This window comes from Salmo salar, chromosome 18, assembly GCF_965601325.2.
Source record: "Salmo salar chromosome 18, fSalSal1, whole genome shotgun sequence".
Classification (NCBI taxonomy): domain Eukaryota; kingdom Metazoa; phylum Chordata; class Actinopteri; order Salmoniformes; family Salmonidae; genus Salmo; species Salmo salar.
In genome coordinates this window covers 32,482,297-32,613,981 of record NC_138308.1, presented here as the reverse complement: position 1 = coordinate 32,613,981, position 131,685 = coordinate 32,482,297, and the positions used below count along the sequence as shown (strand labels likewise).

General features: G+C 42.4%; 5 protein-coding genes across 12 annotated transcripts; all 5 read right to left on the bottom strand.

Moving 5' to 3' along the window:
- Nucleotides 1-14,024: 14,024 nt before the first annotated feature.
- On the bottom strand, nt 14,025-29,957 carry LOC106577239 (uncharacterized). 2 transcript variants are annotated; one of them, XM_014155163.3, is made up of 10 exons: nt 29,807-29,957; nt 29,429-29,536; nt 23,036-23,151; nt 22,696-22,816; nt 22,129-22,359; nt 21,311-21,881; nt 20,445-20,634; nt 19,589-19,662; nt 17,701-17,826; nt 14,025-17,569 (listed from the first exon to the last, which is right to left on the bottom strand). In XM_014155163.3, the coding sequence occupies exons 5-10, from the start codon at nt 22,336-22,338 to the stop codon at nt 17,451-17,453; spliced, it is 1,290 nt and encodes a 429-aa protein (XP_014010638.3). In that variant the 5' UTR covers nt 22,339-22,359; nt 22,696-22,816; nt 23,036-23,151; nt 29,429-29,536; nt 29,807-29,957; the 3' UTR covers nt 14,025-17,450. The 2 variants fall into 2 exon arrangements, with proteins under 2 accessions (XP_014010638.3, XP_014010632.3); XM_014155157.3 differs by having other exon boundaries at nt 22,700-22,816.
- A 6,081-nt stretch (nt 29,958-36,038) lies between these two features.
- On the bottom strand, nt 36,039-44,683 carry clm7 (CMRF35-like molecule 7). 4 transcript variants are annotated; one of them, XM_014155151.3, is made up of 9 exons: nt 44,503-44,683; nt 44,002-44,307; nt 43,380-43,715; nt 43,099-43,210; nt 41,080-41,174; nt 40,839-40,879; nt 40,650-40,733; nt 38,491-38,550; nt 36,039-36,230 (listed from the first exon to the last, which is right to left on the bottom strand). In XM_014155151.3, the coding sequence occupies exons 1-9, from the start codon at nt 44,561-44,563 to the stop codon at nt 36,171-36,173; spliced, it is 1,155 nt and encodes a 384-aa protein (XP_014010626.1). In that variant the 5' UTR covers nt 44,564-44,683; the 3' UTR covers nt 36,039-36,170.
- A 12,638-nt stretch (nt 44,684-57,321) lies between these two features.
- On the bottom strand, nt 57,322-65,051 carry LOC106577240 (CMRF35-like molecule 5). 4 transcript variants are annotated; one of them, XM_014155165.3, is made up of 10 exons: nt 64,907-65,051; nt 64,417-64,722; nt 63,393-63,504; nt 62,870-62,958; nt 62,635-62,675; nt 62,274-62,339; nt 58,542-58,616; nt 58,251-58,334; nt 57,932-57,993; nt 57,322-57,684 (listed from the first exon to the last, which is right to left on the bottom strand). In XM_014155165.3, exons 1-10 carry the CDS (start codon nt 64,962-64,964, stop codon nt 57,660-57,662), a joined length of 918 nt encoding a protein of 305 aa, XP_014010640.1. In that variant the 5' UTR covers nt 64,965-65,051; the 3' UTR covers nt 57,322-57,659. The 4 variants fall into 4 exon arrangements, with proteins under 4 accessions (XP_014010640.1, XP_014010639.1, XP_045556992.1 ...); XM_014155164.3 differs by having other exon boundaries at nt 57,324-57,687; XM_045701036.2 differs by lacking the exon at nt 58,542-58,616 and having other exon boundaries at nt 57,326-57,684.
- Nucleotides 65,052-89,052: 24,001 nt separating this feature from the next.
- Nucleotides 89,053-99,787, bottom strand: LOC106577259 (polymeric immunoglobulin receptor-like). The gene is made up of 9 exons (XM_082964498.1): nt 99,732-99,787; nt 99,246-99,547; nt 98,818-98,883; nt 98,486-98,758; nt 98,205-98,316; nt 97,688-97,782; nt 96,310-96,350; nt 92,902-92,985; nt 89,053-89,513 (listed from the first exon to the last, which is right to left on the bottom strand). Exons 1-9 carry the CDS (start codon nt 99,785-99,787, stop codon nt 89,415-89,417), a joined length of 1,128 nt encoding a protein of 375 aa, XP_082820624.1. The 3' UTR covers nt 89,053-89,414.
- Nucleotides 99,788-102,866: 3,079 nt separating this feature from the next.
- Nucleotides 102,867-110,494, bottom strand: LOC106577255 (polymeric immunoglobulin receptor). Its single transcript, XM_045701035.2, has 6 exons — nt 110,334-110,494; nt 109,943-110,020; nt 109,352-109,684; nt 104,956-105,384; nt 104,677-104,788; nt 102,867-104,573 (listed from the first exon to the last, which is right to left on the bottom strand). Exons 2-6 carry the CDS (start codon nt 109,989-109,991, stop codon nt 104,471-104,473), a joined length of 1,026 nt encoding a protein of 341 aa, XP_045556991.1. The 5' UTR covers nt 109,992-110,020; nt 110,334-110,494; the 3' UTR covers nt 102,867-104,470.
- Nucleotides 110,495-131,685: the final 21,191 nt, after the last annotated feature.

The following is a 131,685-nucleotide window of genomic DNA, read 5'->3' as shown; positions in this document are numbered from 1 at the left end:
TCTTACAATGTCCAAAGCTCCAAAAATGATATTACTGGACACGTCCAACAATATGGTGTCAAGTGTAGAACACACACACACACACACACACACACACACACACACACACACACACACACACACACACACACACACACACACACACACACACACACACACACACACACACACACACACACACACTAGGATGACTTGGAGCTGGCACCGAATAAAACGCCAATAAACCATTTATGACCAATCACAAACCTGGATGGCAGCCGCTGCCTCACAGCTAAAGTCCTTTGGTGGACGGTAGTCTGAAAGGGAGGGCAAAGGTCAAGCGAGGTAGAGCTGATCCAATGACATCACTCCGTGGAAGATATTCTGTAAAGGATAAAAGAACATACTACATAAACCCAAGTCCAATTTCACCCTTCTCCCTAAAGTGCCCTCTCGTTCAATCCCCCTCAATGATCAAAGCATTCGATTGGCGTGAGCAGGTGCTAGGGAGAGTTCCCACCATATTTCTTACACCACTCCATCCTTTTGAAACTTTTAGCCATGCAAGTAGAATAGGTAGTTTCTGTTTGTGTGGATAGGCTCTAGGCCTAGATACATGGTGAGTGTACGAGTGCACACTTCAGGGGGAAGGATAGACGATTGAAATTTAGGGAACGGAGGAAACAATAAGGGTTTAGAGCATAACTTTGCTGACGACACTTCTCATTTAGGCATGACTAAGAAGACAGGGGCTTTGTTTCACTCATCCTCATCTCTGAGGGATTCCCCTGATGGGGAACTGAGAGTGGAAAGAACAGAACTGAGTGAAAAATGCAGAAATGGAATTGAGCCTCTGAATGAGTATAGGAGATTGAAAAAGGGAACGTTAGTTCAGTTGATAAAATCTTGACAGTTAAGATAGTGATAGACTTGGACTTACTAACTGCAATAATCTAAGACTTAAGTCCTTAACTCTTAGCTCAGAAATCCCGTTAACGGGATCAAATTCGACAACATCCGGTGAAATCAGAGCACGCCAACTTCAAAATATAAAAATAGTAATATTAAACATTTATGAAAATACAAGTGTCATACATCATTTAAAAGCTTAACTTCTTGTTAATCCAGCCGCTTTGTCATATTTCAAAAAGGCTTTATGGCGAAAGCTTACCATGCAATTATCTGAGGACAGCGCCCCGCATACAAAAGCATTACAAACATTTTCCTAACAAGCAGAGGCGTCACGAAAGTCAGAAATAGCGATAAAATGAATCACTTACCTTTGAAGATCTTCCTCTGTTTGCAATCCCAAGGGTCCCAGCTACACATCAAATGGTTGTTTTGTTCGATAAAGTCCTTCTTTATATCCCAAAAAGTCAGTTTAGTTGGCGCGCTTGATTCAGTAATCTAAATGTTTCCCTCGTTCAAAATGCATACAAATGAATCCCAAAAGTTACCAATAAACTTCATCCAAACAAGTCAAACAACCTTTCTAATCAATCCTCAGGTACCCTAATATGTAAATAAATGATACAATTTAAGACGGAGAATAGTATGTTCATTACCGGAGATAAATAACGAAGTGCGCGCCCTCATCCATGCGCGCCACAATACTACAGTCAAAATGTTTCTAGCCACCTAGAAAAACAAAAAATTCTAGCTAATTAAAAAAAAACAAGCCTGAAATTCTTTATAAAGACTGTTGACATCTACTGAAAGCCCTAGGAACTGCAATCTGGGAGGTATTACTTTGATTTTCCCATAAACAAGGATTTGGATGGGCAGACACCTAAAAAAAAAAATCTGGATGGATTCTCCTCAGGGTTTTGCCTGCCATATCAGTTCTGTTATACTCACAGACATTATTTTAACAGTTTTAGAAACTTCAGAGTGTTTTTTATCAAATACGAATAATAATTATATGCACGTCCTAGCTTCTGGGCCTGAGTGACAGGCAGTTTACTTTGGGCACGTCAGTCTTCCGAAATACCGAATACTGCCACCGGCTCTCAAGAAGTTTTAATGAGTCCCTTCATCGGCTTTGTGAAAGCAGCACTGTAAACTCATCAGTAGTATAAGCATGCAAATACTGAAATACTGAAATACTACAATATCAACCTCCAACATATGATAAACGATTACACAAATACTGCAGACGCAAGTGCTTGAACTACTTTGAATATCAGATATGAACTTTGATTCTGAAGGACAGTATAATGGTAACTGTTGGCCTAAGCATTAACCGTTCAATGCAATTAGTTATATGCTTTGTTCTGTTCTCTCTCTCTCTCTCCCCTCTCTCTCTCTCTCTCTCTCTCTCTCTCTCTCCTCTCTCTCCCTTCTCTCTCCTCTCTCTCTCCTCTCTCTCTCCTCTCTCCTCTCTCTCTCCTCTCTCTCTCCTCTCTCCTCTCTCTCTGTCTCTTTCTCTCTAAAGGAAAGCAGAAGGAGGAAGAGAGCCGCTGCTATACAAATCACTTTCTGGTCCAGAGCCAGTGGTTTAGCTGAATGCAAATCAATCCCAGTGGAACACTATCTACTCTATATTTCTGTACACACAGAAATATTCACACACACACACACACCCCTCCAGTTAGGCCAGATATCCTCTCCAGGTCAGGAGGAGTCAGGATGTCTTGCCAACAATGGATGATTTGAACCCAGGGGTGTACTGCTCAATCCAACTAAATGCTACACAGATACACAGGCACCCACAGACATTTGGTCAATGTATGTGTTACTGTCTATTCACTAAAGTTATATAGCTTTAGTGACCACTGCTCTAAGAGTGTGTGTGAGTCAGTGTGCCTGCGTGTGTGCGTGTCCATGTGTGCATGTGTGTGTGTGTGTGTGTGTGTGTGTGTGTGTGTGTGTGTGTGTGTGTGTGTGTGTGTGTGTGTGTGTGTGTGTGTGTGTGTGTGTGTGTGTGTGTGTGTGTGTGTGTGTGTGTGTGTGTGCGTTGCAACCTGAATCTGCGAAGGCCTCTCTGTCCTGGTCTGTCCACGCTCTCCCTCCGTCCAAACAGTATGGAGTAAACTGGGTGAACAGTGACACTACGTGACAGCCAGGGGGAGCCAGAGTAGGGTCCAACACTGACGGAATGGTCATCTAACCTGGGTCTGTAGGGGAGAGAAGAGGAAGAACGTGTGTTTTTGTGTGTGTGTGTGTGTGTGTGTGTGTGTGTGTGTGTGTGTGTGTGTGTGTGTGTGTGTGTGTGTGTGTGTGTGTGTGTGTGTGTGTGTGTGTGTGTGTGTGTGTGTGTGTGTGTTGTGTGTGTTCCTTTGTGCAAAGGAAGGAAGCAAAGTCTCCTAATTCATAAACGGAAACTCTCGAGCAAACCCCTCCCTTCCGTAGATTTCACCCATGTTTATCATGGCCAAAAAGCACATTTTTGTTTCATTAATTTTGACAATACAGCCAATTTTGACATTGTGGCTATGGAATCTAGTGGAAACCATTTATCATCCGCTCACAGACTTGAAAATTACTGCATCAGTTTAAGCACCGCCTTCATCCAATCCTGATTCCTCTAAATAATCAATGACAAAAACCAAATACCAAACCAAGAGCTACTGGTTACATGAGCCTTTACAGATTCTGTCATCTGCCAGAGATATATATTATTATTAGATTAGGATTACGGTAAGAGGACACACACAGTACATTACACTTCTGAGCACAATACGTATATTATATAATATCATATTTTTAGCACTATCTTTGTCTTCCTGATTGTTATGTACACAGGCTATTGTGTTTTCTGAATCCTGAATTAAGACCCCCGAGTCGTGGCTGTGGCCTAGACCTGATGAGATTTATGTATTTGAGCTACGGAATTTTTTGCTTGTTCTCCAAGGTGATAGTCTCGCATTGCCAGACTCTGTAGTCTCACATTCACTGACTGGAGATCAAAGTTCCTTCACCTTCTTAAACAACCCCGGAGGCAAATAATCAAGTTGTTTTGTATTAAATGTAATGTCACCATTGATGAGGGGTGTTAAGGTATGTTACCTGTAAGATACTACATTACCTGAGGGTTTTAAAAGTGACGTAGGGGGTAGCGATGGACAGCAGCATTCTGCTGTGGATCACTGTGCCATCCTTCAGACATTACCGTCTTTTCGACAAGTAGTCTCACCAACAGCACAAAAGGGGAAGCTGGTTTGATGTTGATGAATACACCTGTGTGACAAATACACCAGATATTGTTGTTGTGGGGGGAGGCCAGGGGGAGGTGCTCATTTTGGAAGTGGGCTGCTCATTGGATGCCTACATGGAGCAGGCCTTTGCCGAGAAGCTGCTTAAATACCAGCCCCTAGTGGCACGCTGGGACAGCCTGGGGTGGAGGTGCAAGCTGGTGGTGCTGATATTTGGCAGTCTCAGCCACATACACAGGCTTGCAGTGTGTGGCCTCCAGATTGAGGGCCTGACAAAAACTAGTGCAAAGCAATTGGCTAGGTACTGCTCTGTTTCAGCTGTCATGGGCTGCCTAGCTGTTTGGAGAATGAGGTGCTTTCTGTACTCTTGAGTGCATTGCATACAGGGACCTTTGAAATGTTGGTGGATTCAAATAAAGTATTTAAAATGTGTGTGTGTGTCTCACCCACTGCCCGTGCTGTTGGTGCTGGTCATAGTTCATATCACAGTATCTGTAGGCAGTGTGGCTATAAGCGGCTCAGGGTCTGAGAGTTAGGAAGACATACATGTAGTATGTCAACATGGAGACAATTAGAATGACATAAGGAAGGGTTAGACAGCAACGTCAAAATTCTTATTCAATATTCTAACTATATAGCCAGCTCTGATTCAAACCATCGGATCAGGATCTGAGAAACATTGCTGCACACAGGGGTTTACACAGCAGAAATTCAGTCTGAATGGAGCCCAGATCTAACCTCATTGCCATTACCATAGATCTGAACAAGATTTCCATAGATCTGAACAAGATTACCATAGATCTGAACAAGATTACCATAGATCTGAACAAGATGACCATAGATCAGAATAAGATGACCATAGATCTGAACAAGATTACCATAGATCTGAACAAGATGACCATAGATCTGAACAAGATTACCATAGATCGAACCTCATCCCCATTACCATATATCTGAACAAGATTACCATAGATCTGAACAAGATTACCATAGATCTGAACAAGATTACCATAGATCTAACCACATCGAATCAAATCAAATCAAATTGTATTAGTCACATACACATGGTTAGCAGATGTTAATATGAATGTAGCGAAATGCTTGTGCTTCTTGTTCCAACAGTGCAGTAATATCTAACAAATAATCTGACAATTCCCAACAACTACCTTATACACACAAATCTAACAAGTAATATAACAATTCCCCAACAACTACCTAATACACACTAATCTAAAGGGGTGAATGGGAATATGTAAATATAAATATATGGATGAGCGATGGCCGAGCGGCATAGGCAAGGTGCAGCAGATAGTATAAAATACAGTATATACATGTGATATGAATAATGTAAGATATGTAGACATTATTAAAGAGGCGTTATTTAGTGGCATTGTTTAGTGACTAGTGATCCATTTATTAAAGTGTCCTGTGATTGGGTCTCCACGTAGGCAGCAGCCTCTCTGAGTTAGTGATGGCTGTTTAACAGTCTGATAGCCTTGAGATTGAAGCTGTTTCTCAATCTCTCGGTCCCAGCTTTGATGCACCTGTACTGACCTCACCTTCTGGATGATAGCGGTGTGAACAGGCAGTGGCTCGGGTGGTCGTAGTCCTTGATTATCTTTTTGGCCTTCCTGTGACATCGAGTGATGTAGGTGTCCTGGAGGGCAGGTAGTTTGCCCCCGGTGATGCATTGTGCAGACCTCACTACCCTCTGGAGAGCCTTGCGGTTGAGGGCGGTGCAGTTGTCGTACCAGGCTGTCATACAGCCCAACAGGATGCTCTTGATTGTGCATCTGTGAAAGTTTGTCAGGGTTTTGGGTGACAAGCCACATTTCTTCAGCCTCCTAAGGTTGAAGAGGCGCTGTTGCGGCTTCTTCACCACACTGTCTGTGTGGGTGGACCATTTCAGTTTGTCTGTGATGTGTACGCCCAGAAACTTAAAACTTTCCACCTTCTCCACTGCAGACACTTCAATGTGGATAGGGGGGTGGTCCCTCTGCTGTTTCCTGAAGTCCACGATCATCTCCTTTGTTTTGTTGACGTTGAGTGAGAGGTTGTTTTCCTGACACCACACTCCGAGTGCCCTCACCTCCTCCCTGTAGGCTGTCTTGTCGTTGCTGGTGATCAAGCCCAATACTGTTGTGTTGTCTGCAAACTTGATGATTGAGTTTGCAGTTACTATAGAACTGAACAAGATTACCATAGATCTAAACAAGATTACCATAGATCTGAACAAGATTACCATAGATCTGACCTCATCACCATTACCATAGATCTGAACAAGATTACCATAGATCTAACTTCATCCAGATTACCGTAGATCTGAACAAGAATACCATACAGCTGAACAAGATTATCATAGATCTAACCTCATATCCTTTACCATAGATCTGAACAAGATTACCATAGATCTAACTTCATCCAGATTACCGTAGATCTGAACAAGAATACCATACAGCTGAACAAGATTATCATAGATCTAACCTCATATCCTTTACCATAGATCTGAACAAGATTATCATAGATCTAACTTCATCCAGATTACCGTAGATCTGAACAAGAATACCATAGATCTGAACAAGATTATCATAGATCTAACCTCACCCCATTACCATAGATGTGACATGGAAGTTAACAGATATAGATGATGACTTGTCATTCACCTTGAGTTCCAGGTCTCTGTAGATGTGTGGTATGAGGAAGCTGAGGAGATAGGAACACCTGGAAAAGTGGAAACCTGCAGACAGACAGACAGACAGACAGACAGACAGACAGACAGACAGACAGACAGACAGACAGACAGACAGACAGACAGACAGACAGACAGACAGACAGACAGACAGACAGAGGGGGATACAGAAAGACAGACAGACAGACAGACAGACAGACAGACAGACAGACAGACAGACAGACAGACAGACAGACAGACAGACAGACAGACAGACAGACAGACAGACAGACAGACAGACAGACAGAGAGAGACAGACAGAGAGAGAGATACAGACAGACATTCAACAACAGACAGATAATCTACAAAATAATCTACAAAAATGCATTTTAATCTATTTGGCTTCTGTACATTGTTTCCCATGCACTAGGCCTATCTATCTTGAAAAAGGATTGTGCATTTTGCAAGATAGCAGCCTGTGCTAGCACTTCTTCAGACTTTTTAATAGAGGATAAGGCCAATGAGTCCAAATTATAGGGTGTCTTTGCGCGCCAGGGTAACACACCCCCCCCCTGTCTGTAATTCTCACATAAATCACTTTATGTCACAATTTTTTATCCAACCCTTTGTCCTGGCTGCCACTACTCTTGCTCAACTACACATTTAATCTGTCTCACCTCATCTTCAACTGCAACCATTCCTTTTGTAAACAGCCTATGTAGCATTGATATGAGTCATAAATATTTATTCTAGTGTCAAAATTTACTACAAAGTGTAAATAAAATAATTTTGCTTATAAAGGCAGTCTCATCAAAAACAGAGATTTGCAAGATAATTAGGGAAAAATGGTATGTCATGGAATGAAGGGTACCGAACAGTTTTCCATGGGATGAGTTTATTTCAAGCCTGCCCATATGCCCACAGCTGGCAGCACCCAAGTATTCATCAATTCGGAGCACAGCTGCACTCAACCAGATCCTAACGCCCATGGCCAACTTGGTTTAAAATGCAATATCCCTATGGGGCTAGTTAGGGACTGTCAGCTATTGACATATTGACATAGTTAAATGTTTTAAAATGTCAATAGCTCCAAATTGTAATGACTTAAAACCCTCTAGTCAACTATAAATTGTAGAAATTAATATTTAAATATCATTAAGTGAATGCACTTAATGAGACAACTAAAAGGTCTGAAAAAATGAAAATATTGTCCCATTTACGTTGTGTAATTTTTTGATGGTCCCTAATTAGCAGCACATAAAGGCTATCCAAAGTCAAACCAATTTCTCCACAGCTGGCTGAAGCTAATTGGCGAAATAAGTTGCCTAGCTTGCTAGCTAGGCTACTTCCAGACACAAGACCTGGCTAGACTGTTTCAAGTTATGTAGAAGGGTGATGACTGTAACTGTGTACTGTTTTGGCCAAGTGAAAGTTCAAACACTTCCCACGTTCGAACACACACACACACAAAACCCAAATCTCATTCTCAGTCATATTTCCTAATGAGGGGAATTGAAACTGAGGCTAACTCAGCAAACCCACCACCACCCTTTCTAAAGTTTCTGTTGTTATCAAATAATTAAAATAATAATAATTCCACTTATTTCCCTTCAAAATATGTTTGCCTTAGGATAGCCAGTATACTAAATCTTACCAAACATAATTTTTTGTTTCAGAAAATAGACATTTTCCATAAGGGGGGCATTATCCCCCAACATACCCTAACAGTTCTTGAACACTAGAGGGAGGTAAATTGTGCATGCCGCTTCGGGCCCCCCAGATTGGCTCTCTTGAGGGCGTGCTGGCAGCATATGGCAGCATATGCTGCCATATGTTCGGTTGTGCATCAAGAATTCAGCATAGCAAGTTTAGAGGTAGGGGAACAGGGGGGTACTGGCCAGAGCTGCACCAACCTGCACAGACACATGCCATTATTCTGTAGCTCCGAACTGAATTTGTACAAACTTCAACTACTGGAGCATAGGCACAGATATATATAATTCTATACAGAAGTGAACAAATCTAAAATCAAATCGACATATCTCCGCCATGCAGCCGGGTCAGAGAGACGGTCCACTCACCAACCAATAATTCCCAAAATGGGACAAACACCAAATTGGGACTCCGCATGCAGAATTCTGCAAATATATCCTCCGCGTACAACGTAAAACACCAAATAATGCATGCAGAGCAGAATTAGGCCAATATGCGCTAATTATCAAAATTCAGAAAAGAGACATTAAATTCTACAACCACCTAAAAGGAAGCGATTCCCAAACCTTCCATAACAAAGATTTCACCTACAAAGTGATGAACCTGGAGAAGAGTCCCCTAAGCAAGCTGGTCCTGGGGCTCTGTTCACAAACACAAACACACCCCACAGAGCCCCAGGACAGCAACACATTTAGACCCGACCAAGTCACGAGAAAACAAAAAGATAATTACTTAACACATTGGAAAGAAAAAACAAAAAAACTGAGCAAAATAGAATGCTATTTGGCCCTAAACAGAGAGTACACAGTGGCAGAATACCTGACCACTGTGACTGACACAAAATTAAGGAAGGCTTTGACTATGTACAGTCCGTCGTAGGCAGACCTGGCTCTCAAGAGAAGACAGGCTATGTGCACACTGCCCACAAAAGGAGGTGGAAACTGAGCTGCACTTCCTAACCTCCTGCCAAATGTATGACCATATTAGAGACGCATTTTTCCCTCAGACTACACAGACCCACAAAGAATTCGAAAACAAATCCAATTTTGAAAAACTCCCATATCAATTGGGTAAAAAAAACACAGTGTGCCATCCCAGCAGCAACATTTGTGACCTGTTGCCACAAGAAAAGGTCAACCAGTGAAGAACAAACACCATTGTAAATACAACCCATATTTATATTTATTTATTTTCCCTTTTGTACTTTAACTATTTGCACATCGTTACAACACTGTATATAGACATAATATGACATTTGAAATGTCTTTACACTTTTGGAACTTGTGTGAGTGTAATGTTTACTGTACATTTTTATTGTTTATTTCACTTTGTATAATATCTATTTCACTTGCTTTGGCAATGTTAACATATGTTTCTCATGCCAATAAAGACCATTAAATTGACATTTAATTTGAGAGAGAGAGAGAGAGAGAGAGAGAGAGAGAGAGAGAGAGAGAGAGAGAGAGAGAGAGAGAGAGAGCTCTTATTCGGCCCACATAGTCTTAGATTCATTTCATAGAGATGTTTTTAGTCACAAAAATATGTTTGTATTAAAAGCAAAACATGTTGTGTAAGCATTACATGTATGATATACCCTGGAAATATTGACTATTATAAACAGCTGATTCTTAAAAGCTATAGCTATACTGAATATTATAATAATTCACATTGTAGGAATGTTTCTATTCTATAGTTTCTATAAAGCACAGAAATTATTTTTAAATAATCAGAATTATTTCAAACAAACAAACACACTCTTCTCATTGAGATGACATCACTGTCAGAGACACCTCTGATTGGTAAACCTGTATTACAGGGTTGTTGGAATTACCAGGTGATCAAATAGAGACGTATGGGTGGAGCCTCTCTGTAAATGTGTCTTTAGGAGTGTAGATATGTGTCATATGTTTGGGGTTGTAGAAGGACACATTCCCACTGTCGTAGTCCAGCTGCACTCTGATCCTCTGGGGTTTCATCTTGTCGTCCTGTATACTTACCATTCTTCAGCGGTAGAATCCAGATTCCATACTTTGGTGATGCCTTCAGCTCCCCCTTCCTGTCAACAGACTCTTTAGCCATGCCCAGGTTCCGGTCAGGATGGTCCCCCACCTCCACCTCCCAGCTGTGCTTTCCTGAGCTGAACCCCTCAGAGCCCAGAATATTTGCATACTTCATGATTCTCTCTGAGTTGTCAGGGAGCTGCTGCCTTTTGCCTGAATGTCTCACACTGGTCAGATTTGCATGGGATTTGCATTGTTGGGGTCCAGAATCACAGGAGCTTCAAAACGAACACAGAGACATTGTAAACCCTGTAAACAATACTCTTTTATTAGACACGTATTAAACCATCTATTTTAAATTCAATTATATAATCTATTGTTATTCTCAACCACATCCTCTCTTGTCCAGTACTCGTTGTGTTTGACAATCCCCTGCATCTTTTCCCAGAGTCTGAACTGTAGGTTTCCCAGGTGATTGGCTTCGTCTATCAGCGCTCCTGAGACCAGCTGTGGATCTGGTAGTGTGTACTGGGCTCTGGAAGAACATTCAGGAGTCAGTGCTGCTGTGGGGTTGGGCTCAGAACAGAAAAGAGAAAGACAAAAGTCAGATATTTGACCTTTTCTTCATGGCCTTGAAGTTCTGAAAAGGAACAGAATAGTAGATTAGTCATAATACCATCAATTATATAATAGTCAGTATTTTAATGATTTTACAATCTACCTGTACATTGGAGAGAGAGTGAGAAGTTCTTACCTGGAGGAACAAGATGTCCTCTTCTATGGCTCTGATTGTGTCTGAAAGGGATGATATCTCTCTGCTCATCTCTCCATCATCAACTGACTCTTCTGCTCCTCTTCCTCCTTCAGTGGAGCTATCTTGGCCTCCACTTCCTCCTTCAGTGGAGCTATCTTGGCCTCCACTTCCTCCTTCAGTGCAGCTATCTTGGCCTCCACTTCCTCCTTCAGTGGAGCTATCTTGGCCTCCACTTCCTCCTTCAGTGCAGCTATCTTGGCCTCCTCTTCCTCTTTTAATGCAGCTATCTTGGTCTCCTCTTCCTCTCGTAGAAACTGGTGAAGCTTCTCAAACTCCTCGTTAATCTGCTTGTCTGTGTGCTGGGCTTGGCTCTGGAGGCACTGGGAGGAAGAGGTCTAAAATCTCATAGTGTTCATACAGGGTTGTTATTGTACCAGAAAACTGTTAGTGAATATGCATGCAGATCCTGACACGTGACACCACATCTTTCCTAAAGTAGCAGGATCTAATACTGAACAGAACAAGAACATATGTAATTGAACAATTAACCCTGATCAATATATGCAGTACTGATCTTAATGTGCTCTGCTGTTTTATCACAGGTAAACTTTATTAAAGACCTTCACCTTCTCCTGTAAGAGCTCCAAAGATCACTGGAGTTCCTCCTGGAATAAAACAGAACCTCATTGAAGACACCATATCTAGACTTGAGTGAACATCTGAACACCACAAGTCTATCACTGCAGCCTGATTTTCAATCAAAAAGTTCAAATCTCATTGTTTATACCATTGCTCTATCACAGATTTCCAAATGGTTGTCTTTTTCTTACCTTATGATCCTGTACAGCCTCATCTATGGGGACACACCAAGCAGACACCAAGCTGACAGGCTGTTTATCCTCCAGACAGAAGAGCTTGAGTTTCTCACAATGTACACTGCAGAGCACCTTAGACCCCGCTGAAGCTCTCTGACTCCTCTCCTGTATAATTATTTATATTTTGGGGGGAAATTTAACAAGTCAAGTCAGTTAAAAACAAATTCTTATTTACAATGACGGCCTACACCGGCCAAAACCGGACGACACTGGGCCAATTGTGCCCCACCCAAGGGACTCCCAAACACGGCCGGTTGTGATACAGCCTGGAATCAGTCTGTTGTGACGCCTCTAGCACTGAGATGCAGTGCCTTAGACCACTGCGCCTCTCAGGGGCCCCAAAAGGCCTCACACACAGGTTCATTAGAGCCAAGTTACATGGAGGTTCAGACATCGGACATCTCCTACAAACTGGACTTCCTGGGATACTTTCTCAGAACAGCATTCCTGTAGACAGGCCTTACTGAAGCTGTGGCTACACGACAGTAGGGCAGGATTCTTGAAGATGCCGCAGCATACAGGAAAGGAGTGGTCCTCCTCTGGTTAACACGATCTCGGATGGGGCCACAGTGTCTCCTGACCCCTCCTGTCTCAGCCTCCAGTATTTATTCTGCAGTAGTTTATGTGTCGGGGGGCTAGGGTCAGTCTGTCACATCTGGAGTATTCCTCTTGTCTTTTCCGGTGTCCCGTGTGAATTTAAATATGCTCTCTCTAATTCTCTCTTTCTCTCTTTCTTTCTTTCTTTCTTTCTTTCTCTCTCTCGGAGGACCTGAGCCCTAGGACCATGCCTCAGGACTACCTGGCTTGATGACTCCTTGCTGTCCCCAGTTCACCTGGCCGTGCTGCTGCTCCAGTTCCAACTGTTCTGCCTGCAGCTATGGAATCCTGACCTGTTCACCGGACGTGCTACCTGTCCCAGACCTGCTGTCCCAGACCTGCTGGAACCCTGACCTGTTCACCGGACATGCTACCTGGCCCAGACCTGCTGTTTTCAACTCTCTAGAGACAGCAGGAGCGGTAGAGATACTCTCAAAGATCGGCTATAAAAAAGCCAACTGACACTTACTCTTGTGTTACTGACCTGTTGCACCCTCGACAACTACTATGATTATTATTATTTGACCATGCTGGTCATTTATGAACATTTGAACATCTTGGCCATGTGCTGTTATAATCTCCACCCGGCACAGCCAGAAGAGGACTGGCCACCCCTCATAGCCTGGTTCCTCTCTAGGTTTCTTCCTAGGTTTGGCCTTTCTAGGGAGTTTTTCCTAGCCACCGTGCTTCTACACCTGCATTGCTTGCTGTTTGGGGTTTTAGGCTGGGTTTCTGTACAGCACTTTGAGATATCAGCTGATGTAAGAAGGGCTATATAAATACATTTGATTTGATTTGATCTCTAAGCCATTTTCACTCCCTATCCTGGAATAACTTCTGAAAGTTACTTTCACTTTTAACAACTTACTCTCTTAAATTGGCATTTCCCCCAAAAGTTAAGCCGCACTTGGAGAACCTTTTGTTTTTAATTTTTCATGGTATATCAATTTCTCTAACCAAAGATATCTCAAGATATTTCAATACCTCTAACCAAATCCCAGAGTTGTGTTGTGGATCCAACAGAGCTGAACTCTTGATAACTGAATGTTACAGCATTGAGCTACACTTTACCCTCAACAGGCGACTCAGAAGTGCAGGTTTACAGAAAACTAGGAGTCTGGTTAGACAGGTAAGTTGTGTGTCGGTCTGTATAGTTTTGCTGTGTGTGCAGACTAATAGCTCATTTACACAAAATTTTTATTTATGGACCCACCCATTGATTATTTCAATTAAGATGGAAGCACACATTGATCATAGAATCAATTCATCAATTCACACTTGGCATTTTAAGAATATAGATTTTTATTGACATAGCAGCAGCTTCAAGATAGTAAAATATACATTTAAACAGACTGAAAAGACTGAACGGACTGAACAGACGGAACAAAACAATATGTTTCTATTTGTATGACACTTTTTTTGTGTGTTTCTCTTTTTCATGCATAGTCCCAAAGCTAATAAATGTTTCATACATGTTTATAAAGGGTTAACACATTACAAATGGCTTATTACATGTTAACTACTGCAAGCTCAGATGAATAGGTTAAGGCTTAAGTAAGACTGGGAATAAGTATTTTAGCAGATAACTCGACAATACACAGCTTTCTGGAACAACTGCCTCTGGTCTGCTAAGGTCTATAACTGGTCTGCTGAGGCCTATAACTGGTCTGCTAAGGCCTATAACTGGTCTGCTAAGGCCTATAACTGGTCTGCTGAGGCCTATAACTGGTCTGCTGAGGCCTATAACTGGTCTGCTAAGGTCTATAACTGGTCTGCTAAGGTCTATAACTGGTCTGCTAAGGTCTATAACTGGTCTGCTAAGGTCTATAACTGGTCTGCTGAGGTCTATAACTGGCCTGCTGAGGCCTATAACTGGTCTGCTAAGGCATATAACTGGTCTGCTAAGGCCTATAACTGGTCTGCTAAGGCCTATAACTGGTCTGCTAAGGCCTATAACTGGTCTGCTGAGGCCTATAACTGGTCTGCTGAGGCCTATAACTGGTCTGCTAAGGTCTATAACTGGTCTGCTGAGGCCTATAACTGGTCTGCTAATGTCTATAACTGGTCTGCTGAGGCCAATAACTGGTCTGCTGAGGTCTATAACTGGTCTGCTGAGGCCTATAACTGGTCTGCTGAGGCCTATAACTGGTCTGCTGAGGCCTATAACTGGTCTGCTGAGGCCTATAACTGGTCTGCTGAGGCCTATAACTGGTCTGCTAAGGTCTATAACTGGTCTGCTAAGACCTATAACTGGTCTGCTAAGGCCTATAACTGGTCTGCTGAGGCCTATAACTGGTCTGCTGAGGCCTATAACTGGTCTGCTAAGGCCTATAACTGGTCTGCTGAGGTCTATAACTGGTCTGCTAAGGCCTATAACTGGTCTGCTAAGGCCTGGTCTGCTAAGGCCTATAACTGGTCTGTTAAGGCCTATAACTGGTCTGCTAAGGCCTATAACTGTTCTGTTAAGGCCTGGTCTGCTAAGGTCTATAACTGGTCTGCTAAGGTCTATAACTGGCCTGCTGAGGCCTATAACTGGTCTGCTAAGGCCTATAAATGGTCTGTTAAGGCCTATAACTCCTTACATGTTAATTTCCCAGACAAATCTGTTCCCTTGATCATGATATACAGTACTTCTTCAAAATCTATAAATTCAATAAATGTGCAAACTTCTCAATTCTTAGTTATGATCATCTATATGACATGTTATTTTTTTTGTATCACTTCTTTTCATGTGTGTGTTTGTGCACGCATGTTAAGACATAATACTTTTATGAGCAGTTCCATTATTGTTTGGGATTAATTGAAGATATGGTCACTCGTCCATGTTAAGACATAATACTTTTATGAGCAGTTCCATTATTGTTTGGGATTAATTGAAGATATGGTCACTCGTCCATGTTAAGACATAATACTTTTATGAGCAGTTCCATTATTGTTTGGGATTAATTGAAGATATGGTCACTCGTCCATCCAATTGAGGATTATTGCCAAGATCTGTGGCCGGGCAGTTCATGACCCCTGCAGTGTCAGTAATACAGTAACATACTGTAGCAGGACCTTGTATTTCTCAATGTGCTCCATCTTTCAAGTAAATAGACTACTGTGCTCCTACATTCAAGTATGTGAAGTGCAATGACAGGACTTGGAGTGAAGGAAAGCTCTGGGTCCATATCCCTAAAGAGTCCTATTGCAGGAGTGTCACAACTAGCTAGCTTGACTTAAATGTAAATAAAAGCTGATCTAGGATCAGGTCCTCCCTGTCCAAGTAATCTTATTCATCATGATCTAAAATGATCCTAGATCAGCATTTTAAAATGCTTTATGAATACAGGCCTGGGATTATAGGGACTATACTGACCGAATGGCCACACTACACCTTTCCTCTCAAAAATCACTCCATTTTGCAAATGAGAAAATAGTAAACGCTCAGGTTTGTATGGGAGGGTATTTGTTATCTCTGAATGAGTTGTGTTTTCTATATTCTCAGCAGCACAAAGAGAAGCAGAGAGAGATGTGGTGGTGTGCGTATTAATATATTGCTCTCTAAGAACATTCAAAGGCACAGGCTACAAAAAGCACAATGGACCTAAATAGATGAATCAGATGAAAAATCAGATAGATTCATCAGATATATGAAATGTATGAATCAGATTTGAAACCATTGATGTGGATCTCTCTAACAGTTACAGTACTGTGGGTTTAGGACATGGATGGACAACTATGGTACTCAGGGGTGCAGCAGTGTCCGCTGTTCTCTCTTCTCCCTGTGGGACTGTGGCACTCATTGACGAGAGAAGACACGCCTGGGCCCATGTTAAAAAAGTGTCTCAGGGAAGGAATGCTGATCTAGGATTAGGTCTCCCCCTGTCCATGTAATCCTATTAATTATGATCTACTGATCCTAGATCAGCACTCTGAGATTCTTTGTGAACATGGGTCCAGGTTTCCCAGGTAGCAGTTCAGTCACTGATTTGCAGGAAGAAAATAAAACCAGCAAACACAGGGCCCTCCTGAGGACGGGGGTTTCCCTGGTTGAAGTTTTTTTTAATCCTCTCTACACAGGTTCATCTGTAGAGAAGTACAGTACATTATGACATCAGTTTTAAAGAGGATCTGTAGAGGAACATCATTTACTTTGTAAGGAATGCAGAGACATATAAAACGACCATGCAAGCAGCATTCAGCATCTTTGAGAAGCACTGTGCAACATTCACGTGATGCCAAAGTCCTTCCCCCTGTCTGTCTGTTTATCTATGCACTTTTGGTTTACAGTACGATTCAAAATGGACGTCAAGATAAACAGCTTAGTCATCATGTCCACTGTTATAAGCACCATACTCACTGTCACTCCTCTCCCTGTTCTTCCATAATAGATAGTGTATAACTACGACTAGCTAGCAGCACACAGTGTCCTCCTTTAGGCACGATGGTATATACTATAGTACATAATGCAATAGATACACTGGAATTATGCACACTTCCTCCCTCACACGCACACAATCTTAAACAAGCATGCCACACGTTAATATTCTGAGACACTCATCAGCTATACTGTAACAGCTAGAGGCCAAGACACACCGTCTGTCTGTCTGTCTGTCTGTCTGTCTGTCTGTCTGTCTGTCTGCCCGCCCGCCCTACCTTCTCTCCATGTTAGAAAGTGCAAAGTGAAGCAAGAAGGGGCGAGATAGTGACTCTGGTGGGGAGAAGAGGTTAGTGGCTAGGGTCTGATGACCCCCCTTCTCCCTTAGCCTCTCTGGTGCTCTGTCCCCCGGCAGGGTTCTTCAAGATCCTCTCCACAAACGCTTTGCCTCGTCCTGCTACACGTGGCCCTGCACACACATGCACGCATGCGCAAATACCCACAAACACACATCCATACAATTAACATATTTACATTAAAATACAGTCACACTCACAGGGTCTCATGACAGTCCAAACAGACTACATACTCACTACTCACCAGCTGATTCCTTCAGAATGTGCTCCAGTCTCTCTCTCAGACATCCTCTCTCTGTGTCTTCCTCTCTGCTCTCCACTCTCTGGCGGATCAGCTCCTTTACCTGCAGCACTGCCCACAACAGGCCATCTGAAGGAATTACACCACCAGAGACACGAAGGATTGACTGAATGAGCTAAAATGGCTGCATACTGGCTAAATTCCCTTGGAAAGTCTCAGTATAAATTAAATCGTAAAAATGTATATTTAAAGCACATAGGCTATGTTAAGTGTGAAAAAGGATTGTATGAAACAGATCATTATCTACAACAGTGTGTTAGAGCCAGTGGCGGTTGGTGCCGTTTAAAATTAGAGAGGTGGATTTTTTTTTTATAATCAAGGTGACAGACAGTGACACATTCAGTATCGCCTTGCACACTCTTGCCTGCATCTAGCTGATCTGGGGTGGAATCATTAGTCCAAACAGAACGTTTTGCAACTAAAACAAGAGTTTGTATTGGACAAATTCAGGTAGGTCCTTCCCCGTTCCGTTTGCTTCTGTTTAAGACAGAATCGTCAGAATGAATACACCCCTGATCATCCGCACACACAGTTCACTTTCATAGCAGACAAATACGGAATCATTGCTAATCCTCGCTGTATAATCCCTTTTTCCATTTACGCGCTCTCCTCTCACATTTTTCCTTCGCTTGTGGACTTCAGTGCATAACACAACAGCTGTCTATGACCAAGTGCAAAAACCTCTCCAAGCTAAACCTTCATACCATAACGCTAACCGCTAAGCCTACATTGTTGTCACCATATTAATATTATAGTCAACAAACTAGAACTAACGTGTAAGTAAACCCACAATCCAATCCATGTGTACAATCACACAGTACAGTGTACAGCAAGCAGTTAAGCAGTTAAACCAGCGGGCCCCGGTGGCAATAAATTAATAAAACAGAAAGCTTAAGCTTGACTTGAAGAGTTGCAGCGTTGGATAGCCTTAGCCAGCTAGCTAACATAAATAGCATTCCTCTCTGTTTGAATCAGGATGTTGAGTAGGCTAAACTAGCTGCATTAGATAAGTGAAAAGTAAACTAAGAAGGAAAAAAGACAATGAAATATAGCTATCACTCTCTCTCTCTGCTGCTTCTACTTAATTTGTTCAAAACTGCTTAACTATTGTCTTTCACTCTCTTGGAGTGAACTACTCACCACTGCAGTGTTAGCTAGCTGTAGCTTATGCCTTCAGTACTAGATTCATTCTTTGTTCCTTTGATTGGATGGACAACATGTCAGTTCATACTGCAAGAGCACTGATAGGTTGGAGGACGTCCTCCGGAAGTCGTCATAGTTACTGTGTGAGTCTATGGAAGGAGCTGAGAACCATGAGCCTCCTAGGTTTTGTATTGAAGTCAATGTACCCAGAGGAGGATGGAAGATAGCTGTCCTCCAGCTACAGCATGGTGCTACCCTACAGAGTGCTGTTGAGGCTACTGTAGACTTTCATCGCAACACAGTGTGTTTTAATCAGTTATTTGGTGACGTGAATATATTTAGTATAGTTTTATCTAAAAAGGATAGCTTTTTTAATGTTGAACCATTTTATATTTTCAGAAATGTATTTAGTAGCATTGCCCTCCCCTTCCTACTCTGAGGAGCCTCCAGTGGTCAGGACCCTGTGGCTTCTGGTTGATTAGGTCATATCTTGAGAATAGCGTGGTCCCAAATCTGATTGCTCTGTATTACCAAGTCCTAAGACTGCACATACAGATCTGGGACCAGCTAGATTGAGACAGGGTCCTCGCTAGAAACACAATCTTTCTCTACTTGTTGGATCACCAACAGAACCCCTAACAGCAGTTTTAGGTGGGTCACTGATTATAAATCGGAAGAAATAACTCACCATACTCCTGGTTCAGACCCCACAGTTTGATTTTGTTGGCCTCGTGCTGGGCTTTCTTCTTCAGCCGACATGCTCTGTGGAGAGAGAGGGCGAGAGAGAGAGAGAGAGAGAGATGGGAGTGTTGATAAACTCTCATATCTATTGGGTGAAATACCACTGTGTGCAATCACAGCAGCAAGATTTGTGACCTGTTGCCACAAGAAAAGGGCAACCAGTAAAGAACAAACACCATTGTAAATACAACCTATTTATGTTTATTTATTTTCACTTTTGTACTTTAACAATTTATACATCATTACAACACTGTATATATACACATAATATGACATTTGAAATGTATTTATTATTTTGGAACTTTTGTAAGTGTAATGTTTACAGTCAATGTTTTATTATCTATTTCATTTGCTTTGGCAATGTAAATATGTTTCCCATGCCAATAAAGCCCTTAAATTGAAATTGAATTGAGAGACAGAGAGAAGAGAGTGTGAGCGAGAGAGAGACAGCGAGAGAGTGTGAGAGAGAGACAGACAGACAGAGTGAGAGAGATAGAGAGAGACAAGGAAATAGAGAGAGACAGGGAGAGAGACAGAGAGTGAGAGACAGAGAGAGACAGTTTACCAGCCTATAGCCAGAGCTTATGCTGCGCTACACTCGACCTCACTAGCACTTAGCTAGACGCAGGTTGAATTTAACACAGCACAGTTCTGTTGAGTGGTACTTCCATCTGGGACACCCTGCTGTACAAATCAAATGTACTTCTGAAAGTGCAGTGTGGAAAAGCCACTAGCGAATTATGCCTCTCTGGTTAGACAGGTAAGTCGTGTGTATGTGTCCGTGTCCTAGTGTGTACGTGTACCTGGAGGCCAGTTTGTTCCTCTCCTTTCGTGTTGGGGCCCTGGCAGTAACAGGCAGGTCACTGACAGGAGTCAGGCCCTCCAGAGCAGAGCTGAGTGTATGGAGCTGCTCTCCCAAGCTCTGTAGCTTCCCAGGGCTGGGGGTCAGGTCACTGGCATCTGTACGACGGGCCTTCCTCTGGCCTCGCTTACCTGGGGAACACACAGGAGTTTGTGGTTGGTTTTACATAAGTAAGTCTGTAAGTCGCTCTGGATAAGAACATCTGCTAAATGACTAAATGTAATTGTATGTTTCCAAGCATGCAAGCACTCGAGACGCAACTGACAGTGCAGCTAATGCAGCTATACTTTAGACTCCACTAACAAAGTATTTGTGTTTGGCAATAGAAATGAGAGATGGCGAGGTTGAAGCAGCAAATTTTACTTCTGAATTTTAACACCCATGGTGTTAAAGGGATACTTGGGGATTTTGGCAATGAGGCCTTTTATCTGCTTCCCCAGAGTCAGATGAAGTCGTGGATATCAGATTTATGCTAGTCGATACTCAGACTTCCAGTCAGTGCACTAATTCTAGTTAGCATTGGCTCGCGAAACTACCTCGAATTTCTTTCATATCGGACACAGAGACATAAAAATGGTATCATCTGTGTTCATCTGACTCTGGGGAAGTAGATAAAGGGCCTCATTGCCAAAATCTCGAAGTATCCCTTTAAAATTAACACTTTCCTAATATGTATGTGACCCACCGAATGAGTATTGATACATTTATAAAAATTAAGAACATATACAATGTAAAAATGTTTTACATCTTCCTTTCCTTATTCTATTGTACATTAGTGAGTCTTATGGCTTGGGGTTGAGGTCTCACCATTGGTGGAGGTCCCCTCTTTCAGGCACAAGGTGGTGGGTAGGGTGCTAGGGCCCCAGATTATATCCCCTTCATATTTATCTTCATCTCTTTCTTCATATCTCTCTTTGGCTCTCCCTCTATCTTTCTCTCCATCTCTCCCCAGGTCTGCCTCACTGAAGAGGCTACATTCCCAGTAATGCCGGCGTTTCTTTTGTCTCTTATGGGACTGAAGCTCCTCCTCTTCCTTCCCATTCTCTTCCTCCATGGCTTCTCTCCCCTTCTCCTCTTTCCCATCTTCCTCCTTCTCCTCCTCTTCCTCTCCAATATCGCTGTCTGTTCCTTGACTAGACTCAGTGTCTGGCTCACTCTGTAGAGAGTAGTTATGCACCATCTCTTCCTGCCCCACTTGCTGCAGCCCTTCCCTAGCTTCACTCTCCCGCCCTCCAGCCTCTTGGCTCCAGGACTCCGGATATCTACCAGCCAGGAGGAGGTGTCCAGCCCCCAACCCTACACAGGGTGTGAGGTCTGTGGGGTTCCTCAGCTGCCTGCCCCCTGGTCTCAGGGATAACCATGGTTCTTCTCTGCCTCCCTGTGGAGAGCAAAACAGAGTAGGTAGAAGTTTGCTCTAAACCATGGTCAGAGTTCCTAAGGACTGCCCATGGATCCACATCAGACTCAACTAATCAATAGTTTCCTCAGTTGTGTTAGTGCTTGGCTGGAACAAACAGCTGCACACCCTGTAGATCTCCAGAACCTGAAGTGACTTCCCGGGATCTAATGGTGAAGGTTAGTGAGGATGTTAATCTGGATAATCTGTGGTTAAGAGTAACTCATACCTCAGGTGAGACGGAGGAGCTCTCGCAGCTCGGTGGTGCCCCCTCTGGGCTGCCTTTGGCGTAGTGTGTGATGTCATCCAGGGCCGAGATGTCCCAGCGACGCTCGGAGGTGTGTGTGTCGTCAGTGATCACATCCTCCAAGAGATCACTGAGTAGCTCACATCCAGGCTGCTGGCCTCGACACAGGGACAGGGCTGGGGCCCCCAACATCACCACCACACCCTTAGGACACTACAACAGAGACCAAACACATAGTCTGTCTTACTTCTGTGGTATTCAATTCCAGATCCAGAGGTCAATAGCATTGATGGTTTTCATTCTTCCATCCCCTCTAATCAGGGACTGAGTCAGACCACAGGAGGTTGGTGTCACCTTAATTGGGGAGTTGGGGCTCGTGGTAATTGCTGGAGCGGAATGGTATCAAACACATCAAACCCATGGTTTCCATGTGTTTGATGCCATTCCATTTACTCCATTCCAGCCATTAATATGACCTGGCTTCCCTTCAGCAGCCTCCACTGATTCAGACATGGGACATACACAAGTGACAAATGTTTTCCACTGTACCTACGTTGTCTGACTCTGTACTGCCCCCTGTAGGAGAGATGGTGAATGGCTCTAAGGTCACAGATAACCCGTTGGTCCCATAGGCCTCACCAAAGACAGGCTCCATCCCACTGCTACCTGGCTAGAGAGAGAGAAGGGGAAGGGGTCAGAGTTGTATGGAGGAGATAGAAAGATAAAGGGGAGGAAGACAGAGAGAGAAAGCGAGAGAAAGGCAGATATGACTCGTCATATTGTACAATAGCCAGCATTAAGTTTGTAACCTAGCAACTCATCATGATAAAGTATCTATATTTTATGAAGTATAATGTAGAATTTATTGTAGTATAACAAGGCTGTGTACCTGAGGCATGGTGGTGCTTGGACCTGTTCAGAGGCAGAAGGATGGGTCAACAGTTTAGTACGGTTAGCTTCGTCATCATCAGTACACCAACCGCCAGAGATCAGAGTTCACATCATCTGATAACAGAGACAGACAGTTAGCCTTAACATTTTAAAATCGAGCAGCTGATTTAGTTCAGGTTGCAGAGATTAGTTACAGTGGCTTGCGAAAGTATTCACCCCCTTGGCATTTTTCCTATTTTGTTGCCTTACAACCTGTAATTAAAATTGATTTTTGGGGGGGGTTTGTATAATTTGATTTACACAAAATATCTACCACTTTGAAGATGCTAAATATTTTTTTTGTGAAACAAACAAATAATAAGACTAAAAAACTGACAACTTGAGCATGAATAACTATTCACTCCCCCCAAAGTACATAGTTTGTATAGCCACCTTTTGCAGCAATTACAGCTGCAAGTCTCATGGGGTATGTCTCTAAAAGCTTGACACATCTAGCCACTGGGATTTTTGCCCATTCTTCAAGGCAAAACTGCTACAGCTCCTTCAAGTTGGATGGGTTCCGCTGGTGTACCACAATCTTTAAGTCATACCACAGATTCTCAATTGAATTGAGGTTCGGGCTTTGACTAGGCCAATCCAAGACATTTAAATGTTTCCCCTTAAACCACTCGAGTGTTGCTTTAGCAGTATGCTCAGGGTCATTGTCCTGCTGGAAGGTGTCCCTCCGTCCCAGTCTGTCACGGCTGTCGAAATGATCGGACCAACGCGCAGCATGGTTGTGGTTCCACATACTTATATTTATTGTGAAACGTTGCAAAACACCAAATACTTGAAAATACAAAAACAACAAACCGTGACGCAGAGAGGAAAACACACTACTCAAAAGATAATCACCCACAAAAACAGGTGGGACAAACATCAACTTAAATATGACCTCCAATTAGAGACAACGACAACCGGCTGCCTCTAATTGGAGGTCATGCCAAACAAAAACCAACATAGAAATCCAAAACTGGAAACTGAACATAGAAATACAAAAACAGACAAACACCCCCTGTCACGCCCTGACCTACTCTACCATAGAAAGTGACTAATGTCAATGGCGGCGGCTCTGGTTCCGGGCGTAGTACCCCCACCGCCCGCGGATCCCCCTGTTTCTGTGTGTCCGGAGGAACCAGACCATGGATCATCACCGGAGGCTTCGGACCGTCAACCGCCGCTGAAGACTCTGGACTGCAGACCGCCACTGAAGACCCTGGGCTGCAGACCGCCGCTGGAGGCTCCGGACTGAGGAGCGTCGCTGGAGGCTCTGGACTGGGGAGCGTCGCTGGAGGCTCCGGACTGGGGAGCGTCGCTGGAGGCTCCGGACTGAGGAGCGTCGCTGGAGGCTCCGTACTGATGAGCGTCGCTGGAGGCTCTGGACTGAGGAGTTTCGCTGGAAGCCTGATGCGTGGGGCTGGCATAGGAGGCGCCAGACTAGTAACACGCAACTCAGGGCGAGTGCGGAGCAGGAACAGGACACCCAGGACTGGGCAGGCGCACTGGAGGCCTGATGCGTGGGGCTGGCATAGGAGGCGCCAGACTAGTAACACGCACCTCAGGGCGAGTGCGGGGAGCAGGCACAGGACGTACTGGGCTATGGAGGCGCACTGAAAGGAGAGTATGAGGAACAGGCACAGGGCGTACTGGGCTATGGAGGCGCACTGGAGGGAGAGTGCGAGGAGCAGGCACAGGACGTACTGGGCTATTGAGGCGCACTGGAGGGAGAGTGCGAGGAGCAGGCACAGGACGTACTGGGCTGTGGATGCGCACTGGAGGTCTGGAGCGTATGGCTTGCACAACCCGCCCTGGCTGGATGCTCAACTCAGCTCGACAACTGCAGGGTGCGGGCACAGATTGCACCGGCCTGTGAATGCGTCCTGACGACACAGTGCGCATCACCGCACAACGGTGCCCGCCCCGTCACTTGCTCCCCTAGTAAGCACGGGAAGTTGGCTCAGGACTCCACCCTGACTCTGCCAAATTCCCCGTGTGCCCCTCGCACTTGCCTCTTCGTTGGTATCGTGCCTCCTCTCGTCGCCGCTCTGCTCTCGCTGCCTCCACCTGTTCCCATGGAAGGCGATCCCATCCCACCTGGATCTTCCCTCCCATGTCCATTTTTCCTGCTGATCCATCCCACGCTGCTTGGTCCTTTGGTGGTGGGTGATTCTGTCACGGCTGTCGAAATGATCGGACCAATACGCAGCATGGTTGTGGTTCCACATACTTATATTTATTGTGAAATGTTGCAAAACACCAAATACTTGAAAATACAAAAACAACAAACCGTGACGCAGAGAGGAAAACGCACTACTCAAAAGATAATCACTCACAAAAACAGGTGGGACAAACATCAACTTAAATATGACCTCCAATTAGAGACAACGACAACCGGCTGCCTCTAATTGGAGGTCATGCCAAACAAAAACCAACATAGAAATACAAAACTAGAAACTGAACATAGAAATACAAAAACAGACAAACACCCCCTGTCACGCCCTGACCTACTCTACCATAGAAAATCACAACTTACTATGGTCAGGACGTGACACAGTCCCAAATCTCTGGAAGACTGAAACAGGTTTCCCTCAAGAATTTCCCTGTATTTAGCGCCATCTATCATTCCTTCAATTCTGACCAGTTTCCCAGTCCCTGCCAATGAAAAACATCCCCACAGCATGATGCTGGCACCACCATGCTTCACTGTGGATATAGGGTTGTCGGGGTGATGAGAGGTGTTGTGTTTGCACCAGACATAGAGTTTTCCTTGATGGCCAAAAAGCTCCATTTTAGTCTCATCTGACCAGAGTACCTTCCTCCATATGTTTGGGGAGTCTCCCACATGCCTTTTGGCGAACACCAAACGTGTTTGCTTATTTTTTTCGTTAAGCAATGGCTTTTTTCTGGCCACTCTTCCGTAAAGCCCAGCTCTGTGGAATGTACTGCTTAAAGTGGTCCTATGGACAGATACTCCAATCTCTGCTGTGGATGTCACGTTCTGACCAGTAAAGGGGTCATTTGTTATTGTAGTTTGGTCAGGACGTGGTCAGGACGTGGCAGGGGGTATTTGTTTTATGTGGTTCGGGGTGTGTGTTTATGTAGAGGGGTGTTTGGTTTGAGTATTCCGGGGGTTTTGGGTTATGTTCTATGTGTCGTATTCTAGGTTCTATCTATGTTGTGTATTTCTTTGTGTTGGCCTGGTATGGCTCTCAATCAGGAACAGCTGTACATCGTTGTTGCTGATTGAGAGTCATACTTAGGTAGCCTGTTTTCACCTGTCCCTTTGTGGGAAGTTGTATTCGTGCACTGCTATGTTTAGCCTGCAGAACTGTTAGCTGTCGTTCGTTTTTTCGTTTTGTTGTTTTCATGTGGTGTTCGTAATAAAATAAATATGAGCACTCAACCCGCTGCGCCTTGGTCCATTACGTACGACGACCGTTACAGTGGAGCTTTGCAGCTCCTTCGGGGTTATCTTTGGTCTCTTTGTTGCCTGTCTGATTAATGCCCTCCTTGCCTGATCCATGACTTTTGGTTGGTGGCCCTCTCTTGGCAGGTTTGTTGTGGTGCCATATTCTTTCCATTTTTTTATAATGGATTTAATGGTGCTCTGTGGGATGTTCAAAGTTTCTGATATTTTTTTATAACCCAACCCTGATCTGTACTTCTCCACAACTTTGTCCCTGACCTGTTTGAAGAGCTCCTTGGCCTTCCTGGTGTCGCTTACTTGGTGGTGCCCCTTGCTTAGTGGTGTTGCAGACTCTGGGGCCTTTCAGAACAGGTGTATATATTCTGAGATCATGTGACAGATCATGTGACACTTAGATTGCACACAGGTGGCTTTTATTTAACTAATTATGTGACTTTTGAAGGTAATTGGTTGCACCAGATCTCATTTAGGGGCTTCATAGCGAAGGGGGTGAATACATATGCACAAACCACTTTTCGTTTTTTATTTTTAGAAACAAGTTATTTTTTCATTTCACCTCACCAATTTGGACTATTTTGTGTATGTAAATCCAAATAAAAATCAATTTAAATTACAGGTTGTAATGCAACAAAATAGGAAAAACGCCAAGGGGGATGAATACTTTTGCAAGGCACTGTACAGTTCTCCCAGGACAGATCGAGTAGCTTGTCAGGCTTTTAAGACTTGGTTTTGGGCTGTGAGATTACTTAGTACTGATTCATCCAGGGCCATTTCTTGCCTGCCCTAGGCAAGACCCCCCCCCCCCCCCCCCCCCCCAAAAAAAAAAACTCCCAGTGAGCAAAATTACGTTGAAAAGGTTCAATTTAGGTTCTTAATTAAAGGTGAAAACATTTATTTTACGTATGTTTAAAATACACATTTTCCAGGACGTTGAAAAGGCGTCTTTTCCGGACATTGAAAAATTAATTTTTACTGGATGTTTAAATCAGGTTCATCATCAAATCTGAACCAATCATAGACGTCTATGATTTTGTTACGTTACAGCCTTATTCTAAAATTGATCAAATGTTTTTTTCTCCTCATCAATTTACACAATAACCGTAATGAAAACGCGAAAACAGTTTTTTTGACATTTTTGCAAATGTATTAAAAATAAATAACAGATACCTTAAGTATTCAGACCCTTTGCTATGAGACTTGAAATTGGGCTCAGGTGCATCCTGTTTGCATTGATAATCCTTGAGATGTTTCTACAACTTGATTGGAGTCCACCTGTGGTAAATTCAATTGATTGGACAGGAGTTGGAAAGGCACACACCTGTCTATATACGATCCAACAGTTGAAGGAATTGTCTGTAGAGCTCAGAGACAGGATTGTGTCGAGGCACAGATCTGGGGAAGGGTACCAACACATTTCTGCAGCACTGAAGGCCCCCAAGAACACAGTGGCCTCAAACATTCTTAAATGGAAGAAGTTTGGAGCCACCAAGATTCTTCCTAGAGCTGGCCTTCCGGACAAACTGAGCAATCTGGGGAGAAGGACCTTGTTAAGGGATGTGACCAAGAACCCGATGGTCACTATTCTAGGGGTCTGAATACTTTCTGAATGCACTGTATTTGGTTAGGTTATAGATCGGAGAATCCTGCATGATGTAAAAAGTGTCCGTCTCATTACATTGTTATACATTTTATCTCCAGCCTGCAGCCTACAGAAAAGGCCACATACTGTTTCTACGATATCCTATATCTACTACATCATTTATGTTTGATGATTGCTTTGACAGAACGTTGTTAGAGCGCTCCAGCAATGAGTCTCTCCAACTGCACCCTAAATATTTTGCGCCCCTGCCGTTGACAAAGTGTGCATTGTTTATCACAGGGCCGCATCAGCGCTCACCTAAAAAGCCCATAGGCCACTGGTTGAGAGAAATTGGCATTTTAGGGGGGCAGAATTATGTGAGGTTTTATGTGTTGTTGTTGGAGGTGTGTCTTGGTCAGTTTAGCTCAGAAAATGCCGCCCTCGTCTATCTGCCACCATAGGCAGCCGCCTAATCCTGCCTAATGGATTCATCACTGCAGTGACATCTAGGTTAATCTAGCAGCTCATCACATGAGCAATGTTAATATAGACCTCAACAAGACCATATAGCTTCTAGCTGGTATATACAAGGGGTAATCTGCTGCAGTTTAGGTTCGTTTGCCAGGTTATACTTTATTTGACAGACCACATTTATTTTTGCTCTTTGGGAGTCCTTCAATCAAGCACTACAATTTATGTTATGTATTTATGCTATCATTGTTCACAAGCTTTCTGAACAACTAACAGCACTGTAAAACAACTATCAGGACTGTAAAACAACTATCAGGACTGTAAAATTGGGTTGCTGTATTCCATCATATGAGCACAGAGAGACAGAAAGACAGAGGGGGGGAAAGAGATAGAGGAAGGACTAATATTCACAGCCAACATCCTGTGCCCCAGATCCCTAAAATAGTCCTAATCAGTCATTTCCCTGTGTCACACACACACACACACACACACACACACACACACACACACACACACACACACACACACACACACACACCATAACTCTACAGAGGGATAGTCTGAAGAAACAGCCTTTCTTCCACATGAGACAGAGAGAAGAGTGCCTACTTCTTTCCAAGAAATAAATGGAATAGCAAAGCTCTGTACCTGACAGCTGTGTGGTGAATTTATTTTCACTATAAACCGACTGTTATTCTCATTCAGTCTCATGCCATCATTGAGGACATTAAAGTTTTGTGAAACTGAGCATACATTTAGCTGAACGTCGTGTAAGCCTTTTAAAACAACATTTGGCAACAATATCACCCTGACACTGTCCCTGACACTCAAGTTACGAAAATACAGTATTTTGAACGAACAGCTAGCTGTCTTACCTCCTGCATGGACTGTGTGTCACATTTTCCGACGTTGAAGCGCGCCCCCGTTATCTGTCAACGCGCAGCCCCGCGGTTCTGACAGCGAGCGCTCTGGAAGCCAGCAGCCTAAAGTCCGATAGGAAATAGGCTAAACATTTGACCACTAAATAGTACTCGTTGCAATATCAGCAACGATAAGCCTATGCAGCATACAATATTATATTTGTATTAGGCCTACACAGCTATAACCTAGGAGGCCACTGTATATAATACAGGAAGAGCACATCAGCATTGACTGGCATCAGAGTCGCAACAAAATAACCAACCTAAAACAGTAGGCTACAGAGTTATTGCTCGATTCATGGCTACCTTGCTGTAGAAGGCTAGGCTACTTACCGTCCACTGTTCCAGCAGTTACAATCAGGGGAACAAAGTTACATCCACATAAACCAATGTTCTTCTCCGCAAGACCGCATAAATTACAAGAATTAAAGATATGTTGTGGTCCTCTAGTATATCGACGCAAAATGCATTTGGGCTAGTTCTGAACAGCTGGTTTTGGAATGGTCTAGACATGGCGAAACAAGGAAACATTTTTCTTTATTTCCCATTAATACACAAATTGGTTGTTATTATAAATGACATATATTACATTAATGTCATCAAATTAACATAGTCATCTTCAAGACTTCATTAAGTTAGGATATATTTCCACTAAATACAATAATGTGGAACTTGTTGATAAATAAATCCCCTCAGAACCCAAATGGTTCAGTCCGGGATCAGCTGTGAAAATGCATGATTTTTTCCTAAGGAACCATAGAGAAAGTAAGGAATGAAATTAAAGGAGAAAATCAGTCATGTAATTTGTGTAGGCAGATATGTCTGATTATGTTATAATTACTGAGAACTACATGCTACACACAGTGCATGGATTTTACTACACTTAAATCAGCTTTTCTTGTGGGGCCAGCCCCCCTTTGGAGGAACGAGAGGTCGACAGGATGGTGCCGAGAGGTAGCCTACGGTGAAACACGTTTTAGTGGCTAGAGACAATAATGCTCTATTTTAAATTGGTCGAATCACTGTGCGGTGCTGGTGACCTCATGATAATAATTAAGTCATCTTTAAATAATGTGCATGTTTTGGTAGGCAGAGACGGTATAGAAAGTATAGAATCCCTTAGCTCTGGTACTAGGTATCCTAGTAGCCTAAATAGCCTATTGACTTGGACTATCCTGCTTAAGGCAATACACATTTGATTATATGTTTAACACATTTGATTTCTTGAAAAGTGAGGTGAGCAAGCAAAGAAAAAAACGTTTGTTAAATTACAATTGCAAATGCAACCTTAGTTCAACACCTATAGTACTTAATCAATACATTTTAGCCTCTTGTAGACGTTACAAGTGGCATAGTTCAGCCATTATGCGAGAGGAAGTTGGTTTCCCTTTAATTCTATAATTTGCTATAATGATTTTAGAAAATATTCCCTGAAGGGAATGGAAACGTTTTACAAGTGCAAATAAAACAATCTATACAAACCCAAAATATATGACCCTTGTGTTTGTCATATACACGTTTCTACTTAAAAAAAACTAAAACTAAATGGGTGCCGCATTAAAATTGCCATGGTAACGAGATGCTAGCTGCAACATCATCTGCTGGATAGAACAACTTGGAATGTTGATTTAGGATGGATTTTACTGTGGGGAGTGACTGCTCTCTCCTTCAAATATTGAACAAAATGACCTTGTGTCACGACTACTGCCGAGAGTGGTTCCTCTTCCTGTTCGGGTGGCGCTCGGCGGTCGTCGTCACCGGCCTACTAGCTGCCATCGATCCCCTTTTCGTTTTTCTGTTAGTTATGTCTTGCACCTGTGTTCATTTAGGTAATTAGTGGTGTTATTTAAGCCCGCCTCTCCACCTGTTCTGTGTGCGGGCTTGTTACGTGTTTTCACTGTGTTTGTGTAGTGTATCGTGTTGTTGGACTTTGGGTTTTTGTTACGCCCTGTTGTGTTTGGGCATATTTCTCTTTTGTGGTTCTTATTAAATATATATTGTACCAAACATTTTTCTGCCTCCTGCGCCTGACTCCACACCCACGACGTCCAAGCGTTACAGAAGCCCGCACCCACGACATGGAGTCAGCAGAAGCAGCCACCACTCCTCTACTCCTCTCCACTACCATCGATGGAAGAACGGGTCCTCCATCACACCACCGTCCTCCATCGGATTGGGTCAGCCGTGGACCAGATGATGGAGAGGATGGATCGATGGGAGAGGAGTGGTCTCCTCCCTTCACCTCCTGCTCACCCGACGAGTCCACCTCCTCCATTCCCTTCCTCATCTGGATCTGGGGCACTGCGTCTTACGCCTCCGAGGGAGTACGATGGAGCAGCGGCAGGGTGCCAGGGATTTCTATTACAACTAGAGTTATACCTGGCGACCGTGAGGCCGACTCCCTCGAGGGAGGAGAGTGTGAGCCTCCTCATCTCCTCATCTCCTGCCTGACGGGTCGAGCATTGGAGTGGGCCAACGCTGTTTGGAATGGACCAGACTCATTGAGGAATAACTACCCTGAGTTCACCCACCGTTTCAGGGCCGTATTCGTTCACCCCCCAGAAGGACGAGCGGCGGGTGAATGACTGTTTCACCTCAGACAGGAGATGAGGAGCGCGCAAGACTGCACTAGAGTTCCGGACCTTTGCTGCTAGGGCTGGGTGGAACGACAGGGCCCTAATGGACCACTACAGGTGTAGCCTGCAGGAGGACGTCCGCAGGGAGCTAGCGTGTCGGGATACTACACTCTCCCTAGATGAACTCATCGACATGTCTATACGACTGGACAATCTGCTGACTGCCCACGGGTGTTCAGAAAGGGTCCTGTCAGTTCCATCTCCTAGCCTGCCTGCGCCCATTCCTATGGAGCTTGGGGGAACCGCGTTAAGGGGAACTGGAGGTTGGGCGCCTCTCCTGCACCAATTGTGGTCGACGAGGACACATGGCCGACCGGTGCTGGGAGGGTCCCTCTGGGAGTCGAAAAGGCAGGCAGAACACTCCTCGTTCATCCCAGGTGAGTCAGCACCACACTCACCCAGAATCCTCTGTTGGTCACATGTTTGTCTTAATTTTTTTTCTTCCTTTTGCTCCCTTTTCCCAGCATAAGGCGCTAGTCGATTCAGGCGCAGCTGGGAACTTTATGGATAGCGGACTCGCCCTTAAGTTGGGAAGTCCGCTGGTACCGTTAGATTCCCCTTTTTCCGTGCACTCCTTAGATAGCCGACCATTAGGGTCAGGGCTGGTCAGGGAGGCCACGGTGCCACTGGACATGGTAACGCAGGGGAATCATAAGGAACAAATTAGTTTCTTTCTTATCGATTCACCTGCGTTTCCAGTGGTGCTGGGGGTGCCCTGGCTAGCCAGTCACAATCCCAAGATTTTGTGGAAACGGGATTCTCCAGGGATGGTCAGAGGAGTGTTCAGGTAGGTGTCTGGGTGTTTCCATCGGTGCCACGTCGGTGGAGAGTCCAGACCAGGTTTCCACTGTGCGCATTCCCCCTGAGTATGCTGATTTGGCTCTCGCCTTCTGTAAGAAGAAGGCGACTAAATGACCACCTCATCGACAGGGGGATTGTGCGATAGACCTCCAGGGTAACGCTGTGCTTCCCAAGAGTCACGTGTACCCATTGTCCCAGGAGGAGACGTTGGCTATGGAGACATATGTCACGGAATCTCTGGGGCAGGGGTACATTCGGCCCTCCATTTCACCCGTCTCCTCAAGTTTCTTTTTCGTGAAGAAAAAGGGGGGAGGTTTGCATCTGTGCAATGATTATAGAGGTCTCAATTCCATTACAGTGGGGGTCAGTTACCCGCTACCTCTCATTGCTACGGCGGTGGAATCATTTCACGGAGCGCGTTTTTTCCCGAAACTGGATCTCAGGAGCGCGTATAATCTGGTGCGTATTCGGAAGGGAGACGAGTGGAAAACCGCATTTAGTACCACATCGGGCCACTATGAGTACCTCGTCATGCCGTATGGGTTGAAGAATGCTCCAGCCGTCTTTCAATCTTTTGTCGATGAGATTCTCAGGGACCTGCACAGGCAGGGAGTGATTGTGTATATCGACGATATCTTGATTTACTCCTCCACACGCGCTGAGCATGTCTCTAGTGCACAAGGTGCTTGGTAGACTGCTGGAGCATGATCTATACGTCAAGGCTGAGAAGTGTGAGTTCTTCAAAAGAGCCGTCTCCTTCCTGGGTTATCTCATTTCCACCTCAGGGATGGTGATGGAGTGTGACCGCATTAATGCCGTGCGTAATTGGCCGACTCCAACCACGGTGAAGGAAGTGCAGCGGTTTTTGGGTTTTGCCAATTACTACCGGAGGTTCATCCGGGGTTTTGGCCAGGTGGTGGCTCCCATTACCTCACTATTGAAGGGTGGACCGGTGCATTTACGGTGGTCAACAGAGGCGGACAGAGCCTTCAACCAGTTGAAGGTGCTGTTCACTGATGCGCCCGTGTTGGCGCACCCGGACCCCTCTTTGCCGTTCATAGTGGAGGTGGATGCATCCGAGGCTGGGGTGGGTGCCATTCTATCACAGCGCTCGGGTATGCCACCGAAACTCCGCCCCTGCGCTTTCTTCTCTAGGAAGCTCAGTCCGGCGGAGCGGAACTATGATGTGGGGGACCGTGAGTTGTTAGCTGTGGTCAAGGCTCTGACCGTGTGGAGACATTGGCTTGAGGGGCTAGACACCCTTTTCTCATCTGGACTGACCACCGGAACCTGGAGTATATCCGGGCAGCCCGGAGACTGAATCCGCGTCAGGCACGGTGGGCCATGTTTTTCACCCGATTTCAGTTCAGGATTTCATATAGACCAGGCTCCATGAACACCAGGCTGACGCGCTGTCCCGCCTCTATGACACTGACGATAGACCCATCGATCCTACTCCCATCCTTCCAGCTTCTAAGCTGGTAGCACCAGTGGTATGGGAGGTGGACGCGGACATTGAGCGGGCGTTACAGATGGAGCCTGCGCCTTCTAATTTTCCTACAGGTCGTAAGTACGTTCCGCTTGGTGTCCGTGATCAATTGATTCGATGGGCTCATACGCTACCCTCGTCTGGTCATCCTGGGGTGGCGAGGACAGTGCAAGGCCTTAGGGGGAGGTACTGGTGGGCCACCTTGGCTAAGGAAGTGAGGTTTTATGTCTCTTCCTGTTCGGTATGCGCCCAGAGCAAGGCTCCTAGGCACCTTCCTAGAGGGAAGTTACAACCCCTCCCCGTTCCACAAAGGCCGTGGTCTCACCTGTCGGTGGACTTTCTTACCGATCTTCCTCCGTCTCAGGGGAATACCACAGTTCTGGTAGTTGTGGATCGGTTTTCTAAATCCTGCCGTCTCCTCCCGTTGCCCGGTGTCCCTACGGCCCTACAGACTGCGGAGGCTCTATTCACCCATGTCTTCCGGCATTACAGTGTGCCGGAGGACATCGTCTCTGATCGGGGTCCCCAGTTCACATCCCGTGTATGGAGGGCGTTTATGGAGCGTCAGGGGGTCTCGGTCAGCTTGACCTCCGGTTATCACCCCGAGAGCAATGGGCAGGTGGAGAGTGAACCAGAAGGTGGGTAGGTTTCTGCGGTCGTACTGCCAGGACCGGCCAGGTGAGTAGTCGAGGTACTTACCATGGGCTGAGTTGGCGCAAAACTCACTCCGCCACTCATCCACTAACATATCGCCTTTCACTACAGGCAGTTCAGAGCCTCCGGCGATGATCCACGGTCTGTTCCTCCGGCGACACAGAAGCGGGGGGATCAGCAGGCGGAGTGGGGGCTACGCCCCGAACCAGAGCCGCCGCCAAGAATAGATGCCCACCCAGACCCTCCCCTATAGGTTCAGGTTTGCTGCCGGGAGTCCGCACCTTTGAGGGGGGGTACTGTCACGCCCTGACCTGAGAGAGACGGTTTATTTCTTTATTTTGTTAGGTCAGGTTGTGGGGTGGGCATTCTATGTTTTGTATTTCTTTGTTTTGGGCCGAGTATGGTTCCTAATCAGAGGCAAATGTCTATCGTTGTCTCTGATTAGGAATCATACTTAGGCAGCCTTTTCCCACCTGTGTTTGTGGGTAGTTGTTTTCTGTTTAGTTTTCTGTACCTGACAGAAGTGTGCGCTTTCGTTTTCCCTTTGTTATTTTTGTTCGAGTGTTTGTTTGATTCTAATAAAAGATCATGAACACCTGCCACGCTACATCTTGGTCCCCTCTCTACGACAGTCGTTACAATCAGTTTGGGCTTCTTATGGTCAATTTGCAGTCTACAAATTATTTGTTAATATGTTCCGACCCCCTGACCAGCCGCACAAGAAAAAATTGTCCCGTGCTGAATCAAGTTAATGATCACTGCCCTGTGAAAACAGAGTGATGAAGCATCGCATTATTTTGTTACACAGCTTGTACATTTAATTTACACACTTGATCATGATTAGTTACTGGCATTGGACATTTGACAATATACATGAGAGATATAAGATGAACATGTAAAAAACAAGAGACAAGGTGAAAAGGTGGATGGAACATATCTAATATAACAGATAGTGTATGTGGTGATAATGAAAACAAACACAGCATACGGTCTTCAGTGGTTTATTACACAACAGGATAGAGGGGTCTTTCTGGGGTGGGTTAAGAGGTATGACAGAAGCATATTGGAGGCAGATAGATGTTGTGACACAGGAGAGGAATTGTTCTGTCCTTCCAGGTTAAGGACTCGACCAAGGTCTTCTCTCAGTCAGTAACTGCTGTGCTGCTGCTGCCCTATGCTGGAGAGGAAGAGAAACATTCAGTCATAAGTTCCGTGGTGACGTTTCCCCTATGTACAGATCTAGGATCCGCTTCCCCTCCCCCAACGCATAACCTTAACCAATAGTAGGAAACATTATGAAACTGACCCGAGATCAGCGTCTAGCCTCTCTAGGGTAGGGGGCAGTATTTGCACGGCCGGATAAAAAACGTACCCGATTTAATCTGGTTATTATTACTGCCCAGAAATGAGAATATGCATATAATTATTGGCTTTGGATAGAAAACACCCTAAAGTTTCTAAAACTGTTTGAATGGTGTCTGTGAGTATAACAGAACTCATATGGCAGGCAAAAACCTGAGAAGATTCCTTACAGGAAGTGGCCTCTCTGACCATTTCTTGGGCTTCTACACTCTCTTTATTGAAAACTGAGGATCTCTGCTGTAACATGACACTTCTTATGGCTCCCATAGGCTCTCAGAAGGCGGCAAAACGCTGAATGATGTCTTTGCAGGCCCTGGCTGAAAACAGTAGCGCATTTGGATAGTGGTCGATCAGAGAACCATGAGACTGAGGCGCGTGCACGAGGCAACACCATGTTTTTATTTTTTCGTCTTTGAACTAAAACAGGGTTTCCCGGTCGGAATATTATCGCTTTTTTTACGAGAAAAATCGCATAAAAATGTATTTTAAACAGCGGTTAACATGCTTCAAAGTACGTTAATGGGATATTTCGATTTTTTTTTTGTCACGAAACGCGTCGGGCGCGTCACCCTTCGTCACCCTTCGGATAGTGTCTTGAACGCACGAACAAAACAGAGGATATTTGAACATAACTATGGATTATTTTGAACCAAACCAACATTTGTTATTGAAGTAGAAGTCCTGGGAGTGCATTCTAACGAAGAACAGCAAAGGTAATCACATTTTTCTAATAGTAAATCGGAGTTTGGTGAGGGCCAAACTTGGTGGGTGTCAAATTAGCTAGCCGTGATGGCTGGGCTATCTACTCAGAATATTGCAAAATGTGCTTTTGCCGAAAAGCTATTTTAAAATCGGACATAGCGATTGCATAAAGGAGTTCTGTATCTATAATTCTTAAAATAATTGTTATGTTTTTTGTGAACGTTTATCGTGAGTAATTTTGTAAATTCACCGGATGTTTGCGGTGGGTATGCTAGTTCTGAACGTCACATGCTAATGTAAAAAGCTGGTTTTTGATATAAATATGAACTTGATTGAACAAAACATGCATGTATTGTATAACATAATGTCCTAGGATTGTCATCTGATGAAGATCATCAAAGGTTAGTGCTGCATTTAGCTGTGGTTTGGGTTTATGTGACATTATATGCTAGCTTGAAAAATGGGTGTCTGATTATTTCTGGCTGGGTACTCTGCTGACATAATCTAATGTTTTGCTTTCGTTGTAAAGCCTTTTTGAAATCGGACAGTGTGGTTAGATTAACGAGAGTCTTGTCTTTAAAATTGTGTAAAATAGTCATATGTTTGAGAAATTGAAGTAATAGCATTTCTAAGGTATTTGAATAACGCGCCACGGGATTCCACTGGCTGTTGAGTAGGTGGGACGATTTCGTCCCACATACCCTAGAGAGGCTAGGGGCAACTTCATCCTAAACCCAGTCACACTCAATACTGTAATGTTATCGATACACTGATAACAATGAGGTTAGCTGGTCACAATGTGATGATAAAGTTTTACATGCAGCAAAGTAAAAAGACTAAAAAGTATTTGTGTGGTTAAAGGGCGACTTTGGGCACGAAAAACTGTCCATCTCCACCTCTTTTTGATTTGATTCGTTCTACATTTTCAAACAGAAATGGGCTGTGCCTTTGGTGGTTCATGTATGTGTCAATGCGCGCCTCGACCGACATAGCTAGTTCATTAGCTAAGCTAGGCAATTTAGCTACCCAGTAACTCTAACAGTATGTAAAAAATAAAATAAAATAAATCTTCCAGTATGTGTTGACGTCATTTCACAGGATTTGTTTTTGGACGGATGCTGTAGAGATCGGTGAGAAATTGCACTTCTGTAGCCAAATTCAACAATTATGTTTTGTTTTTAAGCATTAAATGACCTGGTATGATGGTGCATTGATCAGTTATACAGTTGAAATCCGGTATTTGTGCGTTTTTTGCCCAAAGTCGACCTTTAAAGAGTGATGTTTTGTCCACATAGTAATGTGGTGTTGTCTGTATCTTTGTTGAGAGATCAGCATCATCTGGTACAACAGACAGACGAGACACCAACACTGACCTGTGTGGTCACCTGTAGAGCTAGTGAGCTGTAGAACACATTATCATCTGGTTCTGCTGACTACAGAGGAGGAACAGGGAGAGAGGTGAACAGGGACAGTTCTGTCGTGATATAATGTACCAGGACATTGACATTTATAATGGTGATACTGAGAACATGTTTACTAAACAATCAACCAATCCATACTTTTATTAAAGTACCTCAATATGAAGCTGTGGCTAGAATACATTGAGATGAACAACAGCAGCCTTCCTGTGTGTGAGCTGTCTGAATAAGACAACCACGATGGGAATAATAATAATAATAGGAATAACCACAGTGGGAATAATAATATCGAATGATAACAATAATAATAATAATAACCACAGTGGGAATAATAATAATAATGATAACAATAATAACCACAATGGGAATAATAATAGCTGTGCTTTGGCAAGGTGGGTGGGGTTATATCCTGCCTGTTTGGCCCTGTCCGGGGGTTTCATCGGATGGGGCCACAGTGTCTCCTGACCCCTCCTGTCTCAGCCTCCAGTATTTATGCTGCAGTAGTTTATGTGTCGGGGGGCTAGGGTCAGTCTGTTACATCTGGAGTATTTCTCTTGTCTTATCCGGTGTCCTGTGTGAATTTAAATATGCTCTCTCTAATTCTCTCTTCCTTTCTTTCTTTCTCTCTCTCGGAGGACCTGAGCCCTAGGACCATGCCTCAGGACTACCTGGCAAGATGACTCCTTGCTGTCCCCAGTCCACCTGGCCGTGCTGCTGCTCCAGTTTCAACTGTTCTGCCTGCGGCTATGGAACCCTGACCTGTTCTCCGGATGTGCTACCTGTCCCAGATCTGCTGTCCCAGACCTGTTGGAACCCTGACCTGTTCACCGGACGTGCTACCTGTCCCAGACCTGCTGTCCCAGACCTGCTGGAACACTGACCTGTTCACCGGACGTGCTACCTGTCCCAGACCTGCTGTTTTCAACTCTCTTGAGACAGCAGGAGCAGTAGAGATACTCTCAAAGATCGGCTATGAAAAAGCCAACTGACACTTACTCTTGAGTTGCTGACTTGTTGCACCCTCGACAACTACTATGATTATTATTATTTGACCATGCTGGTCATTTATAAACATTTGAACATCTTGGCCATGTGCTGTTATAATCTCCCCCTGGCACAGCCAGAAGAGGACTGGCCACCCCTCATAGCCTGGTTCCTCTCTAGGTTTCTTCCTAGGTTTTGGCCTTTCTAGGGAGTTTTTCCTAGCCACCGTGCTTCTACACCTGCATTGCTTGCTATTTGGGGTTTTAGGCTGGGTTTCTGTACAGCACTTTGAGATATCAGCTGATGTAAGAAGGGCTATATAAATACATTTGATTTGATTTAGTAATAATAATACAAGTAATAATAGCAATAATAATACTAGTAATATTAGTATTAATAATAATAACAGTATGAATAGTGCTAGAAATAACAGTGATAATAATACTAGTAATAATAGCAATAACAATAATAGTGATAGTAATAATAGTAATAATAATACTAGTAATATTAGTATTGATAATACTTATAGCAGCAGTAATAATAATACTAGTAATAATTATAATAATTATAATAATAATAATAGTAGTAATAATACTAGTATATCAGTAATAATAACAAGAATAATAATTAACAGTAATAATAGTAAAATTGTTACTAGTAATAACAGTAATAGTAACAATAGTAATAATACTAGTAATAATAGTAATACTAATAACAGTAGTAATAATAATATTAGTAATAATAATACTAGTAATACCAGTAATAATACCACCAGTAATAACAGTACTAATAATAATAGCAATAATAATAATAGTAATATTAGTAATAATAATAAGTAATACTAGTAATAATTATAATAGTAATAATACTACTAGTAATATTAGTAATACTACTACTACTACTACCACTAATAACAATAGTAGTAATAATACTAGTAGTAATAATAATAATAATAATAGTAATAGTATTAAAGTAATAGTAATAATAATAATAATAATAATAATAACCACAGTGGGAATAAATCTGTAGACTATTATGTGTCAGATGTGTTTTGTCCTTTTCTCATCGATGAAACAATAAAAAAAAATGTATAAAAAAAAGTAAAATAAATTCTATTAGATCATTCTTACCTTGGTCTGTAACTTTTGCTGGGTCTTCCTCTTTAGAACGACAGTACTGTACGTTACATCATCGTTGTCAGGAAATCGGTCCTGCTGGTACAGAGACACACACCGACTCATACTGTATGGAAATGACTATATCAAGAATAGAAAGGCACATACATGTATGATTGAAAAGACAAGATGAGCGTAGTCTACCGCTGAGGTGATTATTGGCTGGTTCTCGGCTTTATTGTCTTCTGAAATAGAGAGGGAGATATTAATGTCCCCTGAGTTACAATGGACACAGTTACATTTCATGTCACATCAACACCACCTGTCTCCTCAGAGCTAAATGAAAGTGTACTGTACGTACATGCCATAATGTGTGCACAATTCATTCTATTGTATATTCCAACATGAATATATTGTCATATATAAAAATAAAAAATTAACGTACTGTGCTTTCTCCACATCTTCCATGCCACTAGGATACCAGCTGTCACCACCACCAACATGCCCAGAGAGATGAGTAGGACTTTCACATCTATGGGCCTGATGGATGGCATACTGTATAAGAACTTTAAAATAGATCATTATGAATTTATAATTTGTGAAAAAGTAATAATTAGTTGTTTGCAGCTATTCACGTGTGGATCTTCACCATGCAATTAAAGATATGATATTATTACTATTGAGATTATTACTATACAAATAAGGTTTATAAGGTTTCGACAGTGTGTGGGTCTCTATCTCTTCCAGTATTCTTATTCTGATTCCTACGCACCTGGAACAGACACTTTTCAGTAGTAAGGACCTTAGAGTGCAGACTGCCTCTGATCATATAAAAGTACAACTTAATAATGCAAATTAGAGACTGAGAATAACACCAACATTGCTGCTACTTCTCACAAGGAAACCACAGAGATGCTCTTCTACCCAAGAGGAAATGGTAAGCAATGTTGGTTAAATCAATGTTGTTTCAACGTAATTTCTCAACGTATTGTGGAGTGGAATCTATGTAGAAAATACATTGGGTTTGAAAAAAGTCATCAACCAGTACTGTTTTCAGCTCATTTCAACAAACGTTAAAAACATTGAAATTAGGGTCAAACGTGAATTTAAATACATTGACTTAACTTGACTAGCAGGTTGTTACATCAATCTATTTTCAACATAATCATCAGAACTATGTTTGTTGGAATTGCGTAGAAAATATTCGACTGGGGGGTTGAAATTATGTTGAATTGTAGATTTGATAAGACATATTTTATTTAACCTTGTTTCAATGTTGATAGTAAAATGGTATGTTCAATTATCATGGAGTAGAGTTCTTGGTCTAAACAAATTTGGAGTAGAGTTCTTGGTCTAAACAAATTGTTAAACTTTTTATTTATGCTATTAACCTAAATAAAGAGGTGGCGCAGCGGTCTAAGGCACTGCATCTCAGTGCTAGAGACATCACTACAGACCCTGGTTTGATCCCGGGCTGTATCACAAACGGCCGTGCTTGGGAGTCCCATAGGGCTGCGCACAATTGGCCCAGCGTCGTCCGGGTTAGGGGAGGGTTTGACTGGGGTAGGCCGTCATTATAAAATAAGAATTTGTTCTTAACTGACTTGCCTAGTTAATTAAATTACAATGTGAAGCCACAGTCAAACAATTCCTGCCTAAACAGTGACTCCTACTCCAACTAGCCTACCTTCCAGATGCTTTTCTCTTTGTACCCTGCTTAGCTTTGGAAACAAGCTGTGTTCAACTCAGCTAAACTGTCACGTCAACACATTGATCAGTTTCCACACTCATTTGCATAGACTACCAACATTTTATTTAACTATGCAAGTCAGTTATTAAGAACAAATTCTTATTTTCAATGAGCCTGCCTTGTTCAGGGGCAGAACGACAGATATGTACCTTGTCAGCTTGGGGATTTGAACTTGCAACGTTTCAGTTACTACCCCAACACTCTAACCACTAAGCTACCCTGCCGCCCCAGGTAACATGAAATAGTTGAAAGTAACTCCTCTAACTTTTCTTACACAAGCTGTATGTGAAGGTAAATTCAGAGTGAGGTTGGGTTTATGTAGGCTACATTGACATCTGATTAGCCCAACAACAAACACCATAATTTCAATGTGAAGCTAGGTATGCTATCCTTCGTCCATGGTTGATTGTATCTTTGGAAGTTTAGAAACTTGAAGAGATAATATGATTACTGTTGAAATGACGTTCATTTTATGAGTGGAACATGACCTTGCAAATGAGAGAGTGAAAATAACACCAACATTGCTGCTACTTCTCACAAGGCAACCACAGAGATGTTCTAACCAAGAGGACGTGATAACAGTCTCTATATGCATTTAGGGAGGGTGTTTGGTTAGCGTTAACTGTTGTAGTGTATGATGGAATTGTAATGTTTCTCTGTGTTCATAGTATCTAACAATATGTGGGATAATACAGCTGAATGAGTGATAATAACCTCTGGTGGACTTCCTCCATGTTCCCCTCAGCTCCTTGACTTGTGTTGTCATTCTGAACAGGCTCAGCAGTTGGAGAGGCAGAGGGTTGTTGAGTGGTTGGATCTTGGGTTGCTGTGAGGTAAAACAACAATATCATCAATGAAGTTAATGGTATACCACGTAGTCAGGTTGTATAGCAACATCACATTCATAGTTAATATTACAATTAGTTCCAGATGATACCAGTGGATAAAACAAAGTGAATCATATTGATCATAAAGTATGTGATTGATCTACTAACTTGAGGTCATCTTAGAGCTTCTCTGTGTTGCAGTTTGTTGACTGACAGTGATGTGAACAGGCATCTCTAGTTCTCCCACTCTACACCAATACCAGTCAGTGTTCTCCATCTTCAGTCCACTCATAGTCACTGTTAAGACTTTTCTGTTGTTGGCATCACTAGTCCGCATTAATCTCACTGATGTTCCATGAAAAGTCCCAGAATACCCCCTCACACAATCACCACCCATCCTGCACCACTTCATATCTCCAGAGGTACTATAGTAACAACGGACAGTGACACTCCCTCCTTCTACTCCAGTCACTTCCTGTTGGTCCACATAGAGTTCTGGAGTACCTGAACCCAGGTAAAAAACAAGAATTCAGAGAAGAAAAAAGTGCTTTTACAACAGGCTCCTTACAAATTCCTTAAAGCTACAGTCTGTGATTGGTACATCTATTTTTGGTATTTTAAATTCATAATAATTATATATAGCCATCGATTCTTGAAGAATGTAACTTGCATCACAAGCTTAGTTCTGTTACTCCATCATGACACAAAATATAATCTCGTTTTACCTACATGCTTTGTCTAGAAATTATTCATTCTACTTTGCTAGATGCAAGAAGTGAAGGGATCGTACCTGGAGTGACAGATAGGTAGAACCATTGTATCCTGATATCTGGTCCTCTATTGATCTCCACAACACACCTGTAATTCTCAGAATCCTCTGGCTCCAGGTCAGTCATGGTCACAGTGAAGATTCTCTTGTTGATGTCATCAGAGATTGAGTTTTTACCACTGCTCTTAGGATAGTCAGTGCGTACTACATAAGAACATACATCCCAACCTAATCCTTTACACCAGTATTTCACATGGTTGATGTGATTCAGATCATAGCTACATGGGAAGGTGATGGAGCCTCCTGTCTTCACAGACACATGCCTCCCTGTGGACATATCAACACAAAACACATTTAAATTAGAGTTAACATTTAATAGAATCTTTACAGAGGGAATATGTAAAAATCACATTGCTCCAACACTTTTAAACAGCTTGTTCATGATTGAGATTGATTATACAGTGTTTAAAGTGAATTGACTGAGGGGACTTCACCCTTAATTCATAGAAATGTTACCCTTACCTGCTGAGAGTCTGTAGAAGATGAGGAGGAGGAGGAGGAGGAGGGAGAGATGAAGAGCCATGAGAGTTACGTTAAATGCCTGTTACGTTAAATGGGCCTGAGCACAAATGTGTGTCAAGGACCAAGGTACCAGCGAGAACTACTACTTCCTAGTGTTCACAGAACTCTCTTCCTGCTTCTGTTTGTGTGTACATTCAACAATAACACTCTCTGTCTCTCTCCACCTGCTATACAGGAAATGTACAGCAAAAGTGTGAAAGTTACATTAGCTCAGAATGCTGCAAGTTTCAGTTACAATCTTTCCATGACGTCATGTTAAATACTGAGCTATACATTCTATTATTGGCTCCAATACTCCAAACTACTTCAGATACATCAGAATTTCTCACTCAAACTCACAGAGCACAGAGCTCACATCATGTTGTGACAAATGATCTTGAGAACAATAAAATGTCTTTCAAAACATTCATTACTTTTAATTATTTATGCTTTCATACTATTTTCACACATATGTGGTAATATTTCACAACTCTACTTCACAACTCAAAACAGATCATCAAGAAGGCTGTTGTTTCAAAACTTTAAGCACTTTTTCAATTGAGTACAACACAAAATCACACAGTAACTTTTTCACCAAACCTAATCAGTGTTTCGTCTAGAAATACCTTTCAAATAAAGTAATTGCCCTTCACAATGCAATTCTTTCAATACTTTTCATATGATTCTCTTCTCGCTTGTTTAAATACATTTGACCATCACATAATCCAACGGTGCTTAATGGTTAATCACTTAACTGTTTGGTAAACATATAGATTTTAATCTGGTTGGTCTACTATGTATGGATTTTGAGAATTACATAAATAAATGCGTGTTTGTATAATATAAACATCTAAATGATAAGAATAATACATCATAGCCATACATAATGACTATTCATTATTGCTCATTGATTTCACATAGTGGTAACCACAATTGGTCAACATATCGGCCAACAATCGGCCACCTTATGAAGAGGCACCAGGTATCTATGAAACACATTTACCTTGTGCTTTTTGAGAGAAAGAACTACGGGCCGAGTATGTTCAGGTACAGCGCTATATACTGTATTACTGTTTCTATGTGATGCACATGCTACTTCACAATATCATGAAGGAACTATACTGTAAAACTAACTAACCCAAATTTATTTTTAGAGCGTGATTGTCACACCCTGATCTGTTTCATCTATCTTTGTGATTGTCTCCACCCCCCTCCAGGTGTTGCCCATCTTCCCCATTATCCCTTGTGTATTTATACCTGTGTTCTCTGTTTGTCTGTTGCCAGTTCGTTCTGTTTCGTCAAGCCTACCAGCGGTTTCCCCTCTGCTCCTGTCTCTTGATTGTTCGTGTTTCCTAGTTTCCCCGGTGTTGACCATTCTGCCTGCCCTGACCCTGAAACTGCTTACTTGGACCTTACAACGCTGCACATGTCATTGTGTTTCTTAATGGAATTGAGCAGGCCTGTCAAGGTGAAAGGGTCACCTATGTCATTGTGAGGGACAATGTCAGGTTCCACCATACAGAGGTGGTTCAGGCATGGTTTCTGCCCATTCCCATATCGGGACCCTATACCTGCCCCCATATTCTCCTTTCCTCAGCCCTATTGAGGATGTATTTTCAGCATGGAGGTGGAAGATGTATGGTCACCATCCCCATGAGAGTGCCGCCCTCCTTCTGGCCATGGATGAGGCAGGCTACGACATCAATTCAGAACAGTGTCTTCATTGATCACACCTTTATTTACACATTGGATAGATATTATGGAAAGTTAAAGATTTTGTTGGGTAAAGTAATTTTATTGCCTAATGTGAAAAAAGTGCAATCTACTGTCATTTACAGTACTGTAGCAAACTACTTCCAGGACTTCTAAGGGCGACTTGAAACACGTATCTTGCATTGTTTGCTATCGGATTAACTGGTTGTTAAAATAACTAAATTCATTATGGTTTAATCACAAAAATTCAACAATGTTCTCAGTAAATTTCACAATAAATTTGTATTTTGAAATAATGGTTTTGTGGTGAGAGATGTTCACAATCCAAATGACGCACAATGACAGGTTATGAATGAAAGACTGACTGCATTACAAGGGTGACCAGTTTGGAGTTTTGTACTAAGAGTTGGGAAAATGTACCACATAATTTCGAAAATAGTTCCAAAGCAATAACAAAAACTTTAACAAAGCATTTATATATTCCATTAAAGCTGGAGAAGGTAAAAACAGACTAGTACTCCAAGGCTCTGATTCAACAAGGAGAGGATTTGTTACAGACAACCAGACAACCAAATATCAACTATGAAACAACCCAAAAACTCAGGATTAATAAATGAACCAAAAATATTTAAATGTAACCTTGTTTTTTTTTTGTGTGTGTGTGTGTGTGTGTGTGTGTGTGTGTGTGTGTGTGTGTGTGTGTGTGTGTGTGTGTGTGTGTGTGTGTGTGTGTCTACTCACACAAAACATGCCTACTGTATGAGACAGTATATCCACACACACACACACACACTACTTCATACAGTGTCATGAATTTAGGGTGGTGTTATGAATTGCATTGTGGCAACAAGGATAGTAGACAGGGAGGTGGGCGTAATAAGTCTGTAAAAATATGTAATTGCAATGAGGAAATGTGTTTTTGAAGGAAGGAAGGAAGGAAGGAAGGAAAGAAAGAAAGAAAGAAAGAAAGAAAGAAAGAAAGAAAGAAAGAAAGAAAGAAAGAAAGAAAGAAAGAGGGGAAGGAAAGAAAAATGGTTAGAAATGATAAAAGAAAGACAGAGAATGGCAGCACACCACCTGGCATAATGTTAAAGGCTGTGAGGCAGGTGAAGTTGCAGAACAAATCAATCAGGAGTACAGTGAAGGATTTTGACATACATTTCCGTGCTCTGACTCGGTATTGTCAAAAGGTTACCAGAGAAGAAGTTGAAAGTCAGTCAGCCATGCCAACAACAGTGGATGGCTATACAAAGCCACGGCAGGTTTTTTCACCTGATTTGGAAATGCAGCTTGTTCAGTATATTACTGGGTCAGCTGACATTTATTTTGGTCAGTCGCCAAGTGAGGTCAGAAGACTTGCCTACCAGTTTGCTGTGGCACACCAGCTGAAGTTCGCGCCAATGTGGGCAGAAAAAGAAAAGGCCAGCTCGGAGTGGTTTACTGGATTCTGTCGTGTCTTTGGCTATTCCGGATTAAGTGATATGACATGCTATTCTATAAAATCATTTCTCTGTAATTAATATTACCTGATTAAGCTAATCAGGTAGATAATTAACTAGAAAGTCGGGGCACCACAAAATAATGTTTATAGAGCTGTTATCTTCCGAATAAACTCTTAAAGACCTAGTAATCTTTTACATCAATAGCAGTCAATATTTAATCTTCACCTTGTTTAGTCTCATCTGAAAGTTGTAAATTCTTGGTTATCTTCACGAACCCTGGCTAACAAGTTGAATCAGCAATACAAACTTTGGTTTAATAATTTATTTACTAAATACCTAAATAATCACACAGAATTACATAAACACAGGGTGGACCATACATCGATTACTAATTATGTCCTACAAGAAAACGTCCCTCGGGGACGGAACCTGTATGACGGCTGGTCACACAAAGAGAGGGGGTTGGGCTTGAATGAAAGCGCGGGAGGACTGAACAACAAAGGGAGAAGCTATGCTGTCGTAAATACAGAATCTTATGCATTCTAAATAACCGCCCATTTGGAAAAGGAAAATGCAATAAATATTTACTCTGAGCTGCGTTTCAATAGGTTGGTTGTAGATGGAAGGTCGTGATGCCCAACAGAGATCTTCCTTGTCCTTTGAAGAGTGTCTCTGGTGGTAAACTGGATATGTTGTAGTATCGTCATTGTGTGGTAGATTTCGAAAGGTTATTATCTGAGCCCTTTCAACGTGGGGAATGTCGTCCTCTCGTCCTCGGAACACAAAGTTACATTTTCATCAAGGGCTTTATATAGGAGGGGAGAGAAGGGCATGTTTCATAGTTTATAACCAATGTCTGTTCACATGGGCAGGGCCACTGAGTTGAGCATAGTTCACGCATGAAAACCCAATTCTCTCATTTGGAAGCTAAAATTACATTTAATCTTTTCAAAAATAGTTTCATATTTAAACATTTAAATTGCACAACAAATCCATGTGAATCTGATAACTAGAATGTGTAGACTTTCCAAGATACAGTTTATGTCATCCTATCATTAGTAATAATGTCTCAGATGACAACTGATCTGTCATCATATTCTTTAAGTACTAACGCATATTTTCAGCTGGATGAATTACCGAAATGTGGTTCCTTTCCCCACCCTTTTGATGTTATAAGACTCTCTCTATGTTAACAAAGGACTTTCCAAGAGTCACTCTGTAGAGTAGGGAGAGAGAAAAGGGGAAAGGTGTTTATGGGGGTCATAAACCTCCCCCCATCAGTCCAACGTCATGACACTTCTTAAAGCGGCACCCAACGCTGTCGCTGAGAAAGCCAGAGGCAACTAGCCTTGCCAGGGCAAGTAGCTTCAAAAGAGAAAATGTTAACCTCTCTTGGGTAGGGGGCAGTATTTTCACGTCTGGATGAAAAGCATGCCCAAAGTAAACTGCCTGTTTCTCAGGCCCAGAAGCTAGGATATGCATATAATTGGTAGATTTGGATAGAAAACACTCTACAGTTTCTAAAACTGTTAAAATCATGCCTGTGAGTATAACAGAACTGATATGGCAGGCAAAACCCCGAGGACAAACCACTGTTTTCAATGGCTGTCACTTTTATTATAAGGCGAAATCCTCCCAGATTGGAGTTCCTAGGGCTTCCACTAGATGTCAACAGTCTTTAGAAAGAGTTTCATGCTGGTTTTTGGAAAAATGAGCACAAAATTGTAGTTTTTATAGGTGGCTCCCATTTTGGCTGTAGTGTTTCCAATCGTGCGGAAGAGAGCGTGTTCTTTGGTATTTTCTCCTTTAAAGACTTAATAATTCCCCGTCTTAAATTTTATCGTTTATTTACGTATTAGGGTACCTAAGATTTGGCCTGTGCTGTCTCAGCCACAGGGAATAGTATACCTCCATATTTTAAATGGGGTATACTTCCGCAACCATTTCCTGATCAACGGGCCACCTGGCAGAAAAGGAGAGGCAAATCCCTCTGGGTGGATGAAAGATGTGCACTTTGTTGACTTCCTGAAACATTTTGTTGAGCATACAAAGTGCTCAAAGGAGAATCCCTGTTTACTCCTTTTGGACAAAACAACGAGTCTCATCTGTCCATTGATGGACTCAATTATGCCAAAGAAAATTGCATAATTATGCTGTCATTCCCACCCCATTGCTCTCATCGGCTTCAACCCTTAGACAGGTCTGTCTACAGGCCGCTAAAGAGGCACATCAACACAGCGTGTGATGCCAGGATGAGGAACAATTCCAGGAGGACAATGTCAATTTATGACATTCCTGGGATTGTGGCAATCGCCTATCCTCTGGCTGCAACTCCCTTGAACATTCAGGCTGGCTTTAAGGTGGCTGGGGTACAACCTTACAATGGGTATGAATTGCTGGAAACCGAGTTTGCGCCATCCTATGTTTCAGATCGCCCCATTCAGAACCCAGCCCTGCCAGGCCCCAGCACCAACATTGCCCTGCCAGGCCCCAGCAACATTCCAGCCCTGCCAGGCCCCAGCACCAATCTGCCAGGCCCCAGCACTATTCCAGCCCTGCCAGGCTCCAGCACCAACTTGCCAGGCCCCAGCACCAACCTGCCTGTGCCCAGCACTATTCCAGCCCTGCCAGGCCCCAGCACCAACCTGCCAGGCCCCAGCACTATTCCAGCCCTGCCAGGCCCTAGCACTATTCCAGCCGTGCCAGGACCCATCACTATTCCAGCCCTGCCAGGCCCCAGCACTATTCCAGCCCTGCCAGGCTCCAGTACCAACTTGCCAGGCCCCAGCACCAACCTGCCTGTGCCCAGCACTATTCCAGCCCTGCCAGGTCCCCAGCACCAATCTGCCGGGCCCCAGCACTATTCCAGCTCTGCCAGGTTCCAGCACCAACTTGCCAGGCCCCAGCACCAATTCAGCCCTGCCAGTTCCTAGCACCATTCCAGCCATGCCTAGCACGAGCTCAGACACTGCCCAGTTCTTATGCTAGCATCAGCTCACCCTTGCCCAACAATGCCATTGCTGACAGTGGACTACCAACTCCAGAGGACATCCGGCCATATCCAAAAGCTGGCCCCCAAAAAAACAGCTTGCAAAGGAAGAAAACGGCGAAAAACAGCAATTCTAACTAACACACCAGTGAAGAAGGCATTAGAAATGGAAAAGAATAAGGCACAATCTAGCAAAAGGCTGTTTCTGAAGAAAGGGAAGCAGGGGGGAGTCAACATCTGGATCTGCAAAGAACAAGAAAGCAGCTAAAAAAAGAAAAATCGTAGAAGAGTCATCATCAGATGAAGAGGACTGCTTCTGCCTCGTCTGTGTGGAGCTAGTTTCAAACAGCCTTCCAAAGAAGACTTGGGTGAAGTGTGTGAGATGCAAAAAAATGGGCCCATGATGCTTGCACCTCAGGCCAGGCAATTAATGTGTGCCAGAACTGTGACTCTGAAGATGAGTCTGATTAGTCAGATATGGATGTACGTCGTATAGGCAGCTACAAAACTGTGCATTAGTGTGTTTAAACACCATGTCTCTTTTGTTAAGACTTTAAACATTTAAGCAAGTTTCCTGCAGTATTACATTCCATTCCGAATCCAACAATTACCGTGGATCTATGTGCACGCCAGAGAACGTTCGATTTAAGTAAAGTGGTCGTGCCACTTAATTAATGTGTGCTCTGCCAGCATCATTGTTTTGATTGAAAGGCATGATTTGACAGATTCTCTAGGCATGATTGTTTTTATTTTGAGTTCTTTGATGAAGTTGAATTTGGTTTTGAATTTGAAATTAAAATCAATATTCACAATTAATTAGTTGTGTTCTTATTTGTTGATAATCCAATGTGATAACTTACTGGACGTAGTGTGACAATTTACCAGCTAATGTGTCAAATTGTCACAAGTGCACACTCTCTATTTAACGGTCTACAACTCCGTACTGAAATAAGATATGAAGATGTAATGAATACAAAATATGTGCCCAAGACTTCTTCCTTTCATTTGGTATGACATTTATACCATTGTGATGTGTTGTGCCCAGTAAATGTTAGACAGCGTGAAAAGTGTGACAACATACCTATTTTTTGACTATCTGATTTGTCATTTATGAATATGTTATTCAATGTGTTTCTATTAGATAATAGCAGTAAGGCCAAATTCAATGTTTCATCAAATAATTTAGTTATACACTTATTTATGCTTACAAATTCTAAATCAAATAGCTAAATTATCCTTGGTATTATCCTATGATGATGTAACAATTCCATATGTTAGCTTAGTAGCTTAGTAGAAACCAAGACTCGGGACCTCCTGATTAAACTTTTGTAAACTACATAAGAACAACATTGTTTTGAGACTCTGCAAACTGCAATCAGATAGACATGTATGAAGGGTGATACAGAAATAGCAAGTGATTGTGGACAGTACAAATAATCAGTTGAGATACAAAATGAATTGCATTGCTTATTAAGTGCTAATCATCATTGTGTACACTTACCCCTGGGCTCCATGATGTGTTGTTGACTGGGGCCTGAGAGGTGGAAGAGGAGACAGCAGGATCTCCCATCCTAACAGCAGAGCTGTCTTGGATGGTTGGCATGGTCGTTGCTATTATGAAAACAATAGCAGATTATGTTTTTCACATACTAGCATCTTTGTGAGGAAGTAAAGCATGGAATAAATACATATTATGAGGCTGATACTAATGTAACACAATTACTGAATTTATATGTGCAGTAACTATGCATATTAAATAGTTTATCGGGACCCAACCAAACTTAACTTACTGATAAAGGGGTTCTCTGTGTTGCAGTTTGTTGACTGACAGTAATGTGAACAGGCATCTCTAGTTCTCCCACTCTACACCAATACCAGTCAGTGTTCTCCATCTTCAGTCCACTCATAGTCACTGTTAAAGGGGCAGTGCAGTCAAAAACGTGATAAACCAGGTTTTTTATGATAGTTGCACGCTATAAAGTTGGAATAACAATCTGAAATTGTGAAAATTATGATAAAATCTGGAATTTCAGCCTGTTCAGGTGGGATGGGTTTTTTGGCCCAAAGCCTGAACTCTGAACTGATTATTCTGACCAATGACCAGATGTATCCTCCTACTTTGAATGGGTAAGTGGGGAGTCTAATCGATCCCTTGTACCAATCAGGGCTGTGTATGTAAATAGATTACAATTTCTATCAACACACACACTTGATCAGACCGATGAGTTCAATAGCAAAAGGAGGCTCAGGGGAAAAAAAATATTAGAAGTTATTTTCATGAAATAAACAGTAATTTATTGTTAATATAGTCATGATTTAACATTTTTATTAAAAAGATTGCATAAGGACTTGTCTTTTGGCAGCATCAGTGGTCTTCTTAAAGTCACTGATCTTCCATCTAAAGTCCCAGAATTGCTCCTCACACATGAGCCACTACCACCCAGTCTGTACCACCTCATACTACCAGGTTATTGTAGTGAAAATGGACAGTGGTACTCCCTACTGGGCACAGACGTCAGTCCAACATCTAGTTTTGATTTACATTTGGTTGAGTAACAACTAACGTGAATTCAACATGAAATCCACAAAACATTTGAAAATATTAAAAACAATAACTCTACTTACTTTCTGACGTTAATAAACATTACTGTCATTAACTCTCTTCCTGATTTTGTTTGAATCTACATGCCCCACTCAGTGGTAGATAACATCTATGGTATTCTATGGTCTAGTTGTAACATAATACATATTAATTTCAATACAGTGGCTTGCGAAAGTATTCACCCTCTTGGCATTTTTCCTATTTTTCCTGGAATTAAAATGGATTTTTGGGGGGGTTGTATAATTTGATTTACCCAACATGCCTACAACTTTGAAGATGCAAAAATTGTTTTATTGTGAAACAAACAAGAAATAAGAAAAGAAAAAATGAAAACTTGAGCGTGCATTACTATTCACCCCCCAATGTCAATACTTTGTAGAGCCACCTTTTGCATCAATTACAGCTGTATGTATCTTGGGGTGTGTCTCTATAAGCTTGATACATCTATCCACTGGGATTTTTGCCCATTCTTCAAGGCAAAACTGCTCCAAATTGGATGGGTTCCACAGGTGTACAGCAATCTTTAAGTCATACCACAGATTCTCAATTGGATTGAGGTCTGGGCTTTGACTAGGCCATTCCAAGACACTTCAATGTTTCCCCTTAAACCACTCGAGTGTTGCTTAAGCAGTATGCTTATGGTCATTGTCCTGCTGGAAGGTGAACCTCCGTCCCAGTCACAAATCTATTGAAGACTGAAAGAGGTTTCCCTCAAGAATTTTCCTGTATTTAGCGCCATCCGTCATTCCTTCAATTCTGACCAGTTTCTCAGTCCCTGCCGATGGAAAAACATCCCCACAGCATGGTGGTACCAACATCATTGGTTTGCGCCAGACATAGAGTTTTCCTTGATGGCCAAAAAGCTCAATTTTAGTCTCCTACATGCCTTTTGGGCTTATTTTTTTCTTCAAGCAATGGCTTTTTTTCTGGACACTCTTCTGTAAAGTCTAGATCTGTGGAGTGTACGGCTTAAAGTGGTCCTTTGGACAGATACTCCAGTATCCACTGTGGAGCTTTGCTGCTCCTTCAGGGTTATCTTTGGTCTCTTTGTTGCCTCTCTGATTAATTCCCTCCTTGCCTGGTCCGTGAGTTTTGGTGGGCGGCCCTCTCTCTGCAGGTTTGTTGTGGTGCCATATTCTTTCCAATTTTTAATAATGGATGTAATGGTGCTCCGTGGGATGTTCAAAGTTTCTGATCTTTTTTTATAACCCAACCCTGATCTGTACTTCTCCACAACTTTGTCCCTGACCTGTTTGGAGAGCTCCATGGTCTTCATAGTGCCACTTGTATGGTTGTGTCGCTTGCTTAGTGGTGTTGCAGACTCTGGAGCCTTTCAGAACAGGTGTAGACAGTTGAAGTCAGAAGTTTACATACACTTAGGTTGGAGTAATTAAAACTCGTTTTTCAACCACTCCACAAATTTCTTGATAACAAACTATAGTTTTGGCAAGTCCGGTAGGACATCTACTTTGTGCATGACATAAGTAATTTTTCCAACAATTGTTTACAGACAGATTATTTCACTTATAATTCACTGTATCACAATTCCAGTGGGTCAGAAGTTTACATACCCTAAGTTGACTGTGCCTTTAAACAGCTTGGAAAATTCCAGAAAATAATTTAATGGCTTTAGAAGCTTCTGATGGGCTAATTGACATAATTTGAGTCAAATGGAGGTGTACCTGTGGATGTATTTCAAGGCGTACCTTCAAACTCAGTGCCTCTTTGCTTGACATCACGGGAAAATCAAATGATATCAGCCAAGACCTCAGAAAAAAATTGTACACCTCCACAAGTGTGGCTCATCCTTGGGAGCAATTTCCAAACGCCTGAAGGCACCACGTTCGTCTGTACAAACAATAGTACGCAAGTATAAACATCATGGAACCACGCAGCTGTCATGCCGCTCAGGAAGGAGACGCGTTCTGTCTCCTAGAGATGAACATACTTTGGTGCGAAAAGTGCAAATCAATCCCGAAACAATAGCAAAGGACCTTGTGAAGATGCTGGAGGAAACAGGTACAAAAGTATCTATATCCATAGTAAAACCAGTCCTATATCGGCATAACCTGAAAGGCCGCTCAGCAAGGAAGAAACCACTGCTCCAAAACAGCCATAAAAAAGCCAGACTACAGTTTGCAACTGCACATGGGGACAAAGATCGTACTTTTTGGAGAAATGTCCTCTGGTCTGATGAAACAAATATAGAACCGTTTGGCCATATTGACCATCGTTATGTTTAGAGGAAAAAGGGGGAGTCTTGCAAGCCGAAGAACACCATCCCAACCGTGAAGCACGATGGCTGCATCATGTTGTCGGGGTGGTTTGCTGCAGGAGGGACTGGTGCACTTCACAAAATAGATGGCATCACGAGGAATGAAAATTATGTGGATATATTGAAGCAACATCTCAAGACATCAGTCAGGAAGTTAAAGCTTGGTCGCAAATGGGTCTTCCAAAAGGACAATGACCCCAAACATACTTCCAAAGTTGTGGCAAAATGGCTTAAGGACAACAAAGTCAAGGTATTGGAATGGCCATCACAAACCCCTGACCTGAATCCTATAGAAAATGTGTTGGCAGAACTGAAAAGGCATGTAAAAGCAAGGAGGCCTACCAACCTGACTCAGTTACACCAGCTCTGTCAGGAGGAATGGGCCAACATTCACCAAACTTATTGTGGGAAGCTTGTGGAAGGCTACCCAAAACGTTTGACCCAAGTTAATCAATTTAAAGGCAATGTTACCAAATACTAATTGAGTGTATGTAAACTTCTGACCCACTGGGAATGTAATGAAAGAAATAAAAGCTGAAATGAATAATTCTCTACTATTATTCTGACATTTCACATTCTTAAAATAAAGTGGTGATCCTATCTGACCTAAGACAGGTAATTTTTACGAGGATTAAATATCAGGAATTGTGAAAAACTTAGTTTGAATGTATTTGGCTAAGGTGTATGTAAACTTCTGACTTCAACTCTATATACTGAGATATACTGAGATTATGTGACAGATCATGTGACATTTTGATTGCACATAGGTGGACTTAATTCAATTATGTGAATTCTGAAGGTAATTACCGTAATTTCCAGACTATAAGCCTCTACTTTTTTCCCAGGCTTTGAACCTCGCGGCTTAAACAATGGCGCGGCTAATATATGGATTTTTCCCGCTTTCAAATAAATAAAAAAATATAAAAATAAACACATTCTGTGACGTGCTCAGTTTTTTGGCGGCATGAAGCTTTCATTAGACCAATGAACTTTTTTGTTTACTGTTTAGATTAAATCGAGCGCGCTCAAACTTCCCATCATTCTGATTACAGTGGTCATTTTGTCACCCTCATCATGGCAAAGACACGGAGAAATGCATATGATGCAGCTTTCAAGTTGAAGGCGATTGATCTGGCTGTTGGAAAAGGAAATAGAGCTGCTGCACGGGAGCTTGGTCTGGAGCAATGACTTTCTTGGTAGGCTACTGTTTACTGCTAATTTTTTATTTTTTGTTACAAGCTGTGTTTCGTTAAAGCCTATTTATTTTTGTTACAAGCCGTGTTTCGTTAAAGCCTATTTATTTTTGTTACAAGCCGTGTTTCGTTAAAGCCTGTGTAAAGTTATTTTGTTTCAATGTACCGGTAGGCACCTGCGGCATATAGACATGTGCGGCTTATTTATGTTCAAAATAATATATATTTTTTAAATTCAGTGGGTGCGGCTTATATTCAGGTGCGCTCAATAGTCCGGAAATTACGGTAGTTGCACCAGATCTTATTTAGGGGCTTCATAGCAAAGGGGGTGAATAGGGGGTGAAAATGCACCACTTGCGTTTTTATGTTTTTGAAACAAGTCATTTTTTAAATTTCACTTCACCAATTTGGACTATTTTGTGTATGTCCATTACATTAAATCCAAATAAAATCCATTTAAATTACAGGTTGTAATGCCACAAAATAGGAAAAATGCCAAGGGGGGTGAATACTTTTGCAAGGCACTGTACATTTTGTATTCATCGTCATCATATTTATTTTGTTTCACAGCTTGTACATTTAATTTACACACTTGATCATGATTAGTTACTGGCGTTGGACATTGACAATATACATGAGAGATAAGATGAACATGTAAAAAACAAGAGACAAGGTGAAAAGGTGGATGGAACATATCTAATATAACAGATAGTGTATGTGGTGATAATGAAAACAAACACAGCATACGGTCTTCAGTGGTTTATTACACAACAGGATAGAGGGGTCTTTCTGGGGTGGGTTAAGAGGTATGACAGAAGCATATTGGAGGCAGATAGATGTTGTGACACAGGAGAGGAATTGTTCTGTCCTTCCAGGTTAAGGACTCAACCAGATTCACTGTCAGTCAGTCACTGCTGTGCTGCTGCCCTCTGCTGGAGAGGAAGTGAAACATTCAGTCACAATCAAACCACTGTAATCTTACAGACAATGGTAACGATAAGGTCCGCTTCTTAGAAAGTGGTGATACAGGTTTAAGTGCAGCAAACTAAAAAGACTAAGAAAGATTTGTGGTTAAAGAGTGATGTTTACTACCCATAGTAACGTGATGTTGTCTGTATCTTTGTTGAGAGATCAGCATCATCTGGTACAACAGACAGAGGAGACACCAACACTGACCTGTGTGTGGTCACCTGTAGAGCTAGTGAGCTGTAGACCACATTATCATCTGGTTCTGCTGACTACAGAGGAGGAACAGGGAGAGAGGTGAACAGGGACAGTTCTGTCATGATGGAGAGTACACTATAAAAACACAGTTCTCAGTGAAATTAGAAGTGTAGACAGTTATAATTGTGATATGTAACATAAAGGTGATATATTAGGCCTACAGCTATAATGGTGACATAACCATGACTATATTAACACTGAGGAAACAATCACCTACTGTTGTTTCTGATAACATAATACTAGCTGTGGATAATCAGTAGAAGATCTTTACCTTGGTCTGTCCTTTTAGTTGGGCCTTGTGCTGGAGGATGACAGTGCTGTATGTGACATCATCATCAGCTTCAGGAAATAGATCCTGTTGATAGAGAGAGACACAAATAACAAAAAGTGTTGATATACTGTTATAGTGTACATTTACCTATTGCTTGTTCCAAGACAGAAAGTGATACTGTAAATACAATTGTTTTCTAAAACAGATGCACATTTGCCAAGACTATGACGTTTTATTAGTAACAGTCATAATGTTGTGCAAGAGCCGAGATGCTTGTAGCCATATGCTGACCTTCTCTGCTGTCCTGAACTGATCAGGCATCACAGTGCTGTACATCACGTCATGGTGGCTCTCTGAGTTTAGGCTCTGAGAAATGGACAGCACTGAAGGTAAACACATGGAACAGGAACTACAGATACTCAGCTCACTCAGCTCACCCTAAAGGGGGAGATCAACAATTCCCACGCTCAGGGACATGTACTAGTCTGTGGCGACCTAAGTGCCAGAACTGGACAAGAACCTGACACCCTCAGCACACAGGGGGACAAACACCTACCTGGAGGTGACAGCATTCCCTCCCCCATCTGTCCCCCTAGACACAACTACGACAACATAACTGTACATAGTCAATGGTACGCTCGAGGGGACTCCTATGGTAGGTACACCTATAGCTCATCTCTTGGCAGTAGTGGTGAGACCCCTATCAGATCACAGCAAAATCACACTCTACTTGAACAGAGCCATGCTCAATCATGAGGCATCAAAGCCAAAGGACCTGAATAATATTAAGAAATGCTGTAGATGGAAGGAAAGTATTGTGGAAATCTACCAAAAAACAATTAGGCAAAACAAATTCAATCCCTTCTAGACCATTTCCTGGACAAATATACACTACAGAAAAAGAAGGAACAGCACATAGGAAATCAGCTCAATGTAATTGAATAATCCATAGAATCTAACCACTTGTGGGAAAATTGGAAAACTCTAAACAAACAGCAACACAAAGAGTTATCTATCCAAAATGGAGATGTTTGGATAAACCACTTCTCTAATCTTTGTGGCTCAATAACAAAGAACAAACAGCAGACACATATACATGATCAAATACAAATCTTAGAATCAACTATTAAATACTAGCAGAACCCACTTGATACTCCAATTACATTGAATGATCTACAGGACAAAATACAAATCCTCCAACCCAAAAAGGCCTGTGGTGTTGATGGTATCCTACATGAAATGATAAAATATACAGACCACAAATTCCAAATGGCTATACGTAAACTCTTTAACACAACCCTCAGCTCTGGCATATTCCCCAATATCTGGAACCAAGGACTCATCACCCCAAACCACAAAAGTGAAGACACATTTGACCCCAATAATTACCGTGGGAAATTTGTCAACAGCAACCCTGGGAAAATCCACTGCATTATCATTAACAGCAGACTCGTACATTTCCTCAGCGAAAACAATGTACTGAGCAAATGTCAAATTGGCTTTTTACCAAATTACCGTACGACAGACCATATATTTACCCTGCACACCCTAATCGACAAACAAACAAAACAAAACAAAGGCAAATTGTTCTTCAAAATCTTGTTGGTTTCAAAAAAGCTTTCGAATCAATTTGGCTGAGGGCCTGCTATACAAATTGATGGAAAGTGGTGTTGCGTGAAAAAAATACGACATTATAAAATCCATGTACAAAAAAAACACACATTTCTTTCCACAGGGCCGGGGGGTGAGACAGGGATGCAGCTTAAGCCCCACTGTCAGGGGCGTCGTAAAGGACAGACCAAGGCGCAGCTCGTAAAGTGCTCATCTTTTTATTACGAGTGAACTCTTAAACAAAATAAACCAACGCCAAACAGTTCCGTAAGGACACAAGGACTATATGAAAAACAACCACCCACAAAACCCAAAGGAAAACAGGCTGGCTTCCAATCAGAGACAACGAAAGACACCTGCCTCTGATTGGAAACCACACTCGGCCAAACCTCGAAAACGAAACACAGAAAATGAAAACTAGAACCAAAATCCCCTAGAACAAAAAACCCCAAAACACCCAAAACAAACACCCCCTGCCACGCCCTGACCATACTACAGTGACAAAAGACCCCTTTACTGGTCAGGACGTGACACCCACCCTCTTCAACATATATATCAACGAATTGGCGAGGGTACTAGAACAGTCTGCAGCACCCGGACTCACCCTACTTGAATCTGAAGTCAAATGTCCATTGTTTGCTGATGATCTGGTGCTTCTGTCCTCAACCATGGAGGGCCTACAGCAGCACCTAGATCTTCTGCACAGATTCTGCCAGACCTGGGCCCTGACAGTAAATCTCAGTAAGACGAAAAATAATGGTGTTCCAAAAAAAGTCCAGTTGCCAGGACAGCGAATACAAATTCCATCTTGACACCATTGCCCTAGAGCACACAAAAAAAGTATACATACCTCGGCCTAAACATCAGCACCACAGTAACTTCCACAAAGCTGTGAAAGTGAAGAAGGGCCTTCTATGCCATCAAAAGGAACATAAAATTAGACATACCAATTAGGATCTAGCTAAAAATATTGAATCAGTTACAGGACCCATTGCCATTCATGGTTGTAAATTCTGGGGTCCGCTCACCAACCAATAATTCACACAATGGGACAAACATCAAATTGAGACTGCATGCAGAATTCGGCAAAAATATCTTCTGTGTACAACGTAAAACACCAAATAATACATGCAGAGCAGAATTAGGCCAATGTCTGCTAATTATCAAAATCCAGAAAAGAGACTTTAAATTCTACAACTACCTAAACGGAAGCGATTCTCAAACCTTCCATAACAAAGCCAACACCAAAAAAAATCTTTGAGTATGAACAGACTCAGTGAGCAAAGCCTTGCTATTGAGAAAAGCCGCCAAAGGCAGACCTGGCTCTCAAGACAAGACAGGCTATGTGCATACTGCCCACAAAATAAGATGGAAACTGAGATACATTTCCTAACCTCCTGCCAAATGTATGACAATATTAGAGACACATATTTCCCTCAGGTTACACAGATCCACAAAGGATTTGTTTTGTTTGTTTTGTTTGATCAACTGCCATATCTACTGGGTGAAATACCACAGTGTGCCATCACAACAGCAACGTTTGTGATCTGTTGCCACAAGAAAAGGTCAACCTGTGAAGAACAAACACCATTGTAAATACAACCCATATTTATGTTGATTTATTTTCCCTTTTGTAACTATTTGCACATCGTTACAACACTGTATATAGCCACCATATGATATTTGAAATGTCTTTATTCTTTTGGAACTTCTGTTAATGTAATGTATACTGTTCATTTATATTGTTTATTTCACTTTTGTTTATTATCTACTTCACTTGCTTTGGCAATGCTAACATATGTTTCCCATGTCAATAAAGACCCTTGAATTGAATTGAGAGAAAGAGAGAGAGAACCCCAGCTCACACTTCAGAGATGGAGGAAAGAGAGGGAGAGAGAGAGAGAGAGAGAACCCCAGCTCACTGCAGAGATGGAGGAAAGAGAGAGAGAGAGAGAGGAAGAGATAGAGAGAGAGAACCCCAGCTCACTGCAGAGATGGAGGAAAGAGAGAGAGAGAGAGAGAACACCAGCTCACTGCTGAGATGGAGGAAAGAGAGAGAGAGAGAGAGAGAGAGAGAGAGAGAGAGAGAGAACACCAGCTCACTGCTGAGATGGAGGAAAGAGAGAGAGAGAGAGAGAGAGAGGGAGAGAACCCCAGCTCACTGCAGAGATGGAGGAAAGAGAGAGAGAAAGAGAGAGAGAGAACCCCAGCTCACTGCAGAGATGGAGGAAAGAGAGAGAGAGAGAGAGAGGGAGAGAGAGAGAGAGAGAGAGAGAGAGAGAGAGAGAGAGAGAGAGAGAGAGAGAGAGAGAGAGAGAGAGAGATAGAGAACCCCAGCTCACTGCAGAGATGGAGTGATTGGTTCTAGTCCAAGATCTCCACAGACCAAAACCAAGTTTATTCAGTTTGTACCTGCGATGCTGTTTCTCTGGTGTGGGTCACTGTGCTGTATGTAATGTCCTTCTCAGGATCAGCAGACTGCAAAGAAATAAATAGCAAAGAGAAACAGGACTTGTCTATTTACCACCTAAACCACAGTTTGTTTCCACTGATAGGATGCAGTCAGGTGTATATTTAGTGAACTGACAGTGTTAACAGCATTTTTCAACATCTTGAGTGCTATAAGAACTTAGGTTCAGTTAGAATATGGGACCTTTTATGTCAACTCATTGATAATCAACTAAAGAGGTAACGATGGAGTCAAATTGTAGATGATCCCAGATCAAGAACAGAAAAGCAGATGGTTGAAAATAATAAAATAAGTGTATCCTACCACTGAGTTGTTAGTTGTCTGGTCTTTGGCCTTATTGTCCTCTGGAATAAAGAGAGGGAGATGTCAATTACTTCTGAGTTTGTTATAGTAAAATAATACCTCTGAATGGATTTCTTTTTGACAATTCCTCCAAATATTTTCTGTCATTCAAGAAAAATCACAGTCACAATATCAATACATTTAGTATTTTGTAAACTATTCTCCTTTTTTATATTCACATAAAATGACTACTTACTATGCTTTCTCCACATCTTCCATGTTACTAGGATACCAGCTGTCACCACCACCAACATGCCCAGAGAGATGAGTAGGACTTTCACGGACCTGATGGATTACATATGAAACATTTCATTAATAATACAATGAAAGTAGATCATTATAAATTGATCATTTGTGAAAAGGTAATAACTTGATGTATGATAAGTGGAACAATTATTTATCTATTCATGTGTGGAAGTTGACCATGCAAATGAAGAGATGATATGATTATTATTGAGATTATTACTTCTAAAAATAACGTTTTTTTTTATGTGTGAAACTTGCCCTTGCAAATGAGTGAGAATAACACTATAATGCTGCTACTTCTCACAAGGCAACCACAGAGATGTTCTACCCAAGAGGAAGTGATAACAGTCTCATTTAGGGAGGGTGTTTGGTTAGCATTAACTGTTGTAGTGTATGATGGAATTGTAATGTTTCTCTGTGTTCATATTATCTAACAATATGTGGGATAATACAGCTGAATGAGTGATAATAACCTCTGGTGGACTTCCTCCATGTTCCCCTCAGCTCCTTGACTTGTGTTGTCATTCTGAACAGGCTCAGCAGTTGGAGAGGCAGAGGGTTGTTGAGTGGTTGGATCTTGGGTTGCTGTGAGGTAAAACAACAATATCATCAATGAAGTTAATGGTATACCACGTAGTCAGGTTGTATAGCAACATCACATTCATAGTTAATATTACAATTAGTTCCAGATGATACCAGTGGATAAAACAAAGTGAATCATATGATCATAAAGTATGTGATTGATCTACTAACTTGAGGTCATCTTAGAGCTTCTCTGTGTTGCAGTTTGTTGACTGACAGTAATGTGAACAGGCATCTCTAGTTCTCCCACTCTACACCAATACCAGTCAATGTTCTCCATCTTCAGTCCACTCATAGTCACTGTTAAGACTTTTCTGTTGTTGGCATCACAAGTCCGCTTTAATGTGACTGATGTTCCATTTAAAGTCCCAGAATACCCCCTCACACAATCACCACCCATCCTGCACCACTTCATATCTCCTGAGTTACTATGTAACAACGAACAGTGACACTCCCTCCTTCTACTCCAGTCACTTCCTGTTGGTCCACATAGAGTTCTGGAGTATCTGAACATAGAGGTACAGACACCATAGAAAGAACTCAGCAGCAGACCTTTATATCTAGCAGGTGTATGACCTTTATTCTCCAAGTACCTTTACACATAGTGTTACTTGGTGATATGGTGCTGCTTGTGGTAGACAACGTTGAAAAACACAAAGCAGACAGCGGACTTTAAACAAAGTTTACACCAACATCTACATATAGAAAACATAAAATATACGTATGCCTACATTCCTCAGGTCAACTTGAACAATAATGGTAATACCAGTTACCAAACAAGGAACTTGTTACAAGGAAATGAAACGAGAACACCAGTTATGTAGTTTGTGAAAGCTGGCATTTTCTGAGTGTCTCATCATTACTGAGAACTACCTATTCTACTTTACTGAATTGTAAGAGTTGCAGGGATCTTACCTGGAGTGACAGATAGGTAGAACAATTGTATCATGCTATCTGTTCCTCCATTGATCTCCACAACACACCTGTAGGTATTAGAGTCCTCTGGCTCCAGATCAGTCATGATCACAGTGAAGACTTTCTGGGCGATGTCATCAGAGATTGAGGCCCTATCAGTGCTCTTAGGATGGTCAGTGCGTACTACAGAGGAGCAAATAGTCCAACCATACCCTTTACACCAGTATTTCACATGGTTTATGTAATACTGATCATAGCTACATGGGATGGTGATGGAGCCTCCTGTCTGCACAGACACATGGCTGACTGTGGACAAATCAACACAAAACACATTTAGTTTTGAATTCAATAGAATCTGCACTGCAGAAAACAAAATCCCATTGCTTATAAACTATAAAACAGCTTGTTTATGATTGAGATTTATTATACAGTGTTTACATTGATTTGACCCACTGGACTTCAGACCTTCATAGAAACATGTTTCACATACCTGCTGAGACTCTGTAGAAGATGAGGAAGAGGAGGAGGAAGGAGAGATGGTTAGCCATGTGAGTGTTTCAGTCTGCCTGTAAATGGTACCTGAGCATAAATGTGTGTCAAGGACCAAGGCACCAGCCAGAATGACTCTACTTCCGAATGTTTATAGACTTCACTGTCTGTAACTCTCTTCCTGCTTCTGTTTGTGTATACATTCCCCCCTCAGTGGCAGACAGCAACTATTGCATAAAATGGACTAATATAACCACATAATCATAGTCACCAAAATATATTTCAGCTTTCTCTATGGGTTTTGGGACCAAGAGTCACTACTATCTTCTTACTTTCTACTGGAACATAGGTCACTAATGATTACAAATATTTGGTGCACTATTTTTCCATTGGCAAAATTCTATATTTCACTACATAAGAAACTACATGATAAATGTCCTGCATATGCTGAACATCGATAGATTTGAGGGGTCATGTGCTACAGAGATGTAGTGATGGGTACTAGACCAAGACCTCCACAGACTCTCACTTTAAACCAGGTTCAAGGTCAGTCTGATGTGATTTTTTGTTCAACAAGAACACTCTGTCTCTCTCCCCCTTCTATACAGGAAGTGAACCTTGGTCATGTACAGCTCATAACCACAGATGTGAAAGTGAAAGTGAAAGTGTTAAAGTTAGCTCAAGAAGCTGCATTAACTCTCAAACTCACAGAGCACAGAGCTCACAATAAATAGTCTTTAAAAATATATATTTTTTATTGCTTTCATGCTATTTTCACACATCTGTGTTAACATTTCATAACTTTTAGTACAAAACTTAAAACAGATCTTCAGAAATGCTGGTTTAACAAAACTTTAAGCACATTTTCTATTGACTAAATACAACACACAAAATCACTCAGTAACCTTTTCACCAAACCTAATCAGTTTAATCTAGAAATACCTTTCATGTAAAGTAATTGCCCTTCACAATGCAATGCTCACAATACTTTTCATATTTGTATCTTCTAATTTGTTTAAATACATTTGACCATCACTTAACCTTCCTGTTGTATTCGTTTCATGTTAATTAATTCTGTGTTCCCGGTCCAAAATGACCGCCCCATTATAGCTGATTATAAATCCATAATAATACATATATTATCACCTAATGTTGTGTTAGATCTTTTTATCAACTTAAGTTCTTGTGAACATTACAAGTTTTGAACTTATATTTGCTATTTATGGCTTGTTGGCCTCATTAACCTGAGCTCATACAACTCGTTTTTGAGTAAAAAAAGCATAATGTATGGATTATGTTGACTATAACAAATACTCAGATGAAACATATTGTGCTATTTATCACAGACCACTTTGTGTCAAAGTTAAACAAGGACTCTCTCCTCCTCAACAGTGTCACGATCAAAGATATGCTCAAGAGCCTCACATACAGTATATTGTTTGGTCATTGTGCTGCCACAGAATGAATTGTGAGCAAGGCCTCAAAAAAGCTTTATATACCAGAGCTGCAAGAAAAGTTCTATATATTATTGAAACAATGTTGCGATTGTTTGTGAGAATGCCATCAGGTAGGGTTCCCATGGGGGAAAGATTCTATTGGGGAAAGGTTCCCATGGGGGTTGCCATGGAAGCCAAGAAGGGGAGTGAGGTGTGTGTGTGGTGTGTGTGTGTGTGTGTGTGTGTGTGTGTGTGTGTGTGTGTGTGTGTGTGTGTGTGTGTGTGTGTGTGTGTGTGTGTGTGTGTGTGTGCTCAAACACACATGCATGTGGGGGTCTGGGAGAGGAAGTGTGTCCATCTGATGAATGGGCATGTGTCTTTTATACACTAATTGTAGTCTCACCTATTCATTTCTAATGACCAGTCATTTCTGACCGGGAACACCACAGGTGTACAAAAGTTAAATAAAACACCCAAAATGTAATGAAAATCATCCAAATGTATTTGTGTGTTCAGATGCCCTGTGTGGACAAAGCCATTGAACCTTATGACAATCAGATTAAATGAACTACATTTTTCAGAGAGAGAACTTTAGACCGGAGCACAGCAGGAGGGTTAATCCAACAGCGTTTAATGGTTAATCACTTAACTGTTTGGTAAACATATAGATTTTAAACTGGTTTGTCTACTATACAGTATATGGATTTTAAACATATAGATTTTAAACTGGTTTGTCTACTATACAGTATATGGATTTTAAACATATAGATTTTAAACTGGTTTGTCTACTATACAGTATATGGATTTTAAACATATAGATTTTAAACTGGTTTGTCTACTATACAGTATATGGATTTTAAACATATAGATTTTAAACTGGTTTGTCTACTATACAGTATATGGATTTTAAACATATAGATTTTAAACTGGTTTGTCTACTATACAGTATATGGATTTTAAACATATAGATTTTAAACTGGTTTGTCTACTATACAGTATATGGATTTTAAACATATAGATTTTAAACTGGTTTGTCTACTATACAGTATATGGATTTTAAACATATAGATTTTAAACTGGTTCGTCTACTATACAGTATATGGATTTTAAACATTTAGATTTTAAACTGATTTGTCTACTATACAGTATATGGATTTTGAGAACTACAGAAATAAAATGTCTGTTTGTACGGTATAAACATCTAAATGACATGTATAATACATGATAACCATACATAATGACCATTCATTTTTTCTAATTGATTTCACGTAGTGGTAACCACAATTGGTCAACATATAAAAGGTGTGTGTGTGAACACTTCCATTTTTCTCAACATGGAGCAGGATAGAAAGCAAGGGAGAGGAAGAAATCAAAGAGCTCGTGGACAAGGGGCCCGGCAGAGAGTTGGCATGGACCATTTCAAAGAGTTCAAAGAGGTGGGCAGGGACCTCATCAAAGAGGTCAAAGAGGTGGGCATGGGCCACATGAAAGAGGTCAAAGAGGTGGCATTGACCCTGTCAAAGAGGTGGACATCAGAGAGAGTGGTGGAAATGGTGAGGGCCAGGAATGACATACGGCTGTCCGAAAAGAAGCAGGCCATTGAGGAGAATGATGACACCTTTGTCAATGTGGTATCCATCAGCCTTCCAACAATCGGCCACCTTCTGAAGAGGCACCAGGTATCGATGAAACACATTTACCTGGTGCCTTTGGAGAGAAACAACGACCAGGTGAAACAACTGCGGGGCCGAGTGTGTTCAGGTACTACTCTATATACTGTATTACTGTTACTATTTGATGCACATGCTACTTCACAATATCATGAAGGAACTATACTGTAAAAATAAATAACCCAAATGTATTTTTAGAGGGTGATGCTGCTTGATGCTGTTGTTAACCACCACAAGTATATGTTTGTTGATGAAGCGGGCTTCAACCTGGCCAAAACTCGGCGCTGTGGGCAGACTCTCATCGGCCAAGGGGGCGACCGTCCAAGTGCCTGGACAATGTGGGGGAAACATCTCCACATGTGCAATTACCACTAAAGATGGTGTGGTAGGACGAAGGCCATTACTTGGATATTACAACGCTGCACACCTCATTGTGTTTCTTAAACTTCTTATGGATGGGTGGCAGTATTGAGTAGCTTGGATGAAGAAGGTGCCCAGAGTAAACTGCCTGCTACTCAGTCCCAGAAGCTAAGATATGCATATCAAATATTTGCATATTATTAGTAGATTTGGATAGAGAACACTCTGAAGTTTCTAAAACTGGTTGAATGATGTCTGTGAGTATAACAGAACTCATATGGCAGGCAAAAACCTGAGAAAAAATCCAACCAGGAAGTGTGGAAATCTGAGGTTGTAGTTTTTCAAGTGATTGCCTATCCAGTAAACAGTGTCTGTGGAGTCATTTTGCACTTCCTACGGCTTCCACTAGATGTCAACAGTCTTTAGAACGTTGTTTCATGCTTCTATTGTGAATGGGGAGAGAATAAGAGCCATTGGAATCAGATGACTGAGAAAATGACTTGAGCTTTGTGGCGCGCGCTCCCTTGAGAGTTAGCTGTGATCCTTTTCTTTTCTGAAGACAAAGGAATTGTCCGGTTGGAATATTATGGAAGAATTATGATAAAAACATCCTAAAGATTGATTCTATACATCGTTTGACATGTTTCTACGAACTGTAATATAACTTTTTTGACTATTCGTCTGAACTAACTGCGCGAGCACAGTGCATTTGGATTACTCGACGGAACGCGCAAACAAAAAGGAGGTATTTGGACATAAAGGATGGACTTTATCGCACAAAACAAACATTTATTGTGGAACTGGAATTCCTGGGAGTGCATTCTGATGAAGATCATCAAAGGTAAGTGAATATTTATAATGGTATTTGTGACTTCTGTTGACTCCAAAATGGCAGGTATCTGTATGGCTTGTTTTGATATCTGAGCGCTGTACTCAGATTATTGCAAAGTTTGCTTTCGCCGTAAAGCTCTTTTGAAATCTGACACATCAGTTGCATTCAGGAGAAGTGTATCTTTAATTCTTTGCATAACACTTGTATATTTTATCAAAGTTTATGATACGTATTTCTGTAAATTAATGTGGCTCTCTGCAAAGTCATCGGGGGTTTTGGAGGCAAAACATTACTGAACATAACGCGCCAATGTAAACTGAGATTTTTGGATATAAATATGAACTTTATCAAACAAAACATACATGTATTGTGTAACATGAAGTCCTATGAGTGCCATCTGATGAAGATCATCAAAGGTTAGTGATTAATTTTATCTCTATTTCTGCTTTTTGTGACTCTCTCTTTGGCTGGAAAATGGCTGTATGTTTTTAGGTGCTGACCTAACATAATCGTTTGGTGTGCTTTAGCTGTAAAGCCTTTAATCCATTAATCCACACTGTGGTTGGATTAATGAGAATCTTATCTTTAAAATGGTGTATAACACTTGTACGTTTGAGAAATTTTAATTATGAGATTTTTGTTGTTTTGAATTTGGCCCTCTGCACTTTCACTGGCTGTTGTCATATCAATCCCGTTAACGGGATTTCAGCCGTAAGAAATTGAGCTGGCCTGTCAAGGTGATGGGGTCACCTATGTCATTGTGTGGGACAATGTCAGGTTCCACCATACAGAGCTTGTTCAGGCATAGTTTCGGGCTCATCCGCTGTTCGTGACCCTATACCTGCTCTCCTGTCCTCAGCCCTATTGAGGCTGTATTTTCAGCATGGAGCAGGAAGGTGTATGAGAGTGCCACCCTCCTTCTGGCCATGGATGAGGCAGGCTACGACATCTATTCAGACCAATGTCTTCATTGGACGTCTTCATTGATCACACCTATAATTACACATTGGATAAATATTATGGAAAGTTAAAGATTTTCTGTCAATTTTGTTGGGTAATGTAAGTATATTTCCTAATGTGAAAACAGTATAATCTACTGTAATTTACAGTACTGTAGCATACTACTTTCAGCACTTCTAAGGGCGACGTGAAACACGTATCTTGCATTGTTTGTTATTGGATTAACTGTGTCGTGTCTTTGGGGTACCATTAAACTGAAGACATGTTTATCAATTAACTCCCTGTAATTATTATCACGCGATCAAACTGATTCATCGTTTAATTGTAATTTACTAGGAGATCGGGGCACCAAGGAAAATATTCAGATTACAAAGTTATAATTTTCCTAATATAACTTTCCTATATTATAACATTATATATTATATTCTATTATAGTATAGGCCGATTATCTTCTGGTTTAAATGGTGTATTTTACCTCGCGTCCAGTCTCATTCCAAACGTCGTAAATTGTTGTATCTGCACGAACCCAGTCTTTACTAAGAGTCATCCATACATCAATTGTCTTAAAATCATTTATTTACTAAACTAATTAATTCACAGAAAGTATACAAACAGTAATTATCATCACAAAGAATTGGTAGAGTAATGTGCCCTAGTGGGCTAAAACAGACATGGCTGGTGTCTTGTCGAATAATGGGTCATAAAGGGCAGCTGAGAAGACCCTACAGAGTTCATTAATATTAACAATTGATATGCTAATCCTTTGCACATGAACGCTCACTTATTCGAGAACAATTGCAATCAATATATATTTACGCTCAGTGTGTCGTCGGGATCCTTGTTGGAGCGTCGTTCGGTTGGAGAGTTCTCTCTCTCTCTCTCTCTCTCTCGGTTAGAATGGATCTTTCAAAGCGACATTCATTAATGTCGTCATAGAATGGATGTTTCGTTGGTCTTCGCGTTCAATGATATAATTTACTTAGCTGCAGACTAATAATTAATATCAAAGACTTGTTCTTATTCTGTCGGTATCAATAGTCTAAAAGTTAACCACGTGGTATAGTTCACTTTCAGTAGAGTACTTGGATGGTCAAACCTATTGGCCAACTCGCAATGGAGTGGAGGCCGGGTCTCCTAGACTAGTAAGTCAGGGGGGTTTTTATAGTGAACATAGAACAGGCTTGTCAAATGACGCCTGGTCCTGTCTGTGTCCCTGGGGGCGTGCCGATGACTGAGTTAGACTTGGTACAGAAATACAATTCTATCACATTAACATCAGTACATAGCATCTCAATGTATTACAAAAGCTTTATCCTTATTAATACATTCTATACAACCATGTGAATGCAAGTCTCAAGGCTGAGGCTATTATATAAACCGTTTTATGGTAATATGGCTATATTGTCTCTTCTGAGTATCACAAAATTGTACCAAGCGGACCAGTTCGTAGCTGGATTCTTCACCAGTCTTCCATACCTTCTCCAGAACACAAATGTCGCTTGGCTCCCCAATTCTGTGAGTTGGAAGAATTTCCTGTGTCTCTCCATGGGCCATGTGGCCAGAGACTCTCCTGGAATTTTACCACTCCTTCACACAGGGACTGGGTGGGGGAAGGTAGGTTGGGGGATGGTGCAAAGGGGGGGAGGGGGTCAACTGTCCTCCCTGTACTCAAAGAGGCCAACGTCATGACATACCCCCCCTGGTGGTTTGGATCTTGTTTATCCTGCAAGTTACAAATCAACATAAAATCATGACCACGTGATGTCGCGTTGGTAGATCATCGTTGCAGTCCCCTCTGGTGGTTGAACTGTTATAGGCTCTCTGGAAGCGGAGCAGTCCACCACAAGGATGGGCATTTGATGTCCGGTTGGTGATCGCCGTTGCGGTCTCCTCTAGTGGTGTACCTTGGTAGGTTCCCTGGAAGCTGCAAAGTACCCCAGGAAGGGCCAGGGGATGTCCTGGTTGCTGATCGCCGTTGCGGTCCCCCCCTCTGGTGGTTTACCTTGGTGGGCTCTCTGACAGCGGGCATGCCGCCACAAGGATAGGCTGTGGGTGTCCGGATTTGGGGTCGCCGTTCTGGACCCGTCGTCCAGACTGGAAGATCTGGGCAGTAACTTAGGCAGATGTTAACAACGCACACACACTCATGAAATATATATAATTACATTCATTCCCCAATGAGCGGCATTGTGGCACTAAGTGATGGTTGTATGGGGACTTTGTTTATGGCTCTATCACTTCCTAAGTGTCAAAGGAACTGAACCGAAAAGGAATGAAAGCATAAACAAAACAAAAAAATATACAAAATATAGTTCTCACACAAAGAAAATCATCTAATTGGACTGTTTTCTATATACGTCCAATGTTCTGGCAAAATGATTATCATGGCATTGTCTCTAATGCCATATCTAGGGTTTTTCCTACTTGGTGTGTTGCTTAGGCGCTATCCTAAGTTGATAACTATATGATAAGTCTACAGCTGTAATGCACTAGTTTTGGGCAGTCTACAGGGATGACCTATGGACTTCTGGGAAGAAAACTGGTGAGTGCTGTAGAGTCAAAGGCCTAGAAGTAAATGTTCAACTTTACTAAGGCTGGTATATTGCTTGAGCCCTTAAGTGGTCCTAGCATAAATCCTAATTGGATGTTCCGTTGTGCATGTGCGTTTATGCTTACACAATCGCATATGTCAAGGGAAGAAAACCAAGTATCCGGGCAGATTACAACTTGTTCAGAATGAGTCTGACGTAGTCAGGTAATTTTCAGGTCAATGCCTGGAGGTCAGTCAGAATTGGTGTCAAGGGAGTCTGTAGTAGTTTTTCTACAAGTCACTGTGTCTTCCACTATTGTAGTGGCGATAGGTATGAAGTCTATTTCATAGCTATGTTATCCACGGAGGAGCTAACCTCACGACGGACGTACTCTTTAAGTATTGGACCAGTCATACGTGGTGTGATCATGGTTCATGACTTCTAATAATTTTCCTCCTGAATGGAGGGTCCTATTTATTAGTGACATGTGTGTTAACCATTGGAAGAGTGCACTGGAGATTCCCCTCCACGTGTTGCACTCTGAGTGACTCCTATGTCGCTGTTGTCAATGGTAATTTGATTGGTTAAGTCTAACATTCTTACTGATTGTAGCTGGACTGACTGTTGCTAGTATTGGTACTGGTACTCAAGGGGACCAGTTATCCTACCTATTGAAATATTATCTACCGGAACACATGATTGGAGCATATTACTAGTTGTATTGTAGTTGAACCTACACATGGCAAAGAATGGTTTATTGATGCCATTTGTTTTGGAGGTGGACAAGTCCACTGGACTTCCTTTACGACCAGTGTGGTACACCTCAGTACTATCTTAGATGTCTTCTAAGATAATCCCCGTCTAGGGGCCTGTCTGCTCCTCACTGTTCTCATAGGGGAGTTTACAACTAGATTTGATTTATGCTCTGGCGGCCTCGTACGGTGTTGTCCGTAGTCTTGACCCCCCCACCGGCCTCGATGAGGCTCATCATGGGTCTGGGCTACTATTCCCCCCCTTTGTGCCTCGGGACCCCCCCACCAGCGGGTGGTGTTGGTGTCCGATGCGCAAATGAAAAGGTCGGACCCTATGTACGAGTTGTCAGCGGCCGCGTTGTTATGAGAATGGCTGTAACCTTTCAACCAAATCTCCTGGTGTTTGTGCTTCAAAACGCTCAGTGGCTGTCGAGGCATGTCAGTCACCACCGCGTCCGCGTGTGGCAACCTCTTCATTACCTGCGAACTGAGACGAGGATATCGGTCTGTGATATCGCAAAGTGTTTCACCAGTGGGAGTCATTGGGTCAGTTGCTGGACTGATGCCATTAGTGTCATTGTAAGGGGTGACAGTCCCCAACAAAGCGGAAGGTGTATCATCGGAAGCAGAGTATACTCTGTGCATCAATGTTTTACTTGCTGAGACGGCCGCAGTGCTTGCGGAAGTGTCCGAAGGGCAAGAGAAGTTAATCTCAACTATCGTATTGCACGACTGCAAGGAGGAGGGAAGTTGCTTATTCACAGAGACAGCTGGCTCGAAATCATGAAAAGAATGGTCAATCAGGTTGGCTGATGGAATGTGTCGAGATATCGTACTATCTCCGTGGATCGGATTTTGTACCAAGAGGTTTCTAAACGTCTTTTTCCCAAGGGGTGCTTTCGACAGATACCCCTCGTGAAGGACTGCGTTGCAGCTAGCGTTAGGGGGAGACAGTGTGGTCAGTGGAGAAGGCACTGTGGCCTGTGACCATACCTGGTTGGTTTTCCAATCCATCAATGGGAGTAACCGATCCATCAAGTCTGCTCCAAGTAGCAGGGGTACAGTTTTGAGGCTGGTAACATACACAGGGTGAACGAGCGATACGTCCTGGAAGTGTAGTTTCAGCATGACTCTCAATGTGAGAGGCAAGGTAGTCTGAGTGACCCCTCGAAGTGTAGTGTCGCATCGTTCCACTTTTAACCAACGTTTAGTTGGCTTCAAAGCCCTTTTGAGATCATCAAACAATGTTTGAGAGATGAGTGATATTGTCGCACCCGAATCAATTAGCGCATGACAAGTTAAGTAGTCCTCGAGGACTGTTTCCAGGTATGGCCGTTTAGATTCGTGGTTAGTGGACATATTCCCCACAAAGTGGAGTGGTCGTTCGCAACGACGTGATGTGCCATTTCTGTTCAAGGTGGAAGCAGATTGACTTTTCCGATTTTGAGTGGGCTTGGCTTTAACGAAGCGTTTCACCTTTTTCTTCGCAACTTTTGTATCAGAGTCTATAGACAACGCCCGGGGGCTTGTTTCTTGATCAAGCGGGCCCTGGATAGGGTCTTGAATGAGAGCGGGAGAAATTTGAACTTTAACGTCCATGCTATGGGTGTTAATTCCCGCGGACCTGGTGTCCGGTAATTCCCTGTCTAGTCCTTGTGACTTATCTTTTACCCTTTTCTCAAATTGTTCTCGCTTACGTTCTTCCCGTAGTGGGACTTCTGGAGAACATCGGTCTACGTTTTGATCGTCCTTCAACCCTTTGTTACCCTTGTGCTCTGACACTTTTTGTGGGTTGGGTTTAGGAACGTAGCGAACGGGTCGATTGTAGCGGTAGTCATGTTGATGGCTATGTCCTTTACAGTTATTTCGACCGCGGAGGTTATTGGAATCATGGTTTCGTGGTAGAAACTGTTGTTGTGCGTCATCTCTCGACGCTCCAATACCTGATAATGTACCCTCTAACTGGAGTGAGTGCTCCTGGTCAAACTTCAAAACCGAGTGGTCAGGGCTCTTAGCGTTGTGAGCTTTTGATGCCTCAAAAGCTGTGTTTGCAAGCTCTCTGAGTTGTAAGATAGGCAAGCCAACGTGGGCGGCAGGGCCCAAGTAGGTAATGTAGGTGGGATACATGTTCGACAGAAACATTTGTTTGAATGGTAACAGCTCTTCCATTCCTGTTTCAGTGAGTAGGCCAAAGTAAGCTGAACGAAGCCTATGATAGTAAGCTTGTGGGTGTTCGTTCCGAGCTTGTTTGACGGTGTTAGCCAGTGAGCTATCGTGTTTGCGAGTCGCAGAACCACTGAATTCTAATTTCAAAGCTGTGGCAAGTTTAGCGTAGTCATTTAGCACGTGTTGCTGTTGTAGACGAATGAACCTCGTCACATGTCTATTCGACGTTCGCTTCAACAGGTAAACCCTGTCAGAACCCGTAGCGTTCGGGTAGCCATCCAACGCGTCCTCTATGTCAGCTAGGAACGTCTCAGTATCGTTTGGCTGACCTGGAACGGGGTCAAAGGTGGGGAAATTCTTGACGAGTTTGTCAAGGTATTCCGCGCCAAGCGGGCGGAGAGGGTTGGCTTCATCCTGTGGAGAGATTGGGGCCGAAAGGCCAAGAGGAGAAGCCAAGCCTTGGCATTGTTGGCCAAGAGGCTCCATATTACTCAGTGCCGAAGGGCCAAGAGGAGAAGACTGAGGGACGCATGAGGGAGGCAAGTCTGAAACCTATTGTCTTCACTCCTGTGAGTACAGGGCTCCGGTTGCTTGGATGGGTAGTCGCGCTGTAGAGCGTGACCATTCTGGATTTCCTCCAGATGGTACCTAAGGGTGGAATTCTGCTGCATTGCAAAGTCCACTTGAGCGCTTAGAGTACTGGTTTTGGACACGTGACTGTCACACCTGCTCCTTTCGGTCTCAAACTTATCTGTCATGGTTTGCAGATAGAGGTCTTGAGTACGGAGCGAGAGATTCAGTGATGAGATTTCCTCTGCTTGCTTAGAAATCAATATTTCCATCCTCATCACCTGAATTCTCTCATCATTCATTTGGTCAGCGACTTCAATAAGTTCTGCTGATTTATCATCCAACTTTGTCACTGTGTTCATTAACTGATCGTCTTTGGTCTGCAGCGCTTTGAGGAGAACCGTGTTTTTTTTAGTAACATTCAACAAAACAGCATGCATGTTGTCAAGTTGAGCGCTCCTGTTTGTAGATAACTCTTCAGATTTATCTAGTTTGGCATGGACATCATCGTATTTAGTTTTGGCTAAATCGAGTTGTTCCTGTAGCATATGATTTTGTTCCTGTAGAAAACGATTTTGTTGAAGAGCTTGTGCTTGTTCATCGTCGTACGTTTTTGCAATTACATTTAATTGTTCAGTTTTCGAACGCAGTTCCATAGCTAGCAGAATTTTTCCCTTGTCTGCATTGGTCATTGGTTTCCCGGTTCTCTCTATACCTGTCCCTTTATGTCTACCGTTACCTGCTCGTGCTTCAGCTGTGCACTGCGGTATTGGACAGATGGCAATCTCGGATGGCAAGACATCAGAGCTAGACTGGAGAGAACCTTTACGAGGCCTGCGCCTGATGGTTGATTTTGGAAAACATTGTTGTCTGCTTTTCCACTAATGGCATAATTAGGGTTGTTATCGCTGCTGAGGTCAGAGATCAATCCATTTACGGGTGGAGGTTCACTAATTAGCGGGCGAGTGGGGACACCCCCTCTGATAGCTTGCACATTATTAGAACATTTGAAAGGAAAAAAATGTTTTTCCTAATTTTCCTAAAATTGGTTTTGGAATGTGGGGAGCTGCAAAGACGATTTTAATCTATTTATAGACGTTAATGAACCATCAGTACTGTACAGTACTGTGGAAGTTGGACGTGAATGAATTTGCCAAAGCAAATTGAATTAATCAATGCCAATGATTAGTCCTACCTGGGTAGGCTATCTGGGTATTAAACTTGAATTACCTGAGAGGTTGCTTCATCCAGGTTAATATGCAAAGTTTAAGTTGTCTCATTTAATTGGAAGAACCTAGAAAGGTATGTTCGACAATTTAACTAAATAAATTGAATGAGGCAATGATACCCAAGCAATTCAGATTGCGGGGTTATCATAACAGTAATGTAGTTTAAATGTTTAGGGTACATTCACCACTATACTTTCCCTTAAGGCCGAAGCCACATGGGGTTCACTCCAGTCAGTAATGGGTTTTACTGAATGTGCTTTGCTAAAGCAGATTTTACTGATTAATCTATTTATGATATATCAAACCTGTATAGGCTATCTGGGAATTAACTTTCAATTAACCTGAGAGCATTGCTTCATCTAAGTTAAGTTTGGAAAAAGTTAATCATGTCTCATTGTAGACGCCCAATCAATTTTGGATATTATTTAAAAGATCCACTTGAAAAGGTAAATCTGGCAATTTCACTTGCTAGTTAAATTGAATGAGACGTCATATCCAGTCAATTGCGATTGTCTGGATATTTTACCGTGCTCCACGTTTGGATTTCCCCTAGAGATGTACTGGCAATTCTTCACCACCGTCGCGCCAGGCGGAGAGATTAAAACGTGGCACAGGGAGAGGAAATGTACCCTCTCTGTTAGCTTGCCCGTAATGCTAAGCTATTGCTACTTGGTTCAGGAGTATCCTTCCAAGCACCAAAATAGGGTCCTTTCACTATGGAAAGGGTGGGTTTTCTAGTGACGTCTCACCTTAACCCCATTCAGCATATTCTGCTAGCGTTTATGCTGACCGGAGCGACACGGTACTTAAATACAGATACGCATACGGTCTGCCCACACTGTCTTAGTGCGGTAGGCAAATTATTCGGCTCGGTTACCGGACAGTTAACTTCTAATTTCCAACCTTACTCTAGAAGTTAATATTGACCGACAGAAATAGTACCGTTTGGCCTAACGGACTAAATCTGGAATTTATCCCTCACTGCTATCGACATAAGACCGGAGCCACTCTAAATAGCTTCTCCCAATGGAAAATACACAATCACTTTGTTTAGATAGCAGGCTGTTTGTACAATTCTGTTTGCACAATTGATATATAGAATTTCACAGCAAAGTCCAATTCTATCTTAGATTCCTCGCACGGGAGCTCCATAAATGTCGTGTCTTTGGGGTACCATTAAACTGAAGACATGTTTATCAATTAACTCCCTGTAATTATTATCACGCGATCAAACTGATTCATCGTTTAATTGTAATTTACTAGGAGATCGGGGCACCAAGGAAAATATTCAGATTACAAAGTTATAATTTTCCTAATATAACTTTCCTATATTATAACATTATATATTATATTCTATTATAGTATAGGCCGATTATCTTCTGGTTTAAATGGTGTATTTTACCTCGCGTCCAGTCTCATTCCAAACGTCGTAAATTGTTGTATCTGCACGAACCCAGTCTTTACTAAGAGTCATCCATACATCAATTGTCTTAAAATCATTTATTTACTAAACTAATTAATTCACAGAAAGTATACAAACAGTAATTATCATCACAAAGAATTGGTAGAGTAATGTGCCCTAGTGGGCTAAAACAGGTATGGCTGGTGTCTTGTCGAACAATGGGTCATAAAGGGCAGCTGAGAAGACCCCACAGAGTTCATTAACCTGTTGGGGCTAGGGGGCAGTATTTTCACGGCTGGATAAAAAAACGTACCCGATTTAATCTGGTTACTAATCCTACCCAGTAACTAGAATATGCATATACTTATTATATATGGATAGAAAACACCCTAAAGTTTCTAAAACTGTTTGAATGGTGTCTGTGAGTATAACAGAACTCATTTGGCAGGCAAAACCCTGAGACATTTTCTGACAGGAAGTGGATACCTGATGTGTTGAATTACCTTTAAGCCTATGCCATTGAAACACACAGGGGTTGATTAATGTTTTGGCACTTCCTATTGCTTCCACTAGATGTCACCAGCCTTTACAAAGTGTTTTGAGTCTTTTACTGTGAGATCTGACCGAACAAGAGCCATGGAACGGCGCGCGAGTTCATGTTGGGTACCCTCGTTCCAATACGTTATAAAAGAGAATGCATTCGTCCACCTTGAATATTATTCATGTTCTGGTTAAAAAAGGCACTAATGATTTATGCTATACAACGTTTGACATGTTTGAACGAACGTAAATATATTTTTTCCCAAAACTACATTCGTTATGCACCTGGGAATCCGGGAAGTGACATCTGATGAAGAGAATCAAAGGTAATGGATTATTTACATAGTATTTTCGATTTTAGATCTCTCCAACATGGCCGTTTGTCTTTATAGCAAAGCATATTTTTCTAGACGCAGTGCTCAGATTATTGCAAAGTGTGATTTCCCAGTAAGGTTATTTTTAAATCTGGCAAGTTGATTGCGTTCAAGAGATGTAAATCTATAATTCTTTAAATGACAATATAATATTTTACCAATGTTTTCTCATTTTAATTATTTAATTTGTGGTGCTGACTTGACTGCCGGTTATTGGAGGGAAACGATTTCCTCAACATCAATGCCATAGTAAAACGCTGTTTTTGGATATAAATATGAACTTGATAGAACTAAAAATGCATGCATTGTCTAACATAATGTCCTAGGAGTGTCATCTGATGGAGATTGTAAAAGGTTAGTGCATCATTTTAGCTGGTTTTATGGTTTTGGTGACCCTGTCTTTGAATTGACAAAACATTACACACAGCTATTGTCAATGTACTCTCCTAACATAATCTAACTTTATGCTTTCGCCGTAAAACCTTTTTGAAATCGGACAACGTGGTTAGATTAATATTAACAATTGATATGCTAATCCTTTGCACATGAACGCTCACTCATTCGAGAACAATTGCAATCAATATATATTTACGCTCAGTGTGTCGTCGGGATCCTTGTTGGAGCGTCGTTCGGTTGGAGAGTTCTCTGTCTCTCTCTCTCTCTCGGTTAGAATGGATCTTTCAAAGCGACATTCATTAATGTCGTCATAGAATGGATGTTTCGTTGGTCTTCGCGTTCAATGATATAATTTACTTAGCTGCAGACTAATAATTAATATCAATGACTTGTTCTTATTCTGTCGGTATCAATAGTCTAAAAGTTAACCACATGGTATAGTTCACTTTCAGTAGAGTACTTGGATGGTCAAACCTATTGGCCAACTCGCAATGGAGTGGAGGCCGGGTCTCCTAGACTAGTAAGTCAGGTTTTTTTTATAGTGAACATAGAACAGGCTTGTCAAATGACGCCTGGTCCTGTCTGTGTCCCTGGGGGCGTGCCGATGACTGAGTTAGACTTGGTACAGAAATACAATTCTATCACATTAACATCAGTACATAGCATCTCAATGTATTACAAAAGCTTTATCCTTATTAATACATTCTATACAACCATGTGAATGCAAGTCTCAAGGCTGAGGCTATTATATAAACCGTTTTATGGTAATATGGCTATATTGTCTCTTCTGAGTATCACAAAATTGTACCAAGCGGACCAGTTCGTAGCTGGATTCTTCACCAGTCTTCCATACCTTCTCCAGAACACAAATGTCGCTTGGCTCCCCAATTCTGTGAGTTGGAAGAATTTCCTGTGTCTCTCTATGGGCCATGTGGCCAGAGACTCTCCTAGAATTTTACCACTCCTTCACACAGGGACTGGGTGGGGGAAGGTAGGTTGGGGGATGGTGCAAAGGGGGGGAGGGGGTCAACTGTCCTCCCTGTACTCAAAGAGGCCAACGTCATGACAACTGGTAGTTAAAATGACTAAATTCATTATGTTGAATTTTGGTGATTAAACTAATGTTCTCAGTGCATTTCACAATACAATACATATATTTTTAATCAGTGGTTGTGTGGTGGGAGATGTTTACAATCCAAATGAATGCACAATGACAGGTTATGAATGAAAGACTGACTGAGTTACAAGTATGATCAGTGTGGAGTTTTGTACTAAGAGTTGTGAAAATGTACCACATACTTTCGAAAATAGAACCAAAGCAATAAAAAAAACGAACAAGCATTTATATATTCCATTAAAGCTGGACAAGGTGAAGACAGAATAGTTCTCCAAGGCTCTGAATCAACAAGGAGAGGATTTGTTACAGTAAACCACATGACCAAATATCTACCAGTCAATGTTCTCCATCATCAGTCTACTCATAGTCACTGTTAAAGGGGCATTGCAGTAGAAAATTATACAATCCTGTTTTTCTATGATAGTTGCACACTATGAAGTTGAAGTAACACTCTGAAATTGTGGAAATTATGATAGTGCCCTTTTGGTGTAAGAGCTGCTTGAAAAAAAAAATCTGGGATGTAGTTTTTGGCCCACAGCACAACATCTCAATGTGATCTGATTATTCTGACCAACGACCAGTCATCTTTTACTTGCATATGTATCCTTCTGCTTTGAAGGGCTAAGCGGGAGTCTAATCGATCCCTTGTGCCAATCAGGGCTGTGTATGTAAATAGAAATGTTAATCTATCAACACACCCACACGATCAGATCGAGCATTTCAATAGCAAAAAGAGGATCAAGGAAATTATGAAAAAAATATTAGAAGTTATTTTCATGAAATAAACAGTCATTTATTATACATATAGTCATGATGCGTATATATTCCAACCAGAAGCCATGGATTACAGGCAACATCCGCATCGAGCTAAATGCTAGAGCTGCTGCTTTCAAGGAGCGGGAGACTAATCTGGACGCTTTTAAGAAATCCCGCTATGCCCTCAGATGAACCATCAAACAAGCAAAGCGGCAATACAGGATTAAGATTGAATCCTACTACACTGACACTTGTCAGATGTGGCACGGCTTGAAAACTATTACGGACTACAAAGGGAAACCCAGATGCAAGCTGCCCAGTGACGCGAGCCTATCAGACGAGCGAAATGCCTTTTTATGCTCGCTTCGAGGCAAGCAACACTGAAGCATGCACGAGAGCACCAGCTGTTCTGGATGACTGTGTGATCACGCTCTCGGGAGCCGATGTGAACAAAACCTTTAAACAGGTTAACATTCACAAAGCCGCTGGGCCAGATGGATTACCAGGACGTGTACTCAAAGCATGCGCGGACCAACTGTCAAGTGTCCTCACTGACATTTTCAACCTCTCCCTGACCGAGTCTGTAATACCTACATGTTTCAAGCAGACCACCATATTTCCTGTGCCCAAGGAAGCGAAGGTAACCTGCCTAAATGATTACGGCCCTCTGGCACTCATGTCGCTAGCTATGAAGTGCTTTGAAAGGCTGGTCATGGCTCACATTAACATCATCCTCCCGGACACCCTAGACCCACTCCAATTCGCATACCGTCCCAACAGACCCACAGATGACGCAATCTCACCTGAACAAAAGGAACACCTATGTGAGATCACCGACAACGATGAGATGGCCTATAGGGAGTAGGTCAGAGAACTGGCAGTGTGGTGCCAGGACAACAACCTCTCCCTCAATGTAAGCAAGACAAAGGAGATGATCGTGGACTACAGGAAAAGGCGGGCCGAACAGGCCTCCACTAACATCAACGGGGCAGTAGTGGAGCGGGTTGCGAGTTTCAAGTTCCTTGGTGTCCACATCACCAACGAACTATCATGGTACAAACATACCGAGACAGTCGTGAAGAGGGCACGACAAAACCTTTTCCCCCTCAGGAGAGTGACGAGATTTGGCATGGGTCCCCAGATCCTCAAAATGTTCTACAGCTGCACCGTCGAGAGCATCCTGACCGGTTGCATCACCGCCTGGTATGAAAACTGCTCAGAATCTGACCGTAAGGCGCTACAGAGGGTAGTGCGAACGGCCCAATACATCACTGGGGCCAAGCTTCCTGCATTCCGGGACCTATATAATAGGCGATGTCAGAGGAAAGCCTATAAAATTGTCAAAGACTCCAGCCACCAGAGTTATAGACTGTATTCTCTGCAACCGCACAGCAACCGGTACTGGAGCGCCAAGTCTAGGACCAAAAGGCTCCTCAACAGCTTCTACCCCCAAGCCTTAAGACTGCTGAACAATTAATAAAATTGCCACCGGACAGTATACATTGACCCCCCTTTTGTACACTGCTGCTACTCGCTGTTAATTATCTATGCATAGTCACTTCACCCACCATGACTCGGTACCGGTGCCCCCTGTTTATAGCCACGTTATTGTTATTCTTTTTGTGTTACTTTTTATTTGAGTCTACTTGGTAAATATTTCCGTATGTCAGTATAGTGGAGGTGAGGATAGAGTCAAGCGCAGGACACCGAACTGAGTAAAATAACATGACTTTCTAGAGTAAATTAAAATCCACGCAGGGATAAACGATCTTGGCAATACACAACTAACACTTACAAGAAAACAATAACGCACAAAACATAATGAGAACCAGAGGGTTATAATCCAGTGGGAAAATAATCATAACGAGATGGGAACCAGGTGTGAACAATCAAGACATAACAAATAGTAAAAGAAACATGGATCGGTGGTAGCTAGAAAGCCGGTGACGATGACCGCCGCCCGAACAAGGAGAGGCACCAACTTCGGCGGAAGTCGTGACAGTTCCCCCCTCCTGACGCGCAGCTCCAGCAGTGCGACAACACCGGCATCGGGGACGACCCGGAGGACGAGGCGCAGGGCGATCTGGGCGGCGACGGTGAAATTCCTGCAGCAAGGAAGGGTCCAGTATGTCCTCCGCCGACACCCAGCATCTCTCCTCCGGACCATTCCCCTCCCAATCCACGAGGTACTGAAGACCCCTAGCCCGACGCCTGGAGTCCATGATGGTTCTCACAGTATACGCCGGGGCCCCCTCGATGTCCAGAGGGGCCGGGGGAACCTCCCGTACCTCAGATTGCTGGAGAGGACCAGCCACCACCGGCCTGAGGAGAGACACATGGAACGAGGGGTTAATACGATAATTAGGGGGAAGCTGTAACCTATAACATACCTCGTTCAGTCTCCTCAGGACTTTAAATGGCCCACAAACCACGGACCCAGCTTCCGGCAGGGCAGGTTTCGGGTCGAGAGCCAGACCCGGTCTCCCGGTACATATACCGGGGCCTCACTACGGTGGCGGTCGGCGCTCGCCTTCAGACGATAATGGCCCGTTGCAGGCTTACATGGGCAGCATTCCAGGTTTCCTCAGAGCGCCTATAACCAATCATGCACCGCAGGTACCTTGATCTGGCTCTGATGCCACGGTGCCAGAACCAGCTGATAACCTATTACACACTGAAATGGAGAGAGGTTAGTGGAGGAGTGGCGGAGGGAATTTTGGGCTATCTCTGCCCAGGGGATAAACACCGACCACACCCCCGGTTGGTCCTGGCAATTCGACCGCAGAAACCTACCCACTGGTTAACTCTCCACCTGCCCATTACTCTTGGGGTGAAAACCCAAAGTCAGGCTGACCGAGACCCCCAGACATTCCATGAACGCCCTCCAGACCCTTGATGTGAACTGGGGACCCCGATCAGACACTATATCCTCAGGCACCCCGTAGTGCCGGAAGACGTGTGTAAACAGGGCCTCCGCAGTCTGTAGGGCCGTAGGGAGACCAGGCAAAGGAATGAGACGGCAGGACTTAGAAAACCAATCCACAACTACCAGAATCGTGGTGTTTCCTTGTGACGGAGGAAGATCCGTCACGAAATCCACCGATAGATGTGACCATGGCCGTTGTGGAATGGGTAGGGGTTGTAATTTCCCTCTGGGCAGGTGTCTAGGTGCCTTACACTGAGCGCACACTGAGCGCACACCGAGCAGGAGGAAACATACACCCTCACGTCCTTAGCTAAAGTGGGCCACCAGTACTTCCCACTAAGACAGCGCACTGTCCGATCGATGCCAGGATGACCAGAGGAAGGTGACGTATGAGCCCAACAGATCAATCGATCACGAACATCAGACGGAACGTACTTATGTCCAACTGGGCACTGGGTGGGAGTGGGTTCCACACGAAACGCCCGTTCGATGTCCTAGTCAACCTCCCATACCACCAGTGCCACCAGGCAAGGAGCCGGAATTATGGGAGTGGGATCCATGGATCGTTCCTCTGTGTCATACATGCGAGACAGTGCGTCTGCCTTAGCGTTCTGGGAACCTGGTCAGTAGGATAGAGTAAACAAAACGGGTGAAAAACATGGCCCACCTTGCCTGGCGAGGATTCATTCCCCTCGCCGCCCGGATGTACTCCAGATTGCGGTGATCGGTCCAAATGAGAAAAGGGTGTTTGGCCCCCTCAAACCAATGCATCCACGCTTTCAGAGCTCCGACTACAGCCAACAGCTCCCGATCCCCCACATCATAGTTTATCTCCGCCGGGCTGAGCTTCTTCGAGAAGAAAGCACAGGGGTGGAGTTTAGGTGGCGTACCCGAGCGCTGAGACAGTACAGCTCCTATCCCAGCCTCGGACCGTCCACCTCTACTATGAACTGTAAGAAGGGATCAGGATGAGCCAACACCGGAACCGATGTAAACAGAGCCTTCAGTTGATTAAAGCCCTGTCCTCCACTGCAGTCGCACCGGTCCCCCCTTAAGCAGTGAGGTAATGGGAGCCGCTACCTGCCCAAAGCCCCGGATAAATCTCCGGTAGTAGTTGGCAAACCCTAAGAACCGCTGCACCTCCTTTACCGTGGTTGGAGTCGGCCAATTACGCACGGCTAAAATGAAGTCATTCTCCATCTCCACCTATGACAGACGATACCTTCGGAAGGAGACGGACTGTTGGAAGAACAAACATTTTTCAGCCTTCACTTACAGGTCATGCTCCAGCAGTCGACCAAGCACCTTGCGCACCATAGCCACATGCTCGGCGCGTGTAGCAGAGTATATTAGAATGTCATCTATATACACCACTATGCCCTGTCCGTACAGGTCCCTGAAAATCTAATCAACAAAGGATTGGAAAACGGATGGAGCATTCATCAACCCGTACGGCATGACAAGGTACTCATAGTGCCCAGATGTGGTACTAAATGCCGTCTTCCATTCATCCCCCTTCCGGATACGCACCAGGTTGTAAGCACTCCTGAGATTCAATTTGGTGAAGAAGCGCGCCCCATGCAATGACTCAGTCACACTGGCTATAAGAGGCAGAGGGTAACTGTACTTCACAGTGGTCTGATTTAAACCTCTACAGTCAATGCACGGGCGCAAACCTTCATCCTTCTTCTTCACAAAATAGAAACTCGAGGAGGCAGGTGAAATGGAAGGCTGAATGTATCCCTGTCCCAGAGATTCAGTGACATATGTTTCCATAGCCGCCATCTCCTCCTGTGACAGAGGATACACGTGACTCCTGGGAAGTGCAGCGTCTACCAAGAGATTTATCGCACAGTCCGCCCGTCGATGGGGTGGTAATTGAGTCGCCTTCTTTTTACAGAAGGCGAGAGCCAAATCGGCATATTCAGAGGGGATGTGCATGGTGGAGACCTGGTTTGGACTCTCCACCGTAGTTGCACCTATACACCTTCCTGAACACTGATGTGACCATCCTGTAAGAGCCTTCTGTTGCCACGAAATAGTGGGGTCATGATAAGCCAACCAGGGAAACTCCAATACCACTGGAAACACAGGAGAATCAATCAGGAAAAGACTCATTCTCTCCTCATAACCCCCCTGCGTTCTCATGCATAGTGGAACCGTGACCTCCCTAATCAGACCCGATCCTAAAGGACGACTATCTAAAGAATGTATAGGGAAGGGCACATCAACAGGAACAATAGGGATCCTGTTGATGTGAGCAAACACAATCAATAAAGTTCCCATCTGCGCCTGAATCTACTAGCGCCTTATGCTGAGAATTTGGGGAAAACTCAGGGAACTCTATAGATATATACATATGCGCAACAGGAAGCTCTGGGTGAGTTGGGTGCCTACTCACCTGGGATGATCCACCAGTACCCTGCCTGCTGCCTCGATTTCCTGGGTTACCTCTCCAGCACCGACCAACAGTGTGTCCTCTGTGGCCACAGGTAGTGCAGGAAATAGTTCCCCCTCCGGTCTCCCTTAGAGCAGCACCCCCGAGCTCCATAGGTGTAGAATCGGAGGTACTGGGGGACGGAATGGACGGACCCTGATCTGGACGTCTGCAGGTAGCCAACGGGTTATCCAGCCGGATGGATAAATCCACCAGCTGGTCGAGCGTAAGAGTGGTGTCCCTGCAGGCCAGCTCCCGACTGACGTCCTCTCGTAGACTACATCGGTAATGGTCGATCAGGGCCCTTTAATTCCATCCCGCGCTGGCAGCCAGGGTCCTAAAGTCCAGTGCGAACTCTTGTGCACTCCTCATGCCCTGTCTGAGATGGAATAAACGTTCACCCGCCACTCTCCCCTCAGGTGGATGATCGAAGACCGCCGGGAAGCGACGGGTGAAATCCTCATGGCGGACCAACGTAGCGTCTATACTCCCCCATTCCGCGTTGGCCCACTCAAGGGCTTTCCCAGACAGACAGGAGATGAGGGCGGACACGCTCTCTTATCCCGAGGGCACTGGGTGAACGGTCGACAGGTATAGTTCCATCTGGAGCAGGAAACCCTTGCACCCGGCAGCCGTTCCATCATAAGCCCCCGGAAGCGAGAGCCTAATCCCACTGGGTCCAATTGACGGAGAGTTGGGCAGCGGTAGGGGTCGTGGTGTTGGTTGAGGTGATGTGGATGAAGTTGTGGGAAAAAACCCTTTTTCCCAACGCTCCATGGTGAGCAGCACGCGATCCATGGCTGTGCCAAGATGTTGTAGCATTGTCGCGTGCTGCTGGACTTGTTCCTCTACTGGTACCGGAGGAACTGATGCGCCTGCTGACTCCATAATATGGTGCGTTATTCTGTCAGTTTCAGTATAGTGAAGGTGAGGATAGAGTCAAGCGCAGGACACCGAACTGAGTAAAATAACATAATTTACTCTAGAAAACTCATAAGTCAAAATCCACACAGGGATAAACAATCTTGACAATACACAACTAACACGACGAACAAGAAATCAATAACGCACAAAACATCATGAGAACCAGAGGGTTAAATAGGGAAAATAATCATAACGAGATGGGAACCAGGTGTGAACAATCAAGACATAACAAATGGAAAAAGAAACATGGATCGGTGGTAGCTAGAAAGCCGGTGACGATGACCGCCAAACGCCGCCGAACAAGGAGAGGCACCAACTTCGGCGGAAGTCGTGACACCTTAACTCTTCTTGAACTGCATTGTTGGTTAAGGGCTTGTAAGTAATAATTTCACGGTAAAGTCTACACTTGTCGTATTCGGCGCATGTGACAAATAAAGTTTGATTTGATTTTGATTTAAAAAAATTCTTAAAAAGATTGCATAAGGGCTTTAAGACTTGTCTTTACAATATCAATACATTTTGTATTCATCACCATCATCATATTTATTTTGTTACAGAACTTGTTCATTTAATTTACACTCTTGATCATGATTAGTTACCGGCGTTGGACATTTGACTAGATACATGAGAGAAATAAGATGAACATGTAAAAAACAAGAGACAAGGTGAAACGGTGGATGGAACATAACTAATATAACAGATAGTGTATGTGGTGATAATGAAAACAAACACAGCAGACTGTCTTCAGTAGTTTATTACACAAAAGGATAGAGGGGTCTTTCTGGGGTGGGTTAAGAGGTATGACAGAAGCATATTGGAGGCAGATAGATGTTGTGACACAGGAGAGGGGAGTGTTCTGTCCTTCCAGGAAAAGGACTCCACCAAGGTATTCCAGTCAGTCTCTGCTGTGCTTCCCTCTGCTGGAGAGGAAGTGAAACATTCAGTCACTGTCAAACCACTGTAATCTTATAGATAGACAATGGTAATGATAAGGTCCATTTCTCAAAAAGTGGTGATACAGGTTTAAGTGCAGAAAACTAAAAAGACTAAGATAGATTTGTGTGATTAAAGAGTGCTGTTTACTACCCATAGTAATGTGATGTTGTCTGTATCTTTGTTGAGAGATCAGCATCATTTGGTACAACAGACAGAGGAGACACCAACACTGATCTGTGTGGTCACCTGTAGAGCTAGTGAGCTGTAGACCACATTATCATCTGGTTCTGCTGACTACAGCGGAGGAACAGGGAGAGAGGTGAACAGGGACAGTTCTGTCAAATCAAATCTAATCAAAGCCAAATCAAATTGTATTAGTCACATGTGCCAAATACAACAGGTGTAGACCTTAAAGAGAAATATTACTTACAACCCCCAACCAACAATGCAGTTTAAAAAAAATGTATGGATAAGAATAAGATATAAAAGTAACAAGTAATTAAAGAGCAGCAGTAAAAGAACAATAGCTAGACTATATACGGGGGGGGGGGGGTACCGGTACAGAGTCAGTGTGTGGGTGCACCGGTTAGAGGGGCCTTTTGGACCTAGACTTGGCACTCCGGTACCGCTTGACGTAAGGTAGCAGAGAGAACAGTCTATGACTAGGGTGGCTGGAGTCTCTGACAATTTTTAGGGCCTTCTTCTGACACCGCCTGGTATAGAGGTCCTGGATGGCAGGGAGTTTGGCCCCAGTGATGTACTGGGCCATTCGCATTACCCTCTGTAGTGCCTTGCGGTCGGAGGCCGAGCAGTTGCTGTACCAGGCAGTGATGCAACCAGTCAGGATGCTCTCGATGGTGCAGCTGTAGAGCTTTTTGAGGATCTGAGGACCCATGCCAAATCTTTTCAGTCTCCTGAGGGGGAATAGGTTTTGTGGTGCCCTCTTCACGACTGTCTTGGTGTGCTTGGACAATGTTAGTTTGTTGGTGATGTGGACACCAAGGAACTTGAATCTCTCAATCTGCTCCACTGCAGCCCGTGGATGAGAATGGGGGAGTGCTCAGTCCTCATTTTTCCTTTAGTGCACAGTCATCTCCTTTGTCTTGATCACGTTGAGGGAGAGGTTGTTGTCCTAGCACCACACGGCCAGGTGTCTGACCTCCTCCCTGTAAGCTGTCTCGCCGTTGTCGGTGATCAGGCCTACAACTGTTGTGTCATCGGCAAACGTAATGATCATATTGGAGTCATGCCTGGCCGTGCAGTCATGCGTGAACAGGGAGTAAAAGAGGGGACAGAGCATGCACCCCTGAGGGGCCCCCGTGTTGAGGATCAGCGTGGCGGATGTGTTGTTACCTACCCTTACCACCTGGGGGCGGCCCGTCAGGAAGTCCAGGATTCAGTTGCAGAGGGAGATGTTTAGTCCCAGGGTCCTTAGCTTATTGATGAGCTTTGAGGGCACTATGGTGTTGAACGCTAAGCTGTAGTCAATGAATAGCATTCTCACATAGGTGTTCCTTTTGTCCAGGTGGGAAAGTGCAGTGTGGAGCACAATAGAGATTGCATCATATGTGGATTTGTTGGGGCGGTATGCAAATTGGAGTGGGTCAAGGGTTTCTGGGATAATGGTGTTGATGTGAGCCATGAGCAGCCTTTCAAAGCACTTCATGGCTACAGATGTGAGTGCTACGGGTTGGTAGTTGTTTAGGCAGGTTACCTTTAGTGTTCTTGGGCACAGGCACTATGGTGGTCTGCCTAAAACATGTTGGTATTACAGACTCGGACAGGGAGAGGTTAAAAATGTCAGTGAAGACACTTGCCAGTTGGTCAGCGCATGCTCTCAGTACACGTCCTGGTTATCCGTCTGGCCCTGCGGCCTTGTGAATGTCGACCTGTTTAAAGGTCTTACTCACATCGGCTGTGTCTCCAGAACAGCTGGTGCTCTAATGCATGTTTCAGTGTTATTTTCCTTGATGCGAGCATAGAAGTAGTTTACCTCGTCTGGTAGGCTCGTGTCACTGGGCAGCTCTCAGCTGTGTTTCCCTTTGTAGTCTGTGATGGTTTGCAAGTCCTGCCACATCTGACGAGCGTCAGAGCCGGGTAGTACGATTCGAACTTAGTCCTGTATTGACGCTTTGCCTGTTTGATGGTTCGTCGGAGGGCATAGCGGTATTTCTTATATGCTTCCGGGTTAGAGTCCCGCTCCTTGAAAGCGGCAGCTCTAGCCTTTAGCTCAGTGCGGGTGTTGCCTGTCATCCATGGCTTCTGGTTGGGGTATGTACGTACGGTCACTGTGGGGACGACGTCATCGATGCACTTATTGATGAAGCCAATGACTGATGTGGTGTACTCCTCAATGTCATCGGAGGAATCCAGGAACATATTCCAGTCTGTGCTAGCAAAACAGTCCTGTAGCTTAGCATCTGCTTCATCTGACCAATTTTTTATTGATCTAGTCACTGGTGCTTCCTGCTTAAAATTTTGCTCGTAAGCAGGAATCAGGAGGATAGAATTATGGTCAGATTTGCCAAATGGAGGACGAGGGAAAGCTTAGTGTGCGTCTCTGTGTGTGGAGAAAAGGTGGTCCATAGTTTTTTTCCCCTCTGGTTGCAAATTTAACATGCTGATAGAAATTTGGTAAAACAGATTTAAGTTTCCCTGCATTATAGTTCCCGGTTACTAGGAGCGCTGTTTTCTTGTTTGCTTATGGCGGAATACAGCTCATACAACGCCGTCTTAGTGACATCCTTTGACTGTGGTGGTATGTAAACAGCTACGATAAATACAGATGAAAACTCTCTAGGTAGGTAGTGTGGAATACAGTTTATCATGAGATACTCTACTTCAGGCGAGCAATAGCTCGAGACTTCCTTAGATATTGTGCACCAGCTGTTATTTACAAAAACACATAGTCCGCCACCCCTTGTTTTACCAGACGCTGCTGTTCTATCCTACCGGTGCATCGTATAACCAGCCAGCTGTATGTTGATAGTGTCGTCGTTCAGCCACGACTCCGTGAAGCATAAGATATTACAGTTTTGAATGTCCAGTTGGTAGTTCAATCTTCCGCGTAGGTCATCTATTTTATTGTCCAAAGATTGCACGTTTGCTATCAGAATGGATGGAAGTGTTTTTTTTTATTCGATTGACTGCGAATTCTCAGAAGGCAGCCCGCCCTCCAGCCCCTTTTTCTCTGCCTCCGAATTCACACAAATCATGGGGATCTGGGCCTGTTCCCGAGAAAGCAGTATATTGTTCGTGTCGGCCACGTCAGACTCATTAAAGGAAAAAAAGGATTCTGCCAGTCTGTGGTGAGTAATCGCAGTCCTGATATCCAGAAGTTATTTTCGGTCATAAGAGACGGTAGCGTCAACATTATGAACAAAATAGGTAAAAACAATAAGTTACAAACAACGCAAAAAAACACAAACGGTTGGGGGCACGTAAGACATCTGCCTTCTTCTCCAGCGCCTTCTTATGGAGTGTACACAATTAAAACACAGTTCTCAGTGAAATTAAAAGTGTAGACAGTTATAATTGTGATATGTAACATAAAGGTGATATATTAGCCCTACAGCTATAATGGTGACATAACCATGACTATATTAACACTGAGGAAACAATCACCTACTGTTGTTTCTGATAACATAATACTAGCTGTGGATAATCAGTAGAAGATCTTTACCTTGGTCTGTCCTTTTAGTTGGGCCTTGTGCTGGGGGATGACAGTGCTGTACTTGACATCATCATCAGCTTCAGGAAATGGATCCTGTTGGTAGAGAGAGACACAAATAACAAAAACGTGTTGTTATACTGTTATAGTGTACATTTACCTATTGCTTGTTCCAAGACCGAAAATGATACTGGAAATACAATTGTTTTCTAAAACAGATGCACATTTGCCAAGGCTATGACGTTTTATGAGTAACAGCCATAATGTTGTCTGAGAGCCGAGATGCTTGTAGCCATATGCTGACCTTCTCTGCTGTCCTGAACTGATCAGGCATCACAGTGCTGTACATCACATCATGGTGTCTCTCTGGGTTTAGGCTCTGAGAAATGGACAGCACAGAAGGGAAACACATGGCTACATGCATAGGAAGAGAGAGTACAGGAACTTCAGATACTCAGCTCACACTGCAGAGATGAGAGAGAGAACCACAGATCACAATGCAGAGATGGAGTGATTGGTTCTAGTCCAAGATCTCCACAGACCAAAACCAGGTTTATTCAGTTTGTACCTGCTGTGCTGTTTCTGGTGTGTGTCACTGCGCTGTATGTAATGTCCTGTTCATGGTCAGCAGACTGTAAAGAAATAAATAGCAAAGAGAAACAAGACTTGTCTATTTACCACCTAAACCACAGTTTGTTTCCACGGTAATCCTGGCAAGAGGAGCTAAACTCCTTTACCACATACATGAAAACAACAGATGTCATATCTCTCTCATGCATATTATAATGTGACACCACACATATGTTGCTCATTGGGTGTTTGTCAAGAAGGCACAGATTTGTATCAACACTAGTTTTCAAATAGACATGAGCTGTAATACTGTGATATGACAGGAAGCAGTCAGATTTATTTAGTGAACTGACAATTTCCTGTTCTGTCTTTTTAAAAGGGTGCTATAAGAGCTTGGGTTCAGTTAAAATATGGGACCTTTTATGTCAACTCATTGATAATCAACTGAAGAGGTAACGATGGAGTCAAATGGTAGATGATCCCAGATCAAGAACAGAAAAGCAGATGTTTGAAAAGAATAGAATAAAATAAGTTTACCCTATCCACCCCCACCCTCTTCGGAGGACAAATATCTTTTAGTTTTTTATACAGCTTTTCTGCTACATATACATAAATTTAACATACACGTTTTACATACATGGTACTTTTATATAAAGCAGTCACATAACAATAATACATTACCAAACATAAGCTCTTTAATCCCACCCCTCAGCCTCTCTCAGCCCATCCCACCTATCACTATAGAGCACCCTCGTTTGGTTTCCATGTGCCATATATTTTTCAATTGTGCTGTGATGTTTAACATAATCTTTTTACCTTTCTAATCGTATAGTATCCACAGATTGTGTGCTAAAGATGAAAACCTTTCCTACAAGTATTATTATATTATTTATTGACTGACTATGGCTTTCCAAGTCGCCCAACACTGCTATTCGTAAGGTTCATTTTAAGTACATGTTGTAATTTTATAACCATTACTGAAGCTGTGACCAGAAACAAGCTTCATAGGGGAATAGATTATCTATTGATTCTGTTTCATCGCAGCAAAATCTACAGAGCTGAGAATGTTGTACGCCCCATATATATAGCATTCTGTTGGTGGCAAGAATTTTATAAAATAATTTAAATTGAAATACTCTAAGTGTTTAATCAAGTGTTGTTTTTTGTACCAGTTCATAAACCATGTGCCATGTAATCGGTACATCGAAAATCTCTTCCCATTCATTTTTCAACCTGTATGGATCATTTAGGTTTTTAAACTTTTGATGCCAGCATGAATGAGATGAGGAAGTAATCAAGACGGCTAGCTTGATTAAGCCCCCTCCACGTATATCTCACTAGGTCAGGGTTTTCCAGCCTCATCTATCTATCTATCTATCCATCTATCCATCCATCCATCCATCCATCTATCTATCTATCTATCTATCTATCTATCTATCTATCTATCTATCTATCTATCTATCTATCTATCTATCTATCTATCTATCTATCTATCTATCTATCTATCTATCTATCTATCTATCCTAGTTTATAAGGAATCCATGATCTTCGTGATCTCCTTAAGTGTTTGAGGGTGATAGTTTGTAGAGTGATTTCCTTTACAATCCATAGAGGCATTTAAAACCATATTAAAGTCTCCCACCATATTAATAGATGTATTTGTTGCTAGTGAGCTGAATAGATCATTACATTTACATTCTAGCAGACACTCTTATCCAGAGCAACTTACAGTAGTGAATGCATACATTTCATACACTTTTTTTTCTCCCTACTGGTCCACTGTGGGAATCAAACCCACAACCCTGGCGTTGCAAACACCATGCTCTACCAACTGAACCACACGGGACTACTATTATATATATTTTCGAATATATACGTATTTGGCCCATATACATTAATTAGCCTTATCTGTTTTTTGTCCAATAGCATATTTAAAATAATCCATCAGTTTGTACAGTTTGCACAATCGAATCCAGTTCGAGTTGCTTTGCCCAAGACAAAAATAGATTTCTCCCTCCCAGTCCATTTTCCACCCAAACTCATCTATATTTGTAGAATGACTTTCCTGTAAACAATAGATATTATGTTCTTTCTAATTTAGCCATGTAAAAATGCATCTTCTTTTTTATGATCTGCTAAGCCTGTCACACCCTGATCTGTTTCACCTGTCTTTGTGATTGTCTGCACCCCCCTCGATATGTCGCCCATCTTCTCCATTATCCCCTGTGTATTTATACCTGTGTTCTCTGTCTGTTGCCAGTTCGTCTTGTTTGTCAAGTCAACCAGCAGTTTTTCTCAGCTCCTGCTTTTCCCAGTCACTCTTTTTCTCACCCTCCTGGTTTTGACCCTTGCCTGTCCTGACTCTGAGCCCACCTGCCTGGCCACGTTGCCTGCCCCTGACCCTGAGCCTGCCAGCCGACCTGTACCTTTGCCCCATCTCTGGATTATTGACCTCTACCTACCCTGACCCTGAGCCTGCCTGCCGTCAGGTACCGTTGCCATACCTCTGGTTTACTGACCCCTGCCTGCCTTGACCTGTCTATTGTCTGCCCTGTTGGATTATTAAACCATTGTTAATTTGGGTCTTACCTTCATACCTGTCCCGTGTGGCTCAGTTGGTAGAGCATGGTGTTTGCAACGCCAGGGTTGTGGGTTCGGGGGACAAGTACGGGGGGGGAAACATTTATGAAATGTATGCTTTCTCTACTGTAAGTCGCTCTGGATAAGAGCATCTGCTAAATGACTAAAATGTAAATGTAATACCTGATAAGGCCATTACAATTATAACTGGCTATACTTATTTCCACACTTACCATAATGATACCAACATTTCAATGTCCTTACCACAACCACTGAGTTGTTAGTTGTCTGGTCCTTGGGCTTATTGTTCTCTGGAATTAAATCAAATTTTATTTGTCACATGCGCAGAATACAACAGCTGTAGACCTTACCGTGAAATGTTTACTTACATGCCCTTAACCAACAATGCAGTTCAAGAAATAGCATTAATAAAATATTTACTAAATTAACTAGAGTAAAGTAAGTGTAATCAATCAAAAGGTAGCACAATAAATGTACATAACAATAACAAGGCTATATACAGGGGGTACAAGTACTGGGTCAATGTGCAGGGTACAGGTTAGTCGAGGTCATTTGTAAAGTGGCTGTGGATAGATAATAAACAGCGAGTAGTTGCAGTGTAAAAACAAAGGGGGGGGGTCAATGTAAATAGTCCCGGTGGCCATTTGATTAGTTTAGTTTTTCATCAATCTTATGGCTTGGGTGTAAAATCTGTTAAGGAGCCTTTTGGTCCTAGACCTTGTGCTCCGGAACCATTTGCAGTGTGGTAGCAGAGAGAACAGTCTATGACCTGGGTGACTGGAGTCTTTAAAAAAAATGTTTTAACCTTTATTTAACTAGGCAAGTCAGTTAAGAACAAATTCACATTTTCAATTACGGCCTTCCTCAGGCACTGAGTAGTATATAGGTCCTGGATGTCAGGAATGTTGGCCTCAATGATGTATTGAGACGTACGCACTACCCTCTGTAGCGCCTTATGGTCAGATGCCGAGCAGTTGTCATACCAGGCGGTGTAGTAATTGGTCCATGATAGTAGTTGGACCATGATTGTTTGTTGGTTATGTGGACACCAAGGTACTTGAATCTCTCGACCCACTCCACTTCAGTCCCATCGAGGTAAATGGGGGCCTGTTCGGCCCTCCTTTTACTGTAGTCCACGATCAGCTCCTTTGTTTGCTCACATTGAGAGAGCGGTTGTTGTACTGGCACCACACTGACAGGTCTCTGACCTCCTCCCTACAGGCTGTCTCATCATTGTCATCAGCAAATTTAATGATGGTGTGTGAGTAGTGCTTGGCCACGCAGTCATGGGTGAACAGGGAGTACAGGAGAGGACTAAGCACGCAACTCTGAGGTGCTCCAGTGTTGAAGATCAGAGAGGGAGGTGTTAAGTCTTAGGGTCCTTAGCTTTATCATGAGCTTTGTGGGCACTATTGTGTTGAACGCTGAGCTGTAGTCAATGATCAGCATTCTCACATAGGTGAGGGAGTTATCATTTACATCTGAGTTTGTTACAGTACAAAAATACCTCTGAATGGATTTCTTAATGACAATTCCTCCAAATATTTTCTGTCATTCAAGATAAATCACAGGCAAGCAATGAACTGTTGGTCATAATATCAATACATTTAGTAAATTGACTACTTACTATGCTTTCTCCACATCTTCCATGTTACTAGGATACCAGCTGTCACCACCACCAACATGCCCAGAGAGATGAGTAGGACTTTCACATCTATGGACCTGATGGATTATATATTAAACATTTAATTAAAAATACAATTAAAATGGATTATTATAAATTGATCGTTTGCTGTATGCACTTGTTATGTGCACTGTTATGGTAAATGGAACAATTATTTATCTGACCATGAAAATTAGGAGATTTTATGATTATCGTTGAGATTATTACTGTACAAATAACATTTTTTTTTAAAGGGTGCAACATGTCCTTGCAAATGAGTGAGAATAACACTATAATGCTGCTACTTCTCACAAGGCAACCACAGAGATGTTCTACCCAAGAGGAAGTGATAACAGTCTCATTTAGGGAGGGTGTTTGGTTAGCATTAACTGTTGTATTGTATGATGGAATTGTAATGTTTCTCTGTGTTCATATTATCTAACAATATGTGGGATAATACAGCTGAATGAGTGATAATAACCTCTGGTGGACTTCCTCCATGTTCCCCTCAGCTCCTTGACTTGTGTTGTCATTCTGAACAGGCTCAGCAGTTGGAGAGGCAGAGGGTTGTTGAGTGGTTGGATCTTGGGTTGCTGTGAGGTAAAACAACAATAGGATCAATGAAGTTCATGGTATACCAGGTAGTCAGGTTGTAAAGCAACATCACATTCATAGTTAATATTACAATTAGTTCCAGATGATACCAGTGGATAAAACAAAGTGAATCATATTGATCATAAAGTATGTGATTGATCTACTAACTTGAGGTCATCTTAGAGCTTCTCTGTGTTGCAGTTTGTTGACTGACAGTGATGTGAACAGGCATCTCTAGTTCTCCCACTCTACACCAATACCAGTCAATGTTCTCCATCTTCAGTCCACTCATAGTCACTGTTAAGACTTTTCTGTTGTTGGCATCACTAGTCCGCTTTAATGTGACTGATGTTCCATTTAAAGTCCCAGAATACCCCCTCACACAATCACCACCCATCCTGCACCACTTCATATCTCCAGTGTTACCATAGTAACAACTCCCTCATTCTGCTCCAGTCACTTCCTGTTGGTCCACATAGAGTTCTGGAGTACCTAACAACGGACAGTGACACTCCCTCCTTCTACTCCAGTCACTTCCTGTTGGTCCACATAGAGTTCTGGAGTACCTGAACACAGAGGTACAGACACCATAGAAAGAACTCAGCAGCAGACCTTTATTCTCCAAGTGCATTTACACATAGTGTTACTTGGTGATATGGTGCTTCTTGTGGTAGACAACGTTGAAGACACAATGCAGACAGCGGACTTCTACATATAGAAAACATAAAATATACGTATACCTACATTCCTCAGGTCAACTTGAACAATAATGGTAATACCAGTTACCAAACAAGGAACTTGTTACAAGGAAATGAAACGAGAACACCAGTTATGTAGTTTGTGAAAGCTGGCATTTTCTGAGTGTCTCATCATTACTGAGAACTACCTATTCTACTTTACTGAATTGTAAGAGTTGCAGTGATCTTACCTGGAGTGACAGATAGGTAGAACAATTGTATCATGCTATCTGTTCCTCCATTGATCTCCACAACACACCTGTAAGTATTAGAGTCCTCTGGCTCCAGATCAGTCATGATCACAGTGAAGACTTTCTGGGCGATGTCATCAGAGATTGAGGCCCTATCAGTGCTCTTAGGATGGTCAGTGCGTACTACAGAGGAGCAAATAGTCCAACCATACCCTTTACACCAGTATTTCACATGGTTTATGTAATACTGATCATAGCTACATGGGATGGTGATGGAGCCTCCTGTCTGCACAGACACATGGCTGACTGTGGACAAATCAACACAAAACACATTTAGTTTTGAATTCAATAGAATCTGCACTGCAGAAAACAAAATCCCATTGCTTATAAACTATAAAACAGCTTGTTAATGATTGAGATTTATTATACAGTGTTTACAGTAATTTGACCCACTGGACTTCAGACCTTCATAGAAACATGTTTCACATACCTGCTGAGACTCTGTAGAAGATGAGGAGGAGGAAGGAGAGATGGTTAGCCATGTGAGGGTTTCAGTCTGCCTGTAATATTAAATGGTACCTGAGCATAAATGTGTGTCAAGGACCAAGGCACTTCCGAATGTTTATAGACTTCACTCTCTGTAACTCTCTTCCTGCTTCTGTTTGTGTGTACATGCCCCCCTCAGTGGCAGACAGCAACTATTGCATAAAATTGACTAATTTAACCCCATAATCATAGTCACTAAAATATATTTCAGCTTTCTCTAAGGGTTTTGGGACCAAGAGTCACTGCTATCCTCATACTACTCTCTTCTGGAACATAAGGTCACTAATGATTACGAAGATTTGATAATTGGGCAACATGCACCATATTTCCATTGGCAAAATTCTATATTTCACTATACAAGAAAATATATGATAAATGTCCTGCATATGCTAAAGCCTGTTAAGGATAGGGGGCAGTATTTTCACGTTCGGATGAAAAGCGTTCCCAGAGTAAACTGCCTGCTACTCGGGCCCAGAGGCAATTATTTGCATATTATTAGTCGATTTGGATAGAAAACACTCTGAAGTTTCTAAAACTGTTTGAATTATGTCTGTGAGTATAACAGAACTCATATGGCAGGCAAAACCCTGAGAAAAATCCAACCAGGATGTGGGAAATCTGAGGGTTGTAGTTTTTAAGTGATTGCCTAGCCAAACTATAGTGTCTGTGGGGTCATTTTGCACTTCCTAAGGCTTCCACTAGATGTCAACAGTCTTTGGAACCTTGTTTCATGCTTCTACTGTTACTGGGGAGAGAATAAGAGACCATTCAATCAGTGGACTGCCTGAAGACAATGAGTTGTTTACTGCGCAGGCACACAGGTGCGCAGTTCCTTCTTTTTCCTCTGTAATGAATACAATATTGTCCAGTTGGAATATTATCGAATATTTATGATAAAAAGACCCTAAGGATTGACTGTAAACATCGTTTGACATGTTTCTACGAACAGTAATGGAATATTTTGACTTTTCATCTCTGGTTTTGCGCTCGCGCATTTTGCCTTTGGATAGTGATCTGAATGCGCAAACAAAAGGAGGTATTTGGACATAAATATGGAGTTTATCAAACAAAACAAACATTTCTTGTGGAAGTGGGAGTCCTGGGAGTGCATTCCGACAAAGATCAGCAAAGGTAAGTGAAGATTTATAATACTATTTCGGAGTTTTGTTGACTCCAGAACTTGGCAGGTAACTGTATAGCTTGCTTTGATGGCTGAGCTCTGTACTCAGAATATTGAACAATGTGCTTTCGTCGTAAAGCTATTTTGAAATCTGACACAGCGGTTGCATTAAAGAGAAGTGTATCTATAAATCTTTCAATAACTGTTATAAAGTTTATCAACGTTTATGATGAGTATTTTTGTAAATTGATGTGCTCATTCACCGGATGTTTTGGAGGCAATACATTTTCTGAACATCACGCGCCAATGTAAAATGGGGTTTTTGGATATAAATATGAACTTTATCGAACAAAACATACATGTATTGTGTAACACTGAGTCCTGGGAGTGTCATCTGATGAAGATCGTCAAAGGTTAGTGATTCATTTCAGCTGTATTTCTGGTTTTTGTGATGCCTCTCCTTGCATGGAAAATGGCTGTGTGGTTTTTCTTGTCGTTGATGTCCTAACTTAATCTAATGTTATGCCTTCGCCGTAAAGCCTTTTTGAAATCGGACAATGTGGTTGGATTAACGAGAAGTTTATCTTTAAAATGGTGTAAAATAGTTGATTGTTTGAGAAAATTGAATTATGAGATGTTTGTTGTTTTGTATTTCACGCCCTGCTATTCCGTTGGCTGTTGGCGAGGGGTTCCGCTAGCGGAACGTCTGTCCATAACAGGCTAAACATTTATAGATTTGAGGGGTCATGTGCTACAGAGATGTAGTGATGGGTACTAGACCAAGACCTCCCCAGACTCTCACTTTAAACCAGGTTCATAGTTCAGGGTCCTCCGAACCACAATCCAGTCTGATGTGGTTTTACGTTCAACAAGAACTCTCTCTGTCTCTCTCCCCCTTCTACACAGGAAATGAACCCTGGTCATGTACAGCTCATAACCATAGATGTCCTCCAAGTGAAGGGGTTAAAGTTAGCTCAGGAAGCTGCATTACCAGAATGCTGCAAGTTTCAGCCAAACTCATTCCATGACGTCATGTTAAATGCTGAGCAATACGTTCTGTTATTGGCTCCAACACAGCAAACTACTCCAGATACATCAGAATTGAACTCTCAAACTCACAGACCACAGAGCTCACATTATGTTGTGACAAATTATCTTGAGAATAATAAAATGTCTTTGAAAATGTTTATTACAGTTTTTTTTAATTGCTTTGGTACTATTTTCACACATGTGGTAACATTTGACAACTTTTAGTACAAAACAGATCCTCAAAAAGGACACACAAAATCACTCAGTAACTTTTTCCACCAAACCTAATCAGTATTTAATCTATAAACACCTTTCATATAAAGTAATTGCCTTTCACAATGCAATGCTTTCAATACTTTTCATATGATTCTCTTCTCGCTTGTTTAAATACATTTGACCATCACATAATCCAACGGTGCTTAATGGTTAATCACTTAACTGTTTGGTAAACATATATATTTTAATCTGGTTGGTCTACTACATATGGATTTTGAGAAATACAGAAATAAAATACGTGTTTGTATAATATAAACATCTAAATGACATGTATGATACATAAAGCCAAGAGTGTGCAAAACTGTCCTCAAGTTAAAGGGTGGCTACATTGAAGAATCTAACATCTAAAATATAGTTTGATTTGTTTAACACTTTTTTGGTTACTAAATGATTCCATATGTGTTATTTCATAGTTTTGACATCTTCACTATTATTCTACAATGTAGAAAATAGTAAAAATAAAGAAAAACTCTTGAATGAGTAGGTGTTGTAAAACCTTTGACCGGTAGTGTATGGAAATAAGGTAAACCTGTTTTTGCTTTGTCATAATGGGGTAGTGTGTGTAGATTGATTAGGTTTGTTTGTATTTAATACATTTTAGAATAAGTCTGTAACAAAATGTGGAAAAAGGGAAGAGGGTGAATATTTTCCGAATGCACTGTACATTCTATTGTTGGCTCCAACACAGCAAACTATTTATGATAAATCAATTTCACACTCAAACTCGCAGAGCACAACATCTAGTGACAAATTATCTTGAGAACAATAAAATGTCTTTAAAATGTTTTATTGGCAAAGCATTTATATATTCCATTAAAGCTGGAGAAGGTAAAGACAGACTAGTACTCCAAGGCTCTGATTCAACAAGTAGAGGATTTGTTATAGAAAACCAGACAACCAAATATCAACTATGAAACAACCCAAGAACTCAGGATTAATAAATGAACCAAAAATATTTAAATGTAACCTTGTTTTGTGTGTGTGTGTGTGTGTGTGTGTGTGTGTGTGTGTGTGTGTGTGTGTGTGTGTGTGTGTGTGTGTGTGTGTGTGTGTGTGTGTGTGTGTGTGTGTGTGTGTGTGTGTGTGTGTGTGTGTGTGTGTGTGGTTTGGTTTTACTATCCTTGTGGGCTAAACAAGGACCATTTAGACAAGTCAAAAATCTAAATCAATTCAAATCAATTGTATTGGTCACATACACGTGTTCAGCAGATGTTATTGCGGGTGTAGTGAAATGCTTGTGCTTCTAGCTCTGACAGTGCAGTAATATCAAACAAGTAATATCTAACAGTTTCACAACATATTCCCAAAATACACGTAAAACTAAGTAATGAATGGATTAAGAATATATATACACATATGTCAGAGTGACATTGGACTAAGATACAGTGACATAGTACAGAATACAGTATATACATATGAGATGGGTGATGCACCATTTGAACAAGTTGGGACATTTTGCCCGGCCCCACAAGCAAAAAGTATATTTTAGGCTAAGGGGTTAGGTTTAGGGTTATGGTTACAATTAGGGTTAGGGGAAATAGGATTTTGAATTGGCATACATTTTTTTGTACGAACAAAGATTGTAAAACATACGTGTGTGTGTGTTTTATCCTGAAGAAAGCTGAACATTTTTGTATACATGCCCCCCTCAGTGGCAGATAGGAACCATTGCATTATGTAGACTAGTTCAACCCCAAAATCATAGTCACTACAATGTATTTCAGCTTACAGCTTTCTCCAAGGGCTCTTTGGCACCAAGAGTCACTATTATCCTGTTACCCTCTGCTGGAAAATAGGTCACTAATGATTACAAAAAGAAATGTATAGAATTGAGGGGACATGAGCTACGGAGATGGAGTGTTGACTGCCTTCCACTTAGAGATCAACCCTGGTCATAGATGCAGCTCAAAACCACAGATGTCCTCCAACCTAAACTGTTAAAGTTAGCTCAGGAAGCTGCTGTACCACAAGGCTGCAGGTTTCTGGTAAACTAACTCCTACTATGACATCTTGTTAATCACTTGTTGTCTCCAACACAGCAAATAACTTCGATACATTAGAATTTCAGATTTTCTTTCACAGAATTTCACAGAATTTGGTGACAGATGATCTTGAGAACATTAAAACATGTTTATTAGCAAATCATTTAAATATTCCATTAAAGCTGGAGAAGGTGAAGCAGATAAAGACATATACCGCAATGAAAAATGTGCAAATGCTAAATAAATCTAGTTTCTACTCATCCTGTTTTACCTCAGAGTCGGGTTGCCCTGAACTTCACCACAGCAATGACGTTGCACAGGATGAAGAGCACTGCATTAACAGTTTTTGGAAGGTAGAAGAGTATTCTCTCCCATCTGTAGAAAAACAACACAATTCATTAATCCAGCAACTGAAATTTAAATAAATGACCTTTTTGCTTATTGAGTACCGGTTAAAGAGGTGGTAGTGTACACTTACCCCTGGGCTGCATGGTGTGTGTTGTTGACTGGGGCCTGAGAGGTGGAAGAGGAGACTGCAGGATCTACAGTTGTGGGTGAGGTCAGGCAAATGTCTTGAATGGTCTTCTTTTCTGTCAAGGTGCAACAGTTTCCATATGTAATTTATTAGTGTTGAAGTGACACAATTTCAGCGTGATATATCAATGTTTTAAATTAACAAAATGACTTCAGTTGGATTCTGTGAATTTGAAAGACTCATTCCACTATTTTTGGTTATAACTGGTCTCTCATTACTTACTAATGATGGTGTCAGTCTGTGTTGTGGTCAGTTGATTAACAGTGGAGATGATGATGGTGGAAGAGGGGGTAGGGGTGGTGGTGGAGGCAGGTGTGGTACTCTGTGTTGTGGTCAGTTGATTGACAGTGATATGAACAGGCATTTGGAGTTCTCCTCTGGAACACCAGTACCAGCCAGTATCTCCCATATTCAATCCATTCAGAGTCACTGTTAAAATGTGTCTGTTGTTGTGATCAATGATCTGCTGTGATGTCACTGATGTTCCATCTAAAATCCCTGAATATCTCCCCACCAAGGGGACATAGTAGATACCCATCTTACACCACAACCACTTCTTAACCACAGTGTTACTATAGTAACAACGGACAGTGACACTCCCTCCTTCAACTCCAGTCACCTCCTGTTGGTCCACATAGAGTTCTGGTGTACCTGAACACAGAGGTACAGTCACAAATTCACCAAGGGAGAAGAAAAGCATGTCATATCATAGGCAATGATGTACACTGAGTGCACAAAACATTAAGATCACCTGCTCTTTCTATGACATAGACTGACCAGGTGAATCCAGGTGAAAGATACAATCCTTTATTGATGTCACTTGTTAAATCCACTTCAATCAGTGTAGATGAAGAAGCGGAGACAAGGATTATTAAGCCTTGAGACAGCTGAGACATGGATTGTGTATGGGCAAGACAAAAGCTGTTGTGCTTTTGAACACAGTATGGTAGTAGGTGCCAGGTGCACCGGTTTGAGTGTGTCAAGAACTGCAATGCTGCTGGATTTTCACACTCAACAGTTTTCCGTGTGTATCAAGAATGGTCCACCACCCAAAGGTTATCCAGCCAACTTGACACAACTGTGGAAAGCATTTGAGTCAACATGGGCCAGCATCTCTGTGGAATGCTTTCGACCCCTTGTATTGTCCATGCCCTGACGAATTGAGGCTGATCTGAGGACAAACGGGGGAGCAACTCAATATTAGGAAGGTGTCCCTAATGTTTTGTGCACTCACTGTATACAAACACTAGATTGCTGAAGCCATGTATTGGCCAATGAGAGGCTTTGAAGCACCTGTCTGCCATATTGGTACTCCTCAGAAGGAGCGGTCTTCCACAGGAATGATGGGAATTGCACAGTATTTCAACTTAATGTCTCAAAGATAATTAATACAAGTATACACTCCAGGTATTGTTTAACATTTCCTGTTGAGTAATAAAATCCCACATACACTTAAGGGTAAAAAATATGTTTTGAGCAAAATAGTGTTTTTAGTGTCAATGAGTTGGTCTGATGGGAATCCGTGAGGTCATCGACCTTACCCTTGTGGGAACAATAGAGGAACGATAGACAACAAAAGAGGAAAGGTCCATCCCCCACTTGTGCCATGTCATGAGGATACATGGACCACATATTGAAATGTGATAAATGAGGTGAAAAGGTGACTACTTCAATCAATTACTTCAAATAATTATATATATATATATATATATATATATATATATATATATATATATATATATATATATATATTTACCCATTTATAGATATATATATATATACCCATTTATTCTTGAAAATATAGCCTATAAATGCCTCATGCACTTAGTTCTATGGTTGTACCCCATCAGAACCCAAAATATACAGTTGAAGTTGGAAGTTTACATACACCTTAGCCAAACACATTTATACTCAGTTTTTCACAATTGCTGACATTTAATCCAGTAAAAATTCCCTGTCTTAGGTCAGTTAGGATCACCACTTTATTTTAAGAATGTGAAATGTCAGGATAATAGTAGAGAGAATGATTTATTTCAGATTTATTTCTTTCATCACATTCCCAGTGGGTCAGAAGTTTACATACACTCAATTAGGAGTTGGAAGCATTGCCTTTAAATTGTTTAACCTTCCCACAATAAGTTGGGTGAATTTCTGCCCATCCCTCCTGACAGAGCTGGTGTAACTGAGTCAGGTTTGTAGGCCTCCTTGCTCGCACACGCTTTTTCAGTTCTGCCCACAAAATCTCTATAGGATTGATGGGCTTTGTGATGGCCACTCCAATATCTTGACTTTGTTGTCCTTAAGCCATTTTTCCACAACTATGGAAGTATGCTTGGGGTCATTGTCCATTTGGAAGACCCATTTGCCACCAAGCTTTAACTTCCTGACTGATGTCTTGAGATGTTGCTTCAATATATCCACATAATTTTCCATCCTCATGAAGCCATCTATTTTGTGAATGGCACCAGTCCCTCCTGCAGCAAAGCACCCCCACAATAATGATGCTTCCACCCCCGTGCTTCACGGTTGGGATGGTGTTCTTCAGCTTGCAAGCCTCCCCCTTTATCCTCCAAACATAACGATGGTCGTTATGGCCAAACGGTTCTATTTCTGTTTCATCAGACTAGAGGACATTTCTCCAAAAAATACGATCTTTGTCCCCATGTGTAATTGCAAACCATAGTCTGGCTTTTTTATGGTAATTTAGGAGCAGAGGCTTCTACCTTGCTGAGTGGCCTTTCAGGTTATGTCGATATAGGACTTGTTTTACTGTGGAAATAGATACTTTTGTACCTGTTTCTTCCAGCATCTTCACAAGGTCCTTTGCTGTTGTTCTGGGATTGATTTTCACTTTTCGCACCAAAGTACGTTCATCTCTTGGAGACAGAAGCGTCTCCTTTCTGAGCGGTATGACGGCTGCGTGGTCCCATGATGTTTATACTTGCGTTCTATTGTTTGTACAGATGAACGTGGTGCCTTCAGGCATTTGGAAATTGCTCCCAAGGAAGAATCAGATTTGTGGAGGTCTACAATTTTTTTTCTGAGGTCTTGGCTGATTTCTTTTGATTTTCCCATGATGTCAAGCAAAAAGTCACTGAGTTTGAAGGTAGGCCTAGAAATACATCCACAGGTACACCTCCAATTGACTCATATGATGTCAATTAGCCTATCTGAAGTTTCTAAACCATGACATAATTTTCTGGAATTTTCCAAGCTGTTTAAAGGCACAGTCAATTTAGTGTATGTAAACTTCTGCCCCACTGGAATTGTGATACAGTGAGTTATAAGTGAAATAATCTGTCTGTAAAGAATTGTTGGAGAAAATTACTTGTGTCATGCACAAAGTAGATATCCTAACCGACTTGCCAAAACTATAGTTTGTTAACAAGAATTTTGTTGAGTGGTCGAAAACGAGTTTTAATGACTTAAGTGTATGTAAACTTCCGACTTCAACTGTAAGCTTGTTTTTCTCCAATGTTTGTAAACATTGTAAATGTAAACAAACACTGTATAGCCTCAAAACATGCTTAAAACTATCATTTTAATATCTTGGATGGTCACTCCATAGCTCTGTCCATGAGTTTGAGTGGTTACATTTATCCAGGCTCATCCCTCATTATCTGTTCTTGGTAGAGAGCTTTGGAGATCTCTTTCTTATTGGTCTTTAAGCAAAAAGGCACGAGGGGGTGTGGTATATGGCCATTATACCACGGCTGAGGGATGTTCTTACGCAGTGCCTGGCTACAGGGGCTTGTGGTATATTTGCCATATACCAAACCCCTGAGGTGCCTTATTTACTATTAAAAATTGTTCACCAACGTAATTAGTGCAGTAAAAATAAATGTTTTGTCATACCCGTGGTAAACGGTATGATATACCACAACTGTCAGCCAATCAGCATTCAGGGCTCGAACCAACCAGTTTATATTAACTAATTTATGCATGGTGATGTCCCATGGAATGCCACAACTCCATCCCACCAAAACAGGCTGACATTTCAGGCGGTCTTTTCAAACAGCTCAACACTAAAAGGGCATTATCATCATTTTCACAATTTCACATTATTATTCCAACCTCATGTTGTAGGAAATACAGTGTATATAAAATGTTGATCTTCTGTCCTGAACTGATCAGGCATCACAGTGCTGTATGTCACATCATGGTGGATCTCTGGGTTTGGGAACTATTTTTTGTTGTTGCGTTAGGCATATGAAAGTGACAATACTGTGACTTAACAAAAACATTAACTTTGAATTCATTATGCATGGCTTATGAATATGTTATGACGTCCTTATGTAGGCACCCTTCAAAATAAAGTGTTTCTGTTCTCCACAGTGTAACAATGTATACCTACAATGTAAACCCATTCCATATTTATATTGTGACTGCCTGTATGTATAACCATGTAAATACATTGTATTTAGAGCCTTAAAACAGTCTTCCCCAAATCAATAGCTACATAGCTGTGTCATACTGAACAAATAAACCAAAGGATGATAGCATGTGACCTGCAATTATTACTATAGTGTATAAAAGACAAGACCATGTCATACACTCTAAGTCAGCTCTCTATGATGATCAAACACAGTGTGATTGAGGAGAGGTAAGGGGAGCTAACCTGTGGTGACTGACAGGTGCAAGTATGTATTTTGATCTCGTCCTGCAGTCTCCACAGCACACCAGTAATACCCAGAGTCCTCTGGCTGCAGATCAGTCATGTTAACAGAGAAGATTCTTCGGGTGACATCATCAGAGATTGACACCGTCCCAGATAGCTTTGGTTGGTCCGTGCGTACAAGAGCAGAACAAGAATTCCAGTAATCTCCTTGACACCAGTATTTGACATATTGTATGTATCTCTGATCATAGCGACATGGGATGGTGATGTAGTTTCCTGTCTTCACAGACACCTTACTCACTGTTGAAACACCGTACGCCCCTACCTGAGTACCTGCAGACACAGCAACAGAAAACACTTTTAGACTCCTTTCGGTCAACTGATAAGGTTGTCTACCAATTACCCATTCAGGACACCAGTAGGAGTGAGTAGTGCACAACATGGCTGGTATGGCAGGGATGAGTGTGGGCTCAATATATAGGCTAGCCAATATTTTGTCTTCAGGGTTTCAGCATAGCCAGTGCCTGACTTCAAGCAGCAGTGCACAGAAACATGAGACTTCATCAATTGATAAAAATATTTTACCAGTACCTGAGAGTCTGGAGAAGATGACGAGGAGGAGGGAGAGATGAGGAGCCATGTGTGGTTTGTGTTTCTGTGTGGTACAAACTGTACACAAATGTATGTGTCAAGGGCCGAGGCACCGACGACAATGATTGGTATAAACATCACTGTCTGTACCCCTCTTTCTGCTTCTGTTTAAGTGAACATGCCCCTGATTGGCTGGTAACAATATATTCTGTGGATCAGTCAATGCAATTGATATGATTTGATTTATTCAACTAAATTAATTTAAATTCTTTATTTAATGTACTTACTGTATGTATTTACTTGATGTATTTCCCCCCCAATAAAGTTAGACCAATATCTCCACAGACCAGACCTAAAATCAGCTTCAAAGTAAACTAATGATTAGACCTACCACAATCCAGTCTATGTGATTTTAAGGTGGTTAGACAAAATCCAGATATGAAGCCTCTCTGTCTTAAAAGACTAAAAAGGAATAGAAAAAGAAACAATAAACGTTGTCTGTGTCGAGGAAATAAACCCTGGTCATAGACGCATCTCAAAACCACATTGTCCTGTAAGGTAGCTCATCAGCAGTAGCTCAGGAAGCTGCTGTACCACAAGACTACAGGTTTCAGGTTAACTCATTACATTACATGTTGATAAAAGACAGCTTAGCTAAACTGTAGGGTTGGTTGACCCTGCAGTACTAGAGCGGAGGCAGCGGCTGGTGTGGAGTTACTATTGCTTTATTTTACAAAAAGTTTGTGGATGCTCATTTCTCTTGGTCGCTAATTAATGAGCCCCCCCTAAATAAATCAATATATCAATCAATATATTTTCTGTGTGATTTCTTCTTTTTTTCGTCAACCATTCCATCGCATCTTAAACTTCTAAAGGGCAGGTGCTAGGACCTGGGGGCAGTGATGCCAACTTAGCAATTTTGTTGCTAGATTTAGCAACTTTTCAGACTACCCTGGCAACTTTTTTTCAAACAGCACCTAGCAACAAATATAGCTACTTTTAAAAATGTATTTGGAACTTTTAGCAACTTTTGAAATATGCACACATTTTCCCTCTAAATGACACAAAAACGATTTTCTCTGTCACAACACGTGCCTGGCTGCAAAAGTGCATTGTGAGTGACGTCAGCAGTAGGCGCTCAGCTCGTGCACGGCAGCAGAAGGCCTGCAGCAATTTCAGCAAATTGCAACTCGTTGTTGGCTGACTGCAGCAGCAGTAGTATGGGTTCGACGAGCCAAACCCAATGACTCCTTCCTTATCTTAGCTGTACATTGCACTTACTTTATGTTCATCACTTTACATCCCAGGTGGAGCTTTACTGACCCCTGCTGGATGAAGACAGTATTCATCAGTATCCAGCGGGCCAAACAGCCTATTGGGACAGTTATACAGGGACTAGAGTTCACTACAGAAACAGAAACCGGTCCAGAGCTTAAAGAGTATGTATAGGAGTTCAATGGATGCCCTCTCTATAAAAGGCTAACTTTAATTTAGAAAAATGGTCTTCTGTATAAAGCTTTAATGAAGATAGGCATAATCTGAATAAGATGGCAGTCAGAACACATAATGAGTTTGCTGGCACCACAGAGATCCTATTAGCCTAAATAGTTCTATATGTAATACTATGGCTGGTACTAAGAGAGAGATCAGAGTTGTGTGGCCTCGTACAAACATTGACTTTTTCTGACATTAAACAGTTGCACAGACAAAGACTCAAAATATTTTTTCCTAGTGTTGTTTCAGCCTTCTGATCTGGGCGGGAAGAATTCAAAATTGGATGCTTCGTTAGCCAAAGCCTGAAGGCTGTGTCACGGGGTTAAGCAGGGCTCTACAGAGTAGGCTACCGAAGCACCTACACACACCAGAGTCATTTCATTCATGTACTGTATATCTCAGTAATATCATGCCGGGACACATCAGATTACATGTTTGTTATACTTAAATCAAATCAAATCAAATTGTATTAGTCACATGTGCCAAGTACAACAGGTGTAGACCTTACAGTGAAATGCTTACTTACGAGCCCCTAACCAACAATGCAGTTAACAAAAAAATATGGATAAGAATAAGAAGTAAAAGTAACAAGTAATTAAAGAGCAGCAGTAAAATAACAATAGCGAGACTATACAGGGGGGTAGCGGAAACAGAGTCAATGGGCAGGGGCACCGGTTAGTTGAGGTAATATGTACATGTGGGTAGAGTTATTAAAGTGACTATGCATAGATGATAACAACAGAGTAGCCGCGGTGTAAAAAGGGGGGGGCAATGCAAATAGTCTAGGTAGCCATTTGATTAGGTGTTCAGGGGTCTTATGGCTTGGGAGTAGAAGCTGTTTAGAAGACTCTTTGGATCTAGACTTGGCGCTCCGGTACCGCTTGCCATAAGGAAGCAGATAGAACAGTTTATGACTAGGGTGCCTGGAGTCTTTGACAATTTTTATGGCCTTCCTCTGACACCGCCTGAGATAGAGGTCCTGGATGGCAGGGAGCTTGGCCCCAGTGATGTACTGGGCTGTTCGTACAACCCTCTGTAGTGCCTTACGGTCGGAGGCCGAGCAGTTGCCATACCAGGCAGTGATGCAACCAGTCAGGATGCTTTCGATGGTGTAGCTTTAGAACCTTTTGAGGATCTGAGGACCCATGCTAAATCTTTTCAGTCTCCTGAGGGGGAATAGGTTTTGTCGTGCCCTCTTCACAACTGTCTTGGTGTGCTTGGACCATGTTAGCTTGTTGGTGATGTGGTCACCAAGGAACTTGAAGCTCTCAACCTGCTCCACTGCATCCAGGTTGATGAGAATGGGGCGTGCTCGGTACTATTTTTCCTGTAGTCCACAATCATCTCCTTTGTCTTTATCACATTGAGGGTGAGGTTGTTGTCCTGGCACCACATGGCCAGGTCTCTGACCTCCTCCCTATAGGCTGTCTCGTTGTTGTCGGTGATCAGGCCTACCACTGTTCTGTCATCTGCAAATGTAATGATGGTGTTGGAGTCCTGCCTGGCCATGCAGTCATGAATGAACAGGGAGTATAGGAGGGGACTGAGCACGCACCCCTGAAAGGCCCCTGTGTTGAGGATCAGCGTGGAGGATGTGTTGTTACCTACCCTTACCCCCTGGGGGTGGCTCGTCAGGAAGTCCAGGATCCAGTTGCAGAGGGAGGTGTTTAGTCCCAGGGTCCTTAGCTTATTGATGAGCTTTGAGGGCACTATGTTGTTTAATGCTGAGTTGAAGTCAATGAAATGCATTCGCGCATAGGTGTTCCTCTTGTCCAGGTGGGAAAGGGCAGTGTGGAGTGCAATAGAGATTGCATCATCTGTGGATCTGTTGGGGCGGTATGCAAATTGGAGTGGGTCTAGGGTTTCTGGGATGACCAGCTATGACCAGCCTTTCAAAGCACTTCATGGCTACATATGTGAGTGCTATGGGTTGGTAGTTATTTAGGCAGGTTACCTTAGTGTTCTTGGGCACAGGCACTATGGTGGTCTGCCTAAAACATGTTGGTATTACAGACTCGGACAGGGAGAGGTTGAAAATGTCAGTGAAGACACTTGCCAGTTGGTTAGCGCATGCTCGCAGTACACATCCTATCCGTCTGGCCCTGCGGCCTTGTGAATGTCGACCTGTTTAAAGGTCTTACTCACATCGGTTGTGGAGAGCGTGATCACACAGTCTTCCAGAACAGCTGGTGCTCTCATGCATGTTTCAGTGCCATTTAACTCGAAGCAAGCATAGAAGTAGTTTAGCTCATCTGGTAGGCTCATGTCACTGGGAAGCTTTCGGCTGTGCTTCCCTTTGTAGTCTGTAATGGTTTGCAAGCCCTGACACATCCGACGAGCATTACATTTACATTTAAGTCATTTAGCAGACGCTCTTATCCAGAGTGACTTACAAATTGGAGCATCAGAGCCGGTGTGGTACGATTCGATCTTAGTCCTGTATTGACGCTTTGCCTGTTTAATGGTTCGTCGGAGGGCATAGCGGGATTTCGTATAAGCTTCAGGGTTAGAGTCCTGCTGCTTGAAAGCGGAAGCTCTAGCCTTTAGCTCAGTGCGGCTGTTGCCTGTAATCCATGGCATCTGGTTGGGGTATGTACATACGTACATATTGATGAAGCCAATTACTATTGTGGTGTACTCCTCAATGCCATCGGAGGAAACCTGGAACATATTCTAGTCTGTGCTAGCAAAACAGTCCTGTAGCTTAGCATCTGCTTCATCTGACCATTTTTATTGATCTAGTCACTGGTGCTTCCTGCTAAAATATTTGCTTGTAAGCAGGAATCAGGAGGATAGAATTATAGTCAGATTTTCCAAATGGAGGGCGAGGGAGAGCTTTGTATGTGTCTCTGTGTGTGAAGTAAAGATGGTCCAGAGTTTGTTTTCCTCTGGTTGCACATTTAACATGCTGATAGAAATTTGGTAAAACAGATATAAGTTTCCCTGCATTAAAGTCCCCAGCTACTAGGAGCGCCGCCTCTGGGTGAGCGTTTTCTTGTTTGCTTATGGTGGAATACAGCTCATTCAATGCTGTCTTAGTGCCAGCCTCTGACTGTGGTGGTATGTAAACAGCTACAAGAAAATACAGATGAAAACTCTCTAGGGAGGTAGTGTGGTCTGCAGCTTATCATGAGATACTCTACCTCAGGTGAACAATAGCTCGAGACTTAGATATTGTGCACCAGCTGTTATTTACAAAAATACATGGTCCGCTGCCTCGTCTTACCAGACGCCGCTGTTCTATCCTGCCGGTACAGCATATATCCAGTATGTTGATAGTGTCATTGTTAAGCCACGACTCCGTGAAGCATTAGATATTACAGTTTTGAATGTCCCGTTGGTAGTTTAATCTTCTGCGTAGATCATCTATTTAATTTTCCAAATATTGCACGTGTGCTATCAGAATGGAAGGAAGTGTTTTTTTTTTCTTCGATCGCCTATGAATTCTCAGAAGGCAGCCAGCCCTTTAGCCCCTTTTTCTCTGCCTCCTCTTCATGCAAATCACGGGGATCTGGGCCTGTTCCAGAGAAATCAGTATGTCATTTGCGTCGGGCTCGTCAGACTCGTTAAAGGGAAAAAAAGATTCTGCCGGTCTGTGGTGAGTAATCACAGTCCTGATGTCCAGAAGTTTTTTTTCGGTCACAAGAGACGGTAGCGGCAACATTATGTCCAAAATATGTAAAAAAAATAAGTTACAAAAAACGCAAATAAACGAACTAAAAAACACAATCGGTTGGGGACACGTAAATCGTCAGCCTTCTTCTCTGGCGCCATTTTTTCTTGACCGTGTGATCTAGTGCTGTTCACATAATCCATTCATCCATGCACTTTATTCCATGGTCATTTTGTAACTGTTGTTCACAGTCAACATTTACTTTGATTCATTTATGGTAGTTTACTTTATGTTACAGACAATATTATTTGTCATTTTGAATGTGTTGTTTTTGATTGATTAACCTTTTTAGTTTGTCTCTGTAGGAGGGGCTAAGGCAACATAACAGTTTTGTTCCCCTGCTCAGAGGTTGCATGCATCAATGGTTGCCTTCCACGTCATCGACATTTACATTACATTTAAGTCATTTAGCAGACGCTCTTATCCAGAGCGACTTACAAATTGGTGCATTCACCTTATGATATCCAGTGGAACAACCACTTTACAATAGTACATCTATATCTTTTTTTGGGGGGGGGGGGGGGTTAGAAGGATTACTTTATCCTATCCTAGGTATTCCTTAAAGAGGTGGGGTTTCAGGTGTCTCCAGAAGGTGGTGATTGACTCCGCTGTCCTGGCGTCGTGAGGGAGCTTGTTCCACCATAGGGGTGCCAGAGCAGCGAACAGTTTTGACTGGGCTGAGCGGGAACTGTGCTTCCTCAGAGGTAGGGGGGCCAGCAGGCCAGAGGTGGATGAACGCAGTGCCCTTGTTTGGGTGTAGGGCCTGATCAGAGCCTGAAGGTACGGAGGTGCCGTTCCCCTCACAGCTCCGTAGGCAAGCACCATGGTCTTGTAGCGGATGCGAGCTTCAACCGGAAGCCAGTGGAGAGAGTGGAGGAGCGGGGTGACGTGAGAGAACTTGGGAAGGTTGAACACCAGACGGGCTGCGGCGTTCTGGATGAGTTGTAGGGGTTTAATGGCACAGGCAGGGAGCCCAGCCAACAGCGAGTTGCCAACAGCGAGTTGCTGTTGGCTGTCCGTTCATTTCTATAACATATGGGTCGTGGTCCTCTGCTCAGATGATGCTGACGCATGCTAGATCTTATATCTCCTGGGACAGGTATTTTATGTATCAGGGACAGGTATTTTATGTATCAGCTAACCACATCATATGTTTTTATAATTGATTCACTTTTATTTAATCAGGGGAGCCCAATTAAGACCAGGGTCTCATTTTCAATGGTGCCCTGAGGACATAAAATAAAAGATAAAATACAAGATAGAATAACAAGTACATTACATTAGAACATCACGGGCATCATAAACAAATTATTAAATCAATTGTATACCTCGGTGAACTCATTTTTCACCAGGGTTTTAAAATGCTCCAGTGGCACCAGGGAATCCAAATGTAATGGATTTTGTAAGTGATAAAAAAAAATGTGGAGCTTGGAAACTAAAAGCGGATTTACCTAATGTCGTGGAGACCTGAGGAATCTGAAGAGTTAACCAACTCTGTGAACAGGTTTGGTATCTCATTCTTTTATACATTAGCAACGAAGTTAGGTCGGTTGGAAGCTTGTGTAGTAGGGCTTTGTAAACAAAAAGGAAGTCATTAACTGATCTACTTGAGAACCAGCCAACCTTTTGATACAGGATGCAGTGGTGAGTATTAAAACTGTCACCAGTGATAAATCGAATGGCGCTACGGTAGACGCCATCCAAAGATTTAAGAGTAGTAGCTGCTGCAATCTGGTAAATGGTGTCAACATAATCAAAAACTGGCAGGAAAGTCAACTGTACAATCTGCTTCCTGCTATTTAGGGAGAGACCATATCTATTTCTAAAAAGCCCACTTTAAATCTTAGCTTTTTAATTAACTAGCTCATCCATATGTTTTTTTTAAACATTAGGTCTTTGTCAATCCAGATGCCCAGATATTTGTAGACGGGAAGCCGATCAATGGGAGAACCATCCAATGAATAAATCTGTAGTCCATCTGGAATATTCTTGCGAGAACTAGAGAACAACATGTATTTAGTCATGGTCGCATTATAGCAATCTAGTGCCCAACAGCACAATTGATGACGACGTGGCACACAACCATTGGTTGATGCATGCAACATCTGAGCAGGGGAACACAACCTTGATGTGGTTTGCTGATATGTAAAATACCTATCCAGGCATTGTAAGATCTGGCATGAATCAGCAACGTCTGAGCAGAGGAACACGACTAATGGCTGGGTTAGAACTCATCCCGGGTAGACCATGCTGAACATTTGACACAAGGTATTTAGCTTTTAGGGCCCAACTTACATTTTCTTCACCGGATTCTGGAAATCCACAACCTTTTTGTAAAATAACCCAATTGTGACTCTATATTGCTGCCTCCACTTTAATACTTTTAAGTCTGCAACCCCTGGGCCAACCCTACAGGCAGTAACAAAGGTAGTAGGACTGAAAAACAAAAATACAATGAAGGAAATTCAAAAGAAAATGTCATACTGAAGAAGTGCCTGTGGGCTATCAAAAATTGTGAGTTCTGTGCTTTGTGAGTTTGAGTGTTAAATTCTGATGTATCAGAAGTAGATTACTGAGATGGAGCCAAAGATAGAAGGTTTAGCTCAGTATTTAACATGACGTCATGGAATGAGTTTACCCAAGATTAGCAGCCTTGTGGTACTGCAACTTCCTGAGCTAACTTTGACACTTTGGCTATGAATACATTATCTGCGGCTATGAGCTGCACCTACTGTATGACCAGGCCTTATTTCCTGTATAGAAGAGGAAGAGAGACAGAGAGCGTTCTTGTTGAACGTAAAACCACATCAGACTGGGTTGTGGTCTGGAGGACCCTGAACTATGAACTTGGTTTAACGTGAGAGTCTGTGGAGGTCTTGGTCTAGTACCCATCACTACATCTCTGTAGCACATCTCAATTCTATCAATTTCTTTGATACAAATGTATGATCGTTTTTTTTATACAGAATTAATTCTGAAATACTGAATTTGGAAACAAAAAGGCGCAATGCTAGCTCACTATTAAACATTACTAGTTTTAAAAGACTAACATTTTTGCCTTTAATGGCCTTCCTCAGAAATACTGATTTTGGCCATTGAAAATGTGGTGCATCATGTCCCTGCATCCAATATTTGTATTGGATGCAGGGACATGATCGCAACAGGATAGTAGTGAATCTTGGTCCCAAAAAGGCCTTAGAGAAAGCTGAAATACATGTACATTGTAGTGACTATGAGTTTTAGGTTAAACTATTGAAATTATAATGTATTAGGTTAAAACTAGTCCATATAATGCAATAATTGCTATCTGCCACTGTTGGGGGAATGTACACGCAAACAGAAGCAGGAAGAGAGTTAAAGACACTGAGGTCTGTGAACATAAGGAAGTAGAGTAATTCTGGCTGTTGACTTTTTTCTTGACACACACATCAGTACATAGATACCTGTCTCACACACACACAGAGTCAAACCCTCACATGGCTCCCCATCTCGCCCGCCTCATCCTCCTCCTCTTCCTCATCTTCCCCAAACTCTCAGCAGGTATGTGTAATCTCCTACAAACAACAATACTACAGTTTACTATAGAAAACTATATTACCTACTATAGAATTCTATAGTAAACTGTAGTATACTGTAGAATTCTACACCACACTGTAGTATACCTTGATTGTATAGTGCTTACTTAAGTATTTTGTAGTATACTGGAGAATACTATATGATAGATTGTAGTATCCCCTTCGATCGTGTAGTGCTTACAATAGAATTTTGTCGTATACTGGAGAATTCTATTCTACACACTGTAGTATTCCTCAATCACGTAGTACTTACTTTAGAATTTTTAGATGGATTGGACTGCTAGCTAGCTTTACTGCTGTTTTGATTTAAATGTGCTGTCCTTGGGGAGCTCATGCCGGGGATTTCCACTGAGGTTCCGACTTGATCATGTAGCGATTACTGAAGAATGTCGCAGTATACTGTAGAATACTATACTCAACACTTTAGTATCCCTAGACTGATAGATTTTATCTGACTACTTAAAAAACAAAACAACCACAAATGTGGATACAATGTATTTAGAAATGTGTTGAGAGTAACACAAAAAAAGTTGTACGTTTTTTTCCATTGTGATCCTAGTTCAAACCTAGAAATATATTACACAATTACAGCTTACCCACATGAAAAAATATTAAAGTATACTATGGTATAAATACTGTACTATTACTATAGTTATATACTATAGTATTGCGGACTAGTGTTTTTGCAGACATGACTGTAGTATACAATAGTATTCAATGTTTTGTTTTTGCAGACTTTACTGTAGTATTCACTGCAGTGTTCTTGGGGGCATGACTGGTATACTATACTATTCACTGTAGTGTTTTTGCTGACATGGCTGTAGTGATTGTGGACTTCAGGAAACAGCAGAGGGAGCACCCCCCTATCCACATCGAAGGGACAGCAGTGGAGAAGGTGGAAAGTTTTAAGTTCCTAGGCATAACATCACAGACAAACTGAAATGGTCCACCCACGCAACAGCGCCTCTTCAACCTCAGGAGGGTGAACAAATTTGGTATTAGGTTGTTGTTGGGGAATTGTTAGATTACTTGTTAAATATTACTGCACTATCGGAACTAGAAGCACAAGCATTTCGCTATACTCGCATTAACATCTGCTAACCCTCTGCATGTGACAAATACAATTTGATTTGATTGATTTATAGTATAGTATTCAATGTATTGTTTTTCAGGCATGACTGTAGTATTCACTGTATCGTTTTTGTGGACTTTACTGTAGTATTCACTGTAGTGTTTTTGCAGACATGGCTGTAGTATAGTATAGTATTCAATAAGAGTTGGGGAGTAACAGATTACTTTTTTTTTTACTGTTATCTGTTAGGTTACAAGCTAAAATATTGTGATCAGATTACAGATACTTTTGGAAAACTACAAATAGCTGATTACTTCTAGGATGACTTTTAAATTCAGAAAGGATGTTTGTGAAAAAATTATTTGATAACAGAAAGGTTTCTCAATGACATTCAAATTGTCATTGAAAAGGCCAAGTTTAAAGTGGAACTGACAGCATCTTAACTACATTGCAGATATGAAACAGACAATCATAATACAGTCAAAAAATCTAATTCCCAGTTTATGCTACAAAACCAACGTTATAAAAGGTTTTAAAAATTGGTTCTATTTGACTCAAAATTCCATGACATACAGTAAGGCATTGTTGACAGAATAGATGGATGCAGTTTAATGCAACAATACCTTTAATTTAATTTTAATTCAACAATACCTTTCTTGGTAGGCCAAACAATACTGCTATCAGGTTGTAAATCACAGCTGGCCTAACATGGTTTGCTGCCTCCACCCATTAAGGAGTTGAGTTGAGTTGATTTTTATTTTTACAGGGACAGTGCACATTAATCAACGTTTCAGTAAAAGTGCCGGTTTTATCCAGCTGGCTAATTTTCAACCGCAGTCCCTGGGCAGGTTATTAAAAACAATTACAATAACAATACAGACAATCAATGAGCAGTGAGCACACGCAGAGCAACATAGGACAAGCAAGACGTAGCATGGAGACAGAGCAACATAGCACAAAAAGCAACAAGACAAAATCCATAAAAGCAACAAAGTGTTTCCACACCTCACAAACTACAGACAACAGACGACATGGAAAGCTTCAATACACAACTAGGGATTATGTTCAGAAGTCTGATTGGCCTTTAGCCATGTCTTCATGTTTTTTTGTGAAAGTGTGATAGGTGGTGCAGTTGTGTGTGTCTGACAAACAATCATCTCTTAAATAATTATGAATAGATCCACCATTGAGCACAAAAACACACCTGTTACAGAATATTTATTCCAAACTTGGGAAGCTCTCACAGAGAATGCAGATTGACTAAAGGTGTTTTTCCGTAAGGGAACTATATACATAGTCACCTCTAATCGCAGACCTTGTGGATCTGCTGCCATGTGTTTGGGTTTTCTGTTTAACAAAAGTACTGAGTGAAGGGGGAGACAGGCCATTTAGGATATTGAGACAAGACATGCGTCGGTGTATTGCACAAGATTTTTCCAACTCAGGAGCTCATGCTTTCTGAGGATGGAACAGTGATGATGGCTATTGGGCTTCCTATCAAGCACTTTGAGAGCCTGTTTGTAGACAGACTGAATGGGTTTTAATGTTGTACAACAAGCTTGGGCCAAACTAGTCAAGCAGTATGTTAAGTGGGGGAGTATCATAGATTTGAAGTACAGTTTTGCTACCTCTGTAGTCAAACAATTTCGTATAAATAGGAAATTAGCTAGGTTGAATTTGGTTATTTGAGTTACCCTTTTCACCTGCTTTGTAAAAGAGAAGTTGAAATCAAGTATGATGCCAAGGTACGTAAAATCAAATACCACCTGGAGCTTCTCCCCTGACACATAGACATCTGGCTCAGTAGCATCAGTTGCCCTCTTTGTGAAGAACATGCAGGAAGTTTTTTTCACATTGAGATGCAAACATGAGTCACTGAGCCACTTTGTCACCTGGACCATTACGGTAGTGAGTGCTTGTGCAGCTTGTTGTTTGCTCTTTGCCTGCACATATATCACTGTATCATCTGCATACATTTGAACTTCAGACCCAATACAGACAGAAGGCAGATCATTAATGTACAGGCTGAACCGGAGGGGCTGCAGTATTGACCCTTGGGGCATGCCCACATCATAGCTAATAGTGGGCGACAGCTCATTGCTCACTCTGACATGCTGAGTTCTGCCTTAAAGGTATGATTTAATCCATCTGAAGTCATCGGGGGAAAAGTTGAACTTGGACATTGTTGTGATGAGAACCTTATGGTTAACAGCATCAAAAGCCTTCCCTAGGTCCAGAAACACAGCCCCAACAATGCCCCCTTTGTCCATCTTGGACTTCACATTTTCCAGAAGAAAGCAGTTGGCCGTTTTTGTGGAGTGTTTTGCTCTGAAGCCAAACTGCATAGAGTGTAAGTATTTGGAAGCTTTGTAACACCTGACCGAGCACTTTACACAGATGTGGTCATCACTATGGAAAGAATTGAAAAGGATGTGACCATAAAACGAGACCATAAAGCAAGGCCCAAGGGTACAAGGATGCTCTCCTAAGGAATGAAACCATACTTACAGCTGAGGTTTTTCTCAGGATTTTTGAGCAGACATCCCCTCTCTCTAAATACTTGCAAACAAGTGGCATGGATATCGAAACAGCACAGCACTTGGTGACAGGAACGGACACTGTTGTTGAAAGTATTCACCGCCGTTATGCAGCAAATGCAGTGCTGTGTGCAGATGTCTCCTGCATGAATCCGAAGCACTTTCCTGAGATCAGAGAAAAGGGCCTTCCAAAGACAGCCATGAAGGAGCTCAGCAAATGCTTACTGGAATTTGATGAACATGCCACTGTTGAGGCATTGCAGGCTGAACTGATCAGCCTTGCACAACAGTGGGAAAGACTGAAACTGTCAGCATTGGAGGAGTACCACACCAGTGCCGCCCCGCCAGTGATGAATCAGGGGAAGGCTTTGAGGATCCTGAAGAAAGTGTGGAGTTGGTGAGCAGAAGTTTTTCCACATGTATAACTGCCTGATATGCTGCTATCTTCTTCTGTCTCAGTACAATCTGCTCACGGATGCGTATCACATCATTGGTTTGGGCTACAAGTTCCTCCTCACCCGATCCATCACTCAGGTGGCTTGTGAGAAGACCTTCTCCACTCTGAAATTCCTGAAGAACCGCCTAAGAACCTCCCTCACTCAAGAGAACCTTGAAGCGTTCCTTTTGATGGCAACAGAGAAGGAGATTCTTATAGGACTTGACAAAGATGACATCATTGACAAGTCGGCAGAGGCAAGTTTGTTACTGTGCCGCCTACTGGTTTACTAGTGGTAACTGCTTCCTGGTTACTCTGAAGTAGCTATGCTATGACTCTTCTTAACAGGCTGACAAGGGTGAAAGAAAATTTGCTGTCAGTTAAAGCCTTTGTACAGAGGCATGTTTTTTGGACATTCGTATTATACTTGCAGTTATGTAGCCAATGTTCAATTTCATTGACTCAGTGTATATATGTTTATTTTTGTGCTGTTTGCTTTATGGACACCAGTGAGTGAACATTGTAATCTACATTTTTTTGTAGAGGAGTGCTTTTTCAACTTTTGTATTATACTCACTTATATTGTTGTAGCTTATGTTCAAGTTCAGTGAATGTGTGTGTGAAGTTTTCTGATACTTTTGATATGCTTGATGCTTGAATATAAAGATAATCATTTGAACATTTGAGCAAACTCTGTATTTCTAATTCTCTTTTTAAAAAGTGTAGGCTAATTTTTTTGTGTGTCTAGCCTTGTACATTTGTGTGTGCGATGATTGGTGTATTCCTAGTAAGTTTCTGAGGATGCACCCATCGCCATAGCATACCTTGAAAACTCAGTGTTCAGATAGGCTACTTGTTAGTCGGTCCCAAATGTTTGTATTTTGGAATGGGGCTAACTTTCTTCCCAGATGAACATAGTGGCCAAATGTATAACTAGTTTGGTACGCGTTACATCAACAAATAGGGTTAGCCTACAAAATTAGCGTTCTGGTGGTTTGCGTGAGCAGGGTGGCCTGGGATGGAGTCAAATTCCCGGTCTGAATTATTGTTTCAGTCTGCCCCTGCTGACATGCAAAACATGTTGGGACTGTATCAACAGTAAACTAATGAAACAAATACCAAAAGTTAGTTTTTTAGTGATATTCCCCTTTTAAGTCTCAAAAGTGAAAGTATAAATAATTTTAAAATCCATAGATTATCAAACCAGACGGACCATGTTTTTGTTTTTTTAATTTGCAGATTGCCAGGGGCACACTCCAACACTCAGACGTCATTTACAAATGAAGCATGTGTGTTTAGTGAGTCTGCCTGGTCAGAGGCTGTGGGGATGACCACGTGCATGAATTTGACAATTTTCCTGTCCAGCTAAGCATTCAAAATGTAAGAAAATGACTTTTGGGTGTCAGGTAAAATGTGTGGAGGAAAAAGTACATTCTTTTCTTTAGAAATGTTGAGAAGTAAAATTAAAAGTTGTCAAAAATACAATTAGTAAAGTACAGAAACCCCCCCCCAAAATACTTAAGTAGTACTTAAAATAATTTTTACTTAAGTACTTTACACCACTGTGGTTACCTGTTTATTATTTTCTACCTTCAGAAGTACAGTATTGTTTATCACAGTTTTTGGTAATCTTGTTTACTTGGCTAGCTGAATCTCTGTGAAAGCACTGTTGTATTTCATAAAGCTAAGAAGTCATTTTGGTGTACTCTTGTTAATGTGTGTTATCTGTGTCAAACAAACAAACCTAATCCTCTGTTGACCTAACTCAATAGGTGGCCTGTCACAAACCTGTGTGTCTTATGTTTTGGTTGAGGTGTTCCCCTCATTAAACAGTAACTTCGTAGTCGGCAGATGTTACTACAATATACTACAGTCATGTCCGCAAAACACTATAGTGAATACTATAGTAAATTTCACAAAAGCAGTGCAGTGAATACCATAGTATATAAATATACTGTACTACAGTATTTAGACCGTATAATTGTTTCATGTGGGACGTTTCTATAAAGGGCTGTGAACAGTGTAATCAATCGTAATCATACAAAAGTTGTTTTATAGTGCAGAAACAAAGTGATTGAATTCCAACCTAAATATGTTTTGTGTTGATGTATCCACAGTGAGGCATGTGTCTGTGCAGACAGAAGGCTCCATCACCTTCCTATGTAGATATGATCTGAATCACATCAACCATGTGAAATACTGGTGTAAAGGATTAGGTTGGGATGTATGTTCTTATGTAGTACGCACTGACCATCCTAATAGTAGTGGTAAGACCTCAATCTCTGATGACATCAACAAGAGAATCTTCACTGTGACCATGACTGACCTGACGTCATGGGACTATGGGAACTACAGGTGTGTTGTCGAGATCAATGGAGGAACAGATATCATGATACAATGGTTCTACCTATCTGTCACTCCAGGTAAGATCACTTCACTTTTCATATCTAGTAAAGTAGAATGAATAGTGCTCAGCAATGTCCTATGGAGTGTCCTGTAAACCTGCAATGTCAAATACTAAATAATGACCCAATTATAGATAGCCTATTACAATAAATGAAATGAGAAATGTGTAACCACTGTGAAATTCATAGACAGAGCTATACTGTACATGAAGGTAAAACAAGATTATAAGCTCAGCAAAAAAATAACGTCCCTTTTTCAGGACCCTGTCTTTCAAAGCTAATTCGTAAAAATCCAAATAACTTGACCAATCTTCATTGTAAAGGGTTTAAACACTGTTCCCCGTGCTTATTCAATGAACCATAAACAATTAAGGAACATGCACCTGTGGAACGGTCGTTAAGACACTAACAGCTTACAGAAAACTGAAGAGGCCTTTCTACTGACTCTGAAAAACACCAAAAGAAAGATGCCCAGGGTCCCTGCTCATCTGCGTGAACGTGCCTTAGGTATGCTGCAAGAAGGCATGAGGACTGCAGATGTGGCCAGGGCAATAAATTGCAATGTTCGTACTGTGAGACGCCTAAGACAGCGCTACAGGGAGACAGGACGGGCAGCTGATCATCCTCGCAGTGGCAGACCACGTGTAACAACACCTGCACAGGATTGGTAAGTCCGAACATCACACCTGCGGACAGATACAGGATGGCAACAACAACTGCTCGAGTTACACCAGGAACGCACACCAGGAACGCACAATCCCTCCATCAGTGCTCAGACTGTCCGCAATAGGCTGAGAGAGGCTGGACTGAGGGCTTGTAGGCCTGCTGTAAGACAGAACCTCACCAGATATCACCGGCAACAACGTCGCCTATGGGCACAAACCCACTGTCGCTGGACCAGACAGGACCGGCAAAAAGTGCTCTTCACTAACAAGTCGCGGTTTTGTCTTACATGTGATGATGGTCGAATTCGCGTTTATCGTCGAAGGAATGAGCGTTACACTGAGGCCTGTACTCTGGAGAGGGATCGATTTGGAGGTGGAGGGTCCATCATGGTCTGCGGCGGTGTGTCACAGCATCATCGGACTGAGCTTGTTGCCATTGCAGGCAATCTCACCTCTGTGCGTTACAGGGAAGACATCATCCTCCATCATGTGGTACCCTTCCTGCAGGCTCATTCTGACATGACCCTCCAGCATGACAATGCCACCAGCCATACTGCTCGTTCTGTGAGTCATTTCCTGCACAACAGGAATGTCAGTGTTCTGCCATGGCCAGCGAAGAGCCCGGATCTCAATCCCATTGAGCACGTCTGGGACCTGTTGGATCGGAGGGTGAGGGCTAGGGCCATTCCCCCAAGAAATGGCCGGGATTGCAGGTGCTTTGGTGGAAGAGGGGGGTAACATCTCACAGCAAGAACTGACAAATCTGGTGCAGTCAATGAGGAGGAGATGCACTGCAGTAAATAATACAGCTGGTGGCCACAACAGATACTTAATGTTACTTTTGATTTTGACCCACCTTTGTTCAGGGACACATTTTTCCATTTCTGTTAGTCACATGTCTGTGGAACTTGTTCAGTTTGTCTCAGTTGTTGACTCTTGTTATGTTCATACAAATATTTACACATGTTAAGTTTGCTGAAAATAAACGCAGTTGACAGTAAGAGGGTGTTTCTTTTTTGGGTCATGATGTAGTAACAGAACTAAGCTTGTGATGCAAGTTACATTCTTCAAGAATCGATGGCTATATATAATTATTATGAATTCAAAATACCAACAATAGATGTACCAATCACAGACTGTAGCTTTAAAGAATTTGTAAGGAACCTGTTGTAAAAGCACTTTTTTCTTCTCTGAATTCTTGTTTTTTACCTGTGTTCAGGTACTCCAGAACTCTATGTGGACCAACAGGAAGTGAGTGGAGTAGAAGGAGGGAGTGTCACTGTCCGTTGTTACTATAGTAACTCTGGAGATATGAAGTGGTGCAGGATGGGTGGTGATTGTGTGAGGAGGAATTCTGGGACTTTACATGGAACATCAGTGACATTAAAGCGGACTAGTGATGCCAACAACAGAAAAGTCTTAACAGTGACTATGAGTGGACTGAAGATGGAGAACACTGACTGGTATTGGTGTAGAGTGGGAGAACTAGAGATGCCTGTTCACATCACTGTCAGTCAACAAACTGCAACACAGAGAAGCTCTAAGATGACCTCAAGTTAGTAGATCAATCACATACTTTATGATCAATATGATTCACTTTGTTTAATCCACTGGTATCATCTGGAACTAATTGTAATATTAACTATGAATGTGATGTTGCTATACAACCTGACTATCTGGTATACCATTAACTTCATTGATGATATTGTTGTTTTACCTCACAGCAACCCAAGATCCAACCACTCAACAACCCTCTGCCTCTCCAACTGCTGAGCCTGTTCAGAATGACAACACAAGTCAAGGAGCTGAGGGGAACATGGAGGAAGTCCACCAGAGGTTATTATCACTCATTCAGCTGTATTATCCCACATATTGTTAGATAATATGAACACAGAGAAACATTACAATTCCATCATACACTACAACAGTTAATGCTAACCAAACACCCTCCCTAAATGCATATAGAGACTGTTATCACGTCCTCTTGGTTAGAACATCTCTGTGGTTGCCTTGTGAGAAGTAGCAGCAATGTTGGTGTTATTCTCACTCATTTGCAAGGACATGTTGCACCCTTTAAAAAAAATGGTTATTTGTACAGTAAGAATCTCTACGATAATCATACTGTCACGTTCATCGTAAGGAGTGGACCAAAATGCAGCAGGAATGTGTATGCTCGTCTTCTTTATTTAAAGAAAGAACGTGATACAAAAACACTGAAACAAAACAACGACGAAAAACAATCTCGTAAGGACAAAATGACTATACAGAGAAACAACTACCCACAAATCCCAAGACAAAAACCCCTCTATTAAATAGGACCTTCAATTAGAGGCAACGAGGAACAGCTGCCTCCAATTGAAGGTCAACCCAATAAACTACGCATAGAAATAGAACGAACATAGAAATACACTAACATAGAACATAAACCAAAACACCCTAAACAAACACCCCCTGCCACGTCCTGACCAAACTATAATAACAAACAACCCCTTTTACTGGTCAGGACATGACAGTACCCCCCCCCCCCCCCCCCCCCCAAAGGTGCAGACCCCGGATGCACCTGAAACAACAAAACAAAACCTAATCCAATAACCCCAAAAACAAACAAAAAATAATCCCAAACTAAAGGGAGGGAAGGGAGGGTGGCTACCGTCACCGACGGCTCCCATGCTACACCCCCCCTCCCCAATCCTCCAACTACGGAGGTGGCTCAGGCCCCGGCCTTAGTCCCCAACCTAACTTGTCCACCCCCGCTGAAGGTTCAGGGCTAAGGTGCGTCGCTGGAGACCTCGGGCTGATGCGCGTCACTGGAGACCTCGGGCTGATGCGTGTCGTTGGAGACCTCGGGCTGATGCGCGTCGCTGGAGACCTCGGGCTGGAGGGCGACTCTGGGAGCTCCGGCCTGTAGGGCGACTCTGGCTGTGCCGGTTCCGGACTGTAGGGCGACTCTGGCTGCGGCGGTTCCGGACTGTAGGGCGACTCTGGCTGCGCCGGTTCTGGACTGTGGGCCGTCTCTGCAGGCTCGACTGTAGAACATTGCCGGAAGCACTGGACGGGAAACTGTCGCCGGAAGCTCTGGACGGGGCACTGTCACTGGAAGCTCTGGATGGGGCACTGTCGTCGGAGGCTCTGGACGGGGACTGCGCACTGGAAGCCTAGTGCGTGGGGCTGGTACTGGAGGTACCAGACTGGAGACACGCACCACAAGGCTAGTGCGAGGAGCAGGAACAGGACGTACTGGACTGGGCTGACGCACTGGAAGCCTAGTGCGTGGGGCTGGTACTGGAGGTACCAGACTGGAGACACGCACCCCAAGGCTAGTGCGAGGAGCAGGAACAGGACGTACTGGACTGGGCTGAAGCACTGGAAGCCTAGTGCGTGGGGCTGGTACTGGAGGTACCAGACTGGAGACACGCACCACAAGGCTAGTGCGAGGAGCAGGAACAGGACGTACTGGACTGGGCTGACGCACTGGAAGCCTAGTGCGTGGTGCTGGCTTTGGAGGTACCAGACTAGGGACACGCACCACAAGGCTAGTGCGAGGAGCGGGAACTGGATACACTGGCCATGAGTAAGCACTGGAGGTCTGGAGCACACAACCCCTTCTGGCTGAGTGCTCACTCTAGCACGGCACTTGCGAGGGATCGCTCGCACCGGACTGTGCGTGCGCATGGGCGAGATCGTGCGCACTTCCACATAGCACGGTGCTGTCTTGATTCGCTGCTCCCCATAATAAGCACGGGTTGTTGGCTTAGGTATATTACCTGACCTAGCCACTCTTCACGTGTGCCCCCCCCCCCCCCCCCCCCCCGCCCCCCAAAAAATGTATTGGGGCTGCCTCTCACACTTGCCAATCTGTGCGTATAATGCCTCATAATGACGCCGTTCCGCCTTGGCTGCCTCCAGCTCCTCCTTAGGTCGCCGGTACTCCCCAGCCTGGTGCCAAGGTCCTGCCCCGTCCAAAATTTCCTCCCACGTCCACGATTCCAAATACCTTTGCTGCTCCATCCTCCGCTGCTTGGTCCGTTAATGGTGGTGGGTAGTTTTGTCACGTTCGTCGTAAGGAGTGGACCAAAATGCAGCGGGAATGTGTATGCTCATCTTCTTCTTTATTTAAAGAAAGAACATGATACAAAAACACTGAAACAAAACAACAACGAAAAACAGTCTCGTAAGGACAAAATGACTATACAGAGAAACAACTACCCACAAATCCCATGACAAAAACCCCTCTATTAAATAGGACATTCAATTAGAGGCAACGAGGAACAGCTGCCTCCAATTGAAGGTCAACCCAATAAACTACGCATAGAAATAGAACAAATAGAACGAACATAGAAATACACTAACATAGAACATAAACCAAAACACCCCGAAACACCCTAAACAAACACACCCTGCTACGCCCTGACCAAACTATAATAACAAACAACCCTTTTTACTGGTCAGGACGTGACACATACAATCTCCTAATTTTCATAGTCAAATTCCACACATGTGAATAGATAAATAATTGTTCCATTTACCATAACAGTGCACACAACAAGTGCATACTGCAAACTATCAAATTATAATAATCTATTTTAATTGTATTTTTAATTAAAGTTATTATATGTAATCCATCAGGTCCATAGATGTGAAAGTCTTACTCATCTCTCTGGGCATGTTGGTGGTGGTGACAGCTGGTATCCTAGTAACATGTAAGATGTGGAGAAAGCATAGTAAGTAGTCATTTTATGTGAATATAAAAAAGGAGAATAGTTTAGAAAATACTACATTTGTTGATATTGTGACCAACAGTTTACTGCTTGCCTGTGATTTATCTTGAATGACAGAAAATATTTGGAGGAATTGTCATTAATAAATCCATTCACAGGTATTATTGTATTATAACAAACTCAGATGTAATTGATAACTCCCTCACCTATGTGAGAATGCTGATCATTGACTACAGCTCAGCGTTCAACACAATAGTGCCCACAAAGCTCATGATAAAGCTAAGGACCCTAAGACTTAACACCTCCCTCTCTGATCTTCAACACTGGAGCACCTCAGAGTTGCGTGCTTAGTCCCCTCCTGTACTCCCTCTTCACCCATGACTGCGTGGCCAAGCACTACTCTAACACCATCATTAAGTTTGCTGATGACAACGATGAGACACCCTGTAGGGAGGAGGTCAGAGACCTGTCAGTGTGGTGCCAGTACAACAACCTCTCTCTCAATGTGAGCAAACAAAGGAGCTGATCATGGACTATAGTAAAAGGAGGGCTGAACAGGCCCCCATTAACCTTGACTGGACTGAAGTGGAGCGGGTCGAGAGTTTCAATTACCTTGGTGTCCACATCACCAACAAACTATCATGGTCCAACACACCAAGAAAGTTGTGGAGAGGGCACGACAACAACTTTTCCCCCTCAGGAGACTGAAAAGATTTGGCATGGGTCCCCAGATCCTCAAAACGTTCTACAGCTGCACCATCGAGAGCATCCTGACCAATTGCTACACCACCTGGTATGACAACTGCTCAGCATCTGACCATAAGGCGCTACAGAGGGCAGTGCGTACGGCGCAGTACATCATTGAGGCCAACATTCCTGACATCCAGAACTATTTACTAGGCAGTGTCAGAGGAAGGCCGTCATTGAAAATAAGAATTTGTTCTTAACTGACTTGCCAAGTTAAATAAAGGTACAAAAATATATATATAAAAAAATAAAGACTCCAGTCACCCAGGTCATAGACTGTTCTCTCTGCTGCCACACTGCAAATGGTTCCGGAGCACAAGGTCTAGGACCAAAAGGCTCCTTAACAGATTTTACACCCAAGCCATAAGATTGCTGAACAACTAAACTAATCAATTGCCCCCCACCCCCCCTTTATTTTTAC

Coding starts and splice junctions, on each gene's coding strand:
- LOC106577239 (XM_014155157.3), bottom strand. Junction 21,882..22,128: donor GCTCCTCCGTCTCACCTGAG/GTATGAGTTACT, acceptor TGCTCTCCACAG/GGAGGCAGAGAAGAACCATG. Junction 20,635..21,310: donor AGAGGGGACCTCCACCAATG/GTGAGACCTCAA, acceptor TGTGTTCCCCAG/GTAAGCGAGGCCAGAGGAAG.
- clm7 (XM_014155151.3), bottom strand. CDS start 44,563: ATGGCTCTTCATCTCTCCCTCCTCCTCCTCCTCCTCCTCATCTTCTAC. Junction 43,211..43,379: donor AAGCTCTAAGATGACCTCAA/GTTAGTAGATCA, acceptor TTTACCTCACAG/CAACCCAAGATCCAACCACT. Junction 40,880..41,079: donor GAAGATGTGGAGAAAGCACA/GTACGTTAATTT, acceptor TCTCTATTTCAG/AAGACAATAAAGCCGAGAAC.
- LOC106577240 (XM_014155164.3), bottom strand. CDS start 64,964: ATGGCTAACCATCTCTCCTTCCTCCTCCTCTTCCTCATCTTCTACAGA. Junction 57,994..58,250: donor AACTAAAAGGACAGACCAAG/GTAAAGATCTTC, acceptor CCTCCTCTGTAG/TCAGCAGAACCAGATGATAA. Junction 57,688..57,931: donor CTACAGGTGACCACACACAG/GTCAGTGTTGGT, acceptor CTTCCTCTCCAG/CAGAGGGCAGCAGCACAGCA.
- LOC106577259 (XM_082964498.1), bottom strand. CDS start 99,787: ATGGCTAACCATCTCTCCTTCCTCCTCCTCATCTTCTACAGAGTCTCA. Junction 97,783..98,204: donor ATGGAGGAAGTCCACCAGAG/GTTATTATCACT, acceptor ATAATCCATCAG/GTCCATAGATGTGAAAGTCC. Junction 92,986..96,309: donor AGACAACTAACAACTCAGTG/GTTGTGGTAAGG, acceptor CTCTACCAACAG/GATCCATTTCCTGAAGCTGA.
- LOC106577255 (XM_045701035.2), bottom strand. CDS start 109,991: ATGGCTCCTCATCTCTCCCTCCTCCTCGTCATCTTCTCCAGACTCTCA. Junction 109,685..109,942: donor CATCTTCTCCAGACTCTCAG/GTACTGGTAAAA, acceptor CTGTGTCTGCAG/GTACTCAGGTAGGGGCGTAC. Junction 104,574..104,676: donor ACACACCATGCAGCCCAGGG/GTAAGTGTACAC, acceptor GTTTTTCTACAG/ATGGGAGAGAATACTCTTCT.